Source organism: Equus caballus, chromosome 7, assembly GCF_041296265.1.
Source record: "Equus caballus isolate H_3958 breed thoroughbred chromosome 7, TB-T2T, whole genome shotgun sequence".
Taxonomy (NCBI): Eukaryota; Metazoa; Chordata; class Mammalia; order Perissodactyla; family Equidae; genus Equus; species Equus caballus.
In genome coordinates this window covers 50,227,076-50,348,682 of record NC_091690.1, presented here as the reverse complement: position 1 = coordinate 50,348,682, position 121,607 = coordinate 50,227,076, and the positions used below count along the sequence as shown (strand labels likewise).

Genomic DNA, 121,607 nt, shown 5'->3' with positions numbered 1-121,607 from the left:
TAATATTTTATCTTTAGTTAAAAAACTAAATAATGTTTTAATTGTTCTGTGTTAGGGGGCTATTGAAAAGTGGCGGTTTGTATTTGTCGTGATTTTCTTACTGGCCTTGTATTACAGTTCCTGCACGTGCCTCATCCATTGTACATATTGTACATGTTTCAGAGAAAGCTCCTTTTTGGGGGTGGTGGGTGGAGGAGCCTGTTTTTATGTTCTGCACTATTAAACAGTTGGAAAAGAATTTATGTGTGGCAAGTTTATCCAAGAGTGTACTTCCTGTGAATTCTTGTTTTCCTATTTGGGCCTTTGCAGTTTCTCCTTCCTTCTGACTGGTATTGGGTGAATAGACTTTGAATTAAGTAGAGGCCTGTGGCAGGGCAACAAAATCTAGAGCTGGACACATCACCCCTGTACTGCATCATGTTAGTGAGGGTAATCTGAAGAGCTAGATCGTTAACAATCCGTCCCATTGCTGGCTCCTTGTTGGAATTCCCCAATGGCCTCACTTGCATGAGATCTGGAAGGCAGAAGCACACAAGGCCTTAGGCAGATTTTCGAGCCATCACACAGGGAGGGAGACAGTTATGTAGGAGCTTCAAGGACACCACCTTCCATCCCTTTTTCTGGATTCTTTGCCCTTCTTGTCAAGAGTATCTTGAAAACCAGCAATAACTAGTTGATTTCCATTTTGGTAGAGATGCATTTTCCACCAGTTTCACATCAAAGATCCATTGGAGTTAGGGTCTTTCTGTAAGGCCTCTTGTGTCCACCAGGAAGCCAATTCAGACCTTTGTGGTGGGAGTGTTGTCTGATTCCCCTTTTCTGTAGGTGATAATTGAATACGGTCTGATGTGTATAGGAAACAGCTTTGCTGTTGATAGTGCTAGTGAGCACATTTTCCTGCTTGACCGTGGCATCTCCAATGCGATGTGAAAAGAAGCACCTGCGAGTTTGTTTCTTTGCTTCTGGTGCAGCGGCTGCCTTCCCCCAGTTCTTCCGTGTGAGAACACTCACCTTTCTCACATTGGGAAGACTGTGTATTTCCTGTTACTTGTAGTTTGAATGCATTTCGTCGATATGTTCTCAGTAACCCTTGAGTGTACATCAATAAGACTATGTCCATCTGTTTGGGAAATGAGCACTTCTGTAGTTGTTTCATTGATGTATTTTATGAACTGTTCCAGTCCATCCGATGTTAATAAATATTAGTGTGGATTTCATTGTTACAGACTATTAATATCCATTTTTGATCATGGATCTTCAGATATACTTTACAGTGTTCTTCATTTAATCATTGTATGGTTTAAGTCAATTTTATCATGTGCAGACCAATTCAGGGATTTCTTCCCCAGGCAAACTATTTCTTATTCTTTGACAGTCACAGTTATCGTCATGAAAATAATTCCTCATTCATTTTTAAGCCAAAAGTTAACCATCAGGGCTTTTTTCAGTGCCCTCTTCCGCTGACCTGCAGGATTGCGCCTGCAGTCAGAGAGGGGTGTCAGGAATTCTAGTAAGAATGACCACAGACCTAAAGGACCTTGAGGTGTAGCGGTAACAGTGCTCAAAGGACTTCTTACAAGATTCTGGCCTGTGTTTGTGGGTTGGACTGCTATTCAAGGAGGCACGTTATTTTCTGTCTTCAGTGATGTGAGGAGGTAAACTTAATTCTATCTTTTGTAAACTTTTTGCTTTGTGAACCGAATCATTGTTTTCTCGAAGGCAAAAACAATAGAGTGAAGGAAAGTTAAATTTTAAGAAGTTGCAGTCAGTCATTTTAGTAAGAACAAGGAAAAGAGTCGTTTTTAGGATTTGGGCTTTTATCCTTTATCATTTTTACCTCTGTGGTCACAAAATACTGTTAGTTTCATCTTGGAAACTGTACTTTTAATGAACAAGCTGTCGGACACTTTTCTCTTCAGCAGGGTAAGACTTGGCCTTGCAGTGGATGCAGCCCGCTCCTGGTCCTCTGGAACAGCTTTGCCTTTCCTACTTACAGTCAAAACACCGATGTATTTCCTATGGTGTATTGGACACTGTTTACTATGAAGTACCTCATTTAAATAGATAAATTCTCTTCTTGGTATCCTACATAGCATTTTCAATATGTCCTTTAGACTCAGCTGAGGCCTTTGAGTTTAGGGATATTGTGAGACAATGCAAACCCAGCCGGGGAAATAGGTCCACTGTGCCACTCTGAAGCCTTTCCTTCTCCGAGACTGTGCTCTTGCTGGTACCGTTTCAGCGTCCCTCACAAGCCATGCAGTGTGGAGTCCAGGTAGCTGATCACAGGTTTCCTTTCCATATGCTTAGATGTGCAGCACATGATGTGGAAACTTGGGGAGAAGCAGTAACAGCTTCAAGGTTTAAAACAGCAAGGGGAATGGAATGTTTTCCCTTTTTTTAGTGTAAACTTATGAATTGGAGGGGTTTCATTCCAATGGACACCACGGGATTGTTCTTTTGAGGTGATGGGTTGTTTTTCATCTTTTGGTGGCAGTATTCCCATACATTTGTGAAAACTCATGAGACCACCTGAAGTATTTTATGTATCTTTACATATGTATTATGTATAGTTACTAGAAAATGAATAGTATAATTGCTTTCACATGATAGAAGAATGTCAAGGTCTCCTGAATCTGCATTTTAATGTGCTCAGATCTTTCCACCACTGTGGGGTCCTTCTTAGGAAGGTTGCAGGACTGACAACAAGGACTCAGTCCTCAACAGGCCTGTTTTGCAACCCTCTCTTCATTGAGAAAACATGCCCTAGGGTTGCCCCTGCCCTCAGCTCATACTCCTAACAGGAGTGACGCGAAAGGCCTCCCAGACTCTGTCTTTGAGTGTAAATCAGGTTCATTGACAGGTCTTTGGAAATACCACGGTCTAAAACATGAAAGTGCATCCCAAGCAGAGGCTGCCTGGGACATCCTTATTCACGTGCAGCATCATCAGATCTCACTGCCATCCATAGACCATTTCCAGCTCTTCATTTCCCCACTCAAGCCTACTCTGTGCCTACTCACTTGGAAAAATCTTTAGAAATCCACACATGTCGCACTCTGTACATTTTCTCTGAGGCAACAGGAGGGGCCTGTGAGCTGAGAGGGTGGCAGAAGCAGTGGTAGAAACCATGCCATGAGCACATTCTGTCAGCCACAGTGACACAGCCTTCTCAAATTTGTCAGATCTGCTTGCTTGCTTATTCACACGACACTTAGAAATTGACTCACGTTGAATTGGGAAACAAAAGGCTCTGGACTGTTTGAAATAACATTCCATTAGTGTCCCCCTCCCCACAGTCCTTCTCAAAGATGCCTTAGCCACCTCTCATTGAGCTTCCAAGAGTCTCTAAACCCTCATGGTGGACATAAATTACCCAAGGCATTCTTGTACCAGAACTATTCTCTTCACAAGGTGTTGCACACAATTAGAGAAGCCACTGCTGGCAACTGACAGAGTCTTTATGTAAATGGAGTCCCTTCCAGGGACTCAGTGGATGATGCTCCAAGCCAGCTTCCCATTTTGCCTTGGGTCCTGAATGCAGGACCCCCCAGGCTTTCTAGTGAAAAGCCACCTTATTGAAGAGATGGGTATTTACAGCATGAAGCCAAACATTGCTCCTCTGGAATATCCCATGAGCAGTCAGGAGTGTTCCGTTCTCTGATGGAATCAATTCTGAGGAGATCATTTCCATTTTAGACACACTGGCCACTTGGACAGTCACTTAGGAGCACATGGGTGACCAGGGTGTTCATAAACTTTATGGACAGTGTGCACCACCCCACCCGACAGAGTCCACTGCAGAGATGCTGCCTTCTGTCGCTACATCAGACAGGGCATCCTTGATCAGAGAATGGACTGAAGCCTCAGAGTGAGCAAACAGTAGTCATGTTAGCAGTACAGACTTTCTTTGCCCAGAAACCAACCTGTCTGTACATTTTTACAGATCCTGGGCCATTACCCATGATCTAGCTGTTGGTCCCACCAATAGCACCAACTCCTTATCCAAGGTTGCCCTCTATGTCTTATGGAATTCTGGGAATATCTTGCCTCACAGATATCCAACTGCAAATCTGGCCACTCCTTACTCTGCCCATATGAAACCTCAGCCTGCAGAGGCTGATTTTTATTGCTCAGGGTGATAAATTGACTTAAATTTCTGAGACAAATATCAGCGCCTCAGACCAGATGGCATTAACCTTGACTTTATGCTCCCACATAATGTGAAACCACTTACAGACCTCTAACTTAAGAATCTAGGGCAAATTCAAGTGATTTCCCTCCTCTGCCATGGTTAACCCAGTGATGGACCAGTGAACCTGATGTGAAAAAGCAAGTCACTGGTGATATCATCAATGGACATACCTTCCAGGATGAGGAAGGGGTCCGTACAGCTGATGGCAAGTAGACTTGGTAGGCCTGTGCCCCCGTCCCCTGGGCTCCTTGCTGTGCTCAGACCGTGGTAGAACTTGATATGGACAAATTACTCATGCCATTGTACGTTAGCCTGCTGAAGCCAAAATGCAAGCACTGGCCAAGATGCTCTAAATTTATTGATATTATCAGCTCAATTCTGCAAAGAGGAAATACTGGGCTCTCAAGTTGTTCAGGGGACATTTTCCCTCTTCTCCCACCGCAGGCTACCCACCTCCTAGGATGGTCTCATGGCCGCCTCAGGCCAATTTGCTTTCTTCTCAGTGGGCCTTCCTGCTGTTGGAGGCAGTGATTAGACTCAATCCCAGTCTTCGGGGCTCATTGCTTTGTTGTTATCGTCAGGCTCACTGGCACCTGATAGATAGAGGCCTTTCCCTGCTGGACATTCCTGCCAGAATGGTCACTCCTACAGGTCTCTGATTTATTGTAACAGTGCTCCCTGGCCACCACTGTCATATCCCACTGCCAAGACTTCCCCTCACATCGCCTGTGGTCTGTGTGCCCTGCGTGTCGATACTTCATTTGGGGTACCTCCTTCAAAAACCCCTGTGGCTCATCACATACAGATGTGCTGTTTTCCTACTATTTGCACTCACGTGTTCATTGTCATGGGAGTCACTGGTAGTGACCCGGTAGCACATGAAGTCATTCATCAAACATCCTGCCAATCAAGAAATGTCCGAAACACTCAAAATTTGTGTAGGAGACAGCTCGTGTTTGAGATGTTTTCCCTGAAGGAAAACCCCCTGGCAGCCGTGGTAGCTGCTGACTAGTTGGCTTTGAAGTATTTATTACCCATCCAGGGAGAGCTCGCTTCCTCTAAGAGGGCTGCCTGTAGTATGGGGGTAGGAGGGTGTCACCAATAACACAACAAATGAGACAAGACGTTAAAATAATAATATCACTTAAATGTTTGAACAGGAACCCTACTTACATGTTTCTGGATCCCTCCACACATTTGGATGACTCGATTCAAATGGTTTTTCGAGGCTTTGTTGTCTCAAACATAGTATTTTGCACTTTTCACATAACTTTTTAATTAATATTCAGATCAAATTTATTTGAACAGTGGCATCACTCAGTCAACCAACCTCAGGGGTAAACACTAATAAAGACACTGACCTCATTTTCAACATTTGACTCTCAGTTAGCTGTAGACACCTGCTCACCCTGTAGGATCACAATGGTGAACAAGTTATGAAGGTTGACACGTGCCCCTTGGCTTTTTGTGTCTGCAGATGGGAGGCTGAGACCTGTAAATCCTGATGCCTCTAAACCTACACATGTTAAATGGCCAGCCTGTGGTCCTTTGCACAAGCCACATGAACAAGCTTCCCCTCGCCCTACTCTCTGTACAAAGTATTTTGGAGTAATAAACTTTTGTATTAACTTAATGCATGTGGCAACATACTCCTGACTTCTGGTCTGAAGGTAGAGTATTAATTCTGCCCCCAAAATGGCAGTGATGAAACAGAAGGCAACTCATGGAAAATGTCTTTCTCATAATGCACAGGAGGTCAGTGTAGGCAATTCTTACAAGAGGAGAATAAGAAATCCAAATGCAGAGATCCCTATATGATAATGTTTTTAGATGCACTGGTGAGAAAAGAAAAACTTTGAAACCACCCACATGGCTTTAGCAATAGAATCAGTAAGTGAAAATGGTGTAGTGTCCCAAGGGAAAATACAGAGCAACAGAAGTGAATGGATGATTTGTTTTCTGATATGAAGAGTCAGAGTGATCATTCTCCTCTTCACAAGAAAAAACTGACGAACCTGAAAAGCAGCACCTCTTCCTATATCCATCAGTGACTTGAGATGACATGGCAACCAATGCTTCCAAAATGAGAGACAGGTGAATATAGAGAATTACAACTTGCTGGGAGGAGAAGTGACTGGAGCCAGCCACCTCTAGGAACACAGAAACTTTTAGGGATGAATTTGCCAATGTGTGGACTAGTCTGAGATTCAAAAACATTCGTGCCTCTAGTCTTAGGAAACTCCCCCAAATTCATGTTTTTTTCCTGTGCTATAGGGCCCCTTTTGGAAAACAAAGACACTCCTCTAAATACCTGTCTGTTGAAATGTTAGAATCAAGGTAAACAAAGCTGTCCCTCAATAAGAAAGCTGTTCACTTCAAAAGTGCTGGCAGAGGAACAACTCATAAAGAATCATGACAAATCATAACATGGTGTCACGAAAAGAAAATGACAATTCTCCAGACACTAAAGAAATTCCCAGAAGGTTGTGATCTATCTGATAGAGAATTCACAATAGCTGTCATGAGGAAACTCAGTGAGCTACAAGAAAACTCAGAGAGACAGTTCAATGAGCTGAGGAATATAATTAATGACGAGGAGTACTTTACCAAAGAGATTGAAACTCTAAAGAAAGAATGACAGCTGGCCCAGTGGCGCAGTGGTTGAGTTCGCACGTTCCGCTTCTCTGCAGCCTGGGGTTCGCCAGTTTGGATCCTGGGTGCAGATATGGCAGTACTTGGCAAGCCATGTTGTGGTAGGCGTCCCACATATAAAATAGAAGAAGATGGGCATGGATATTAACTCAGGGCCAGTCTTTCTCAGCAAAAAGTGGAGGATTGGTGCCAGATGTTAGCTCTGGGCTAATCTTCCTTAAAAAAAAAAAATCAAAGGTAGAAATCTAGAAATGATTCATGTGAGACAGGAGAGAGAACTAAGATTTTTTCAAAATGAAGAAACTCTATGATAACTGACTCCATTAGAAAAGGCAACATAAGGGTAGTGGGAATTCCAGAAGGAGAAGAGGGGGAGAATGGAGCAGAGGGCTTATTTAAGAAATGAATAGCCGAGAACTTCCCAAATCTGTGGAATGAAGAAGACATACAAGTCCACAAGGCTGAGACTCCCTAATTATCTCAATGCAAAAAGACCTTCTCCAAGATACATTCTATTAAAACTGTCAAAAGTCAGTGATATAGAATTTAAAAGCCAGCCAGGGAAAAAAGCCAGTAACCTACAAAGGTATCCCAATTAGACCATCAGAAGATTTCTCAGCAGAAACTGCAGGCCAGGAGAGAGTGCAATGACATATTCAAAATATTGAAAGATAAAAACTTCCAGCCAAGAATACTCTGTCCAGCCAAGTTATCCTTCAGTTATGAGGGAGAAAGAAAGACTTTCCCAGACAGACAAAACCTACGGGAGTCCACCACCTCTAGACCTGCCTTACAAGAAATGTTGAAGGGCGCTCTTCCACCTGAAGTGAAAAAGCAAAATCACTCAAAACTTTGAGTAAGTTGGTAAATAGACAGACAAACCAGAAAATTGCACAGGTATTTCAGAATAGGATGTTAAACACTTAATTATGGCAAAAAGGTTAAAATTTTAAAAATAAGTAAAAATGTCTATAGCTACTTCAATTTTGTAATGAACTCACAACACAAATTGGGATAATTTGTGACAAGAAAACATAAAAGGGAAGCAGGAAAAGCATGGAAACAGTATAGGCAAATGAAGGTAAACTATCAGCAGAAAAAGGGCTATTTTGTCTATGACATGTTTTATACAAATCTCATGGTAACTAGAAAACAAAAATTTAGAGCAGAGGAACAAAGCATTAAAAAAGAGGAAACTGAGAAAAACATCATTGGAAACCACAAAGTAAAATGGCGGACAGAAACACAAGGGAAAAGAAAAAATGGAGATATAAACCAATTAGAAAACAAAAGGCAGCATGACACCGGTAAGTCCTCCTAGATCAATAATCAGCCTAAATGTAAATGGATTGAAATCACCAGTCAAAAGGCCCAGAGTGGCCACGTGGAGTAAAAGACATGACCCAACTCTCCGCTGCCTCCAGGACACTCAGCTCAGCTCTAAAGACAAACGGGCTCAAAGTGAAGGGGCAGAAGCGGAGCCTCCAGGCAAATGGCACCCGAAAGAAAGGGGGTGTGGCCATACTGACATCAGACAAATAGACTCCAACCCAAAACAGTAACAACAGAGATGGACATTAGATACTGGTAAAGGGGCTAACCCATCAGGAAGACATAACAGTTAATAATCTATGTGCACCCACACGGTAACACTCAAATATATACAGCACCCATTAGCAGACCTCAAGGGAGAGATTGACAACAACACGATAATAGTAGGGGATTTTAATGCCCCACTTACATAAAAGATCTCATTTTATGGCCCATGTAACCCAACACTGGGCTCTCCAACAGGGCATCCACTGGAACTTTCATCTCCCATGCCAGCCACAGGCCTCTGGCATTACTGAACACCACCGAGGTCTTGGAAAATCCTGGCTCCTTAAGTTTCCAGGAGGTAAACGGAATCCTAAATGGGCTTCCGTGCTGCCAGGGGCACTCACCACTTTAAACTCTAGGCCATATGGACATCGTTCTCCTCACACCAGCTGGGCTCCCCCAGCCTGCTGCATTGGATTATCATGGGGGAATCTGATGCCTTCATCTTATGGGACAATATTATGTCCAAACAATTTTGAGTCCCCTTACACATTGAAAATGTCAAGCATCTTTTTTTTGATTTTTGGTCAGGAAGATGGCCCTCAGCTAACATCTGTGCCCATCTTCCTCTATTTTATGTGGGATGCCACCACAGTACGGCTTCATGAGCAGTGTGTAGGTTCATGCCCAGGATCTGAAACAGAGAACCTCAGGCCATTGAAGCGGAGCATGCACACTTAACCACCCTGCCACTGGGCTGGCCCAAAAATGTCAGTCATCTTGCCTTCCAATATTCATTGGCAACTCAATCAGGGACAGGTGGTTAGCTATGGCCCTCTGGTCACATAGAGTCCTGGCCCATAGAAGAACACAGAACCACTATGCTGCTGCTGAGCCACACTTGCCCACTTGGTCTGCAAATACCAGCTGAAAGTCCAGTGTTTAGTGGCTTTAGTGGAGGCTCATTTCTCCTAACCATCCCTCCCCACAGGAAGTGGCAATAATTGTATCCAGACCCACTGAATCAACCATGTGGGTCTCTGAAAGGGAGAAGAGACACTCAGGTTGGTTAACAGCAGCAACACTAGGAGATGACAGCATGGCAATATGGTCACAACATGTGGCCCTACCCGACTTTGGAGGAGGCCACACATGAGCTCATGACTCGCAGCAGCCCCATAATCTTCACACAGGGCAGCCGTGGGCAGAGACTAAAGTATAAAATGTGGCTGCTCACTGCTGGCCTTCCTCTGTGCCTTTGTGCCATCTGGGCCATGGGCTTCTCCTCCACCCCAGAGAGGCAACCCTGGAAAGCTGTTGGAACCACACAGCCCTCACCCATGACTGCAACCCTGGATGGGGGCACGGTGCAGCCCTAGAGGGAAGTCAACCCTAGAGGGGCTGCACCCCAAATGCCACCAGGTGTGCTACTAGCCAGGTGACTCAAGCACTCTACCTTGAATGGGACTAATGGCACCAGTGCCTAAATGTCACCAACCCTCCTCTATTTATGTACCCCACTCAATGGAAGCCGTTTGTAACTCATGATACTCAGTGCCTCTCTGCCAGCAGACTAACCCCCTATGAGCTATTTCTTCTATCTTCACCAAATGTCACTCTTACTAACTGCCATTCCCTCAGTCCTGCCACTTTCCTCCCTTTGCCTTTTGATGAAACATCTCATGAGTTTCTGACTTTGACAAACCAATTATTGTTCCCCAGGCTGGATTTATAAGAACGCTCACTTGAAAATGCTGATGTAGTTTGCTTTCCTGATGAGTCTTCTCTAAAAGGTGAAAATATCAAATATAAGTTAGGATATGCAACTGTGTCTTCAATAGAACAGTAGAAGCTGGTCCTTCACCAACAGCTTCCTCTGCACAACAGGCTGAACTTATGGCCCTAGCCCGAGCCTGTTATCCAGCCAAAGGGAAAACTGCCAGTATCTATGCGGAAAGCAGATGTGCCTTTGGAGCAGCTCATGATTTCATCATACTTTGGAAAAAAAGAGGATTCCTAACGTCTACAGGTCAATAGATAAAAAATAGCTCCTTTGTGTTCAATCTTGTGGATGCCATTTGGAGAAAAAGGTCTTCAGGAGTAACAAAGCTTCCTGGGCATTCTAAGGCAAACGTGGAGGAAAGTAAAGGTAATCATTTTGCTGATTCAGCTGCAAAAAAGTGTGGCTCTTCAAGATTACAAACTTCTCTTTGGATTTGCCCTAAAACCAAAATTATCATTCATTTTGTCAGATATTTAAAAGATGAATCCATGGAAGCCCTCATTTGGCTACTAGACAAGAAAAGAGGAAATGGACAGAAGGAGGTTGCATGTTTCTAGGGAAGAAAAATATGGTCTGGTCCTAGTGGCCGTCCTGTCCTTTCTGATCACCTCCAGGAATCTATTCTAAGCTTTGTTCATGATTTAATCCCTTGGGATACTGATAAGATGGTGCTTTGGGGAAAACAATATTAGGGAACCAATACACAAATTGGCTTCAAGGGTTTATCAAAGATACACGTATGTCCCAAACAGAACCCTGGAGAGCCCATCCACAGTGCCATGGGCCATTTCCTTGACCTTCTGGGCCCTTCAAACATGGCAGTTGGACTTCATCCGACCATCAGCATCTCCAGGGTGTGAATATGCTTTAGGAATGGTCTGCGTGTTTTCCACTGGACTGAAGCGTTCCCATGCTGCAGGGCACCAGGTCACACTGTGGGTAAAATTCTCCTAGAAAATATTGTACCTACCTGCGGTGTCCCCTCAGAGCCTCACAGCAATCAATGACCTCATTTTACAGGTCAAACCCTGCAACCCATACGTAAAATCTGACCCGTTCTACAACATTTTCATTGTGCCTATCGTCTTCAATCCTCTGGTCTCAGTGAAAGAACTAATGGGATCCTAAAAACTGAATGGGCCAAACTCCTAGAATCTTTTCATCTCCCGTGGCTGAAAGCCTTGCCCTTGGTATTACGGAACCTTAGATCTACAGCTTTTGGAAGCATAAGCTTTCCCCATTTGAAATCACTACAGGATGACCTATGAGATTAGATCAAGGGCTGTACGAGTTTGTCCACCTTACAGGAACCATTCTGACCTACTGCAAGGAGCTCAGAATGCTCTTAAGGATAGTATTGCACTAGGAGAGCAATCCTTTCACAGGGCGCTCCTGGGAGACAAAGATGGACGTCACCACAGGCTTCCGCCAGGAGACTGTTTCCTGTAAGACAACTTCACAAGAATGTCCTACAAGCATGATGCAAAGGGCCATACCAGGTACTGTCGACTACTCCTTGTGCAGGAAACTACAGGGTATTGACTCCTGGATTCATGTTTCTCATAAAGGCACCTTCACCTGACTGCACGTCTCCCCGCACTGGAAATCTTAAATTAAAAATGTCTCCTGGGGGCTGGCCCCGAGGCTGGGTGGCTAAGTTCGTGTGCTCTGCGCCAGCAGCCCAGGGTTTCACCGGTTTGGAGCTTGGGTGTGGACAACCCAGCCTTCTACTTTCACCTACACAGTACAACTTTTTTCCTTAAGCCGGAAAATTGTCCCTGCTTTTCTCTAACTCTTTCAAGGAATGCTCAAATGCCTCTAAAAATGCTCCACCCACACCCATCCACGAAGTCCCACATACGTACACGTGGCTCTACCACAAATGTCGTCAGAGAGGCCATAGTTACTCCTGATTAATCAATGATGATGGGCAACTCCTCTCTGCAGGGCCTTCTTCCAGAGGACTGATGATGTTGTAGACAGTTTAGAGAATGATTCTATTCCCATAGGCACAAACAAGACAGATCGTTAGCTCACACTGGTGCCACCTTCTTTGCCTGCAGATGAATCCTTGAATATTTGTCCCTTGCCTGGTGTTCTTTGCCCCTTCAGGATGTATTTTGATATGTGGATATGATAGGAAACCATAGGCATATGCCTGGCTACAGAGCTGGCAAATGGGTGGTACCTGTCTCCTAGGCCGATTAACCACTGCTTTGACTAGACTTAAAGTGATGTCTCGACAAACTGATTCCACCCAGAAAACCCAAAAGCAAAGGGCCCTCTCCATCACAGAGGACCATCCTGATGACGGTCCCTCTGAATCCAAGGATAATACTTGTGGTCTCAGTCAAGGCTGTGACCTTCCTGCTGCTTATTCAGGACATATTGGACGTTATTTCCTTAGGGGACTCTTTTCTTGGTTGGGAGTTGGCATATTCCATTCCAACTGGACCTGATGATGAGGAATCTTACCAGAACTGTCAGTGCAGCTGCTCCCTCTACGGCAAATCAACAAGAGCAGCACAGAGCCCTCAGGTGCTCTAGCTTGAGCGGTCCTGGACAGGAGGACAGCCCTGGACTCTCTCCTTGCTGCCCAAGGAGGAGTCTGTGCTCCTGCCGACACCTGCCATTGCACCTGCATGAATAATTCTCAACCCATTGAATTAGAGACACTGAAGCTTGTCCAACTCGCTAAATCTCTGATGGGCCACTCTGATTTTACTCCAAGCTGGTTGATTTCCACTTTCCTGACATTCTTAGGCGGCTTCCTTCTGGGCTGGGGGCTATCCTTGGGTCTAGGCTACAAATTCTTTTATTATAATCCTAATTTGTTCTCTTTTTGTGGTTTTTTTTTCTTCTTTATCTCCCAAATGCCCCCGTACATAGTTGTATATCTTAGTTGTGGGTCCTTCTAGTTGTAGCATGTGGGACACCGCCACAATGTGACCTGACTAGCAGTGCCATTTCCGCACCCAGGATCCGAACCCTGGGCCAACACAGCAGAGCGCGCGAGCTTAACCAATGGCCACCGGGTTGGCCTGTCTTTCTGTCATTTTTAAACTGTTCATGGTGATTACTTCTCACTGTTGCATGGCTTCCCAAAACATCAAAGTCATGGTTGCTCAGAGACTTGAGACTATTCAAAAGACCTATCCAGTGAGGAACATTGAGAACAAGACCATTATCGACATCTGCAGACTAGAGCATGATGCCTAAACCTCATTACCTGGCCGCCTACTTCTTGCTCTAATGTGGTCTAGACCTTTGATTAAGTTACTCCCATGAGAGACCTCACTTTCCCCCTACATGAGACCTGATTTCCCAAGAATGAGCCTTCCGGGCAAAGAGGGAGACTCCTAAACATACGACAACAAAGAGGAGAGGCACGATGCTTTCTGCCAAAATATGTCACTCAAAAGGGGAAAACATAGATGAGGATACCTAAATGGAGTGAGATAAGTCAAGACTTCAAAAATGGAGCTGGGAGGCCGTTAAGCGAGGCTTATGCAGGTGCACAGGCAGGTGGGGACCGAACCTTTGAACTTCACCTGACCACACAAGCCATATCCTGGAACAATTTCTCTTCCAGAAATGAACACGCTGCTTAGGAACAACTTAAGGATCATTCACCTACTGGCGTGTCCACTCGCTCCCTGCCAGCACTGGTCATTAATTGTTCCAGACGCCTGATGGAAGCTTGTGGGTTTGCCTTTATAACCCACTGCTGCCTCCTTTGTCCGCTTCAGTTTCTACTCAAATTTGAGCTTCGACTCAAATCTGTGCTTCTAACATGGCAATTCCCAGGGCTCCAAATAAACCTGTTGCTTCTCCTGCAGTTCATGCCTTTTATTAATTGACGTCACCAATGTCCTGGGAGCATAACTTGCTTGACTAATTCATCCTGCAAAATTTTCTCCTTTGTAGAAATAATTTGTGATGCTGCTCTTTCATATTTGTCCTGAGTTTTGGAAGCCTCTTCTCAGCCGGCTGAGTCCCTGGTTCTTTCCAGAAGACATACTCAGTGTGCAGTGTAGGGTGTATGTTTCCTAAATACACAAATCTACTCCTATTTGCCTTTCATCTCATGCTCCACTTTGTCAAGTGTCCTCTGATTTGATCTTATCACAATGTGCCAACCAAGATAGTTATTTGGAAAGTAAGTAAGAGGTTTGTTTTGATGGCTCACTGGGCCTCATATACAGGTGATATCGCTGTGCTAGGACCCTCCAGGTGTTCGGGGACATTAGGAAGCCTCTCTGAGTGACAGTCTCATTTTAGGAGCTGAGGGCGCAGTGTAGTGGACAGGCAGCAGCCAGAGGTCCTCCTGATTGTCTCCTGGCACCTCAGGAACTTCTTATATTACAGCCGCCTCATGCGCTGGAACATGGGCAGTTGGCAGCCAAGTCTTGTCAGCTCACCACTCATAAGGTCTCGCCTCAGTTCCATGTGCAGGGACTGAGACAATAGCGTCCCAATGTTTCCAACAGACCCACCCAGCGCTTGTTACCCCTCAGCAGCAGGTACTGGGGGTGGGGTCCCCAGTGTTGCATCCTGTTCTTCCTGGGCAGCCCTGTCAGTGGAGCTGAGCGACAAGGTGCCAGGTGTTCTCGGGGCGGTGGTCTGGGGGGAGTCTCCCCCAACATGATCTGGGGGAGCTGAGGGTGGATTGTTCTTGGTTCAAGTGCCAGACTCTCATGTTTCTTACAAAACTCCATAGATTTTCTTGAGTAAATGTTCTTCATTTGGAGTTTGCCTTTGGGACCATTTCCAGTGGCTTGAAATGCTTGTTATTAAGTAATTTTCACCAGTTTTATTGAGGAGTAGGACAGCAAAGCTTCTGTCACGGTCACGCCACCCTAATGCACTGAGGATGAAGCCCATTCCAGGAAATACTCACCAGTTTACAGTAGGAAGGAAGCAGAAGCTCTAACATCACTTGTGAACAAAATTGAGAGAGAAATTTGTATGCTTAGCAAAAAGGCATCGAACACTTCATAAAAATTACTGTTTGGAGGATTATACAACAAGAAATGGCTTCCCACCTAAGATGAATCACTCCTTTGGCATATGTTTATGAAAAATAAAGTCCTGTGTTAGGGTTTCTCAGGGAAACAACCAATGTGATCGGTGATGTGCATGTGAGCTTCTGCATATATGTCTGTTTTCTTTTTATTTAAGAAAGTGACTCGGGGCAGCCCCAGGGCTGAGCAGTTAAGCTCTCACGCTCCGCTTCGCCAGCCCAGGTTTTCACTGCTTCAGATCCTGGACGTGTGCATGGCGCCACTCATCATACCGTGCTGAGGTGGCATCCCACATGCCACAACTGGGAGAACCCACAACTAAAATATACAAGTATGTACAGGGTGCTTTGGGGAGAAAAAGGAAAAATTAAATCTTTTTTTTTTAAAGATTTTCTTTTTTTCCTTTTTCTCCCCAAAGCCTCCCAGTACATAGTTGCATACTTTTCGTTGTGGGTCCTTCTAGTTGTGGCATGTGGGATGCCGCCTCAGCACGGTTCAACGAGCAGTGCCATGCCCGTGCCCAGGATTCGAACCAATGAAACACTGGGCCGCCTGCAGTGGAGCGCGCGAACCCAACCACTCGGCCACCGGGCCAGCCCGAGGAAAAATAAAATCTTAAAAAAAAAAGAAAGTGACGCATGTGGTTATGGAGACAGGGTCAAGTTAAAAATCTGCAGTCTGGCTGAGCCAGCTGGAAACCCAGGGGAAGAACTGTAGTTCAAGTCCCAGGCCATCGAGTGGCAGAGTTTCTACTTGTTCAGGGCAAGTCTGTCTTTTCTTTTAGTTATGCTTTTTGGTGAGGAAGATGGGCCCTGAGCTAACATCTCTTGCCAATCTTCCTGTTTTTTTTTTCCTCCCCAAAGTCTCAGTACATAGTTGCATATCTAGTTGTAAGTCATTCTATTTCTTCTGTGTGGCATGCTGCCACAGCACGGCCTGATGAGTGGTGTGTAGGTCCGTGCCCAGAATCCAAACCGATGAACCCTGGACTGCCAAAGCACAATGTGCGACCTTAACCTCTCAGCCATGGGGCCACCGATAAAGTATGTCTCTGTTCTATAAAGAACTGCAATAGAGGGCCTGGCCCGGGGTCACAGCAGTTAAGTTCGCACGTTTGCTTCTTGGCGGCCCGGGGTTCGCAGGTTCGGATCCCGGGTGGGGACATGGCACCTCTTGGCACGCCATGCTGTGGTGGGCGTCCCGCATATAAAGTAGAGGAAGATGGGCACAGATGTGAGCTCAGAGCCCGGCTTCCTCAGCAAAAAGAGGATTGGCAGCAGATGTTAGCTCAGGGTCAATCTTCCTCACAAAAACAAAGCAAAACAGGGAATTAGTTGGCTGGCAGGAGGCTTGCAGGGCTCAGAAGAAATATCACCCCATGACTTTAGAAAATAGTTCTGGGGCTGGCCCCGTGGCCGAGTGGTTAAGTTCCTGCACTTTGCTTTGGCGGCCCAGGGTTTCACCACTTCGGATCCTGGGCAGGGACATGGCACCGCTCATCAGGCCACATTGAGGCGGCGTCCCACATGCCACAACTAGAAGGACCCACAACTAAAATATACAACTGTGTACTTGGGGGATTTGGGGAGAAAAAGCAGAAAAACAAATAAAAAAGAAGATTGGCAACAGTTGTGAGCTCAGGTGACAATCTTTAGAAACAAAAAGAAGAAAATATTTCTGTAAAGGAGCCAGACTTTTATTGAATTGATTCTTAGAGCAATTTAAGTGCCTCAGGACATTGGTGAAAACAATAGAGAAATCAGCCCACAGTTAATGGAGTTTACCTACTGGCTGTGGTTCCTGAAGGAGAAAGAGGGCCCTCCCAATATCGCTGGCCCAGGAGGGCAGGCTTTCCCCAAGCCATATACCCTTCTAGGAGCTGTGTCAGAGGTTCCCCTCTGTTGGGGACATAGACTGAAATCCAGCCAGTCACTGAACAAATAAATAAGCCAATTCCAGTAAAACCCCCCAGAAGGAAGGGGACCAGTTTCTGGAGTTACTACAGTACATTACCTAAAATGTCTGATTTGCAACAAAATTACAAGACATGCAAACATACTGGGCAGAAAAACGGTAGTTGACAAAATCACGGATCTGTTACAAGGAAACTGCAGTCAAATTAACTGCTGACATCTAAGCAGAAAACAAGGAGGTCAGAAGGCAGAGGAATAACGTATTCAAAGTGCACAGGGGAAAAAACCTCTCAGCCAGCAGTCCCGTATTTATCAGAACTACCTTGTAAAAAGGAAGGTAAAATAAGGAAAATCCCAGATCAAAAAAACTGAGAGGTTATATTGAGAGCCAACTTGCATGCAAGAATTACTGGAGGAGCTCTTCAGGCTGAAAGCAAGTGACCCCAGGAGGTAATTCAAATCATTATAAAAAACTAAAACACCAGTATAAGTGATTATGTAAGTATGAAAGACAGAATCAGTACCTATTTCCTCCTCTCGTCACTCAACTGATAACAAAGGACTTGTATAAAATGCTATGTATGTAAAGTGCTGTTGGGACTGTACTACGTAGAAAGGTTCTCTATGTGTAATATGTTTGCCATTAAATGCAGAAATGACACGATGGGAGCAGAGCTGTATTGAGCTAAGAAAATGACTACAGAGGGTGAAGAAATGTGTGACAATGTATTATTGAGATATATCATTAATGGATATAATCTGCATAAAAATACCACAAAAATGGCAAAAGAGGATAGAGCAATGTCTGAGTAATGTTTCCATGTATCACTGGAATCAAGGGAGCATAAAGCTGAAGCTCATTCTTATAAATTAAGAAGTATATGTTATGGGCCTGCCTGGTGGTGCAGCGGTTAAGTTCGCACATTCCACTTTGGTGGCCCGGGGTCGCCGGTTTGGATCCGGGATGTAGGCATGGCACTGCTTGGCAAGCCATGCTGTGGCAGGCGTCCCACATATAAAGGAGAGGCAGATGGGCACGGATGTTAGCTCAGAGCCAGTCTTCCACAGCAAAAAAAAAATTGAAAACACTCTTTGGAACCCTTGTGTGCTGTTGCTGGGAAGATAAAATCATATTCAGGTTCTGAAAAACAACATGGCATTTCCTCAAAAAAGTACAAATTGAGTTACCATCTGATCAACCAGTTCTATTTCTGGGTAAGTACCCAAAAGACTTGAAATTACAGACTCAAACACATATATGTCCACTATGTCCCCTCATGTTCACATTAGCATTATCTACAATAGCCAAAAAGTAAAAGTGACCCAAATGTCCTTCAACAGTTGAATGGATCAAAATTCTGCCAGTGGCTTTTAATAGCTCCACTGTCCAGATAGTGCCCATGATTTTCCCTAAAAACTAATGCCTAGGCATCATGAGGTCAACTTTGAAAATAAAAACAACTATTGTGAATTACTATCTGGGAATTTCAGAGTCTGACAGCCGTGCTCACAACCAGAATCTGGACGTTGAGTATGTAATGGCCAGTGCCCAAAGGTCAAGATATTGGTGACCATTTGGACAGGGGTGGTGACTTGTAAGCATTTATGCTGTTGATCCCACTTTAGAGGGTTTGAATTCCCCAGCCAGTATCCATACCTTGTGACATTTACATACTTGTATTAAAAATATATAAGCATCTGTTATAACCTAATAATAAAAAGTCAAATAACTCAATTTAAAAATGACAAAGTTGTGCATACATATTTTTCCAAGAGAGAGAGACAAATGGCCAAGAGCATATGAAAAACTACTGGACATTATTAGTCATCAAGGAAATGCAAATCAAGACCTCAGTGAGATACCGCTTCACAATCACTAGGATGGCTAGAATCAAAAAATCAGACAATATCAGATCTCGTCAATATGCACAGTGAAATTTCAACCCTCATACATGGGTGGTTCAAATATGAAATGGTGCGGCCATTCTGGAAAACAGCCTGAGAGTTCCTTAAAAAATTAAACCTTAGAATCACCATACGATGCATCAATTCCTTTCCTAAGTAGGTGCCCAAGGAAAATGAAAACACATGTTGGAACAAAACTTGTACATGAGTTTTATTCTAATGTTATTTCTAGTAGCCAAAAGATGGAAACAGTCCAAATATCCAGGAATGGATCCGTGGATAAACAAGTTTTATCCATCCCCTGGAATATTATTTGGCCATGATAATGAATGACGTATTTATACAGGGTCCAACACGGATGTACCTTGAAAACCTTATGCTAAGTTACTGAAGCCAGTGCCAAAGTCACTGTCAGCACACACATTGAATTATTCCATTTATAGGAAATAGGGAGATCTATAGAGACAGAACGTAGACGAACGGTTGTCTAGGGCTGGGAATTGCGGAAGGAAGAGGAGAAGATTGGGAATGACTGCTAAAGGGCAGAAGAGTTTCTTTCTGAGGTGAGAAAAATGTCAAAAATTGACTGTGGTGGGCCAGCCCTCATGGCCTAGTGCTTAAAGTTTGGCACAGTCTGTTTTGGCGACCTGAGTTCGGTTCCTGGGTGTGGAAGCGCACCCCTCGTCTGTCAGTAGTCGAGCTGTGGAGGATCATAAGAATCATATGGTGGGTCTATTTCAGTTTTTTGAGGAACCTCCATCCTGTTTTCCATAGTGGCTGCACCACTTTACATTCCCCCACCAACAGTACACAGGTTTCCCTTCACATCCTCACCACCGTTTGTTATTTCACACTTGTAGAGCTTTATTATTTTCTACTGATGTTTTGCAGTTTTCAGAGAATTTGTTTACTACTTAATTTCTTAAACTTATTCCTATATTATTCTTCTTGATGCTACTATACGTAGATTTCTTCTGTTAATTTCATTGTCAGATTGTTCATTGCAATGTATAAAATACAATTTATTTTTATGTACTGACCTTGTATCATACAAATTTGCTGTACTACATTATCGGTTCTAATAGATTTTTTAGTGGGTTCCTTAGAGTTTTCTATTTACAAGATAAGACATGTGCAAGTGAAGATAGTTTTACATCTTCCTACTGAGGCTGGATGGTTTTTATTTCCGTTTCTTGCAACACTGTTGTGGCTAAATTGCCAGTACATTGTCAACTAGAAGTGGAAGGGCAGACATTCTTGTTTTGTTCCCCATTTTTTGGTGAAAATAATCAGCCTTTGCCCTTTAAATATAACATTAGCTGTGGGTGTCCCATACTTGCTCATCATCAGGCTCAGGAAATTTCCTTCAAATTCTGGTTTCCTGAGTGTTGCTCTTGTGAAACGATGTTTAATATTGTCAAGTATTTCCTGTGAGTGTATTGAGCTGATCAGGCCATTTCTGCTTTTCTATTAATGTGACGTGTTACGTTAATGGATTTTGAGCGGTTAACCCGACCCTGCATCCCCAGAATGAATTCCACTTGTTCATGGTGTATAAACCTTTTAAGTTGTTGCTGGATTAGGTACTAGGATTAGTTGAGGTTTTTCTGGATCCATATTCACAAAGGAAATAGGTCTGTAGTTTTTTGGGATACTTTTGTCTGATTTTGTTATCACGGTAACACTGGCCCGAAAGTGAGTTGGAAGTGTTGTGTTGATTCTGTTTTGGGGGAGACTTTGTGAAGAGTCCCTGTTAAGCCTTGATTGGATGTTTTGGAGGATTCTGCTGTGACACCCTCTGGGCCTGGGCTTTTCTTTATGGGTAGTTTTTTGCTTACTAATTCAACCACTTGTTGTAATTCTACTCAGATTTCCATTTTGAGTCACTTTTGGTAGCTTGTGTTTTTCTAGGAATTTGTGCATTTCATCTAAGTAATCTAATTTGCATGCAATTATTAATTCCTTTCTAAGGCTTTTGATTTCTGTAATCTCAGTAGTGATATCCCCTCCTTCATTCTGCTTCTGGGGATCTGAGTCTGCTCTCCTTTTCCCTAGGTCAGTCCAGCTATCGTCTGCTAGTTTTCTATTATTAATTCTGCTGGTCTTGTCATAAAACCCACATTGGGTTTCATTGATTTTCTTTATGGGTATTCTATTCTCTGTTTGCTTAATTTCTTTTTTTTTTTTAAAGATTTTATTTTTTTTCCTTTTTCTCCCAAAAGCCCCCCAGTACATAGTTGTATATTCTTCATTGTGGGTCCTCCTAGTTGTGGCATGTGGGACGCCGCCTCAGCGTGGTTTGATGAGCAGTGCCATGTCCCCGCCCAGGATTCGAACCAACAAAAGACTGGGCCCCCTGCAGTGGAGCGCGTGTATTTAACCTCTCAGCCACAGGGCCAGCGCATTAATTTCTGTTCTATGTTTTATTTCCTTTTCTCAATACATTTGGTTTGGTTTCTCATCCTTTTGGATTTGAATTAGGTGAAAGGTTTGGTCATTGATTTGGGATGTTTCTTCTTTGTTAGTTTAGGCATTTGTGGGTATAATTTTTATCCAAGTAGTGTTTTCAACATAGCCCATAAAAATTTGTTATATTGTCTCCTTTTTTTCATTCATTAAAAATGCTTTCTAATTCCCTTCTTGACTTCTTTGACCCATTGGTTATTTAGGAGTGCCGTGTTTAATTGGCTCAAATTTGTTTTTTTCCGTAAATTTTCCCAAGATATTGATTTCTATTTTCATTCCATTGTTGTCCGACATCTTAGTTTGCATTTTAAAATTTAAATTTCCTAGCATTTAAAATTTATGAAGTTTTTTAATGGCTGGTACAATTACCAGCCCAAGCTCTTTAAATTCATGACAGTCTAAACTCACTCTCCATAGTTTTGTAACAGCAAACATGCAAATTAAAGAAGAAGGGGGTAAAAAATGCCCCCATGTATCTCAGGTTTTTGAGGATAGACCTTATCTCTTACATTCATCCACAGATAAGGTGCTACTTCCGGGCTACTGTCTTTGTTGGGGAACAGACCAAGAAGCAGGCAGTTGGCCTTTCTCATCAGAACATGCCTCACTAAAAGGGTTAGGAAATCCACATATGTATTTTGCACATAAATAAGTACAACTATTTTCATTTTATATCTTGGGCCTAATGAGCTAATCTATAACTTTATTAAGCATTTAATAATTTATAATTTTATAAGGTTTATGACTGGTCTTTGAACATCTTTATTGGAATATTTATATTTTGTTTTTGATTATTAAGACCTATTTCAACTGCTAATAATATGATCTTTCTCTCTATATTATTATTGAAAACATTTTCCCAGCTGGTGTTTCTACATATATATTTTTTAAAAATCTTTTTTTTAACAAGTATTTCTTTAAAAGATCTCATTTTTCCTTTTTCTCCCCAAAGCACCCACTACTTAGTTGTGTATCTTTTAGTTGTGGGTCCTTCTAGTTGTGGCATGTGGGATGCCGCCTCAGCATAGCTTGATGAGAGGTGCCATGACTGAGCCCAGGATTCGAACTGGGGAAACCCTGGGCTGCCAAAGCAGAGGGCGCGAACTCGACCACTCGGCCACGGGGCCGGCCCCCCTCTATTGTCTTTTATTACTAGCAATGATATGTTTACAATTTTTAGTTTTTCAAATCTATTGAAATTTCATCTGCATTTTTCTTGGAATATCATGACTTCCACTGCTTAAGTATACAGAAATACTTTCTCATGTTTACTTTCAGTGTTTTCATTTTATATTTTTACTGTTTTACTCTTTACCCCATATAGAATTGTTCTGCGTGAAGGAGACAGGAGAGTTCTAGACTGCCGGGATTCACCGTCTCTTTTGTTCCATCCTTGTGTCTGTTGGTAGAGCATCAGGGGCTCATCTGCCCAGTCCACAGTTTCTCAATGTTGACACTACTTCGATGTTGACAAGAGAGTACTCTGTCGAGGGGACTGTTCTGTGAATCGCAGGGCCCCTAGATGTCTGTGGCAGTGCTCCCCACCTGCCACAGTCATGACAGCCCGAAATGCCTCCAGATGCAGCCAAATGTTCCCTGAGAGGCAAAATCACCCTTCTGACAACCAACTGGTCAGTTCTTATGGTGGCAACAGAACATTAAATTATGACAACTCATTAATTTGTGGAATTAGTGCATCTGGTGAAACTTGTTCTTCATCCTTCATTATTCACAGTAGATTCCTGGATACCCTTAGGACTTATTTTCAGAGATATACTTTAGGATTATTGTATTTTGAGACAGAAAAACAGATCCTAATGCAAATTTGAATGGAACTGTCTTTTAAAATATTGGTGGGGGTGTAGAGGGAGCTGTATCTAGGACTTGAGGAGACCTCCATGCACCACAGTTGATTATGTTTCCATGGAGGGGATGCGTCTGTCACCTCACCAGGACATAGGCTTGTGTGCACATAGCTCTCACACATGGCATTGGCCCTAAACCTCCACATTTCATATATATGATGCAGGACATGTGATTTTTATTAAATCCTCTGTGTTGTTATATATTATGTGTGTATTTACACAATGTTCAGCAAATTGATTCCATCATCAGTTGTAGTAATTTTATCTTGTCAAATAAACAGTGCTCTCATCTCCAATAACAGTATTTGCTTCTTCCATCTTATTCATCAGATGGATCACTGTGTTTTCTGATGTGAAGTTACAGAGGAAAGCGATCATAAGCACTAGGAGTGGGAAGAAACGTGTTTGGTTCTTGTTTGGATTGGCTCCTCCTTTCGATGGGCTGCCTCTCACACAGCGGTTCCTCTCCATGCTCTGCTCCCAAACATCTTCTATGAGTCCTAGGCTGGCCTGGTTCTCATTGTGCCTGGGGGGTGACCACAGGATTGTAGCACGAAAAGGTCACTAGAAATACTGTGGCACCCTCTTCAGATTTCAACCAGGGGCAAGGACAATCGGTTCCATAGTGGGGATTTGAATAAGGCCTGCGGGGAAGAACAGAGTTATTTGTGACTCACACAGAGGAATGAGTCCTAGTCAAGGAACCGCTTGTCCTAATTTCATAATAAGAGGTGAAGTGTGCTTGGTGGCAAAGCTTGGTCTGAGTCAGGCAGCCTGGTGATGAATCGAGCCCCGTCCTGACTGCCTGTGTAAAGTCACAGCCGTCACTCAGCTCCCCTAAGTCTCGGTTTCCTCTCTTATCAAATAGGATGATGCTGGTGCTTCCCTGTTAGAAGTCTGTGCAGATGAAAAGCAATGAGCCAGTCCCCCTAAGGTGCTGAGTGCCGTGCCTCACACTCAGTAAGCCTCCCCAACATGCCTTATTATTAGTGTCAGCACTCCTGTTATTATTCTCACTGTCATTGTCATCACCATCTTGATAACAACTTATAAAGCAGAACTTCTCTCCATGGAATTAACATTTTACACTGCAGATGACCCACTGGTTCCTTGACATGTGAGGTTGCAACTGGCCTGTGAGACTATGGAGAACTGATGCATTCAGCAGAGTCCTGTGATGACTATTCTGATTTCCTCTATGGATAGTTACTATCCCATATTTTGAAATCTTCACTATATAAATGCAGTGACAATTAGTTTTTGGTAATTCATGCCTTCCTCACCACATAGAACAATTTGGTTACTCCTTCTTCCCACTGCTACCTCCAACACCATGCCAATATTTCAGCCAGACCATGAAGAAAAAGCAGTTTTAAAAGTGGAAACATCTGTCTTGAGGTCGGTCCGTTTAAAAGTACTTCATCATTCCAAGCACAAAGAGAATCAGTTGTGCTCTCATTGTCATTCAGAGCTAAGATGTTGTTGGATGGTGTCGGTTTCGCAATCCAATGTACACATCAGGATAGATGCGGAGAGGGCTGATGGCCACTCTGAGTTTATTATAACCAGCGTTTCAATATATACATAGCTTACAGCTGTTAAACATACACAGGTGTTCTGGATGAAGTAATTAGCGAATGCCAAGAATTCTTAGTGATATCTCAAGGAGCCCTCCCTTGGCCTCTGTCTTGATATTATCATGTTGTTGCTGTGCTCCTATATTTTTATCTCAGAGCAGGCAAGGTCTCTTAGGCAACAGTCCCTCTTGCTCCCGACATCGATATCGTTTCTCCATCTGTGCCCCCGGGCAGTCGCCGCCTGGCTTAGGTTGCCCCCCCAGGGGGTCTTACCCGTCATTGGCTAACCGGCCTTCTCACCTTCGGGTCACAGTTTCTTGGCAAGCTTTTTCCAGTGATTATTAACCCTTCCTATGTCAGGGGCGGCTACATTTCCCCGCCTTTTGTTTTTTAAAGCAAGGAAGGCATCATGTTGTGCTGAGGCCAGAAGGCCCATCATAACCAATGCTTGCTCTGTTGACTTTGTTTTTTCAGGGAGCACAGCAGACGTAAAACATAAACTATTAACATGGATAATATCAAAATCACACCAGCATTAACAAATATGCGTAAATTGAGGCCCGAGAACCAATTGGAGGGCTCTAGCCAGTGTAACCCATTTTCAATGTCTTGAAATATTTTTTGAGAGAACACCTTATGTACTTCTTGTAACTGCCTCTCTAACCGAGCTTGTAGCCCAGTGATGTCATTGGCCAGGGAGGTATTAAATGCCCCCTGTAAATTTTTTTTATTTCTTGCCAAGATGTCAGCGAGCTATTATACAGTAGGGGGGTAACGCATTTCATGGTAAATTGCCAGTCACATTTTAGTTTCATACGCATATATAATGCATTTTGCTGCTCTCCCAGCCACTCTACTGCTGCCTCTAATGCCCACAATCCTGACATTAGCCCTTAATCAATATCCACCTGTGTCTGTAATTCTTGAGTGATATTTACCAAGACGGACTCCACCTTATGGGCTGTTTGAACACTGTTAACCAAGGCAGTAGTAGCTGTAGCAGCTGATGCAATGATAATCACTGTGGACACAATGAACGCGATTAGCGTAGCCAAAAACCGCTTAGGGCATAATTTTCTCATGGACTCAAGGAGGATATGTAGAGCATGCTCTTTGGACCATGTCCGATTTAGACCAACAGGTAACCAAATATGTGCTCTTCTTTTTAACACCATTACATAGGTCACATTCAATGAGGTTACATTATAATGTGTTAAACAATCAGAATACCAATATGGGGGAGAAATATTAACCACATACATACCAGAAGATTCTTGGATAGCAGGGACACTGTTTCCCCATAATAACACATAAGGATGGGTGGTACAAATCATAAGGGTATGAGAAACATTTTTGACCAATGTTAGTAAATAATTGCCAGTTTCATTCCCATACTTGCCATGGGACAATTGTCGTGATATAAAAGGCAACCCGATCTCTATATTCCTTTGTGAAGGGGGCTGCACACTGTCTCATTGTGAGATAGTTGTAAAAGGGGTCCAGATAGGCTGTGTTTGCTCCATGTTATAGGTTTCTGACTTGATCTGTTGAAGGCCCAAGTATGATCGTCACTCAAAAGATGTCCATGAGGTCCCTAATTCAGTACGTTGGCCCCAAAGAGGTTGCCCCGCCTTGGATATGCTGTACGGCAAGGGGACCACTGTACTGAGTAATGTTTGTAACACCAATCAGTTTTTGGATGGCAAATTGGGATGGAAGGAACTTGTATGACATTACTTTAGTCTTTGTAAGATGTTGATATAGCAGTAATGTATGTCATATTGGCTGCCTGTTGTCCTTTCTTAGGTTGGTAATAAAATACATTTGTTCCTGAAAGGCGACACATGTTGTGCTTTTGTTTTAATAAACCATACAAAAAGGTGAATTGTTAGCATACATCACCAGAGGTTCTTCTTCCTTTTGGTGCAGGCCTGTATGTTGTTGTCGGGGTACCCCGGTTCCTCCTGTCCAATCAGAATCATTAGAGGACAAAGGGGGATTGGCAAGCTACCAAGTAACCAGAGTAGAGAGAGGAGGATTAGGAATAAAGGCCCAATATGTGAGATTCTCATGCTCTGAAATCACCTCAACATGCATTAGAGAAGAAAAGAGGAAAAAGAAAAAAACTGATTTACTTATCCGTTTGTCCATTTTTCGGTTATTCCAGAACAGGCCGTGTGCGTTTTGATGGAATGCACTCAATACCTTTATCTGTCAAAACACAAAAAGCTCCTCTCTTCCCACATTTAACCATAAAAGGGCCCTCCCAGATATCCGTATAAGGACGTTTTAATCCACACTTTGCCAAGATATTGTGTCAAAACAGATGTGTGTCATGTGGCCTTTGTTGGGCCATATGGTTCTGAGTTTGACCCATATATCTTTCTGCAGCTGATGTGTCATCCTCTGCTAGATTCAGAAAATTTAAAGTAAATAAGGCGAGATTGAGAATACCTTGCAGATCATTCTTATAATACTCATTTCCCCCTTTAATTTTTTGTAAAGCAGCCTTCAGCGTTCCATGACATCACTCAATAATAGTTTGTCCTGTAGAATTATAGGGGATGCCAGTTTTATGGATAATATTCCAATTTGCACAAAATTGGTGGAAAATTTGCTCTGAGAACTTGGGACCTTTATCAGTTTTAATGCATGTAGGAGACCCCACAAAAGCAAATATAGCAAGCCAATGACGAATGACTTGTTTAGCTCTATTTTTTGTATGTGCCGATGCAAAAAGAAATTGAGAGAGTGCCAACAGAAGCGATAACAGAAGGAAATGTGCACAGCTGCCAATTCTGCAATTTGAGTAGTCGAATGTCCATGAGAGACTTTGGTCTGCCAGTCACTATTAGCAAACCAAGCTATACTGGCTTTTCTGGTTTTTCCGGAGCCGTCAGTGAACACAGTTAAGGCATCAGGAATAGGTTGGGAAGAGATAACTGAGGAGATGATCAAACTGAGAAGATGTGCAAGGTAAAAAAAAATGGTCTGAGGGTCAGCGCCTCACAATTGTAAACACCGCAAACATCCCCTTTGAATAACCTCTGCTATTCCATCAAAATATGTATAGAGTACCTTAGCTGGTGTGTGGGGCAAGTATATCCACCCCAAGCATTTTATAACCTTGCCCGCTTTTTGAAAGATGATAACAGCAGGACTTTTAGGTGTGTTTATCACATAAAGGCATAAAGGAATTTCTGGATCAAAGCGATTTAAAAATTGGAAGGTCAGAGCCTTGTTTACTAGGCTTAGTTCTGGCTTTGTCTCAGGGATAAGAGTGCACGTAGAAGAGGGGGAAGAGTCACCATGTAGCAAGGAAAACAAGTGACTCAGAGAATGTGTCGGGATGCCAAGAAAAGGACGTATCCAATTGATATTTCCTAAAAGTTGTTGCAATGTAACTAATGTTAAAGTATTGGGTATGGAAATAGAGGGAATGCATGGCTTTACCAGGTATCTATCAATCATTAATCCTAGAAATTTCCAGGGGGAGGTAAACTGTACCTTATCTTGAGCCATAAGCAGGCCTTTGCCTTTTAGCAATTCAATTAATTATTGGTATGCTGTTAATGAAAAATTTTTAGTTGGCACTGCTAATAAAATATCATCCATATAATGGTAAAGTTGTATAGTAGGGTATTTTCTTTGAAAAGTTAATAACACATCTCCTACTAATTGTTGGCATATGGTAGGACTGTTTTTCATGCCCTGAGGCAAGACCTTCCACTGATATCTCTGGGGGACCTCTTGATTGTTATAAACTGGGACAGTGAATGCGAGCTTTTCCCTATCAGCAGCGCACAAAGGTAGAGAAAAGAAACAGTCTCTAATGTCAATAACAACAATTTGCCAATTCTCAGGTATTAAAGAAGGGTTTGGCAATCCCTTCTGTGAAGCCCCCATAGGTTGCATGACAGCATTAATTGCCTTTAAGTCCTGGAGTAATCTCCACTTTCCAGATTTCTTTTTTATTGCAAATACTGGGGTATTCCAGGGACTAATTGAGGGTTCAATATGGCCCAATTTTAGTTGCTCCTGTATTAGCATCTTTAAAGCCTGTAATTTTTCTTTTGGAAGGGGTCACTGATCTATCCATATAGGTGTGGTAGTTTTCCCTTGAATAGGTATGGGAGGAATGTTAATAACATCAGCGGCCCCTAGGAAAAAGGCTTAATGTTTAGAGATATTTTCCATTGAGAAAGCAAATCTCATCCCTGTAGAGGAAAATAATCCATAACCAATCTACAAATGAAAATTTGGGTGAGTTTATTCTGAGCTTAAATCTGAGGATTATAACCCAGGAGAATCTTTCCACAAAGGAACAGAGCACTCCAAAGAAGTGGCGGTACACAGGGTGGTTATTATATACCCTCAAAGAGTATGTTTCACATATGATTGAAATGTCCCTTTTACAATAGTCAGGAGGCTGCTCTGTCGGCACAGCCATTGATGGAAATGGCAGATAGGTCTGCTGTCTCAGTGAACCCCGCAGGCTGGCAGGTCTGCTGTCTCAGTGAACCCCGCAGGCTGGCAGGTCTGTTGCCTTGAGCTGGGCAGTCACAGGTGAGCGCTGCAATCAGTTCCCAGGCTAAAGAAAGATGCTTAATCTTTAAGGAGACGCCAACCTTGGGAGGGGGAGGGAAGTTGCACCTTTATCTCAAAATGTCTAAGCAGATATACAATGCATGCTCAATGGCCACAGTCAGGCCCTTTTGGAAAAACAAGGTCAGGCCAAATTAGGTTTATATCCAATGGCTTCCTCATATACTCCAATATATCCTATTGCTTGCCATTTTTATTTGTCACCCCCATAGGGAGTATGGAGTTGGAAGAACGTAGGGTGTAATTAAGGCAATTCTGTTTTCAGGTCCTCTGACTTTGAGTACGTGATCACTTCCCTCAGGTGTCATAAGCCCCCCTACACCTTGTACAGATGCAGAGGTTTGCTTTTTAGGCCAATGGGGAGGTCAAGTGGGCAAGGCTATCCGGAGCCACTGGACCCCCTCTTGGCAGCAGAGCTCCCCAAACTTCGTTTTTCGGGGCACTGGGGAGTGTGCCCCGTTTCGAGTTTCCTGACGCCAAGTCATGGTTGATTAGATTACCATCTACATTAATTTTATAGCAACATTGATTCGCCCAATGGAATCCCCTTCAGCACTGAGGACATGGTTTAGAAGGTGGCTTTTTAATATCAGCTGGCCCTCCTTTACCAGGGATATCTTTTGGACTGGACTTGCATTGTTTTGCACGGTGTCCAGGTCTTCCACACTTAAAACAGGCATTATCAAAAAGCACCTTTGGGCAGCTGTGAAAACGCTGCTGCCATTACTTTGGCCACATGGCTATGAATTCCTACTTCCTGACACGCTGGCAGCATATCCCCTAAGGTGTGAGTTCGCCCTTTAAGGTGAGACATAGCAGACTGGCAATCAGCATTAGCATTTTCAAAAGCTATTTTCAACACGATAATTTGAGCTGCTTCAGGATGAGCTATTTGTCTCTCAATTGCCTGCTGGAGATGGTCAATAAATTCTATGTATGGCTGCTTTGGCCCTTGTCAAACATTCACAAAGGAATCGGTGGCTTTGTCTGCCCCTGAAGGAGGAGTTGCCTTCCAGGCTGCTAATGCCACCTCTGAACATTGTCTATGCAACATTCCATTTGCCTCAGCCTGTGCTTGAGGCGTCGCATATTGGCCGACCCCCTGTAACATGTCGGCACTGATTGGGAGAGGGGGGTTTAAAGATAGATTATCCATAGATCGGGATACAGATATCTCGTTATACTCAGACCTGAAAAGAGTATATTCAGCATGCGACAAAAGAGTCTTTGCGAGCAAAAGCCAATCACAGGGTAGCATACGATAACTGGCTCCTAGTGCCTCTATCATCCCAACAGTGAAAGGTGACTGCACTCCATTCTCTCTAATGCTGTTTTTCAGCTCCTTAAACACCCCAAAAAGAAGGGATTCATGTTTTCTTCGCCCATGATTGACCATCATGGGGAAGGCACAGGAAAAAACATCAGGATCTCCGCGATTTAATCCTTCCCGAAGACAATTATGAACCACACTATACTGCCTGGAATCAACATAGGGGGCGGGTGGAGCACAAGGAGGAGCAGTAGGCAAGACAGGAGGGTTCTTGAAGGCGAAATGCCTCTCTAAAAGAGGGGGGAATGGTAAATCATCATCGTCTGAGGACGTTTGTTCAAAATTTGTCTGAGACTTACTAACAGCCTTTTTAAAAGAGTCTCTTGGCGGCGAGCAAGGCGGAGGAGGCAGTGGCGGCGCCTCCTCAGCTTTGCCTGAAGGGCGCTCGGGTGAAGAGGCCGAGTTTTCCTCATCCGATAGATCCCACAAAAGGAACAGTGCAATATGTACTGTTCCCCAAGTCGTTAAGATATGTACATCCTTTAAAAGGCCATGCTCAAAGCGAGACTTTAGTGCCTTGCCAGCCCTTTCCCACAACTCAATGTCCAAGGTGCCATTCTCAGGGAACCAGGGGCAATGTGTAGATATTGCAATATCCTCTGTAACTCAGTGGGAGAAACCGAAACTGAAATCGAGGCATGAGCAGGGGACAAGTAAGGTATTAATATCAACTGAGCTATCCTCGTAAAAGCTTCTATCACATAATAACTAGATAAACGGAGCATGATTTTTATTTCACCTTGATAGTCAGCATCAATTACCCCGGGAATGATGTTTAAGCCCTTCAAAGCTGAGCTAGGGCATCCCATTAATAGCCCAAAATATCCTGATTGTAAAGGTCCCCATACATTGGTAGGAACAAGAAAAGTTTCGTCAACACAGTCTATGACGACTGTCTCTGAAGCCGTGAGATCCACTCAGGCACTTCCTGACGAGGCCGCCACTAAATCATTCACATAGAGTTGGCCTACTGATTGAGAGCTCCCTAAATTTGGTTTTTTGGGGCACTGGAGAGTGTGCCCCATTTCGAGTTTCCCGACGCCGGGTCACGGTTGCTTAGAGATATTGCCAGCAATATCCTCTGTGACTCGGCGGGAGAAACCGAAACTGAAATCGCCTTCAGCAGCCGCTGAAGTGTCTTAAAGTATAATTTCTGCTGAATCGCCAATTGTTGGCCCATCATTCTCACCGCGGACCTCCGAAAGGCGGTTGAAATTCCCCCATATCGTTACTCACCAATAATGCCGCCGATCTTGGATCACGTCGGGGTCACCATATGTCGGTGTCGCAATCCAATGTACACATCAGGATAGATGCGGAGAGGGCTGATGGCCACTCTGAGTTTATTATAACCAGCGTTTCAATATATACATAGCTTACAGCTGTTAAACATACACAGGTGTTCTGGATGAAGTAATTAGCGAATGCCAAGAATTCTTAGTGATTTCTCAAGGAGCCCTCCCTTGGCCTCTGTCTTGATATTATCATGTTGTTGCTGTGCTCCTATATTTTTATCTCAGAGCAGGCAAGGTCTCTTAGGCAACAGTCCCTCTTGCTCCCGACATCGATATCGTTTCTCCATCTGTGCCCCCGGGCAGTCGCCGCCTGGCTTAGGTTGCCCCCCCAGGGGGTCTTACCCGTCATTGGCTAACCGGCCTTCTCACCTTCGGGTCACAGTTTCTTGGCAAGCTTTTTCCAGTGATTATTAACCCTTCCTATGTCAGGGGCGGCTACAGATGGCCACCTCGGGAGTTCTCCAGGTGACATCTGAAACTGGCTCCCATGCATGGGGGGCAAAGAGAGACCAAAGAGAGAAGCAGCTCACTCCAGATTGGCAGATGGCCGTTTGAATAAACAAGGGAACATATATATGAGCTTGCGTTAGGCGAGGCAAAATGAGTAGATGTCTGCACCTGCCCACCAGAATCTTAAAAGTTTCTATAGAGGTTTTGACGGGGCTCAGTAATATCTACCGTCCAGATGATCTCAACAGCACATTCTTCTCTTCAGGCTGCGTCATTGAAATGTCTCAGGAACATTGGGAGGAGTGTAGATTCCAAGGACAGGGGAGTAAGAAGCCTCTGACTTACCGAGTCCATCTGGAGTGTCAACCAGTGGTCACATCCTCTCAGTGACCTCCTCCAACAGAGCAGCTTCTGGAATCTTGGGCAGTTCATTCCACTGGGGCCATTTTTCAAGGCTGTGGGAAAAACATTTCTCCATACCTACAAAGAACTCCCTGTGCTGCTTCAGTGGAGCTCTTTGTTTGCTGAGAAGACCACCTTGTGGTCATGGGCTTTCCCTCAGTGCAGCTGGATGCACCAGCGCTCTAAGTACATTTTGCCCTCATGTTTGCCACGATGGAGACTAACAGGAAGAATGTGCAATTACCAAACACAGCCTTTAGATATCACATCTCTCGTGCTGAGCACAATGAGTAAAGGACCTTTGAGAGCACCTTGAGGTGACCTCAAGACACAGCCAGGCTGTCCTTAGTGTTACCTGTGAGAAGCAGAACAGTTTATGGGTTCATGAGTGCGGGAAGCACATCCTAAGTTTCTGTGCAGATGGGGCCACTACTGGAGCTGTGCAATTCCCACACTGCGATGAAAGTATGGTGGGGAGGGCAGTGATGAAATGTAGTTTCCTCGGCACCATGTTTCTGACAGTCTGAGAGCGGAGCCAGACTCATGCATCTTCCCAGGTGAATGCCCATTCTTAGGATGGTGTGTCCTTTGTTTGAGGTAGAGATGAGGAGTTGGGAGTTAAAACAAACAACAGAGGCATTCCTGAGTTAAGAAATCAGAGTGGTTTCCTGGAAACTTCCTTCTAGACTATCATTTTCCAGATAGTTCATAAAGGGAAGATGAGTAACATAAGATGATGGAAATATCTTCTGCATCTCTCAGTGCTTGATGCTGAATATCCACAGAAGTTCTCTTCCTACATTGGATGGTGACTGATCGATGATGCTACTGCCCAGATATGCTCCCCTTTGTATGGTAAACACTGGAGGCAAACTGGGCCCTGCTTTTCTCTCTTCATTGAGATCACTGTGGTTCTCAGGCCCGGCCCCTCAGCATTCTTCCAGGAATGCTTCTCTGTCCCTGAGTGTGGTGGAGTTATGGTTACACTTTGGGTGGACTTGAGAGGGCTGTTTGTCTCAGATGACATCAAAGGTGAGCACTTCCTCAGGGAATTGGGAGAGGAAATGAGCAGAGATGGTATCTGTGCAGACTAAATGGAAAGTATGCCTGTCCACGTGTCCCCAAAACTGCGGGAATGGACGGCACTGTGTAGTATCATAATGGAATGATCATTTTGATGAAACCCAGTTTTCCGATGTCTCATTATATTTGGAGTAAATGGTGCAACCACAAGGAACAAGTGGGTCATGGCCACAGAGAGTGATTTAACCATTGGTAAGAAAGAGTCTCTGCTTACATTTTTCATAAGATACAAATATTTTAATGTTAGAAACATTTTCTAAGTGTAACTATTCTGAACACCCAGAAGTGAGTTTTCTTCTAAAATGATGTTTTTTTCTCCCACTGCGCTTATTCTGAATCTCACTGAAGCAATGGAAGGATGCCCACCTACTGCATCCTTGGTACTGTAACTGAACTCAATGGGTTCACCTCTTAGTCAGAGCAGAGCTGAAAACACAAGCAAAGCAGCAGTAAGTGAAGAAAGTTTTATTTCTTGCAGAAGCAATGGGGCACACCAGGGCTCTCTGCCAAAGCAGAGTCTCCCCAAACAAGGATTTGAGGGGTCCTTTTATTGTGAGATCATAGTACAGTTCATGGAAGAGGCAGGACATCAGGGTTTATTGCCTACTGTCACGTTCCTTTAAGTCTCATTGGTAGAAGGGACACATGTTACTACATACATAGTATGATCCAGAAATGGCTCCCTGGTCCCTCCAAGAGGAGGAGAATTGAAAACATTAATGAGTTAATAATGGGGAAAGTTCACTTCAGAGCAGATCGAGGCAGATAGAAGTGGCTTCGGCCAGCTTGCTTGTGGGAACCCTCTGTGTTCAGGCTCTTCCTGTAACTTTCCATCTGCAGACACTCAACAGACAAAGTTAGTTTTTAACACATCCTCTGTACCCCTTTCTTGCCCTAGTTCTCTGCTGATCCCATCTGTCTGTTTACCTATTTGGCAAAACTATGTCAGACTCCAGTTGGCAACAAACAACAAAATGGAGAGAGACTAATCATTGCATATAGTGAGGGGACCTCCAGTTGTGCGTGTTTGTAAAGAAGGATCACAGTCCCACGAGTCCCCTCCCCGCACTACCTTTCAATGCAAATGTCCCTGCAGAGGACGAATTCTGTCTGGCATTCTGCTCAGACACCTCAACTCAAGGGCTGTCACTCGGACTCAAGAGGGCGAGTCTTTTGTACTGTCCAATCAGAGGCGGCGCCAGGACTGGTGGGTGGGGCAAGGCTCCCCGTCCGCCCGGAAGTTCCTGCTCCGGCCGCGCTGGGGACCCCGTCTCCCTCGGTTAAGGGCTCCTCGTGGCTCAGCCCCCTGTTGTATCGAGTTGCGACCTGTAGCGACCGCAGTGTCCTAGGAAGGACTCGGGGGACCCGGGAGCCTTAGAAATGGTGAGAGTTCAGCCCCGGAGGTAGGACGCGGGAGGAGGGGCTGGTGGGAAGCCGCGGGGCGGGCCCGGCCTCCCGCGGTCCCCTCCAGGGTCTGCGGCCCCGAGTCCGCGGTGGCGCCGCTCGGCCCTCAGGCCCCTCCCGCCCCAGCGTGGGGGCCGGGCCGGCAGCCGGTCCCCGGGCGTCCTGTGGTCCCTGCGCCCGGCGACTGGGGCCGGAGCGTCTGTGAGCCGCTGTGCGGCCGCAGCCCCGCGTGTCCCAGACGGTGCGGGGCCCGCAGGACGGTCAGGCCTCGGTCTCCGGGCTCCGTGCTCGTAGGGGCTGCGGTGTCTGGGGTCCCCGGGCCTCCTTTCTCCCCAGAGGGTACTCGTTTTCTTCTCAATTTTCCGTACATTTGAGGAGCAGAGTCTCAAATCCCTGACCCTGTCCCGCGCGTCCAGTTCTTCGCAGGGCTGGGAACAAATGCCTGAATTTCCAGGGTCTGGCCGAATTCCCAAATGCCAACTTCCTGCCTTGGATTCACAGCATTATCATCAAGTATTTGTCCTTGTTCGAATTGAAACAGATTGAACATTTTAATTGCTTATCATTTTCTCACAGTCAGTGGATTCCTGTTTCAAAAAGATTTGTGTGTGTGTGGATATTTTCCGTGAGTGAAAAGCGGCCTCTCACCGCCTGGAACTACGTTGCATGAAATCCTCGTGCGTCTCCCCACAATCTTCCTGGGCGCCGACATCCTGTGGGAAGTCCTCTGGGGGCCGGTTCCTCTTCAGAAAATACCCGGGATGATCTGTCCTGTCAGCACTGTCCCCACCTGCATTCGTCACCTTTTGAAAGGTTTATTCACTTTTTTAGTCTCGGTTTTTCAATGAACAAAAGTTTATTTAATCAACACGATGTACACGATGTACAGGATTTCCAAAGAGGCACGAAACAGGTGAATTTCAGAAAAACTAAAGTATTCCAGTTTTACATGGCCTGCACTCAATTCTTGTTTCCCTTTTTTCCTCCCATCGTGGGTCGTAATATTCTGAGGTCTGTTCTCTTATTTTGGGTGAGAGAAAATGTATTTCCACAGCTTAGACTTGCTGACCTGAAGTGTTCAGGTAGGATTCATAGTTTATAAATGTTTCCTGTCTGGGAAATAATATGATAATATCATTGTTTTTCCAGAATGCATTACTTTCTTGAGGGGCTTCTTGTTGATTTAGCAAATTGCTATACCATTTTCTTCCCTCGTTTCCACATAAAGACTAGCTTGAGTGTGTTCGCTGGATGGTTCAAACACTGGGTTTGTATCATTTAAAATATCAGTGGTGGTCCAAAAAAACTCCAGTGGGGACAGAGGCCTGAGGGCAGTGAGTCTAAGCTGAGGCCCCCTTGAGCCTGCAGAGGGAAGGCCTTGAAGGCCCAGTTGTCCTTCCTGGGGAGCCTCCCCTGCAGGTGTCCTACTGCTCACACCCCCATGGAAGGAGCCTTTCTCCTGAGAGGAGCTGCAGAGCCCTGGAAAGCTGGGGGTGCACGTGCTCATGGGGTGGGGAGTGACGCCCTGTCTGAGGTTGTGGTTGTGGCTCCCTTGGGCTTGTTTCTAGACATAATTGGAGTTTTGCATGCACAGTGTAGGTGCACTCAGAGTAATTTGTTTACACTGAGAAAGTCTGTGAGAGTCAGGAGCTCTGTGTCCCGGATTAGGGCCCATTAATCTGTGGGTCCATTTGAGTCTGAACCTTAAACTGGATCCAGCTGAGTTTCCTCACTGTGAGAATGGAGCCTGAGAGAGGGAGCGTGTGCACTGTTCCCTGGGGAGAGGAGGGTGTGTGGGGCTCCCAGAGCTCCTTCTTGTGGCTGCTCAGGTGCCCTCCCCTCCTTCTCCAGGGAGTGACCCCCTCCAGGGCTCTGTCTCCACCAGGAGAGTCAGGAACTAGAAACCTTCTGACCTTGGCTTTCCTTCTGTCCTGTGGGAAGCAGGCTGCTCATGTGAGCTGGTTCCAGTGTTTATGTTTCTTCCCTTTGGATTCCTTTATCGGTGGACTAGTGCAGCCCTCTGGCTCTCGTTTCCCTTGGCAGTTTCGGCCCTGAGACTGTAAGTTGATTGAGGAATTTGATGTGAGGAAAGCAAGAAAATTTTTTCATTTTCAGGTCAATTTTTTCTATGTGGGTGTCTCTAGAGAACACAGGAATTTAAAAGGCTAAAGCAATTGAAATTGTGTTATAATCGATGTGAGGAAAACTTCTGAAAGCTTATGTAAATCTTTGAAAATCTAGTACAGTTAAGGCTTTAAACTCAAACCCTGATTGCCTTATAATAGGCCATTATTCTTGAAAGTAGCCGAGTGTGAGCTATAGAGGATGGATAAACTAGGATGCCACAGGTCCTTTTAGTTAGAGATTTCAAAATTTAGTTTTGTATGATTTACGCTTTTCTAAAAGTTAGTCTTTAAAGGAATTGAATCTTAGAATGGTGTCCTATGTACAAGAGTTAAAATTAAAGAATATAAATTTCTTTATTTGAAATAAATCTGTAAGATAGCAAAGATACAACCTATCCTGGTCCCCTCCCTCCATGTTACTCTGGTCACCCCAAATACACAGTTTTGATCATTTCTGAGCCCTTGTTAGTGTTTCTTTGTATAAATCCATCGAGAATGCAGATTTTTCTTACCCACATTTGTCCTTGTAGTGAGCAGTCAGACTCCACATTTTTGGTGACTGCTCACAGCTTAAGCCCCACCCACCCTCTTCCCCTTGTGCCCCCACCTGGACAAGCTGAGGAGAAGCCTGGGTGTTCTCTCCTCTAGAGCAGGCAGGAGATTCCCACCACACCAGCCCCTGCCTGCGTGCAGAGCTCTTGCCCCGGCCCCACCCCCAGGCCCAGTGAACCCTCAGGCCAGGCTCCATTCCTTGCTTTCTGAGCCCTGTGAGAGCAGCTTCAGAGGCCGGCCCTGCCCTCCCCTCAGACCTCTATGATGTGAGGCCTAAGGCTTGTCCTACCTTCTGTGTGTGTGCCACCCTGGCCTGAGTCTCAACAAGGGAACCACCCTTCTGCAGTGACCATAATAGTTGGTGCCCTGAGCCGCGTGTCCAGACATAACCCCACACGTGGGTCTGTCTTCTCTTGCTCTGACTTTGCTCCCCTTCTATGCTGCCTGGTGGCAACATGCGCTGTGGGCTCCTGCTTGCTGGGGACCGTCTTGTGACACAGGCACAGCTTTATTTCCTACTTCCTAATGTTTGTCCCTTTTATTTCCTTTTTGTGTCTAATTGCCTTAACTCAGAATTCCAGTACAGCTTGACACGCAGTTTTGGGAGGGGACATCCTTGTCTTCTTAATGTTACCAGACAGCATCTAGTTCTTTGAGTGTGGTGCACCATGATTAAACGAGAGTCCAGTAGATGTGGAGGTTGGTGTGGGCAGAGGGGAAGCATTCCTAGTGGGATTTTTGCTCTCATTCTTTAGTGAGCCTGTGTCCCTGGGCTTGACCTTCTGTGGTATTGTAAGGGAGATATTTGGTGTTTGTCCTCAGTTCCTAGTAAAAACCTCTTGATGCCCTTGGATTTCTTGAGTGAGAAGGGTGATGGAGTGTCTTTTGTTTTAATGAGACAACTCTTGGCCAGCTCCTAGGTGGCTTCAGATTGGGGGTTGGACACCAGAAACACCAAGCCTTGATTAGATCCTTGGAAATTGTAGCCCCAGCTCCCAGCATCTGTGGAGAGGAGAGGGGCTGGAGACTGAGTCAATACCAACGGGCAATGATTGAATAAATTGTGCCCGTGTAATGAAACCTGCATCGGAACCCTTACAGACAGAATTCAGAGAGTTTCTGTGCTGGTGAACACATCAGGTGCTGGGAGGGTGGAGTGTCAGAGAGGATGTGGAATATCTGCCGCCCCCTCCGCCTCCACTCCTCTCAGCCATGTTCACATTTCCAGGAGATGTTATGGACGCTGGGGTAAAATGTGGCAGCTTTTGTTCCATCAAACAACAATGGAAATGCAAGCTTGTCCCCTTTTGTTTGTGCTAATTTGTGTTTTCTTAACAGTGTAGAGATTATGTGATTTGATAATTATTGGTATCTGATTTGATTCCCTGCCCCCATTCTTCCCCTCATCATGCAAATGAAAGAAGTTAGGCCGGTGGTCTCACTCAAATTCACATACCACATAACAGTGGAATCTCTTTGTTTGAAGGCATAATGTGTGTCCTTCTCCGGGGCAATGTCAAAAATTTCAAACTCACAGAACACCGCCAATTTTGTATAATTAATGCACGTTTACAAATATGGCATCAGTTTCCAAACAGGACTCAGAAGGCAAAATGGTATCCACTTGTGTGACATTCTGGACAAGGGATATGCATAGGAACCTGAAACAGATCAAGTTTTAAGAATGAGAGGATTCAGTACAATGGGCAGCATGAGCGTGTTCCTCTGGGATAAGGAGTGTTCTCCATCCTGATGGTGGTGTAAGTGTACATTCAGGAAAACTCACAACCGCTCTTTGTATGTGAATATCCTGAAAACAATTGATAGAAAACAACAGAGATGTTCACATGCTAGGAGAACGTGAAACTCTCCTGAACTTTGCTACGTGTGCAACACTTCCTTCCACCACCTTGGATTCCTTCTTAAGAAGAAAGGGAAGGACTGGGAAGAAGGGAATAGGCCACTATGGACTGTTGCTGGTACCCAGTCTGCATTAGAAAACTCCCTCTAGGGCTACACCTGCCTTCATGTCATTCACATAGCTGGTGAGAAAGTGACAGGGCTCCCGGCCTCTATTTTTGAGTTGACACCAGTTTCCCTGGGTCATACCCTGGGAATGCAGTGATGTGAAACGTAAAGCTGTGCCTGACACATCTCCACATGGATCTGCCTGGGCGCATCGTCGTCTAACCGCTAGGTATCGACATCATGTCTTCCCAGAGCAGGTCTTGAGGGCATTTCCAGCTCTTAAGTTTCCCATTTGAAGCCAAATTGGTGCCTCCTTGCTGGGAAATGTGTTTAAATGCAACACGTGTCCCACTCTGGAAATTTTCTGTTGTGTTGGCCTTAAAATTGAAAAAGTCAGTTGTTTTACCAGGGAAATGTGTTTATTTGGTACTAGCAGAGGAAATAGAATTCAGGACCTGCAAATTATGGTGAGCCATAGGCGGGAGGGACAAGAGAATAAAGGAGCTTGGTTTCATAGAGGACAGGAGGGAGCTGGGAGGGGCTGTTCCCAACAGAAGTCCCTTGAAGGAGGAGGAGAGATCAGGGTACTGACAGTGGCTGAATGTGGTGGCTTCTCATTGGCTGGGCTGTTGCTGGGCAAGGAGAAATTCTTCCTCCTCCTTGCTGAGGTCTGTAAAGTAAGGGGTTTCCTGTTGGGGAATGGGAGGGACGCTTCCTTGGGGTCTGCAATGTATGGCGAGTACCAATGTGTGGGTGTTAACCCTTCAGGTCTCCTGACTCCATTTTTTTATTTATTTTTTTTCTGAGGAAAATTAGCCCTCACCTGACGTCCACTCCAGTGTTCCTCTTTTTGCTAAGGAAGGCTGGCCCTGAGCTAACATCCATGCGCATCTTCCTCTACTTTATATGTGGGATGCCTGGCACAGCATGGCTTGCCAAGCGGTGCATAGGTCTGCAGCCAGGATCTGAACTGGTGAACCCCAGGCCTCCAAAGTGGACTGTGTGAACTTAACCGATACTCCCCCACACTGGCCCCTTCCTGACTCCGTTGTAAATGAGATTTCCCATATTTATTTTCACATTTGTAATTCTACATAGACTATGAGGTAAGGCAATGGCAGAACCCAGAGCCCATGTCATGAAGCACAACCCCCTGGAACACAGTACTCCCCACTTTCACATACACATCACCTCTGCGCCAACAAGCACAGTTCCACAATAGTCTTGATAACAGCAATATTGTCAAAGATTTGTCTTGCCTTGTCCTAGCTCTGGGAGTACCCCAGGTGCCTGGCTGTACCTAAATCACTTTCCTGAGATCTCTGGCAGAGCCCACCCTGTGCTTTCAATGGCTCATGTGCTGACCCCTCTGGCTCACCTCAGAACCTGCCTCTAGAGTGAGTTTGGAGACCACCCATCAAGGCCAGTGCTTACTTTTTCTGGATCAAGACTCACCGTGCAGAGTTGGAGGCCTGAGGCCTGTGGGAAATGGTGATCTCAGCCAGACCCTCCACAGTCACGGGGTCCCCTCTCTTGATGTGGGTCCCAGAATGCAACTGCCAACATGCCAACGGAAGAGGTGGGAAATTGTGGGGATTTCTGCTTTCCCCTCATTTGTCAGAGGCCGCACCCACAGTTTCTTGAAGGGAAGAGGCAGAAATGAGACAAGCCACATACCCGCATGCTCTTGTAAGAACTTGCAGTACTTTTCTGGGTCCCTAAGCTGATGTCTCTGTGGCTGGGTGACATGGGCTCTGAGGTTCACAGGTGTCCACCTCTCCATCATGGAATGTTCCAGGGTGGGGCAGTCATAAAGGCCTTGGTGAGGATGGCTCATGGGATTGACCCACAGGAGGTCTGCACACAGCTGAGACTTCAGGCACTGATGGACTCGAGGTCACAGAGACTGAAGTGAAGGGCATGGCAGCTGGGCGATGATGGTCGGACCTTTGTTGTCTACAGTGTGCTCCACTGGGAAAGCAAAGTGAGGAATGGACACGTCGTGAGGCGTGTGTTTCTGGAAGTGATCATAGCAGCGTGAGGGGCTGGAACACAGTGATCACTGCAGCCATCGTGGGCCCTGACTCTCCCTCTTCAGGGCCTGAGCTGTGGGTCTCTGGGCCATCATCTCTGAGGGTTGGTGACTTTGTGTGTCTTGTGTGGGTTGTGCATGTGTGTGTCCAGTGAGGAAGCCTTTGTTGACATTGTCTGTCTGCAGGTGTATGTCTTTGAAATGTGTAGCACCTTTCTCACCATGGTGGGTAGAGCTGGTGAGAGCAGACATCTCTGTCTTCTCTCTGATCTGAGAGAGAAAGCCTGCAGCCTGTTGCCATCAAGAATGATGTCAGCTGTGGGTTCTTCATTGATGTTGTATTTCAGGTTGAGGGAGTTTACTGAGGGAGGTTCTCATAGTTTCTTTTTTTCTTTTTTCTTTTTTTTCGGAGGAAGTTAGCCCTGAGCTAACTACTGCCGGTCCTCGTCTCTTTTGCTGAGGAAGCCTGGCCCTGAGCTCACATCCGTCCCCATCTTCCTCTACTTTATATGCGGGACCACCACCACAGTATGGCGTGCCAAGTTGTGCCACGTACACACCGGGATCCGAACCGGCGAACCCCGGGCTGCTGAGAAGCGGAACGTGCCAACTTAACTGCTGGGTGGGCCCCATATTTTTAATAATCTTGAATAACAGAAATTGACAGTAAATTTTAAAGGTCTCATTGGCTTTATTGAGCATTACGTGAGGTGAGCAGCATCCCATCCAGCAAGAGAGAGGAGCTCGAAATGGTAGAGAAAAGGGAAACCTTGTAAAGGCAGGAAAACGAAGTCGTAAACATCAAATAGGAATATTTTAGGCCAGGTTTCCTTCTTTTGGGGATAGAAGGGTCTTATTAGATTGCTGGGAAAGGCTGAAGCTTCGCTTAGGTGAGGGATTTGGCCCTGGTTGGGTGATGTGGGAGTAGCAAGATGACTCCCTCGTGGGCTCGTGGTTTTCCTTTTTACAATTTCCCCTCGTTGATTAGACTCGCAGCTTAACAGAGATGTGATCAAATATAAGGCACTCATGTCCCTCTCAGCTACTGCTGTGACATTCTCTCAGGTTTTGCTCTTCCCTTGGGTCATAGCCAGAGGTCATGGTGTTTTTGCTTAACCCCTGTGACCCGCAGGTTTACAGCCTTTACCCTCTGAAAGGCTGCAGGTTCACAACCTGTAGGGTGGTCATCTCTGTTCTTTTCTGAGGTTCCAGTGCAGGGAGAGCACTGTTCGGTGGTTAGCAGCTGCAAACACGCACTTGACACGTTTGAGAGAACACAGTGCACTGGGGAGTTTATGCTGATTCCAGTAGGCAGGGGAGCTCTGAACTTCTGGGGTGCACTTTGGAGCCATGGTCCCCAAGACCAAACCAATCACAATCAGCAACTCAAAGAAAGACCCCATGGAAGGAGTCACCTTTTAATGAAGCTATTTGCTTGCTTAGTGATCCTGTGTCATTGAGTTTCACCTTCCCCAGAAGTGTTCATTCAGGAGCAGCAGGTGGTGGTGGCCACAGCACAGACGCCTCCCTGGTCAGCTAAGAGAGAATCAAGGGCTGTCCTGGTGCCAAGGCCAACTGTGGCCAGAGACTCTAAGGATCTTTGTTGGGCAGCTCTTGTCTTAGCAATGGGTTTGCAATGTCTTCAAGAGCTGAGGAGAGGTTTTCTGATCATATTCTCATTTACCTTTCCTCCTAACCAGGGAGGCATGGCCCCGTGAAAGGAAGCGACTCGGATGTCCTGAGTGCCTCCTGATAGGTCCTTGCTGACTCAGTGATGTAAATTCAGGGGCGTAACCAGTGAGACGTCTTCCTTGTGAAAGTTAGGGGCGCAGTTACATAATGTAAGAGGCATTACCCGGTTATGCACTGCCATCCAGCAGATTCTGACATGTGCTACAACTGATCTGTACACTTCCAAAATGGTGGAAATGTGCATTTCATGGTATCTGTGTATTACCAGAATTTAAAGTAAAAGTTTTAAGGCAACAGAGTGAAAACAAAACCCACAGAATGGAAGAAAATGTTGGAAACCATGTATCTCATAAGGAACTGGTACAGAAAACATCTTAATACCTCCTCAAACTTAGTTTTAAAAAGTCAAATAACTCTATTTAAATGTGTCAAAGGATCTCAGTATGTATGTTCTTTTCCAAAGGAGATAGACACGTGGTCAAGAGCATATGAAAATATGCTGGACATTGTTAGTCATCAAGGAAATGCAAATGAGAACCCCAGTTAGATGAGGCTTCACAACCACTAGGATAGCCAGAATCAAGAAGGAAGATAAGTTTTTTTTGGATATACTAAGAAACTTGAACTCTTATACGTGGGTGGTGAGAATACAAAATGGTGTAGTTAATGTGACAAGAGGTCTGGGATTCCTGAAATATACAACCTAAAATTACCATATGATCCATCACTGCCAACTCTAGGTACCTGTGTGTGTGTGTGTGTGTGTGTGTGTGTGTGTGTGTTTGTGTTTGTGTGGTGAGAACACTTAAGTCACTGACTTAGCAAATTTCAGGTCTACAAATTCTATGTGTATATCAAATCATCGTGGTTTTATCTTTAAATATAGAGAATTTTATTAGTCAATTATATCTCAGTAAAGCTGGGGGCAGTGGAAGAGTTTCTAGAGGCATCCCACATTTGAGCATTTATTGTTTTCCTTATGACAGTGAAAATAGGAATCAATCCCCTAGGCACAGTTAACCACTGCGAGGTCTCTAGGGACTTGGGTTAAAACTGATCTAAAATAAATTTAATCCTAGTGTAAAATGTACAGCCAAGACTTTAAAGACCACATGTTACACCCTGTGGTTAGACTGTTACCAGACAAAGATGTGGTTCTCCCAACCGATGCACATAAAAAGCTAATTTCTATAAACAGGTTATGTTTTATAAACAGGTTATGGCTCAGTCAATCTGTGAGGAGACAGGAGGCACATGCTGCAGGATCTGTCTTCCCGATTCAGGATTTGGGGAAAGTTTCAGAGCTTGGGGGAACAGGCTGGCCTGTGGAAATGCTGCCGGGGCAGGTGTGCATTGGAGGCATTTAGCATTTATGATAGGTTTGAAACATATGAGGAGGTCTTAAGCAGTTAGGGCAAGGTGTGGATGGGTTTCAACAGCAGGTCTTCCTGCACGATGGACCCCTCACCTCTGATGAGAATGTGACTTTCACGTCCTGGTCGTGTCCCCCTCCTTTAGTTCCGTGGGGAGGACAGTGGTGGGTTCTGGTGTCATTTCAGGTCAGGATTTCTTTTGCACGTGCTCTGGCATCATGCTTTGTAGTTTTCTGAAAACCAGCTCTTGATCACTGTGTTGATAAGAGATGGGTCATTTCACACTGCTCCTGGTGGCCCAGGGTTACAAGACTGAACAGCCCCTGTTCCCAGGGTAGGGCTGTGGGATTCCAACTTCACACCAGAGCCAAGCGCTCTGGGATTCTTTATTTATTTATTTATTTTTAAGATTTTATTTTTTTCCTTTTTCTCCCCAAACCCCCAGTACATAGATGTATATTCTTCGTCGTGGGTTCCTCCAGTTGTGGCATGTGTGACACTGCCCCAGCATGGTTTGATGAGCAGTGCCATGTCCACACCCAGGATTCGAAGCAACGAAACACTGGGCTGCCTGCAGGGGAGCGCGCCAACTTAACCACTGGGCCACAGGGCCAGCCCTAATTATTCACTTACTTAAGTGTCCGTTTTGCAAGAAGGGTAAATATATCTAGTCAGTAGAGCTTGAAAGACACTATAAAATAGTTCCAGACAAGCAACAAAGAGCTGAATTTGAGAAAAAATGTACTATTCCTTTGTTACATTCCATTTGTTAAGAATTCTTGTTTCACTCTCTCTTCCCTTGAGTGTCTGTCGTTAGTTTCTGAGGTGTGTTCCTTACTTTTGCATGCTTCCAAAGGACATTCCAGGGCTGAGACATGCAAACTACAAGTGTTCAAGTGTGATTTCTTGTCATGGAAATAATGTCACCACAGGCCCAGGAACAGACTTGTCATCCCAAATGATGCATCTTTGGCATAAGGGCTATTTTGAGCTGATGATTATTATGAAACAACAGCCACAGGCAAAGCTCTGAAAACCTAGTAGAAGTTACCCTTTTGTAAGGGAAATTTACATTCTAAGAGAAACGTCCCTTTGTAAGGGTGCCTCCCTCTGTGTGCCAGGAAGGGCAGGATGACTCTAGATCTCTAGAAACTCTTTGTCATTGGGATTAAATCTGCATGACAACTTGACCCTTGTTCACTGTGCTTTTCGTGGTAACCTCCCATCACTAACCCCATCTTAACAACTTAACATCTTTGTGACAGGAGGTGGCCAGCCAGGAGCCTGTGCAGAATAGAAAGTTTTGATCTGCCAGTCAGACCTCACCCTGCCAGGTCTTTGCATCCCAGCCGGCCCTCCCTGCTCCCTTAAGCCTCAGCCCATGCTCTGGATGAGGCAGACGGAGTTGAGAGCCTGTCCTCCTGTCTCCGTGCCAATCGATGGCACAGTCAACTGTTCCTTCTTTCAAAGCCTGGTGTGCCATGGTCTCAGCTTCTGTGTGCATCAGGTGGCGACCCCTTGCTCAGTAACAGTAGCAACTCACATTTTTTCTTAAAGGAATAGACATTTGTGCTTTTCTAGTTGAAGTGGTAGAAATACCGTATAATATTTTCCCTTATTTTCTGTGGTAGGAGTGTGTTTAAGTGATATTGCTGGATTATTCTAACACTGGGTTTGTGTGATTTAAAATAACAGTGATGTTCCAGAGCATCTCCAGTGGGGAGCAGAGGCCCCCAGTCCAAGGCCGAAGCTAAGGCCCCCTTGAGCCTGCAGAGGGAAGGCCTTGCGGGCCCAGTTGTCCTTCCTGGGGCACCTTCTGCACAGGTGTCCTACTGCTCACACCCCCATGGAAGGAGCCTTTATCCTGAGAGGAGCTGCAGAGCCCTGGAAAGGTGGGGGTGCGCATGCCCATGGGGTTGGGAGTGACACCCTTTCTGAGGTTGTGGTTGTGTCTGGACATTTTAGACATCGTTTGAGTTTTGCATTGACACTTAGGTGCACTGAGAGTGTAATCTGTGCACAGTGAGGAAGTCTGTGAAGATCAGGTGTTCCATCCTGTGGACAAAGGGATCATGAATTTGGAGTTCATATGGGTCAGAAGCTTAAACTGAATCCAGCTGAGGTTTCCTCACTTGTGAGAATGGGAGCCTGGGTGAGGCAGTGCCTCCATGCTCACAGGAGAGGGAGCGTGTGTGGGGCACCCAGAGTCCATTCCTGTGGCTGCTCAAGTGTCCCCACCCTCCTTCACCAGGGACTGACCCTCTCCAGGTGATCTGTCTCCACTGGGAGAGTCTACACCTCAAGTGTGGGAATATGGTCCCTCTCTGAGTGTGGTGTGGGTTCCTTGTGAACTGCAGGCCAGCAGGCTGCTTCTATGAGCTGAGTGGAATATTCCTGTTTCTGTCCTCGGATTCCTTTATCAGTTGAAGATTGCAATCCTCTGATTCTAGTTTCCATTTCCACTTGGGGTTTGAAAATGTAATTTCAGAGGTATGCTGTGACTAAGGCAAAAATTTGTGGAAACAAATTTTTTCCATTTAGACAAGAGAAACTGAAGATGTGAGACGGGTGTATTTCAGTTCTCAGGTGCATTTTCCATGTTTAGGTCAGTCTTATTCCTGGGTAAATCTAGTGGAGGCACAAAGCAAAATGCCCCTTGTCTTTTTTGTTAGAAAGAGATTGGTAAATTTTTTATGTTTTACAGTTTTATGTCCATTAGTGTTTAAAGGATTAAATCTTGGAATGGTTTCCTGTGTAGAAATGTTAAAATTAAAGTTATTTAAAAATAGTGATCAAACATAGGAAAACATGGCGTATATAAATCTCTCCTTATTTTATTTTATGTTTTTGAGGAAGGTGTGCCCCGAGATGAGATCCATGCTTGTCTTCCTCTGTTTTATATGTGGGACGCCTGCCTCAGCCTGGCTTTGTAAGAGGTGCGTAGGTCCTTGACCAGGATCCAAACTGGTGAAGCCCAGGCCTCTGAAGCAGAGCACGTGCCCTTAACCACTGTACCACTGGGCCAGCCCGTGTCTCCCCTTATTTTAAATAGTGCGTGGGAAGGTTTAAAAAATTCCTGAGAGGAAACTGACTGAAGGAGACTCCCTGCCTGCGGTCCTGCCCCACTCCTCTGCTCTGACTCCAGCCTCCCTAAATGACCAGTTTTGCTCACTGCTTCACCATCCTGCTAGTGCTTCTTTATATAAAAACAAGCCAGTGCGAATGCCAATTTTTTCCCCCAAGTTTGTTCTTGTAATGAATGGGAGGGTTTGGTACTCATGATGTTTGACGACTGAACACTTAAGCCTCACCCTCCCTTTTCCCCTGGGCCTTCTTACCTGGACAGGCTGATGAGAAAGCCTGGAGGCTCCTGCACTGTGGGCTGCTTGCTGGGCAGCTCCTCCTGGGTGCTGTGCTGCCCTGTGTTGCACTGTTGACCCCACCAAACCTGGGTTGTAACTGTGGAGGACTCTGAGTTGTCAGTTTTGGGAATTCCTGTCCTCTGTGGGCAGGAGTCTGGGAATCAGGCCCTCCTTAATGTGATCTTCTGTCAGTGTCTTGGGTGGCACATGTGTGTGTGTTGAGAGTGAAGGGGAGACTGAGGCTGGAGTCGCCTTGACATTAGGGGGAGTGTGCGGTTATGAGGATGATTGTACCCTGTCACTGAGCTGAGCCCATCCGATGGTCAGTCCTTGAAGAGCAATTATTTCAGAGAGAAAGAAGGGCCAGGAAATTGCAGCCAGTAGGAAGCAAGATTCCAGAGGGCTCCCCAGGGCCCCTAAGTCACTCTTCCTCTGCAACAGAGGGTCTATTGCAACAAAGACCCTGACCCTCTGGGTTATAGTGACAACACCCCAGTCTGAGTTTGTCAGAGCAAAGGGATTGGTTCAAACCAACTTAAGCCCAGGCACTTGAACTCTATAAAGCAACCAGTTGTCTTGCCCCTTTGTGGGACAAGAACTCTGGAAATCTCTTGACTCAGAGATCCCCAAAATAGAAGTCAGAGTCACACTTGTATGTACACTAATAGGTCTACAACACCAGGACACTCGTCATCCACCTTGGGGTTCTGCCACTCCTGATAGTGACCATGGCACTTCTCAGAGGATCCAGTGCTGTGCTCCCCAACAAGGCATTCGATGGAAGTTTCCCCTCCCCTGTGGGTCTCAGGCTCCTAGAGCACAGCCTGGCTTCCTGAGATCCGTTGAAGTCATGGCACAACTAGAAGGACCTACGACTAGAATATACAACCATGTATTGGGGGCTTTTGGGAGAAGAAGAAGAAAAGATGGGCACCAGATGTTAGCTCAGGGCCCATCTTGAAAAAAGAATAACTTCAAGTCAGTTGAATGAGAGATGTCCTGTTTCAGTAAAAAAGGGCTGAATTGTCATGAGTCTGTCTTCATCATTTTTTCAAAAGACAACGGGTTTAAGTTTACAGAAAAATCAATTAGAATTTTTGGTTCCCCCATAACCCTTCTCTCTGCATCCACACAGTTGGCACTCTTTCACATTTGGTGTCACTGTGGCACACTTCTTACAATTTCCAAGCCGATATGGATGCATTACAGTGCACGGTGCACATTAGCACTGACTCTGTATGTTACACACTGTGTGGGTTTTGGCAGATGTGTACTGACGTGGACCCATCATTTCTGTATCATAGAGTGTAGTTTCGCTTCCCTGAAGCTCCCCTGTGCTCCACCTGTTGACTTATCCCTCCCTGCAACCTCCAAACCCTTCACAAGTAAAGATGTTTCTAGTGTCTCGTACATTTCTTGTTTCCAGAATGTCATGTGCTAGGAATCATACACTGCAAACCCTTTGTCACATTGGCTTCTTCACTTAGGAATAAGTTTTAAGGTTTCTCCATGTGTTTTCGTGGTTTGATACCTCACTTCTTTTTAATCATTGAACAGGGTTTCATTGTTTAGATGCACCATTGATTGACTCTTTGATACTTGAAGGACATCTTGTTCAAAATATTAACTCTTGCCTATTATGAATAAAGTCCTTGTAAACATCTTATGGGCTGGCCCAGTGGCACAGTGATTCAGTGTGTATGTTCTGCTTCTCAGCAGGCCGGGGTTTGCCGGTTCAGATCCCAGGTGTCGACATGGCACTGCTTGACAAGCCATGCTGTGGCAGGCGTCCCATATATAAAGTAGAGGAAGATGGGCACGGATGTTAGCTCAGAGCCAGTCGTCCTGAACAAAAAGAGGAGGATTGGCAGTAGTTAGCTCAGGGCTAATCTTCCTCAAAAAAACCAAGCAAACAAAAGAAACACATTCTTATTTAGGTTTTGTGCGAACATAAGGTTTCAGCTCCTATGGGAAAATACTGTGGAGCGTGATTGCTGGCTCTTACTCTATGTAGTGACAGTGTATTTTATTCTGAAAGGAGGTTCCTGTCTTCCAGTGTGGGTGTTCCCAATCCCGTTTCCACCCGCGATGAACTAGGATTCCCTGTGGTTTTCCATCTTCACCGATATTTGCTGTTCTGAATATTTTGACTTTTACCCATTTAATAAGTGTTTAGTGATCCCCATTGTTGTTTTCTTTGCAATTTCCTAATGACATTTGATGTGGAGCATGTTTCATTTTGCTTATTTCCCATCTAGATCTCTTCTTCAGTGAGCTGTCTGCAGATCTTTTGCCCATTTTTAATTGCATTTTTTTGCTCTATCAAAATTTAAGAATTCTTTGCATATTTCACATAACAGTCATTTATCCAACGGTGTTTTACAGACATTTTCTCTGACTCTGAATTATGTTGATCTTCCCTTTACCCCATCTTTCTCAGAGGAGGAGTCTTTCCTTTTAATTAAGTAAAATTTCTGGTGTTGTCTTTTGTGGACCTTGCCTTTGGTTTTCAGTGTGAAAATTCATCAATGAAAACAAGGTCATCCAGATTTTCTTCTACGTTCTCTTGTAGGAGTTTATTCCTTTGGCATTTTACATTCAGACTTGTGATGTATTTTGACTTAATTTTCCTGAAAAGCGTCAGCCCTATGATTATATTTGTTTTGTGTGTGTGTATTTGCACGTGGGTATCCATTATTTGTACCACTGTTTTTTTTTAAAGATTTTATTTTTTCCTTTTTCACCCCAAAGCCCCCCAGTACATAGTTGTATATTCTTCGTTGTGGGTCCTTCCAGTTGTGGCATGTGGGATGCTGCCTCTGCGTGGTTTGATGAGCAGTGCCATGTCTGCGCCCAGGACTCGAACCAATGAAACACTGGGCCACCTGCAGCGGAGCACGCAAACTTAACCACTCTGCCACGGGGCCAGCCCCTGTACCACTGTTTTTTAAAATACCTTCTTTTTCATTTGAATGTCCTTTCCTTCTTTGTCAAACATCAGTTGACTCTATTCGTGTGGGTCTAGAAGGAAAGCAGTCAACTCACATATCCTGCAAACTTGCTGTACTCTCATTAATCCCAGGAGTCGTTTCTGTCATTGTGAGTTCTTCCAGTTGTGTAGAGACGGTCATATCATATGGAACAAGCACCATGAATTCAGCTACAGGATTTGTGAAGATGTTCTTTCTCAAGAAGTGGAAGTTCCCCTCTATTACTAGTTTATCATAAATGGATGTTGCATTTTCTCAATTCTTAGTTTATGTTCCTTTCTGACAAGCAGCTTTTTTCTTTTCATTTTGTCCATTGATTTCCCACAATGACATTCATTTCCTTTCTGACTTATTATTTTTGCTTTGGGTTTAACTTGCTCTTTTTATTGTTTGCTAAGGTGCATGCTTGTGTTGGTGATTAGAGATCCTTGAATTTTCCAGTGTATTTGTTTCACGGCACGAATTTCCCCCTATATACTCCTTTCGCTACATCCAAGAACCTTTGCTATCTTGTGTTTTCATTCTTTTAGTTCAAAATAAATTTTCATTTTTCTTGAGACTTCTAGTTTGATATTCTGCATTATTTGAAGTGTATTGTTGAATCACCACATATGAGGGGGTTTTCCGACTATTGCTGGTATCGCCTCCTAGAGGAATGCCTATGTGGTATGGGAGCCTATTTTGTATGATTTCTGTTCTTTCAAATTTGTTAAGGTGTGCTTTATGTCCCAGAATGTGGTTTGTTTTGGTGAATGTTCCATATGAACCTGAGAAGAATGTATATTCTGCTGTTCTGTGAAGCATTCCGCAGATTACAAGGAAACCCAGCAGTTTCGCAGTGCTGTTCATTGCACGTCTGTCCTTCCTCACTTCCTGCCTACTGAAATGTCTAATTCCTGATGAGGGGGTGTTGAGTTCTACAGCTGTGGTACTGGATCTGTCTGTCTCTCCTGCATTTGATCAGTTCCTCCCTGAGGTGTGTTGCCCCTCTGTTGTTAGGCAGTACACATGCAGCGTTGCTGTGCCTTCTCAGAGAATAGGCCCCTTTATCCGTACCTACTGCCCTGCTATCTCTGCATCTTCCTCAGTTTGAAATCCGCATTGTCTGTGATGTCTGTTCCTCTGGCAGCTTCCTTTGGATTCGTGTTGGCATGTCTGTTTTTCTCCGTCCCTTTACCCTGCATCTGTCTGTGACTTTATACTTAAGAGTGGGTTTATTGTAGACAACGTATAATGGTCTGGTTTTTTTGTTAAAGATTGGCGTCTGAGGTAACATCTGTTGCCAATCGTTCTTTTTTTTCCTGTCTAGATTGGCACGTGAGCTAACAACTCTTGCCAGTCTCTTTTTTTTCTTTTTCTCCCCAAATCCCCACAGTATATAGTTATATCTTTTAGTTGTGGCATGTGAGATGCTGCCTCAACATGGCCTGATGAGTGGTGCCATGTCCGTGCCCAGGATCCGAGCCCTGGACCACCAAAGCAGAGCACACGAACTTAACCACTTAGCCTCAAGGCTGCCCCTATGATGGTATTTTTTAAAATCTATTACTGTGTCTTTCAGGTGTAATGAGACCATTGATGATTAAAGTGTTTATTGTTTCAGTTAGATTAATATTTTCTCAAATTTTTACTTTCCCCATTTTTACTTTTGTTTGTTCTTGTCTTTTTGCTACCTCCTCTGGCTAAAATTGAGCATTTACTGTAATTCTTTTTTTCCCCGTTAGCATATCTGTTACACACTTTTTAAAAAACACATTCTAGTGGTTCCCCTTAAAGTTTCAGCATACATTTACAACTAAGCCACCCCTCTGCCAAGTGACACTGTGCCACTTCACTGTGTGCAAGTACCTCTTAACACACTGTCCCCAATTTTCCTTTCCTTGTGTCTTCTCACATTGCTGTCATTTATTTCTCTTGTCCAGAAGCTTCTCATTACCAAATACATTCTTCCTGACATTAGTTTAAACAAAGTGTCATCTGTTGTGTTAATTATAAGAAACATGAAAGATACTTCCCATCATTTTTTCTTCTTCTAATCCCCTACCTTTATCATTTACATTCTTTCTTGTAAACTTTTGAACGGTTTCCTTCAAAGTATGTGTACTCGGGATGAATTTCATCAAATTTTGTCTCAGAAAGTCCGTATTTCTTCCTTGTACTGAAGGGTAATTTTCCTTGACCGAATTCTAGGAAAGTGGGTTTTATTTTCAACACTTTAAATCTTTCAGTCTCCTCTGTTGTTGTTGCATGGTTTTTGAGAAGAAGTCTGATTTAACTCAAATCTTTGTTACTTTCTGTCGAAGTTGTGTTTCTTCTCTGGGATTTTTCAGTACATTCTCTGTCTGTGATGTGTCTGTAGTTTCAGTGTGATACCCTTGGGTGTGCACTTTGTACTTTATTGTAGTGTTCCGTGAGCTTTCTGGATAGACAGTGTTCTGGCTGTCATTAATTTTACCATATTTTGGTCATTACTATTTCATGTTTTCTTCTGTCTCGCTCTGCCTCTCTTTTCCTTCAGGTTTTCCCATTATGTGGATTTTAAACCTTCTCTTATAGAGGCTGTCCTAGGCTTCATGGAAATTGGGTTCTGTGTTTCCTGTGATTTTTGCCCTTGCATTAGACTCTGGGGAAATAGATTTCTTTTCTTTAGTATAGGCCTTATGAAGAACAGAACATGTGGGGCATATTGCAAAATGCCATCTTTTTTTTTCTCTTTACCACGTTTGGACACTCTCGTTTGTCCTGTCACCTCAAGGCTCTCCTGGATCTAAGAAGGGTTGTTCATCTCAGGTTTGTTCATTTTCTTCTTGTGAGATCAAGAATGACAGCTTCTAAGCTCCTTAGGCGCAGCATCAGAAGTTGGCAGGGCATCATCCAGAGTGAGTGTTTGGGAAACAGTTCCTCTTGATGTTGGAGAAAGGAAATTTTATGTTCTTTTGGAGGAAACCACTGTCAAATTTATAATCATGGGCAAATTTAGCATCAAACCATTGTGGACTTCAAGGAGCTCCTGTGCAATCTGCAGCTGTCTACTTTTTCTGTTCTTTAGAGATGGGCACCTGAGCTAACAACTATTGCCGATCTTCTTCTTTTTCTTTTTTTCCCCCTGCTTTTTTACCCCAACCCCCAGTACATAGTTGTATATTGTAGTTGTGAGTGCCTCTGGTTGTGCTACGTGGGATGCTGCCTCAGCATTGCCTAATGAGCGGTGCCATGTCCAAAGTGGAGTGTGGGAACTGAACGCCTTGGCCACAGAGCCAGCCCCAATCTGCAGCTCTTAACCTACCCCTCAAGGGGAGCAAAGCTCAGGGTACTCCGTTGACATTTGACTACAAAGAGCTCTTATGGCACATTATTATCTCAGAGTGTGTTCTAAAAATGGTGACAAGTAGCTTTGAGGCCAATGAGTGTAGAGATCTTGTGGTCTAAATTTTCATGGCTTATTCCTTGTGGCTGAACTCTGAGTTCATAATAATTTCAGCCCCATCAAATCATACAGAGTGAGAAAGGTAGAACTGAGTCTATGATACTACACAAGTTAAAAGTGTTTCACCACAAGAGGATTTCCATTCAGCCAGCTGCATCTAATTATCTGTAATGGCCTGGGGTAGGTTAGGACAGTGTGGGTAGCTGGGCTTCCTCAAAGTGTAATTTCAAAGGCCTCCGGGACTCTCAGTTTGCTGAGGGGACCAGACCAAAAAGCTTCCAGTTGTTCACTATGTTTCTATTCACTGACATCCCATAGATATCACCCTCTGCTTCATGGAGTGCTGTAACCGGTGGGTAATATGGAAGAAGATGAAAGAACTTTTCTTACAAACAATCATTGGTCCACAAATGATATTTGCTTCATTTGTGTAGCATTTCTGTCATTTCCCAACCTGTTCTGGAACTTGTTATTAGAGAGAAATCAGATGTAATGTCATCACAGTAAAACTGTGTAAATATTTCCATGTGTTCACAATATTGTTAAATTGATGAGATTGTGTACAGAAGAAAGCTATTTTGTGATGATCACAACATAGAATAAATGTTTGGAGATAATAGAATCCCATGTGACCTTCCTAGAATTGGCATATAGATCCCCGATCCCCAGTGCTGTCAGGCTCATGTATCCTACTTGACACACATTTGTGGTGTTTCAGGACTCAGTGACCACTGAGGACGTGGCTGTGAACTTCACCCCAGAGGAGTGGGCTTTACTGGATCCTTCATAGAAGAGACTCTACAGAGATGTGATGTGGGAAACCTTCAGGCACCTGGCCTCAGTAGGTAAGAACAAGGAAATTCCTTCACTGCATCAATGAGAGACCAAGTGTTGCTTGACCATCAAGAGAGTTCTAAGGGACTGGCCTGGTGGCATTGCAGTCACATTCACACATTCCTCTCTGGTGGCCCAGGGTTCACTGGTTCAGATCCTGGGCGCTGACATGGCACCGCTTGTCAAGCCCTGCAGTGGCAGGTGTCCCACATATAAAGTAGAGGAAGATGGGCACAGATGTTAGCTCAGGGCCAGTCTTCCTCAGCAAAAAGAGGAGGATTGGCAGCATAAGTTAGCTCAGGGCTAATCTTCCTTGAAAAGAAAAGGAACAACAGGGTTCAAAGGTGTAGAATGTGGAAAGGTGAAGTTTTTAGTAAAGTAGAAGTGGTCATCGATTATCACATACTTTGAATCTAAATATTTTTCTATAGTTTCTAATATTTGGAATAAATGTTCTTTGTCTGCATTTCAGGAATAACATGGGAAGGTCATGATATTGAAGATCAGTACAAAGACCTGGGGAGAAAACTCCGGTGAGTGACACAGTAGAAAGCTCTGTCTCATGTGAGAATCCTTGTATGTCAAGACAGTCTTTTTAAAAAGAGCAAACAAAAGAAACAGCCCTTGCTTTACATTTAGGTATTCTTCAAAGATTTTCGTCAAGTACACTTTCTGAAATGTGATGTAGTGGTTCACTTTTTGCAATACATTTCACTTATTAATAGTAATAATGAATTGTATCTATGAATATTGCTGTTTGGATAATGGCAGAAAATTCAGTATATTTATTTCAGAGCATTCACAGAAGGAAGAAAACAAACATTTCCTATAAATCATAATAAACATAAGAAATATAAAATCATTGATAGAGAAATCACTAACAATGTGCTTCTCATTCGTACAGAAAGCATGTGGTAGGGAGACTCTGTGAAAGTGAAGAGGGTAGTCAATGTGGAGAAAACATCAGCCTTCTTGCAAATCTCAGTCTGAACAAGAAAACTACAGGAGCTAAACCATGGGGATGCAGTGCATGTGGAAGAGTCTTCACGCATCATTCATTGCTGAAAATGCACATTAGCTGTCACGCTGAACATAAAACATATGACTGTCAAAAATATGAAGAGAAGCCATATAAATGTATTGAATGTGGGAAAGCCTTCACTTATCTCACTTTACTTTAACCACATGAAAGAACTCATACTGGAGAGAAACCCTATGAATGTAAAAAATGCAGTAAAGCATTCACTTCTTCCCGTTCTCTTCAAAGACATCAAGGAATTCATGCTGGAGAGAAACCCTATGAATGTAAACAATGCAGTAAAGCATTCACTTATTCCAGTTATCTTCAAATACATGAAAGAATGCATACTGGAGAGAAACCCTATGAATGTAAGAAATGCAGTAAAGCATTCACTTGTTCCAGTTATCTTCAAATACATAGACGAATTCATACTGGAGAGAAACCCTATGAATGTAAGAAATGCAGTAAAGCATTCGCTTGTTCCAATTATCTTCAAAGACATGAAAGAATCCATACTGGTGAAAAACCCTATGAATGTAATCAATGCAGTAAAGCATTCTCTTCTTCCGGTTCTCTTCAAAGACATGAAAGAACTCACACTGGAGGGAAACCCTACAAATGTGAAAAATGCAGTAAAGCATTCACTTTGTCCCGTTATCTTCAAAGACATGGAAGAATTCATACTGGAGAGAAACCCTATGAATGTAAAAAATGCAGTAAAGCATTCACTTCTTCCAGGTCTCTTCAAATACATGAGAGAACTCACACTGCAGAGAAACCCTTTAAATGTAACATATGAGGTAAAGCCTTCATTTCTACCAGTTGTCTCTCAGTACATGCAAGAAGTCATACTGGATAGAAGCCCTACGAATGTGAAAAATGTAGTAAAGCATTTGCTTCCTCCAGTTACCTTCAAGTACATGGAAGAATTCATACTGGAGAGAAACCCTATGAATGTAAGAAATGCAGTAAAGCATTCACTACCTCCAGTTATCTTCAAATACATGCAAGAATTCATACTAGAGAGAAACCCTATGAATGTAAAAAATGTGGTAAAATGGGACATACGATATTTCTATTTTTAATTTTTTGAGAAATCTCCATACTGTTTTCCATAGTGGCTGCACCAGTTTGCATTCTCACCAGCAGTGTATGAGGGTTCCTTTTTCTCTACAGCCTCTCCAACATTTGTCACTTTTTGTTTATTTTTGCCATTGTAACAGGTGTAAGGTGATATCTTGGTGTAGTTTTGATTTGCATTTCCCTCATGATAGTGATGATGAGCATCTTTTCATGTGTCTATTGGCCATCCGTATTTGGAGAAATGTCTGTTCATGTCTCCAGCCCATTTTTTGATCAGGTTGTTTGATGTTTTCTTGTTGAGTTCTGTGAGTTCTTTATAGATTAGGGATATTAAGCCTTTGTCGTATGTATGACTTGCAAATACTTCTTCCCAGTTAGTGGGTTGTTTTTTTGTTTCAATCCTGTTTCCCTTTGCCTTGAAGAAGCTCTTTAGTCTGATGAAGTCCCATTTGTTCATTCTTTCTGTTGTTTCCCTTCTCTGAGAAGACATGGTGTCTGAAAAGATCCTTTTAATACTGATGTCAAAGAGTGTACTGCCTACATTTTCTTCCAGAAGCCTTATGGTTTGAGGTCTCAGGTTTAGGTCTTTGATCCATTTTTATTTTATTTTTGTGAATGGTGGAAATGAATCATCAATTTTCATTCTTTTATATGTGGCTGTCCAGTTTTCCCAGCACCATTTGTTGAAGAGACTTTCTATTCTCCATTGTAGGCCCTCAGCTCCTTTCTCAAAGATTAGCTGTCCAGAGATGGGTGGTTTTTTTCTGGGCTTTCAATTCTCTTCAATTGATCTGTGCAAACTACAGAGTGACAAATGTGTGTGAATGGTTTCTGTTCTGATATGTAAAGATATCTGAGTGATCGCTCTCATCTTCAGAAGAAAAATACTAAGCACTCTTAAAGGGAACACCTCTTCTTAGATCCATGAGAGATTTGAGTTTACATGGCAACAGTGCCCCCTACATGAGAGAAGGTGAATATAGATAATGCCCATGTACCAGGAGGCGGAGTGACTGGAGCAAGCAGCTTTCTAGGAACACATCAACATAACAAGAGATGAATTGCTAGACACACAGTATGGATTATCTTGAGAGTTAAAAACTCTAGGGAGGGGCCAGTCTTAGGGGTCCCCCCACATTCATGAATGCTTCCTTCAGCAGCCCAACGTGGTCTTCATACTGAAGATCAGAAAAAATTGCCTCCTGCTTCATCCAGCAAATGAGGAAAAACCTTTTGATATACATGAAAAGCATATTGCTGTCTGTGAAGTAGACCATCCGTCAGATAAAACTAATGTACCCACGTCTTAACTCAGTGTGTAAAGTTCAAATAGACACCTGCAGTCACCTCAGCTCCTCTCTGTCAAAAGCAGAGGAAATATAAGTGCTCAGATCCTGTTGTAAAGTTCACGGTCCAGGGATTCTTTACCACCAAACACTGCAGGTTTCATCATCACATGAGAGGACAATTTGCCTTTGAAATCCCTGACACCATATCAGCAGGGCCACAGGATACAAACACTGGATGAAAACAGAGCTGCAAGACACAGATTCTACTTAAGAATGAGTTTCTAGGGAAATCCAACAGACCAGGGAGATAAGTGCAAGGACACTGCAGACCATGAAGCCCCTGACCCCTCCAGCTGCAGCAAACACGAAACATAGTCTGACCCCTATTCAAGAAATCATAACACTCACACTAAAGGCCTGTTTATCTCAAATTATTGTGAAAATTCAAAAACGTGGAAATTAAGTAACATTCTTGGACAAACCATTGAGTCAAAGACAAGATCAAAGGGGAATTTAATATAAGTGTTGCTGAAGCAAGATAAATGAAATTTTCAAAATATCTTGAGACAAACAAATGAGAAAAGACAATTTAAAAAAACTTGTAGGATGCAGCATAACGAGGAGTAAAGGAAAGTTAGTTGTGAAAAACACCTGTATTAAGAAAAAAGATAGTGGTAGGCAGAGCAAAATGGTGGGGTGAACTGACCCAGTACACTCCCCCTCGAAACTACAACAAAGGACTGGAGAAAAGAGAACTGAATTTCAGCAAATAAACCTAATGCCAAGACATCAGAGACCTACAGTATCAAAAATACAGATGATGGAGACCCTGCTGCCGGACTCGGAGGAGCTGGAACAGCATATAGTAGTACAAATGGCAAAACTGAAAGACAAAGAATACTCAGGGCAGCAAGACAGAAGAAAATAACCTACAAAGGAACTCCTATCAGGCTGGGCTGAACAGACGTGTCAACAGAGAAGTGAAGCCACGGAGTGGGTGAGATGACCAGGAAGAAAGGGCAGAGGAAGGGAAGCGGCCAAAGGCAGGGCACTGAGCAGCACCTGCCCTTAGCTTTCTATCAGCACTGCCTCTCAGCCAAGGGAAAGACTGAGAGCCTGGAGCCTAAAGCAGGATGCTGAGGAAAAGCAGTCTGTGTGAAGATGATGTGGCCCATGTTTGTCACGGGTCCGCAAGGAAGAACTTCACTCCTGAAGATGCAAATGGTCCCCTGTCCTCAAAGCGTTGCTCTGACTCAACTGACTCCTGCAGGCAAGTCACCCAGGACCACCACATGCATTTAAAACTCACAAGTACCTGCTCCCACCTTTTGCACAAGATAGGAAGGTGGGGTGGGGGGATATTTTTCTTACTTTTCAGTAGTTCAAGAATTTTTATTTTATTTATTTATTTATTTGGTGAGGAAGATTGGCCCTAAGCTAGCATCTGTTGCCAATCTTCCTCTTTTTGCTTGAGGAAGACTCACTGAGTTAACACCTCTGCCAGTCTTCCTCTATTTTGTATGTGGGATGCCGCCACAGCATGGCTTGATGAGTGGTGTGTAGGTCTACACCTGGGATCCAAACCTGCAAACTCCACGCTGCCGAATCACAGCATGTGAACTTAAGCACTACACCACTGGGCCGGCCCCAAGCACTTTTTAAAATGAATTTAAAGACACTTCTGTTTCTATTTTGAGAAAAAGCGATATCAAAGTAAGATGAGTCAGGTTTAGAAAAAGAATCATTCTCTTCTAATAATGGAAACAACAATCAAGGCATTTCTACATTTTCTATCATTTTTTGATATTAGGAAAAAAATTTATACAGCTTGGCTCAGGGATGAGTAACGAACCAAAGGGCTAACAGGGTAAATTTGAAAGTTTAAACAAAGTTCCTACCTTTACCAAACTGCAAAAGAACTACAAGAAAATAAACTTGAATATCAAAGCTTTGAAGGGAGTAGGACTTTTTAAGCTCAGAAATGATAGAGTAGATCATGAAAGAAGAGATTTGACTGCATATAAATTTTAAAAATTAAAAAGGCAAACAATAGAAAAACTGTTGCCACAAATGTGACAAAGGATTAACATCACTATTATATTGCCGGAGTCCTGCCCCGGCTGAGTCCAGGTTCCTGAGGGATGGACGGCATTGGCGCAGTGAGGGAAAATGAAGAAGACATGAGACTTGGGTTGGTGTTAGCAAGTCCGACTTTACTGTGCACAAGTGTCGTTTATATATTTTTCAGGATTAGTACAGAAATAGCTCTAACCAATATGTTCAGATAGATAAGTAGAAAACGAGCACAAGAATATTTTTTAGCATGCTATTCTATAGAGCATAAGGTTAATGATCATCTTCTCCGCAATTAACTAGTGTTTGTTGTCTCTAAGCTAAAAGAGATAGGTACCTAGACATCTGTTGTAATTCATGGTAAAGTTAAATCAAAGAGAGAAGGTCCAGGCATCCAGACAGGACAGCAGTCCGTCTGGTTACATCCTGGGGGAGCCACCCCTGCCTCCCTCAATCATTTACACCGTTAGTGTAGATGGTTAATGGGAACAAAAGGCGACTCCCAGGTATCTTATCCCCAGGGCTATCTGCATTCTCAGCGGGCAGTTAAATATCTTTACATTCCCGCACCCTTTAGGGGGTGAAAGCATTCCTTTGTCTTTTAGATTGTAGAGCTAACAGTCCCTTAAGCACACTGCTGGAGAAAATATCATTTTGTTAGTAAAGTAAAGCATTGAAAAGCTAAGGTAAACTATATATCTTCAAGAATAAAAAACAGAAATAAATATAGACATAACCTTGATAGAGAGCATGCATATAATTCAGAAAATATCAGGGGTGTCAGCCGGCCTTTCTTCACCAAGGGGCATCCCTGCACCCCTCAGCCCTTCTACTCATCAATTATTTATTTATTGCTTTTAGGAGAAAACCTCTATAACATTTTAACAGAAAGCAGAAGGTCAAGAATAATATATAGATACTTCTTGATCATCCAATTAACCAGCAAACTTAGAAGGACGATGCATATATATGTTGCTGATGAAATGAATACACAAACACCGGTTGCTGTGCAGTCGTCTTCTCTCGAGTTCCTCGAGCTCTTTATTATTATAGCCTCTAAACAAAGCCAGCCTTTTGCCAAAGCAGTGAGTCAGCGACCTAAACCTGCGCAAGCATCCCACAATAATGACCTTTCCCCTACACATCTGTTCATAACAGGTTCCTTCATAATGTTTCAAACTCCCAAGGTCCCAGGCTTGCTCCTTTTGAGGAGCTGGTAAAACATTCTTGTTTGCAAGCAATGTTTTCCCTGGGGCCTTGTGAGTTCACCAGGCAGAACATTCTGTTTGCAGAAAAGTCCAGCCAGTCTTGTGGATGCCTCGCGTGCAAGAACAACCACATTTCATGCCAGGTCTCCTTCATCTCCCCCTCTTTTGTTAGCATTTTGACAGACAGCATGCGCAACGGTCTTAACGATACTTTTTAGTTGTTGTCGCTTTCTCCAGCACCAGAAGACTACATAGAGAAGCAAGCATAAAATCAATATTAGCACCAGATTTCCCAAAGAAGTAGACAGTAGCGTATTTACATGCCCCAAGGGATTCAAACTGTTTAACCCCTCCTGCAGTCCCTTTAACAGGTCATCCCCCGTCAATTTAAGCAATTCTTTACTGAAAGTGTCTGCAATAGATTGTTCAAGTTGCATTATCTCTGCAGTTAAATTCTGATGACCCCGTAAAGAGTGCTTAATCTTTTCCCATCCTTCTGACATGTTAAAATGCAGTGGGGTGACACACATTTGTGTAGAATTTTAATCACATTTCAATATACTGTGGGTAGCAAGAACTGTCAATTGATCTCCTAACCAAGATACAGTGTGTTGCAAGTTAATTACATCGGTAGCTAGTTGAGCATCTAAGTCCTTTTGCTGTTGCCATAAGGCATGAGAGTCTTTATGCCATTCCCTGATAAATTCCGCAGTTTGTATCTCTTGCTGCAGTGCCAGGCTGGCCACAGCAGCCGTCGCAGTAACAGATGCAACCGCAAGGATAGTTGTGACGATCAATCCCACTAGTTGACGGGAGTGATGTAGAACAACTTGAAGGGCATCATACAGATGTGAAACAGCAATAGAGTCAGACCAAGGACATGTCAGGTTAACAGGCATCCAAATCTTGGAATGAGCTTTTACAATTATTACAGATTTGTTGGTATCTTCGATTGTCTCCCACCAAGTTTTGTTTACACGTTGAGTAAAGACACAATCAGCAGTACAATTTACATATCCCTCTGTAACATTTAACATAATTTTCCCTGATAGTAAGGAATAGGGAAATTTGACACAAGCAGTTGCAGTGTAGGTGTTATTCTTATGCAGATGAACCTGAAAAAGATCTAGAACTTTGAGACACATTTAAAGTAAAATTATTAGTCCATACAGTCAAATGTCCAGACACTGCCCACAATTGAAACAAGTGCCCTGCCGCTGAGGTTTCAAGGCAGTAGCCATTTTGGAAATTAATTTATCTTCTTCTTCCTCCTCATCACTATCCTCCTCAGAGTCTGAGCTAGATTTAAAAATCCCATCAGGAGGCTCCAGCGGAGGGGGAGGGCAAGACCCCTCCTTTTCATCTCCTTCCACCGGAATGTCCTCATAATGAGCCTCACTACGACGGGAGTTAACCTCACTATCTGTTTCAAAAATTTCAAGCGCCTGAGTAACGGCGCTACAGAGAATCCAAAGTTTAAGAGACATAACATTTCCCCGCTGGTGTTGCTTCTGCAACTCCTTTTGAACTTGCTTCTGCTCCCCCAAACTTAACTGAGCCTTTGATGACGAAACCAATAAGAATGGCATTCAGTATGCTGAAATAATTCATTCAAGCGCCAAGAGGACGCTTTTATCCCGATGGACTTAAGGAGTCCCTTTATGAGGTCTAAATACTGTGACCTTAGGGAATTAGAATTCCCCATGATTTATTTATTCCCGAAAGTCCCCCTTTCACTTTTCTGGGGTGCTTACCCTTTCGGTCTCGTCCTGCCCCATGCTGGGCGCCAGATGTTGCTGACGAAATGAATACACGAACACCGGTTGCTGTGCAGTAGTCTTCTCTCGAGTTCCTCGAGCTCTTTATTATTATAGCCTCTAAACAAAGCTGGCCTTTTGCCAAAGCAGTGAGTCAGCGACCTAAACCTGCGCAGGCATCCCACAATAATGACCTTTCCCCTACACATCTGTTCATAACAGGTTCCTTCATAATGTTTCAAACTCTCAAGGGCCCAGGCTTGCTCCTTTTGAGGAGCTGATAAAACATTCTTGTTTGCAAGCAATATTTTCCCTGGGGCCTTGTGAGTTCACCAGGCAGAACATTCTGTTTGCAGAAAAGTCCAGCCAGTCTTGTGGATGCCTCGCATGCAAGAACAACCACATTTCATGCCAGGTCTCCTTCATATATATATTTAGACACAGAACTGGAGGGAGAAGGAAACATTAACCAGATAGAGGCCATAAACCTAATTCAACATCTTATCTGGGCAGGATTCCTTTCTGCTTGTCTCAAGAGGGACTGTGTGCTCCTCCATTAATTAACTGAAAAATATCTTGAAAGTTACCTGCAGGTGGTCACATTCTCTTACTATATCTAATTTTCCCAGGAGGTAGTGCCTCCCAAGCAGCCACCCAAAGGAGTGAAAACTGGAGGTTAAGAAAGGAAAAGGAATGAAGGGCAATTAGAAGCAGCACAGGTTTCAAAACTATGTGAGGGGCCAGCTGGTTATTCTTCACCAGGGGGTGACCCTGCACCCCTTGGCATTAATTGGTTGGACCCTGTCAAACAGCTGATCAAATGATGTAGCCACGGCTCCCAGCATTATATAAAAAGTTTACAGAGTGGCATGAACTCACCAGAACCCAGATCAGCAAAGGACAAGAACTAAGATGGTGGAGACACAATCGATTGGCAAACATGGGGAGAACGTTCAACCCACGTGGTAAACAAACTGGATTACGTGTCCAAGAAGCAGGGAATGGTTAAGCAAAGTGCAGTAATATATTCTATCTCTTGAATATTATCATTAAAATATATTTGTATAAAGACTGAAACATAACATGGGAAAACACCTATAATGTCATACTAAGTGAACAGAATATGCATGTCATATACATGTATATGGATATCATATGTATATCTAGTTTGATAACCATGTAAAAGTAAAACTCACCCATGGAGAAATGGCTGGGAAGATATCCACTAAAATATTAGCTCTGGTTATCTTTTTCTTTTTTTTGCTAATGATTGGCACCTGAGCTAACAAGTGTTGCCAATCTTTTTTTCCTTCTCCCCAAAATGCCCTCAGTACATAGTTGTATATTCTATTTGTGAGTCCCTCTGGCTGTGCTATGTAGGATGCCACCCCATCATGGCCTGAGTAGCAGCACCATGTCCACGCCCAGGATCTTAACTGGCTAAACCCTGGGCTGCAGAAGCGGAGGGCGTGAACTTAACCACTGAGCCATGGGGCTGGCCCTGACACTGGTTATCTTTGAGGCAGTGAAACTGGATAGTAGTAGGTCTTCTTATTTTACTGCATTTTCAAGTTTATCTTTACTGCTTATATTTATTACTTTTATAACATAAAATCTAGTTTACACTTTTCAAGCTAATGCTATATATGATATTGTTTATATTGATTATTTCATAATCTAGCATTACTTAATGCTCAATGAATAATTTAAAAAAACACTTGTGAGATATTTATCCCACACGTCTTTTTCCTTACTATCAAAGCAGTAATAGAAGCCTAAAAAAGAAATCAACATCCAAACAGCAAAACTAAGAAACTGAAACATGAGACATATAATGGGATATTCTAAATTTAGCAAATATGTCTTCAAAAATGAAAGTAGTTTAAAGAGCCCTTGGACAAATTGATTTTTTTGGAACTCTTGAAATGTTAAATAATTGGCAAAATCGAAATAAAAAAACAGACAAAATGAAAAATAAATCTCAAAAAGGATGGGGAAGCCATGGAATATCAGAAATTGGATACACACTTTAGGCAAATACGTCGCTAAGCAAAAAGTTTACGAGGAAAATTAGCTTTGTGTCAACAGACATGTTCCACGGCTGCTGAGTCCACAGCTTCATAAAAATGTAAGTGACAGACGACACTCCTTAGACAAGACTGACTGGTTCTTACCTACATGTGAAATTGCCATCGTCTTTTTCCAAAAACATTAATATTCTGACCTCATCAATATGTGAAAGTTTTGGGAAACGTGCCACTGTAAACTGTGGCTCAATTAATCAGGCCCTCCACAGCCTAGACAGGCCTCTTCCCGGGCTCAGGGATGCCCGTCATCAGACCCACTCACGCCAACCAGTGAGGCCACCACGCCCTCCCCTTCCTTTGCCCCAGGTCCCTTTGCACACAACCAGCTGACTTGGTTGGGAGAGAACCCATGTGACTCGTAAACAGTCAAGCAGGAGCTACTGGAAAGTTCTCTTTCTCATACAGCTAAACAATAGCATAATTAAGTCACAAGTGACATAAATCAGATCCACTAAATGCAAAAGGCCCAGTAGAGGGGCTGTAAAACTTCCTAAAAAGTCTTCCTAAAAATCCCAGCTCACAACCCAACCAACTAGGAACACTCAGCAGTTTTCACCGCACTTGCGCCTGTCCATTCCTACACAGGGTCATTCATTTTTAGGACCCCAGCCTCCCTTTCCTGTACCCCCCCTTGGCTGGGGTCTCCCTGATTAAGTCCTGTGGTTCTAGCTGAGCTATCTGTGTCCTATGGATTTAAACCGTGGCTGAAGATGGTTTAACACTATGCCACTGACCTTCTCTGGACACTGGATATTGAGAGATGGAAGGACTTGGTTCCTGCCCCTCACGGAGCTTCCAGCACATTGAGAAGAAAGACAGATATGTAAACCAATTGTTAAAATGCATGAAGTCACGGTTGTAATAACCACACACACCAGGGAGAGCACACCCAGAGTCAGGGAACATCCCAGGGGAGGCAGCACAAGAGCTGAGAGGAGGTGGTGAGGAGTTCATTCCTGACAGAGGGAGAAGCATGCACACTGGCATGACAATGTCGTGGGGACTTTATTTTGGGGACTTACAGATGATTGCAGTACTGTTGGAACACTGCTGTGCTGTCTAATCCGGCAGCCACATGTGGCTATTGCACACTCGAAATGGGGCTACTCTAAATTAGATGTGCTATAAATGTAAAACATACACGGGATTTCAAAGGTTTAGTATGAAAAGAGTGTAAAGTGTGTCAATTCTCAATAGTGATTACATGTTGGTACTATTTTGGATAGTATTGGGTAAATAAAATATTAAAATTAACTTCTATTTCTTTTTACCTTTTTATGTGACTACTGGAAAATTTTAAATTACATATGTGGCCCATATTAAATTTCTATTGGATAGCTCTGTTTACAAAATTCTAGGTTGAGAGTGTCAAAAAATTAAATAAAAAGAAAAATAAAATAAAGATGCTAGACATACAGCAGGAGGCAGATTGCTCAGGTCTTGACATCACACAGGGACAGTTGCTGGGACTCTGAGAAGGGAAGGGAGGCAGATCACCCTGGAGTCGGGGGAAGACAGACCAGGGCAGGGAGAAAAAGTAGAGGCAGGAAAACTCACAGAGGCAAAAATGAAACACTCAATGAGAGATCAACTTGCCTTCCAACCTCTAGCATCTGCTCTCAGGGTTCCTAGCCTTCTCTGTGCCACGGAGCCGGTGGCAGTCAGGGAAAGCCTGTGGACTCTCAGATAAACGTTTTCAAACAGGGAAAATAAAACACCCAGGATTACAAAGGAAAACAATGACTGGAACACAGGCATCATTTAAAAAGTTATACGATATGGCAATAGGTGCGCTTCTTATTGACATTTTAAATAAGAAGTGGCAGTGGGCCTAACAATTACTGTAATTTTGAAGGATTTATGAATACGAACGATATTTCCAGCGACAGCTGTCATGGCACCTGTGCTTCCACGAGTGGTGAGGCCATGGGTTTGCTAATCCTGCTGTGGTTTGTTGCCTACATTTACACTCATAGGGAATGCTAAATTTTAGTGAATGGTTAGTGAAATAAACGTAATTTTTCTGCACCCAAGTCACGAACCACCTTGAATTGTTAGGCTAAGAAGCCCTGGTAAGACGTTCCTGGGCATTCCTCACAGGTAAGTTGGGGGCCCTCTAAATGGGAACATGCAGAGAGTAACAGTCAGACGCTGTTTTACTTCTAGGACTTGTCTGTCCCCATCACCACGTCTACGACAGCACTTTAAGGCAGCAGACACAATGGCCCAGAAGATGTTTTAATGGAATATTGGGTTTCTTTGGGTTATGAGTAGAACCTAGGACCACAGAAACAGGCCCAGGAGACCCAGAGGGAAAACTGTCAGTTAGGGTTTTTCCTTAGTTCTCAGCTGAGTTCATTCCTGCATGGAGGAAAGTCTCTCACACGAAGCAATTTAGTTGAAAAACAAACAGCAAAAAGACAAATACTGTATGATTCCACCGACATGCGCTATCTACAGCAGTCAAATTCATAGAGACAAAGTAGAATGGTGGTTACTAGGGGCTGGGGGCGAGGGAAACGGAAGTTATTTAATGGCTATACAGTTTCAGATCTGCAAGCTGAAAAAGTTTTGTAGATCTGTTTCGCAACAACGTGAATATACTTACTACTGAAGTGTATGCTTAAAAATGGTTAAGATGGTACATTTTACATTACATGGGGTTTTTAAAATCACAATAAAAAAATGGTTGCAATTGCAAAACAAGCAAACCAAACGAGACACTGAGATCCTAATTCTGGTTCAACTTCTAATTGTCCCTGAGCAGGACAGCCTCAAAGGCAGACCTGCTGCACCCAGTACAGAGTTTCTTCAACCATGAAACACATATAAAGGGGCTGGCCCCAGCTGGAGGGGCAGAGCAAAATGGCAGGGTGAGCTGACCCGGGACTCTCTCCCCTCCAAAATACAACAAAGGAGTGGAAAAACTGACTTTGAGATAATAAATCTAATGCCAACACATTAGAGACCTACAATACCAAGAAGGCAGAGGACAGAAAACTTGCTGCTGGCCTCGGAGGAGTTGGAATGGGTAGGAGAGAACGTCGCTCCCTCCCCTAGAGTCTGCGATTGCTGCTGTGTGGGTCCGGGAAGGAGCAGGGGAGGGGCCGTGCGACCGGGGGATCATCCAGGACTCCTGCCACTGGTTTAGTAGAAACCGCTGACACGGGAAAGCTTCCATGCATGGGGACCCCATCAACCGAGGGCCTCGGGAGACCAGAGAACAGAACTGATCTGAATCCAGATCAGCACACGAGAAAAGTAGCCCCTCCCTCCCGGCAAAGCACACTGGGCACCGCCATGTTGTCTGAAGGCGGAGAGCTCAGAACATGTGGCTCTCTATCCCCATCTAGGGGCGACAGGCTGTAACTGCCACTGAATTCTACCACCATGTGAAAAAAACGCTAATCTACCATCCATCAATTTATAAAAGCCCCAGACCAGAAGGAAAACAATAAAAACATAGAATTAAGTCCTGAGGACTTGGAATTAGGTAAACTAAGTGAAAATGAGTTCAGAGTAGATATAATCAAAAAACTCAATGAGTTAGAAAGATAGAGGAACAAGCCAATAAGTTCAGGTGTTACTTCACAAAAGAGATTGAAATTATAAAGAAGAATCAGAATTCTAGAGATGAAAAACACAATGGAACAGATAAAACGGAATGTGGATTCCCTGAAGGCCCATGTAGACACCATAGAAGAGCATATTAACATAATTGAAGATAGACAGGCTGAATGGCTCCAGACAGAGGAAGAAAGAGAACTAAGAATTTAAAAAATTGAGGAAAATCTCCAAGAGATAGTGGATTCAATGAGGAGAAAAAATTTAAGGATCATTGGAGTTCCCGAGAACGTGGAAAAGGGAAATGGAGCAGAAAGTGTGCTTAATGAAATTATAGACGAGAACTTCCCAAATCTAGGGATTGACGGAGAAATGTGTGTAGAGGAGGCTTTCAGATCTCCTACATCTATCAATGTAAAAAGACCTACTGCAAGGCACATAGTAGTACAAATAGCAAAAATGAAAGACAAAGAATACTCAGGGAAGTAAGACGAAGAGAATAACCTACAAAGGAGCTCCTATCAGATTTTCAGTGGATTTCTCTACAGAAACCCTACAAGCTAGGAGAGAATGGAGTGACATATTCAAAGCTTTAAAAGATAAAAATCTTTAGCCAAGAATACTCTATCCAGCATGAATTTCCTTCAGATATAAGGGAGAAATTAAATGTTTTCCAGACAAACAAAAGTTAAGGGAATTTGTAACCAAAAGTCCTCCACTACAAGAAATCCTGAAGAAGCCTCTCATACCTGAAAAAAGAAAAAAGGGAGAAAGGGGTCACAAACCACAGAGTAGGGAGACAGATAAATAGAACCAGAACAAGATAGCAAATATTGAACTATAGCATTAGGAGAAAGGTAAGGAAACTACCAAAGCAAAGACGATCTTATCACTCTAACTACAAACTCATAACACGAGTTGGAATAAGAAATGAAAATAATAATTTATGAGGGGAAGAGCAAAGGGACTAAATCAGTCTAAGCCAAGTAAGTAAGAGACCACCAGAGAATAGACTATATTATGCACAAGATTCTAAATACAAACTTCGGGGTAGCCACTAAACTAAAAAACAGAACAGAGCCACAAAACATTAAGGAAAAATCTAAGAAACCCCACATAAGAAATTGCAGTAGTCAATGGGTAGGCTAAAGAACACAGGAAAAGAAACACAGGAAAACAAGATAATGAGTGACAGATTGACAGCATTAAGTCCACATGCATCAATAATCACTCTCAATGTAAATGGATTGAACTCTCCAATAAAAAGAGTGGCAAAACGGATTAAAGAACAAGATCCAACAATTTATTGCCTCCAGGAAACACACCTCAGCCCCAAGGACAAACACAGGCTCAGAGTGAAGGGGTGGAGGACAATACTTCAAGCTGCTAGCAAGCAAAAAAAGAAGCAAGTGTTGTGATTCTTATTTCAGACAAAGCAGATTTCAAAATAAGACAGGTAAAAACAGACACAGAGGGACAATATATAGTGATCAAAGGGACACTTCATCAAGAAGACATAACGCTTATAAATATGTATACACTCAACACAGGAGCACCAAATTTCATAAAGCAACTGTTAACAAACCTAAAAGAAGATATCAAAAATAACACAATAATAGTAGGGGACCTCAACACCCCGTTCATATGAATGGACAGATCATCCAGACAGAAAATCAACAAAGAAACAGTGGAGCTAAATGAAAAGCTAAAACAGTTGGACTTAATAGACATATATAGAACACTCCATCCAAAAACAGCAGAATACACATCTTCTCAAGTGCGCATGGAACATTCTCAAGGATAGACCATATGTTGGGAAACAAGGCAAGCCTCTACAAATTTAAAAAACTTGAAATAATAACAAGCATCTTCTCAGATCATAGTGCTATAAAGCTAGAAATTAATTACAAGAAAAAAGCTGAGAAAGGCACAAGGATATGGAGACTAAACAATATGCTATCAAACAAGCAATGGATCCTTGAAGAAATTAAATAAGAAATCAAAAAATACCTGGAGACAAATGAAAATGATAACATGCCATACCATCTCATATGGGATACAGCAAAAACTGTATTAAGAGGAAAATTCATTGCAATTCAGGCACATCTTAACAAACAAGAAAAATCCCAAATCAGCAATATTAAACTACAACTAAATGAATTAGAGAAAGAAGAACAAACAAAGCCCAAAGTCAGCAGGAGAGAAATAGTAAAAATCAGAGCAGAAATAAATGCTATTGAAACAAAAAAGGCAGTAGAAAGTATCAATGAAACAAAGAGCTGGTTCTTTGAGAAGATAAATAAAATTGCCAAACCCCTAGCCAGACTTACAAAGAAAAAAACAGAGAAAGCACAAATAAACAAAATCAGAAATGGAACAGGAGTAATAACAACGGACTCTGCAGAAATACAATGGCATATAAGAGAATACTATGAAAAACTATATGCCAGCAAACTGGATAACCTAGAGGAAATGGATAAATTCTTGGACTCCTACAATCACCCAAAGCTCACTCAAGAAGAAGCAGACAATTTGAACAGACCAATCACAATTAAACAGATTCAAACAGCCATCAAAAGCCTCCCAAAGAACAAAACCCCAGGACCAGACAGCTTCCCTGGGGAATTCTACCAAACTTTCAGACAGGAGTTAATACCTATCCTTTTGAAGGTATTCCAAAAATCTGGGGACGCTGGAACACTTCCTAACACACTCTACCAGGCCAACATCACGCTGATACCAAAGCCTGACAAGGACAGCACGAAAAAGCAGAACTACAGGCCAATATCGCTGATGAACATAGATGCAAAAATTCTATACTATTCATTGTCTAATAATTATATATAACACATAGATAAAATACTTTAAGTGCTCTCATGAGTTTTCACAAATTTTAGGAATACTGCCATCAAAAGATGAAAAACATCCATCACCTCAAAGGAACAATCCTCTGATGTCCATTTGAATGAAACCCCTCCAATTCCTAAGTTCATGCTTAAAAAGAAAAGGAAAACATCCCGTTCCCTTTGTTGTTTACACCTTGGAGCTGTTATTGCTCTTCCCCAATTTTCCACACCACATCTAAGCATATGGAAATGAAACCTGTGATCAGCTACCTGGGCTCCAGGGCTTCCTGGATCATTGAAAGTGAAGACTTCCAGCCACTCCTGTGATGAAAAGATGGTGAAAATTTCCCATTTCTCCTCTGATACTGAATTATGATATTACTAAAAATTACACTCTCTCTCTCCAGCTCACCTCAATTATTCCTTGGATGGTTGTCTCTAACCACCCAGAGATCTTTGTGCTGTTTCCATGGGGAGATCACAGTGGACTCACAGAGATGTGACTCTACTCATAGAACTCACTCAGGATGAGCTAGAACAGGGCAGGTGAAGGCAACTGTCTCTCTAAGTGGGAGGAACTCCATGGTTTACTGGGGTGTATGTTGCACACTCCAGTCTGTAGAGCAGCAAAACGAAAATGCCAAAAACGATAACATTTTAAATATTTGATGGTAATATAAAAATCCTCTCAAATGACATTAAAAACAAAAGACAATACAAACATCTGTGGCTTAGATCAATAGGAAGTCTCAAGTCCCAGATAATAATAATAATGACATCCTCGCTCACTCCTACACTCATGGAAAAGATATAAACACACCTCAGCCTATTAGCTCAATGCTATTTTGTACTTTTCTTCAAAGGCCTTCCTTCTATTCTATAAAACAAAGCTTCACTGCGTCCATCACTTCTGCTTTTCCACAAACATGGGGGCACAAGCACTGCCAGGAGTTGTCTGTCTCATGCTCTGTATCCAGATCCCACTGTCTCAGCTCTGCTACAGTGTGTACACTGACTCCACACTGCATGGCTTGTGAGGGACGCTGATGGTACCAGCAAGAGCACAGTCTCAGAGAAGGAAAGGCTTCAGAGTGGCACAGTGGTCCTATTTCCCTGGCTGGGTTTGCACTGTCTCACAATTTACCTAAACTCAAAGCCCTCAGCTGAGTCTAAAGAAGATATTGAAAGTATTATGTAGGATACCAAGAAGAGAATTTATGTACTTAAATGATGTACTTCACAGTAAAGTGTCTAATTCACCATAGGAAACACATTGGTGTTTTGACTGTAAGTAGGAAAGGCAAAGCTGTTCCACAGGACCAGGAGCTGGCTGCATCCACTGCAAGGCCAAGCCTTACCCTGCTGAAGAGAAAAGGGTCTGACAGCTTGTTTATTAAAAGTACACAGTTTCCAACACAGAACTAAAAGTATTTTGTGACCATAGAGGTAAAAATGGTAAAGGATAAAAGTCCAAAACATAAATGACTCTTTTCCTTCTTCTTACTAAAATGACTCACTGCAACTTCTTAAACAGTAACCTACCTTCACTACATTGTTTTTGCCTTCGAGAAAACAATGATTTGGTTCACAAAACAAAAGTTTACAAGAGACAGAACTAAGTTTATCTTCTGAAGTCATTCAATACAGAAAGTAACCTGCCTCCTTGAATTGCAGTCAAATCCACAAACACAGGTGAAAATCTTGTAAGAAGTCCTTTGAGCACTGTTACCACTACACGTCAAGGTCCTTTAGGTCTGTGGTCATTCTTACTAGACTTCCTGACACCCCTCTCTGACTGCAGGTGCAATCCTGCAGGTCACTGGAAGAGGGCACCGAAAAAAAAACATGATTGTTAGTTTTTGGGTTAAAAATGAATGAGAAATTATTTTCATGACAAAAATTGTAACTGTAAAAGAATAACAAATACAGTTTGCCTGATGAAGAAATCCCTGAATTGGTCCCACAGGATAAAACTGACTCAAAATGTATAATGATTAAATGAAGAACATTGCAAAGTATATCTGAAAATCCATAATCAAAAATGGATATTTATATAGTCTGTAAAAATGAAATCCACAATAATATTTATTAACATGGGATGGACTGGAACAGTTGATAAAATACATCAATGAAACAACTACAGAAGTGCTCATTTCTGAAACAGACGGACATAGTCTTATTGACGTACACTCAAACGTTACTGAGAACATATCGACGGAATGCATTCAAGCTACAAGTAACAGGAAACACACACAGTCTTCCCAGAACACGCAAGGTGATTGTTCTCACATGGAACTGGGTCAAGGCAGCCACTGCACAATGCAGCAGGGAAACAAACTCGCAGGTTCTTCTTTTGATGCCCCACTGGAGATGCCACGGTGAAACAGGAAAATGTGCTCACTAGCACTATTAACAGCAAAGGTGTTTCCTATACACATCAGACCTTATTCAGATATCATCTAGGGAAAAGGGCAATCAGAGAACACTCCCACCGCAAAGGTCTGAACTAGCTTTGTGGTGGACACAAGAGGCCTTACAGAAAGACCCTAAGTCGAATGGATCTTTGATGTGAAACTGGTAGAAAATGCATCTCTACCAAAATGGAAATCAACTAGTTATTGCTGGTTTTCAAGATACTGTTGACAAGAAGAGCAAAGAATCCAGAAAAAGGGATGGGAGGTGGTGTCCTTAAAGCTCCTACATAACTGTCTCCCTCCCTGTGTGGTGGTTCGAAAATCGGCCTAAGGCCCTGTGTGCTTCTGCCTTCCAGATCTCATGCAAGTGAGGCCATTGGGGAATTCCAACACAGAACATAAAGGGGATGGATTCTTAAAGATCTAGCTCTTCAGATTACCCTCACTGACATGATGCAGTACAGGGGTGATGTGTCCAGCTCTAGATTTTGTTGCCCTGCCACAGGCCTCTACTTAATTCAAAGTCCATTCACCAAATACCATTCAGAAGGAAGGACAAACTGCAAAGGCCCAAATAGGAAAATAAGAATTCACAGGAAGTACATTCTTGGATGAACTCGCCAAACATAAATTTTTTTCCACCTGTTTAATAGTACAGAAAATAAAAACAGGCTCCTCTACCCACCACCCCCAAAAGGAGGTGTCTGTAAAAAATGTACAATATGTACAATGAATTAGGCACATGCAGGAACTGTAAATACAAGGCAAGTGACAAAATCATGACACATACAAACTGTCATTTTTCAATGGCTCCCTAACAGAACAATTAAAACATTATGAAAAAACTAAAGATAAAATATAATTAACTGATTCAAGAGAAAAGCACTACCTATGAATGTTATGTACTATTTATGAAAGATGACCAGCAGAATCATCTCAACTCAATATTCATTTCTGAAGTAATTAATAGAAATCCACAGTCCAATGTTGCACTTTAAGATAGAGGCTTGATCAATACAACATATTTATTACGTTTATAACAACACTGTCATGCTGACAGTTTTTAGAAGCTCATATACAAATTTCCATGAAGCTTCCTCACATGACTTACATTTACATTTCTTTTTGGTGGGAGTTTGACATAGAAGGATGTAGACCAACTGATGTCTTTCTCATGCTATTTACATTCAACATGTTTTTGTCAAATGAGTCCTCTCATGCCTTTAAGAAGAACTGGGATGACAAAAGTCTTTCCCAAATTGTTTATATCTATCTGTTTTTTCCTCTCGTGTGCATTTCTACATATCCTCAAAAGGTTGTATGAGCAATAAAGCCTGTCTCACTTTCCACACATTCATGAGTCTTTCTCCCCACTGTGACTTCTTTCATGGACTCGAAGAGAACGGGAAGCATTAAAGAATTTATTGCATATTTTTACATTCATACATTTTCTCTCCAGTGTGCGTTCTTATATGTTTTGAAAGATAACTGGAAGACGTGAATGCTTTACCACATTTTTCACATTCGTAGGGTTTCCCTCCAGTGTGAGTTCTTTCATGTGTTGAGAGATGATTGGTAGAAATGAAGGCTTTACCACATATTTTACATTTAAAGGGCTTCTGTCCAGTGTGGGTTCTTTCATGTATTTGAAGATAACTGGAAGAAGTGAATGCTTTACCGCATTTTTTACATTCATAGGGTTTCACTCCTGTGTGACTTCTTTCATGTTTTGAAAGAGAAGCGGAATAACTGAAGGTTTTACCACATATTTTACATGCAAAGGGTTTCTCTCCAGTGTGAGTTCTTTCATGAACTCGAAGATAAGTGGAAGAAATGAATGCTTTGCTGCATTTCTTACATTCATATGGTTTCTCTCCGGTGTGAACTCTTCCATGTATTTGAAAAGAACTGGAAGAACTGAAAGCTTTACCACATTTTTTACATTCATAGGGTTTCCTTTCAGTATGAGTTCTTTTATGTGTTGAAAGATGACTGCTACAACTGAACGCCTTACTACATATTTTACATTCAAACGGTTTCTCTCCAGTGTGAGTTCTTTCATGGACTCGTAGCGAACTGGAAGAAATGAATGCTTTACTGCACTTCTTGCATTCATATGGTTTCTCTCCAGTATGAATTCTTTCATGTATTTGAAGATAACTGGAAGAAGTGAAGGCTTTACCACATTGTTTACATTCGTAGGGGTTCCCTCCAGTGTGAGTTCTTTCATGGACTCGAAGATAACTGGAAGAAGTGAATGCTTTACTGCATTGTTTACATTCATAGGGTTTCTCTCCCGTATGAATTCTTTGATGTCTTTGAAGAGAATTGGAATAAGTGAATGCTTTACTGCATTGTTTACATTCATAGTGCTTCTCCCCAGTATGAGTTCTTTCACGTGGTTGAAGTAAAGTGAGATAAGTGAAGGCTTTCCCACATTCCTTACATTTATATGGCTTCTCTCCATATTTTTGACAGTCATATGTTTTATGTTCAGTGTGACATCTAATGTGCATTTTAAGGGATGAATGATGCGTGAAGACTCTTCCACATGCACTGCATCCCCATGGTTTAGCTCCTGTAGTTTTCTTGTTCAGACTGAGATTTGCAAGAAGGCTGACGTTTTCTCCACATTGACTACCCTCTTCACTTTCACAGAGTCTCCCTACCATATGCTTTCTGTACAAATGAGAAGCACATTGTTAGTGATTTCTTTATGAATGATTTCATATTTCTTATGTTTATTATGATTTATAGGAAACGTTTATGTTTTCTTCCCTGTGAATTCTCTGCAATTAAATATACTGAGTTTTTCGCAAGAAGACTTCCCCCTTGTTATTATCCAAACAGTGATATTCATAGACAGGGTTCACTAATACTATTTCTGAGTGAAATATTCTGCAAAAAGTGAACCTCTACATCACATTTCAGAAAGTATACTTGGTGAAAATTTTGTAAGAATGCCTAAATTTGAAGCAAGTGTTATTTGTTTGCTTTTTTTTAAAGAAATTTCTTAACATACAAGGATTCTCACATAAGATAGAGATTTCTATTGCACCACTCACCGTAGTTTTCTCCCCTGGTCTTTGCACTGATCTTTAACATCATGATCTTCCCACGTTATTCCTAAAATACAGACAAAGAAAGTTTATTCCAAATATTAGAAATTAAAGAAAAGTTTGTGCATTCTAAGTATTTGATAATCTATGGCCATTTCTACTTTATTTACTAACAACCTCCCCTTTCCACCTTCTACATCTTACAACACTCTTTTTTTTTTTTTTTGAGGAAGATTAGCTCTGGGCTAACATCTGCCACCAATACTTCTCTTTTTGCTGAGGAAGACTGCCCCTGAGCTAAAATCCGTACCAATCTCCCTCTACTTTGTTAGTGGGATGCCTGCCACAGCATGGCTTGCCAAGTGGTGCCAGGTCTGCATGTGAGATCTGAATCCTGGGCAATGAAAGCACAATGTGTGAACTTAACTGCCATGTCACCAGGCCAGTCTCTTAGAACACTCTTGATGGGCAAGCAGCACTTCTTCTCTCATTGATGCAGTGAAGGAATTTCCTCGCTCTTACCTACTGAGGCCAGGATCCTGAAGGTTTCCCACATCACATCTCTGTAGAGTCTCCTCTGTGAAGGATCCAGTAAAGCCCACTCCTCTGGGGTGAAGTTCACAGCCACATCCTCAATGGCCACTGAGTCCTGAAACACCACAAATGTGTGTAGAGTAGGATACATGAGCCTGACAGCACTGGGGATCTATACGCCAATTCTAGGAAGGTCACATGGGATTCTGTTATCTCCAAACATTCATTCTATGTTGTGATTATCACAAACTTGCTTTTTACTGTACACACTTGCCCATCAATATAACAATATTATGAACTCATGGAAATATTTACACAGTTTTACTGTGATGACATTACATCCTATATCTCTCTAATGACAAGTTCCAGAACAGGCTGGGAAATGACAGAAATGGTATAAAATGAAACAACTATTATTGTTGTGGACCAATTATTCCTCATAAGAAAAGTTCTTTCATCTTCTTCCATATTACCCACCGGTTATGGCACTCCATGAGGCAGAAGGTGAAATCTATGGAATGTTTCAGTGAATAGAAACATAGTGAACAACTGGTAGCTTTTTGGTCTGGTCCCATCACCAAACTGAGAGTCCAGGAGGCCTGTGAAAATCACATTTTGACCAAGCCAAGCTGCCCACACTGTCCTAAACTACTCCAGGCCATTACAGGTAACCAGATCTAGCTGGCTGAATGGAAATCCTCTTGTGCTGAAACACTGCTTTTAACTTGTGATATATTGATCATGGACTCAGTTCTACCTTTCTCATGCTGTATGATTGGATGGGGCTGGAATTATTATGAACTGAGAACTCAGGCACAAAGAAGCAGCCATGAAAATTTAGACCAGAATATCCCTATACTCATGGGCCTCAAAGCTACTTGTCACCATTTTTAGAACACACTCTGAGAAAATAACGTGCCATAAGAGCTCTTTCTGGTCCAATGCTAACAGTGTACCCTGAGCTTCACTCCCCTTGAGGGGTAGGTTACAAGCTGCAGATTTGGGCTGGCCCTGTGGTCTAGTGGTTAAGTTTGCACACTCCACTTTAGACATGGCACTGCTTGTTAGGCAATGCTGAGGCAGCGGCCCACATAGCAAAACCAGAGGTACTCAAAACTACAATATACAACTATGTACTGGGGGGATTGGGGGAGAAAAAGCAGGGAGAAAAAAAAAGATCGGCAACAGTTGTTAGCTCAGGTGTCAATCTTAAAAAAGTAAAAAAAGAGAGCTGCAGATTGCAAGGGAGTTCCTTGAAGTCCACAATGGTTTGATGTTAAATTTGCCCATGATCATAAAATACATGAAGGATTTAACAGTGGTTTCCTCCAAAACAACATAAAATTTCCTTTGTCCAACTTCAAGAGGAAGCGTTTCCTGACCAGCCACTGTGGATGATGCCCTGCTGACTTCTGATCCTGTGCCTAAGGAGCTTAGAAGCTGTCGTTGTTGATCTCACAAGAAGAAAATGAACAAACTTGAAATGAACAACCCTTCTTAGATCCAGGAGAGACTTGAGGTCACAGGACAACCCAGAGTATCCAAACTGGGAAAGACGAAAAAAGAGATGGCATTTTGAAATATGCCCCACATGTTCTGTTCTTAATAAGGCCTATACTAAAAAAAAAAAAAAAATCTCTTTCACCATAGTCTAATGCAAGAGCAAAAACAACAAAAAAGACAGAACACAATTTCCATGAAGCCTAGGACAGCCTCTTTAAGGGAAGGTTTAAAACCCACATAATGGGAAAACCTGAAGGAAAAGAGAGGCAGAGAGAGACAGAGGAAGACGTGAAGTAGTAATGACCAAAATACTGTAAAATTAATGACAGACAGCACACTGTAGGGGAGGAAGACATTTCCTCTTCCCAAATGTGGGTTCGTCTGGCCAGAGAACGAATTAAATTCGCATGAGACAGAATAGCAAGTGAAAATTAAACAAAGCTTTATTAGGAACCATGGCCCGGGGCCTTTCTTCCCAAAGGAAGAAAGGGCACCAAAGAAGTGGGGTGCACAGAGTGGTTATATACCCCCCAAATGGGGTGTTTCACATGTGATTGAAATGTCCCTCCCACAAGAGTCACAAGATTGCCCTGTCAGCACAGCCCTTGATGGACACAGCAGGTAGTGGTCTGCTGTCTTGGTGGGCGTAGCAGGAGGCAAGGTGATTGTCTGGAGCTGGGTGGTCACAGGTGAGTGCAGCAATCAGTTCCCAGCCTAAGGAAAGATGCTTAATCCTTAAGAAATGCCACCATTGGGAGGGGGAGGGAAGTTAGTTACAGGAGGTTCCAGACAAGCACAATAAAATGCAGATTTAAGTCCTTGCCTTTGGTATTGATTAAGAGTTTCTAGAGAGAAGGTCATCTCCTTTCTTCTTCCTGGTACAGAGAGGGAGGCACCTTTACAGATAGAGATTTACCTTACAAATGTAAATGTGTCCTAAGGAAGGGCAAGTTCCATTCCTCCTTCCCTGTCCCACTTTATCAAAAGCAATCAGCCTCAAATAATCCTGATGCCAAAGAGACATATCTTGGGGTGGCCATTTCCAGGTCCCCACAACACTGTTCATCCAGGAAGCTCACAGAACACCAAACACGATAAGTACAAAAGTGCACATCCAAGGGTATCACACTGAAACTAGAGAAAAATCACAGACAGAGAATGTGCTGAATAGTGCCAGAGAAGAAACACACCTTCGACAGAAAGAAACAAAGATTTGAATTAAACCGGACCACTTCTCAAAAACCATGCAGCAAGAGCAGAGGAGACTGAAAGACTTAAAGTGTTGAAAATAAAAGCCACTTTCCTAGAATTCAGTCAAGCAAAATTATCCTTCAGTACAAAGAAGAAATAAGGACTTTCTGAGACAAAATGAGGAAATTTGTCCCGAGTACACATACGTTGAATGAAGTTGTTCAAATGTTTATCAGAAAGAATGTAAATGATAAAGGTAGGGGATTAGAAGAAGAAAAAAGGAGGGGAAGTATCTTTTGTTTCTTATAATTAATACCACAGATGATACTTTGTTTAAACTAATGTCAGCAACAATGTAGTTGGTGATGAGAAGCTTACGGAGAAGTGAAATAAATGACAGCAATGTGACAAGACACAGGGAAAGGAAAATTGGGGACAGTGTGTTAAGAGGTACTTGCACATGGTGAAGTGGCACAGTGTTACTTGGCGGGGGGGGTTAGTTGTAAATGTATGATGAAAATTCAAGGGCAACCACTAAAATGTTTCTTTTTAAAAATGCGTAACAGATATGATAGAGGATAAAAAAAAGAATTACAGTAAATGCTCAATTTTAGCCAGAGAAGGTGGCAAAAAGACAAAAACAAACAAGCGTAAAAATGGAGAAAGTAAAAATTTTCATAAATATTAATACAAGTGAATCAATAACCACTTTAATCATCAATGGTGTCATTGTAACTGAAAGTCACAGTTATAGATTTGGGAAAATACCATTATGGGGGACTGCCCCGTGGCCAAGTGGTTAAGTTCACGCACTCTGTTTCAGCAGCCCAGGGCTCGGTTCCTGGGCGCGGACATGGCACCGCTCATCAGGCCATGTTGAAGCGGCATCTCACGTACCACAACTAGAAGCACCCACAACTAAAAGATACAACTATATACTGGGGGCATTTGGGGAGAAAAAGCAGAAAAACAAACAAAAAAAGACTGGCAACAGTTGTTAGCTCAGGTGGCAATCTAGAAAGGAAAAAAAAAAAAAACGATTGACAACAGATGTTACCTCCGGCACCAATCTTTAAAAAGAACAACCAAAAATAGACCATTATATATTGTCTGCAAGAAACCCACTCTAAGTATAAAGTCACAGACAAATGAAGGGTAAAGGGATGGAGAAAAACAGACCATGCCAAGACACTCCAAAGGAAGCTGCCAGAGGAACAGACATCATAGACAATGCAGATTTCAAACTGAGGAAGATGCAGAGATAGAGGGGCAGTAGGTACTGATAAAGGGGCCTATTCTCTGAGAAAGCACAGCAACGCTGCATGTGTACCTGCCTAACAACAGAGAGGCAACACACCTTCAGGGAGGAACTGACCGAATTCAGGAGAAAGAGACAAATCCAGTACCAAAGCTGTAGAAGTCAACACCCCCTCATCGGGAATTAGACATTTCAGTAGGCAGTGGGCTGGCCCCGTGGCTGAGAGGTTAAGTTCACGCGCTCCACTGCAGGCGGCCCAGTGTTTCGTTGGTTCGAATCCAGGGCACGGACATGGCACTGCTCATCAAACCACACTGAGGCAGTGTCCCACATGCCACAACTAGAAGGACCCACAACTAAGAATATACAACTATGTACCGGGGGCTTTGGGGAGAAAAAAGAAAAAAATAAAATCTTTAGAGAAATTTCAGTAGGCAGGAAGTGAGGAAGGACAGAGGTGCAATGAACAGCACTGCAAAACAGCTGGGTTTCGCTGTAATCTGCAGAATACTTCACAGAACAGCAGAATATACATTCTTCTCAGGTTCACATGGAACATTCACCAAAACAAACCACAACCTGGGACATAAAGCACACCTTAACAAACTCGAAAGAACAGAAATCATACAAAATAGTCTCTCACAGCACACAGGCATTCTTCTAGAAGTCAATTTACCAGCAATAGTTGGAAAACCCTCTCATGTGTGGTGACCCACAAATACACTTCTAAACTACAGAGTATCAAACTAGAAGTCTCAAGAAAAATGAAAACTTATTTTGAGTTAAAAAGCTGAAAACACAACACAGCAAAGGTTCTTGGATGTAGCGAAAGCAGTATCCAGGGGAAAGTTTATGCCATCAAACAAATACACTGGAAAAATCAACGATCGCTAATCACTAATGCAAGCATGTACCTTAGCAAAGCATAAAAAGAAGAGCAAGTTAAACCCACAGCAAGCACAGTAAAAGAAATAATAAAATAAGAAATGAAATGAACGTCATTGTGGGAAATCAATGGAGAAAATAAGAAGAAAAAAGCTGCTTGTTTCTCAAGACCAAAAAAATGGTAAATATCTAGTCAAGATAACAAAGAGAAGGGGGAAGACAGAAATAACTTATACCAAAAAGGAAAGGAGGGGGAAGGAATATAAACTAAGAATTGAGAAAATGCAACATCCATTTATGATAAACTAGTAATAGAGGGGAACCTCCACTTCTTGAGAAAGAACACCTTCACAAATCCTGTAGCTGAATTCATGGTGCTTGTTCCATATGATATGACCGTCTCTATGCAACAACTGGAAGAACTCACAATGACAGAAACGACTCCTGGGATTAATGAGAGCACAGCAAGTTTGCAGGATGTGTGAGTCGACTGCTTTCCTTCTAGACCGACACGAATAGAGTCAACTGAGCTTTCACAAAGAAGGGAAGGAGATTCAAATGAAAAAGAAGGTATTTTAAAAAACAGTGGTTGAAATAATGGATACCCACGTGCAAATACACACGCACAAAACAAACACAGACATAGGCCTTACACTTTTCATGAAAATTAAGTCAAAACACGTCACACATCTGAATGTAAAATGCCAAAGGAATAAACTCCTACAAGAGAACACAGAAGAAAATCTGGATGACCTTGTGTCTATTGATGAATTTTCACATAGAAAACCAAAAGGCAAGGTTCAGAAAATGAGAAATATTACATAATTAAAACGAAAAATTCCTCCTCTGAGAAAGATGGTGTAAAGAGAAGAGCAACACAATTCAGAGTAAGAGAAAACCTCTGTAAAATACTGTTGGATAAATGACGGCTATCTGAAATATGCAAAGAATTCTTAAACCTTAATAGAGGAAAAACAAGCAATTAAACAATGGGCCAAAGATCTGCAGACAGCTCACCGAAGAAGAGATCTAGACGGGAAATAAGCAAAATGAAACATGCTCCACATCAAATGTCATTAGGAAATTGCAAAGAAAACAACAATGGGGATCACTAAACACTTACTAAATGGGTTAAAAGTCAACATATTAAAAACAGCAAATATTGGTGAAGATGGAAAGCCACAGAGAATCCTAGTTCATCACGGGTGGAAACGGGATTGGGAACACCCACACTGGAAGACAGGAACCTCCTTTCAGAATAAAATACACCGTCACTACATAGAGTAAGAGCCAGCAATCACGATCCGTGTAATTTTCCCAAATGAGCTGAAACCTTATGTTCGCACAAAACCTACATAAGAATGTGCTTCTTTTGTTTGTTTTTTTGAGGAAGATTAGCCCTGAGCTCCTCCTCTTTTTGCTGAGGACGACTGGCCCTGAGCTAACATCCATGCCCATCTTCTTCTACTTTATACGTGGGACGCCTGCCACAGCATGACTTGCCAAGTGGTGCCATGTCCGCACCCAGAATCTGAACCAGCAAACCCTGGGCCGCCAAGAGGCACAACATAAACACTTAACCGCTGTACCACCGAGCCAGCCCATAAGAATGTTTATAAGCACTTTATTCATAAATGGCAATAGTTAGAATTTTCAACAAGATGTCCTTTAAGTATCAAACAGTCAATCAGTGGTGCATCCAAACAATGAAACACCTTCCAATGATAAAAAGAAGTGAGGTATCAAGCCATGAAAACACATCGAGGCACCTTAGAAGTCTATTACTAAGTAAAGAAGCCAATGTGACAAGGCTATGTAGTGTATGATTCCAAGTACGTGACATTCTGGAAAAGACAAAAGTATGAGCCAGTAGAAAGATCTTTACTTGTCAAGGATTTGGAGGTTGAAGGGAGGGATGAATCAACAGGTGGAGCACAGAGGAGTTTCAGGGAAGCGAAACTACACTCCATGATACAGAAATGATGGGGACACGTCAGTACACATTTGCCAAACCCCACACAGTGTGTAACATACAGAGTCAATGCTAATGTGCACCGTGCACTGTAATGCATCCATATGGGCTTGGAAATTCTAAGAAGTGTGCCACAGTGATAGCAAATGTGAAAGAGTGCAAACTGTGTGGATGCAGAGAGAAGGGTTATGCAGAAATTCTAAATTCTAATCGATTTTTCTGTAAACTTAAAACCGCTGTCTTTTTTACAAAATCATGAAGACAGACTCGCTACAATTCAGCCCTTTTTTACTGAAACAAGACAGTTCTCATTCAACTGACTTCAAGTTTTTTTTTTTTCAAGATTGGTCCTGAGCCAATATCTGTTGCCAATCTTTTCTTCTTCTTCTCCCAAAAGCCCCCAATACATGGTTGTATATTCTAGTCGTAGGTCCTTCTAGTTGTGCCATGACTTCAACTGATCTCAGGAAGCCAGGCTGTGCTCTAGGAGCCTGAGACCCACAGGGGAGGGGAAACTTCCATCAAATGCCTTGCTGGGGAGCACAGCACTGGATCCTCTGAGAAGTGCCATGGTCACTATCAGGAGTAGCAGAACCCCAAGGTGGATGACGAGTGTCCTGGTGTTGTAGACCTATTAGTGTACATACAAGTGTGACTCTGACTTCTATTTTGGGGATCTCTGAGTCAAGAGGTTTCCAGAGTTCTTTTCCCACAAAGGTGCAAGACAACTGGTTGCTTTATAGAGTTCAAGTGCCTGGGCTTAAGTTGGTTGGAACCAATCCCTTTGCTCTGACAAAGTCAGACTGGGGTGTTGTCACTATAACCCAGAAGGTCAGGGTCTTTGTCGCAATAGACTCTCTGTTGCAGTAGCAGAGTGACTTAGGGGCCCTGGGGAGCCCTCTGGAATCTTGCTTCCTACTGGCTGAACTTTCCTGTCCCTTCTTTCTCTCTGAAATAATTGCTCTTGAAGGAGTGACCATCGGATGGGCTCAGCTCAGTGACAGGGTATAATCATCCTCATAACCGCAGACTCCCCCTAATGTCAAGGTGACTCCAGCCTCAGTCTCACCTTCAACACACACACAGATGCCACCCAAGACACTGACAGAAGATCACATTAAGGAGGGCCTGATTCCCAGACTCCTGCTCTCAGAGGACAGGAATTCCCAAAACTGACAACCTGGAGTCCTCTGCAGTTACAACCAGGCTTGATGGGGTCAACAGTGCAACACAGGGCAGCACAGTGCCCAGGAGGAGCTGCCCAGCAAGCAGCAGCCCACAGTGCAAGAGCCTCCAGGCTTTCTCATCAGCCTGTCCAGGTAAGAAGGCCCAGGGAAAAAGGGAGGGCAAGGCTTAAGTGTTCAGTCATCAAACATCATCAGTATCAAACCCTGGCCACTCGTTACAAGAACAAACACGGGTGAGAAAAATAGGCAGTCACACTGGCTTCTTTTTCTATAAAGAAACACTAACAGCATGGTGAAGCAGTGATCAAAACTGGTCATGTAGGGAGGCTGGAGTCAGAGCAGAGGAGTGGGGCAGGACGTGCAGGCAGGGAGTCGCCTTAAGTCACTTTGCTCTCAGGAATTCTTTTTTTCCTGAGGAAGAGTGTCCCTGAGCTAACATCTGTGCCCATCTTTCTTGTATTTTGTATGTGGGATGCTGCCACAGCATGGCTTGATGAGTGCTGTGGACGTCAACACCCGGGATCTTCAACCTGTGAACCCAGGGCTGCTGAAGCAGAGTCTGTGCACCCAACCACCACACTACCAGGCCAGCCCCAGTCTTAGGAAAGTTTTAACCTTCTCATTCATTATTTATTGAAAATAAGGAGAAAAATGTTTATACTCCTTATTTTCCTATTGATCATTATTTTTAATTAACTTTTGATATTTAAAATTAATTTAATTTTAACTTGTCTACAGAGAAACCACTCCCAGGTTTAATCCTTTAAACACTAATAACCCTCGTACACTGCTGGTGGGGGTGCAGGCTGTGCAGCCACTGTGGAAAGCAGTATGGATTTCCTGTATGGATGTACCAGGTGAGCCAGCTGGTCCACTGCTGGGTGTTTATCCCGGGAACTTGAAAAGACAAATGCATCAAGATACCTGCACCCCTGTGTTCACTGCTGCGTTATTCATGGTGGCCGGGACTTGGAGGTGACCTAGATGCCCTTCGAGGGACAAAAGGATAAGGAAGATGTGGTGTGTGTACTCAGTGGAGTGCTGCTCTGCCATGAGAAATGAAGGGACAACAGGGATGGACCTTCAGGGTGGCAGTCAGAGGGGCAGGGTCAAGTGCCATATGATCTCACTCATAAGGAGAAGACGAAAACAACACACACCCGGCAACAGAGATTGGATTGGTGGTTGTGGGGTAGGGGGTGAGGGGAGTGACTGGGCACACGTGTGGTGATGGATTATAATTAGTCTTTGGGGGGTGAACATGATATAATCTACACAGAATGCAAAATATATTATGATGTACACAGAAAAAAATAAACATATATATGGAAAAATAAATTTTTAAAAATTTAAAAAACACTAAACCATAAACATTAAAAAAAATTACAAACCTTTTTTTAAAGATTGCCACCTGAGCTAACAACTATTGGCAATCTTCTCTTTTTTCTGCTTTTTCTCCCCAAGTTCCCCCAGTACATAGTTGTATATTTTAGTTGTGGGTCCTTCTAGTTGTGGCGTGTGGGACATCGCCTCAGTGTGGCCTGAGGAGCAGTGCCATGTCCTCACCCAGGATCCCAACCAGCAAAACCCTGGGCTGCCAAAGCGGAGCGTATTAACTGAACCACTCAGCCACGGGGCCAGCCCAACAAAACCCTTTCTAAGTAAAAGGACAAGGGCATTATCGTTTGTCCCTCCACTATATGTCACACTGGGGATATTTTCAGGAACGAGTAGCATATTATAACACATTGGGGTGTACAATTAAGCCCTGTGATGAACTAGGAATTCCAAACATTTACATAAGCTTTGACCTGTTTCCTCTTATCAATGGAAACAGAAATTCAAGGGCTTTTCCTTCACCTCCATTAAAGTAGGAATTCATCTGCCAGGGTTTACAGAGTTCACGGACCTCCCCGCCTTCCAAGGACACTGGGCCTGGGCCCTACATGAAGGAATGTGTCTGGGCTCGGGGCCAAAGGTGGCCACTTCGGCCCTGACTCTAAGGCACAAGTTACAAAGAATATGTCCTGCGCCATGTTCCTTGTCTGGGCTGCCCACCCCGACAGGCACCTGATGGGACTTTAGAAACATCTCATCCATGGGAACAAAAAAGAGAGAAGCACCCCATCCATGGAAACAAGAAGAAATGACTCAAAGTATCCGAATGTCTGAAACCCGAGTTGGAACCCAGAGAAACCCTAGGATAAAGGGAGTCCCAGGCACAGAACGACTGGGAGTGTCACTGAGGAAACGACACTTTGCCTCAGACGCGGACAATCGGCATCCCACCCGCCGTGCAAACTGTTTGGACTTCCCAGCTGACTGTGGTGTGGATGGTGTGAGTACCGGTTTGTTGTTTCCCTGTATCCCTGCTCCCTCGTCCTGTTTCCCTTTATCAATAAACTTTGATTGCTTAAACAACCAAGTAGCCTGGGCGGTACCTGTCGTTACTTGCCCTTTGGGGCTGCAGGCAACAATTTTGGCGCTGTGAGCAGGATCCACATTTACGGCCTTCTTGTTTAAGAAATCAAAGACCACCGAAGCTCCTATTGAGGTCCCGGGATGGGAGCACCCTCAGTTTTCTGCATTAGCCCAGGAATGGAGTAGTAGATCAGGACTGTGTGAGGCATGGAATAATAAGCTCCCTATGTGGGAGACTATTCACATAATGAATGCAGTGCAGACCATAAAAGGAAAAGCTGATGTTGGTTTCTTGGCTAGAAGAGGATGGTGTTTCTCGGCTGGCTACGGTGCAGTGCCAGAATCAAGTGTTGGGAGATCAGGCTAGGAGCTACCAGCACGTTGCTGAAAAGGCAGCTGTGCATGTGGCAAGATATAAATACTGCCACCACTGGGGGCAGGTGAATGTAAAAAAGGTTCATATGGCAACTGCATCAGCACGCCCTGATTGGGACCCTAATACCCTGGTGTTTGGTATGCTGTGATTGATTTGGCAAATGCTTTCTTTTCTATACCCATTCTTAACACAGTTCAGTCCTAATTTGCTTTTACTGGCTGGGACAGCAATATACGTTCACCAGATTGCCTCAAAGATAGATACACAGTCCCACTATCTGTCATAGGAAGGGGGAGGAAACACTGTCCCACATGTCAATAGATTTAACTACACAGCTAATCCATTATATTGATGACATCTTAATTCAGGGATTAAATCAGGAACGGGTAAATCGTGCTTTACAAACAGTTTTGGAAATCTTACAGGAGGAAGGATGTAAAACAAATCCCACCAAAATCCAAGAGCCAGCACAAATTCTCACATTCTTAGGCATAATTTGGAATAAACGACAACGAGAAATCTTGCCAAAAGCAAAACACAAGATTTTGAGTTTTGCCCCTCCTTGAAATAAAAAGGAAGCACAAAAATTTATTGGCTTGGTTGGATTCTGGCAGCAAAACATTCCACATTTAAGTCAAATCCTGGCCACCTCATAGAGAGCCACTCGGAAAAAGTATCAGTTTCAGTGGGGGTGAACCAGAGAAAAAACGCTTTTGAAAATGCTAAACAGGCTATACAAACAGCCCTGGACCTGTGGCCCTTAAGGGATGGGCCAATTGAGTTGCAGGTTCAGGTAGCAAATGGATATGCAAATTGGAGCCCTTGCCAAAAACAGGATGGGAAGAAGGTGCCTGTGGGGTTTGGGACTTGAAACCTCCCAGAGGCTGCCGGTAACTACATTTCCTTTGAACAACAGTTATTATCATGTTATTGGGCTCTTTTAGACAGCAAGGCTTTAAGTGTGGGGCATGAGGTTATACTACGTCCCCAAATACCTATTTTAACCTGGGTACGGGGGCCACCTGTGTCTCACCAAATTGGACATGCTCAAGAAGCCAGGATAATTAAATGGAAATGGTATAGTCAGGACAGAATGAAGCCAGGGCCCAAGGGGCAAGCATTACTGCATGAACAAGCATTTGGTCCCACACTTCCAGGTTCTTTAGAAAGTAATAAGCAAACCCCAGGAGCAAGAACCCCCCGTACGGTGGGGACTGCCTTTTCAGCAACTAATGGTGGAACAGCAACAGCATGCTTGGTTCACAGATGGCTCAGCCCGGGTGAGAACCAGAGACCCTTGCTGGAAGGTGACCAATCTCTAACCATCTATCTCAGAAAACCTTGGAGACCCAGGTAAAAGGAATGAGTAAACAGTTTGCAGAACTGTATGTGGTTCACCAGGCCATCAAGCAAGAGTTAGGAGGACAGTGTTATTTATACACTGACTCATGGTCAGTAGCTAATGGGTTAGCAGTCTGGATGCCAAGATGGGCTAAACATGGATGGATACTTGGTAACCGAGAAATTTGGGAAAGCCATTATGGCAAGACATCTGGCTGTGAAGCTCCTCAGTGATTAGTACTGTATTCCATGTTGATGCTCATGTCCTGCCTACCTCTACCAAACACCTATATAATATAATCAGCACGCGGATCATCCGGCTAAGACCGCATCAGTGGTTACAAGAGCTGCTTCTTCAGAACCAGCCCAATGGGTCCACCAAAACAGCGGTCACTTGGGAGCCGAAACTGCTTCCAGGTGGGCACAGCAGCGTGGGTGACCTGTAACGCGTGATCAGCTCCAGAGTGCCTCAAATCAATGCCCTACTTGCCAAATTCTGAATAAGCGAGCAATTCACCATCCGACAATGGGGTAAATCAAGCATGGGCTTTATCCTGCACAAATATGGCAAATAGAGTATACTGGACCTTTGCCTTCACATTAGGGAAAGATTTATGTTTCTACTGTAGTAGATACATCTTCTGGGTTTTTGGTGGCTACCCAACAGACAACTATTAAAACTTTGGGAACTATACAACTCTATTTTTGCCCTCCTCAGCAGATCCAAAGTGATAATGGTACCCACTTTACAGGTAAGTCACTTCAGTGTTTTGCTAAAACACCTCATAATGAGTGGATATATCATATACCTTATTATCCACAAGCTGCTGGTCTTACTGAAAGAATGAATGGTCTGTTAAAAACCCAATTAAAACGCCTAGGGCCCCTAACTAAATGGATGGATAATTTGGAGGAGGCCACCAAAGTTCTTAACAACCATCCCTGAGGAAACACCACCCCCCAACAAAGAATGTTGGGGATTACAGACTCCATAGCAAAGGAGAGAAAGAAAAAGAGTCTTTCAGATACCCCTCCAGAGTACTGGGAAATACCTCCCTCAGCATCTGTCCCTTATCGAGCTACTGAGGCAGCTGCAGGTGCAGATTTAACCAGTACTGTTGAATGTATAATTTCCCAGGGAAAACAACATATAATCCCTACAAGAAGTGGTTTAATATTTTCCCCCAATACTTTCGGTTTATTAGTTGCACGCTCTGGATGGGCCTTGAAAGGAATACAGGTACTGGGGGGAATAACTGACCCCAATTACCAGGGGGAAATCAAATTTATATTATATAATCCTGGTTTAGAACCTTTCAAGGTAACTAACTATGACTGTATTGGTCAAGTGTTGCCCTTACCATTACCGCACCACCCAAGTGTTGAAAGTACAGGACCAACGATGCTCACGGCAAGGGGAGTGCAAGGCTTTGGCTCCACGAATTCCACATGGAAACCAGGAATAAAAGTATGGGTTCGCAAGCCAACCCAGCCAGAGCCAAAAGCTGTGGAGGTAGCAGCACAGGGCACCTCCGCCACAGTGGCCCTAATGTAGCCACCATATATTATGTTCTCACAACTTTTCTTTCTCTTCGTACATAGAAACGGCTGTTCATTTGGTGGAAGATCTGGACTATAACAACTGCTAAAGATTGCTCCATGATGGTGGAAGCCCCACCAAATGTAACAGTGGGGCAGCAGCTGACATGGGCATTGTTGGACCACCTGCGCGCATCCCGTCGGACCTGTGTCTGGACTCCAAAGGGACATTTAAGTTTTCATCAAAAACATATTGGACAAACCTGTTAGAAAAATTTAACTGATCAAACTATGCAAAATAATTATAATTTTAGTATACAATTATTGTCAGCCACCCCCCAGAGCGGAGGTAGATATACTTCTGCAAAATATCAAAAAGGTACCCCTGATAAAGTTTACTTAAAGGTCAGCGTATTTGTTAGTGTGATTCCTAATCCTACCAGTGCCTTAGGGACTGAAAATTTATGGTTACATTTAACCAACAAAGTATTGAATAGGACTGCTTTCTGGGTTTTTTTTTTAAGATTTTATTTTTTTCCTTTTTCTCCCCAAAGCCCCCCGGAACATAGTTGTATATTCTTCATTGTGAGTCCTTCTAGTTGTGGCATCTGGGACGCTGCCTCAGTGTGGTTTGATGAGCAGTGCCATGTCTGCACCCAGGATTCGAACCAACGAAACACTGGGCCGCCTGCAGTGGAGTGCATGAACTTAACCACTCGGCCACGGGGCCAGCCCCTGCTTTCTGTTTAAGAGAGAGTGATACCCCCAATAGACTTCTACAGGCAAATTGGTTCGGTTTGGAGGAACTTACACTGATTTTAAGAATATAACTGGAACTACTCACCTTACCTGGCAACCAATTAAAGATACAAAGGCTTTAGAACACTTACATATACCACTAACAACTACCCTTGCTGTGGATTGCCTATGTTCTAATTGCTCCTACATACCTACCTAGTGTAATTATTCACAAAGAAAAGAAAACTTGACCTTACCCCTCGCCTCACCGCTTGGCTGATACTGGTCATGCGGGGATACCGCTAGTTCCTACACTCCATTCCCGGCCCCTAAGGCTTGCAGTGTAGGACAAATTGCACCTCAAACTGCGGAACACCCAACTGTACAACCATGTCCCACTTGTGATTTAAATGCCAATTGTGATTCTAACGTAAATCTGTTACCTATAACCACAGTAGCTGCCTTAGCTGCTTTGCTATTACCCGTACCCGGTTGAGCTGTTGAATTACACAGAACTGTAGAACATTTAGCACGTGGCCTGACCTCAGTAATCAATGACACCACCCATGCCCTGTCAGCCATTTCTTTGGAATTGCAGGAGTTACGAAAAAATGCTTTGATTCACCAACTGCTTTAGATTACTTATTTTTGCCGCATAAGTTACCTTGTACCAAAATTTCTGGCATGTGTAGTTTTCACGTTACCGATCGTACTTCATATTTGGATGATATTATTAAGGATTTACAAGATCAAATGCATAATGTCAATTATTCCCCTGGTCCATCCTCATGGCTCCCTACAGGGTGGAACAATTATTTTAGGGATGCCCTTTTACGCATTATAATGGTTTGTCTTCTGTTCCTTGGATGTTGGTTGTGTATATGTTTAAAACAGGGGCTTTCAGTTCGCCTAGTGTCATATGGATAGCTGGAAATGTCAGGGCCCATAATATACAGAGTTCATTGACCTCCCTGCCTTCCAAGGACACTGGGCCTGGACCCTACATGAAGGAATGTGTCTGGGCTCGGGGCCAAAGGTGGCCACTTCGGCCCTAACTCTAAGGCACAAGCTACAAAGTATATGTCCTGCACCATGTTCCTTGTCTGGGCTGCCCACCCCGACAGGCACCTGATGGGACTTTAGAAACATCTCATCCATGGGAACAAAAAAGAGAGAAGCACCCCATCCGTGGAAACAAGAAGAAATGACTCAAAGTATCCGAATGTCTGAAACCCGAGTTGGAACCCAGAGAAACCCTAGGATAAAGGGAGTCCCAGGCACAGAACGACTGGGAGTGTCACTGAGGAAACGACACTTTGCCTCAGACGCGGACAATCGGCATCCCACCCGCCGTGCAAACTGTTTGGACTTCCCAGCTGACTGTGGTGTGGATGGTGTGAGTACCGGTTTGTTGTTTCCCTGTATCCCTGCTCCCTCGTCCTGTTTCCCTTTATCAATAAACTTTGATTGCTTAAACAACCAAGTAGCCTGGGCGGTACCTGTCGTTACTTGCCCTTTGGGGCTGCAGGCAACAATTTTGGCGCTGTGAGCAGGATCCACATTTACGGCCTTCTTGTTTAAGAAATCAAAGACCACCGAAGCTCCTATTGAGGTCCCGGGATGGGAGCACCCTCAGTTTTCTGCATTAGCCCAGGAATGGAGTAGTAGATCAGGACTGTGTGAGGCATGGAATAATAAGCTCCCTATGTGGGAGACTATTCACATAATGAATGCAGTGCAGACCATAAAAGGAAAAGCTGATGTTGGTTTCTTGGCTAGAAGAGGATGGTGTTTCTCGGCTGGCTACGGTGCAGTGCCAGAATCAAGTGTTGGGAGATCAGGCTAGGAGCTACCAGCACGTTGCTGAAAAGGCAGCTGTGCATGTGGCAAGATATAAATACTGCCACCACTGGGGGCAGGTGAATGTAAAAAAGGTTCATATGGCAACTGCATCAGCACGCCCTGATTGGGACCCTAATACCCTGGTGTTTGGTATGCTGTGATTGATTTGGCAAATGCTTTCTTTTCTATACCCATTCTTAACACAGTTCAGTCCTAATTTGCTTTTACTGGCTGGGACAGCAATATACGTTCACCAGATTGCCTCAAAGATAGATACACAGTCCCACTATCTGTCATAGGAAGGGGGAGGAAACACTGTCCCACATGTCAATAGATTTAACTACACAGCTAATCCATTATATTGATGACATCTTAATTCAGGGATTAAATCAGGAACGGGTAAATCGTGCTTTACAAACAGTTTTGGAAATCTTACAGGAGGAAGGATGTAAAACAAATCCCACCAAAATCCAAGAGCCAGCACAAATTCTCACATTCTTAGGCATAATTTGGAATAAACGACAACGAGAAATCTTGCCAAAAGCAAAACACAAGATTTTGAGTTTTGCCCCTCCTTGAAATAAAAAGGAAGCACAAAAATTTATTGGCTTGGTTGGATTCTGGCAGCAAAACATTCCACATTTAAGTCAAATCCTGGCCACCTCATAGAGAGCCACTCGGAAAAAGTATCAGTTTCAGTGGGGGTGAACCAGAGAAAAAACGCTTTTGAAAATGCTAAACAGGCTATACAAACAGCCCTGGACCTGTGGCCCTTAAGGGATGGGCCAATTGAGTTGCAGGTTCAGGTAGCAAATGGATATGCAAATTGGAGCCCTTGCCAAAAACAGGATGGGAAGAAGGTGCCTGTGGGGTTTGGGACTTGAAACCTCCCAGAGGCTGCCGGTAACTACATTTCCTTTGAACAACAGTTATTATCATGTTATTGGGCTCTTTTAGACAGCAAGGCTTTAAGTGTGGGGCATGAGGTTATACTACGTCCCCAAATACCTATTTTAACCTGGGTACGGGGGCCACCTGTGTCTCACCAAATTGGACATGCTCAAGAAGCCAGGATAATTAAATGGAAATGGTATAGTCAGGACAGAATGAAGCCAGGGCCCAAGGGGCAAGCATTACTGCATGAACAAGCATTTGGTCCCACACTTCCAGGTTCTTTAGAAAGTAATAAGCAAACCCCAGGAGCAAGAACCCCCCGTACGGTGGGGACTGCCTTTTCAGCAACTAATGGTGGAACAGCAACAGCATGCTTGGTTCACAGATGGCTCAGCCCGGGTGAGAACCAGAGACCCTTGCTGGAAGGTGACCAATCTCTAACCATCTATCTCAGAAAACCTTGGAGACCCAGGTAAAAGGAATGAGTAAACAGTTTGCAGAACTGTATGTGGTTCACCAGGCCATCAAGCAAGAGTTAGGAGGACAGTGTTATTTATACACTGACTCATGGTCAGTAGCTAATGGGTTAGCAGTCTGGATGCCAAGATGGGCTAAACATGGATGGATACTTGGTAACCGAGAAATTTGGGAAAGCCATTATGGCAAGACATCTGGCTGTGAAGCTCCTCAGTGATTAGTACTGTATTCCATGTTGATGCTCATGTCCTGCCTACCTCTACCAAACACCTATATAATATAATCAGCACGCGGATCATCCGGCTAAGACCGCATCAGTGGTTACAAGAGCTGCTTCTTCAGAACCAGCCCAATGGGTCCACCAAAACAGCGGTCACTTGGGAGCCGAAACTGCTTCCAGGTGGGCACAGCAGCGTGGGTGACCTGTAACGCGTGATCAGCTCCAGAGTGCCTCAAATCAATGCCCTACTTGCCAAATTCTGAATAAGCGAGCAATTCACCATCCGACAATGGGGTAAATCAAGCATGGGCTTTATCCTGCACAAATATGGCAAATAGAGTATACTGGACCTTTGCCTTCACATTAGGGAAAGATTTATGTTTCTACTGTAGTAGATACATCTTCTGGGTTTTTGGTGGCTACCCAACAGACAACTATTAAAACTTTGGGAACTATACAACTCTATTTTTGCCCTCCTCAGCAGATCCAAAGTGATAATGGTACCCACTTTACAGGTAAGTCACTTCAGTGTTTTGCTAAAACACCTCATAATGAGTGGATATATCATATACCTTATTATCCACAAGCTGCTGGTCTTACTGAAAGAATGAATGGTCTGTTAAAAACCCAATTAAAACGCCTAGGGCCCCTAACTAAATGGATGGATAATTTGGAGGAGGCCACCAAAGTTCTTAACAACCATCCCTGAGGAAACACCACCCCCCAACAAAGAATGTTGGGGATTACAGACTCCATAGCAAAGGAGAGAAAGAAAAAGAGTCTTTCAGATACCCCTCCAGAGTACTGGGAAATACCTCCCTCAGCATCTGTCCCTTATCGAGCTACTGAGGCAGCTGCAGGTGCAGATTTAACCAGTACTGTTGAATGTATAATTTCCCAGGGAAAACAACATATAATCCCTACAAGAAGTGGTTTAATATTTTCCCCCAATACTTTCGGTTTATTAGTTGCACGCTCTGGATGGGCCTTGAAAGGAATACAGGTACTGGGGGGAATAACTGACCCCAATTACCAGGGGGAAATCAAATTTATATTATATAATCCTGGTTTAGAACCTTTCAAGGTAACTAACTATGACTGTATTGGTCAAGTGTTGCCCTTACCATTACCGCACCACCCAAGTGTTGAAAGTACAGGACCAACGATGCTCACGGCAAGGGGAGTGCAAGGCTTTGGCTCCACGAATTCCACATGGAAACCAGGAATAAAAGTATGGGTTCGCAAGCCAACCCAGCCAGAGCCAAAAGCTGTGGAGGTAGCAGCACAGGGCACCTCCGCCACAGTGGCCCTAATGTAGCCACCATATATTATGTTCTCACAACTTTTCTTTCTCTTCGTACATAGAAACGGCTGTTCATTTGGTGGAAGATCTGGACTATAACAACTGCTAAAGATTGCTCCATGATGGTGGAAGCCCCACCAAATGTAACAGTGGGGCAGCAGCTGACATGGGCATTGTTGGACCACCTGCGCGCATCCCGTCGGACCTGTGTCTGGACTCCAAAGGGACATTTAAGTTTTCATCAAAAACATATTGGACAAACCTGTTAGAAAAATTTAACTGATCAAACTATGCAAAATAATTATAATTTTAGTATACAATTATTGTCAGCCACCCCCCAGAGCGGAGGTAGATATACTTCTGCAAAATATCAAAAAGGTACCCCTGATAAAGTTTACTTAAAGGTCAGCGTATTTGTTAGTGTGATTCCTAATCCTACCAGTGCCTTAGGGACTGAAAATTTATGGTTACATTTAACCAACAAAGTATTGAATAGGACTGCTTTCTGGGTTTTTTTTTTAAGATTTTATTTTTTTCCTTTTTCTCCCCAAAGCCCCCCGGAACATAGTTGTATATTCTTCATTGTGAGTCCTTCTAGTTGTGGCATCTGGGACGCTGCCTCAGTGTGGTTTGATGAGCAGTGCCATGTCTGCACCCAGGATTCGAACCAACGAAACACTGGGCCGCCTGCAGTGGAGTGCATGAACTTAACCACTCGGCCACGGGGCCAGCCCCTGCTTTCTGTTTAAGAGAGAGTGATACCCCCAATAGACTTCTACAGGCAAATTGGTTCGGTTTGGAGGAACTTACACTGATTTTAAGAATATAACTGGAACTACTCACCTTACCTGGCAACCAATTAAAGATACAAAGGCTTTAGAACACTTACATATACCACTAACAACTACCCTTGCTGTGGATTGCCTATGTTCTAATTGCTCCTACATACCTACCTAGTGTAATTATTCACAAAGAAAAGAAAACTTGACCTTACCCCTCGCCTCACCGCTTGGCTGATACTGGTCATGCGGGGATACCGCTAGTTCCTACACTCCATTCCCGGCCCCTAAGGCTTGCAGTGTAGGACAAATTGCACCTCAAACTGCGGAACACCCAACTGTACAACCATGTCCCACTTGTGATTTAAATGCCAATTGTGATTCTAACGTAAATCTGTTACCTATAACCACAGTAGCTGCCTTAGCTGCTTTGCTATTACCCGTACCCGGTTGAGCTGTTGAATTACACAGAACTGTAGAACATTTAGCACGTGGCCTGACCTCAGTAATCAATGACACCACCCATGCCCTGTCAGCCATTTCTTTGGAATTGCAGGAGTTACGAAAAAATGCTTTGATTCACCAACTGCTTTAGATTACTTATTTTTGCCGCATAAGTTACCTTGTACCAAAATTTCTGGCATGTGTAGTTTTCACGTTACCGATCGTACTTCATATTTGGATGATATTATTAAGGATTTACAAGATCAAATGCATAATGTCAATTATTCCCCTGGTCCATCCTCATGGCTCCCTACAGGGTGGAACAATTATTTTAGGGATGCCCTTTTACGCATTATAATGGTTTGTCTTCTGTTCCTTGGATGTTGGTTGTGTATATGTTTAAAACAGGGGCTTTCAGTTCGCCTAGTGTCATATGGATAGCTGGAAATGTCAGGGCCCATAATATACAGAGTTCATTGACCTCCCTGCCTTCCAAGGACACTGGGCCTGGACCCTACATGAAGGAATGTGTCTGGGCTCGGGGCCAAAGGTGGCCACTTCGGCCCTAACTCTAAGGCACAAGCTACAAAGTATATGTCCTGCACCATGTTCCTTGTCTGGGCTGCCCACCCCGACAGGCACCTGATGGGACTTTAGAAACATCTCATCCATGGGAACAAAAAAGAGAGAAGCACCCCATCCGTGGAAACAAGAAGAAATGACTCAAAGTATCCGAATGTCTGAAACCCGAGTTGGAACCCAGAGAAACCCTAGGATAAAGGGAGTCCCAGGCACAGAACGACTGGGAGTGTCACTGAGGAAACGACACTTTGCCTCAGACGCGGACAATCGGCATCCCACCCGCCGTGCAAACTGTTTGGACTTCCCAGCTGACTGTGGTGTGGATGGTGTGAGTACCGGTTTGTTGTTTCCCTGTATCCCTGCTCCCTCGTCCTGTTTCCCTTTATCAATAAACTTTGATTGCTTAAACAACCAAGTAGCCTGGGCGGTACCTGTCGTTACTTGCCCTTTGGGGCTGCAGGCAACAATTTTGGCGCTGTGAGCAGGATCCACATTTACGGCCTTCTTGTTTAAGAAATCAAAGACCACCGAAGCTCCTATTGAGGTCCCGGGATGGGAGCACCCTCAGTTTTCTGCATTAGCCCAGGAATGGAGTAGTAGATCAGGACTGTGTGAGGCATGGAATAATAAGCTCCCTATGTGGGAGACTATTCACATAATGAATGCAGTGCAGACCATAAAAGGAAAAGCTGATGTTGGTTTCTTGGCTAGAAGAGGATGGTGTTTCTCGGCTGGCTACGGTGCAGTGCCAGAATCAAGTGTTGGGAGATCAGGCTAGGAGCTACCAGCACGTTGCTGAAAAGGCAGCTGTGCATGTGGCAAGATATAAATACTGCCACCACTGGGGGCAGGTGAATGTAAAAAAGGTTCATATGGCAACTGCATCAGCACGCCCTGATTGGGACCCTAATACCCTGGTGTTTGGTATGCTGTGATTGATTTGGCAAATGCTTTCTTTTCTATACCCATTCTTAACACAGTTCAGTCCTAATTTGCTTTTACTGGCTGGGACAGCAATATACGTTCACCAGATTGCCTCAAAGATAGATACACAGTCCCACTATCTGTCATAGGAAGGGGGAGGAAACACTGTCCCACATGTCAATAGATTTAACTACACAGCTAATCCATTATATTGATGACATCTTAATTCAGGGATTAAATCAGGAACGGGTAAATCGTGCTTTACAAACAGTTTTGGAAATCTTACAGGAGGAAGGATGTAAAACAAATCCCACCAAAATCCAAGAGCCAGCACAAATTCTCACATTCTTAGGCATAATTTGGAATAAACGACAACGAGAAATCTTGCCAAAAGCAAAACACAAGATTTTGAGTTTTGCCCCTCCTTGAAATAAAAAGGAAGCACAAAAATTTATTGGCTTGGTTGGATTCTGGCAGCAAAACATTCCACATTTAAGTCAAATCCTGGCCACCTCATAGAGAGCCACTCGGAAAAAGTATCAGTTTCAGTGGGGGTGAACCAGAGAAAAAACGCTTTTGAAAATGCTAAACAGGCTATACAAACAGCCCTGGACCTGTGGCCCTTAAGGGATGGGCCAATTGAGTTGCAGGTTCAGGTAGCAAATGGATATGCAAATTGGAGCCCTTGCCAAAAACAGGATGGGAAGAAGGTGCCTGTGGGGTTTGGGACTTGAAACCTCCCAGAGGCTGCCGGTAACTACATTTCCTTTGAACAACAGTTATTATCATGTTATTGGGCTCTTTTAGACAGCAAGGCTTTAAGTGTGGGGCATGAGGTTATACTACGTCCCCAAATACCTATTTTAACCTGGGTACGGGGGCCACCTGTGTCTCACCAAATTGGACATGCTCAAGAAGCCAGGATAATTAAATGGAAATGGTATAGTCAGGACAGAATGAAGCCAGGGCCCAAGGGGCAAGCATTACTGCATGAACAAGCATTTGGTCCCACACTTCCAGGTTCTTTAGAAAGTAATAAGCAAACCCCAGGAGCAAGAACCCCCCGTACGGTGGGGACTGCCTTTTCAGCAACTAATGGTGGAACAGCAACAGCATGCTTGGTTCACAGATGGCTCAGCCCGGGTGAGAACCAGAGACCCTTGCTGGAAGGTGACCAATCTCTAACCATCTATCTCAGAAAACCTTGGAGACCCAGGTAAAAGGAATGAGTAAACAGTTTGCAGAACTGTATGTGGTTCACCAGGCCATCAAGCAAGAGTTAGGAGGACAGTGTTATTTATACACTGACTCATGGTCAGTAGCTAATGGGTTAGCAGTCTGGATGCCAAGATGGGCTAAACATGGATGGATACTTGGTAACCGAGAAATTTGGGAAAGCCATTATGGCAAGACATCTGGCTGTGAAGCTCCTCAGTGATTAGTACTGTATTCCATGTTGATGCTCATGTCCTGCCTACCTCTACCAAACACCTATATAATATAATCAGCACGCGGATCATCCGGCTAAGACCGCATCAGTGGTTACAAGAGCTGCTTCTTCAGAACCAGCCCAATGGGTCCACCAAAACAGCGGTCACTTGGGAGCCGAAACTGCTTCCAGGTGGGCACAGCAGCGTGGGTGACCTGTAACGCGTGATCAGCTCCAGAGTGCCTCAAATCAATGCCCTACTTGCCAAATTCTGAATAAGCGAGCAATTCACCATCCGACAATGGGGTAAATCAAGCATGGGCTTTATCCTGCACAAATATGGCAAATAGAGTATACTGGACCTTTGCCTTCACATTAGGGAAAGATTTATGTTTCTACTGTAGTAGATACATCTTCTGGGTTTTTGGTGGCTACCCAACAGACAACTATTAAAACTTTGGGAACTATACAACTCTATTTTTGCCCTCCTCAGCAGATCCAAAGTGATAATGGTACCCACTTTACAGGTAAGTCACTTCAGTGTTTTGCTAAAACACCTCATAATGAGTGGATATATCATATACCTTATTATCCACAAGCTGCTGGTCTTACTGAAAGAATGAATGGTCTGTTAAAAACCCAATTAAAACGCCTAGGGCCCCTAACTAAATGGATGGATAATTTGGAGGAGGCCACCAAAGTTCTTAACAACCATCCCTGAGGAAACACCACCCCCCAACAAAGAATGTTGGGGATTACAGACTCCATAGCAAAGGAGAGAAAGAAAAAGAGTCTTTCAGATACCCCTCCAGAGTACTGGGAAATACCTCCCTCAGCATCTGTCCCTTATCGAGCTACTGAGGCAGCTGCAGGTGCAGATTTAACCAGTACTGTTGAATGTATAATTTCCCAGGGAAAACAACATATAATCCCTACAAGAAGTGGTTTAATATTTTCCCCCAATACTTTCGGTTTATTAGTTGCACGCTCTGGATGGGCCTTGAAAGGAATACAGGTACTGGGGGGAATAACTGACCCCAATTACCAGGGGGAAATCAAATTTATATTATATAATCCTGGTTTAGAACCTTTCAAGGTAACTAACTATGACTGTATTGGTCAAGTGTTGCCCTTACCATTACCGCACCACCCAAGTGTTGAAAGTACAGGACCAACGATGCTCACGGCAAGGGGAGTGCAAGGCTTTGGCTCCACGAATTCCACATGGAAACCAGGAATAAAAGTATGGGTTCGCAAGCCAACCCAGCCAGAGCCAAAAGCTGTGGAGGTAGCAGCACAGGGCACCTCCGCCACAGTGGCCCTAATGTAGCCACCATATATTATGTTCTCACAACTTTTCTTTCTCTTCGTACATAGAAACGGCTGTTCATTTGGTGGAAGATCTGGACTATAACAACTGCTAAAGATTGCTCCATGATGGTGGAAGCCCCACCAAATGTAACAGTGGGGCAGCAGCTGACATGGGCATTGTTGGACCACCTGCGCGCATCCCGTCGGACCTGTGTCTGGACTCCAAAGGGACATTTAAGTTTTCATCAAAAACATATTGGACAAACCTGTTAGAAAAATTTAACTGATCAAACTATGCAAAATAATTATAATTTTAGTATACAATTATTGTCAGCCACCCCCCAGAGCGGAGGTAGATATACTTCTGCAAAATATCAAAAAGGTACCCCTGATAAAGTTTACTTAAAGGTCAGCGTATTTGTTAGTGTGATTCCTAATCCTACCAGTGCCTTAGGGACTGAAAATTTATGGTTACATTTAACCAACAAAGTATTGAATAGGACTGCTTTCTGGGTTTTTTTTTTAAGATTTTATTTTTTTCCTTTTTCTCCCCAAAGCCCCCCGGAACATAGTTGTATATTCTTCATTGTGAGTCCTTCTAGTTGTGGCATCTGGGACGCTGCCTCAGTGTGGTTTGATGAGCAGTGCCATGTCTGCACCCAGGATTCGAACCAACGAAACACTGGGCCGCCTGCAGTGGAGTGCATGAACTTAACCACTCGGCCACGGGGCCAGCCCCTGCTTTCTGTTTAAGAGAGAGTGATACCCCCAATAGACTTCTACAGGCAAATTGGTTCGGTTTGGAGGAACTTACACTGATTTTAAGAATATAACTGGAACTACTCACCTTACCTGGCAACCAATTAAAGATACAAAGGCTTTAGAACACTTACATATACCACTAACAACTACCCTTGCTGTGGATTGCCTATGTTCTAATTGCTCCTACATACCTACCTAGTGTAATTATTCACAAAGAAAAGAAAACTTGACCTTACCCCTCGCCTCACCGCTTGGCTGATACTGGTCATGCGGGGATACCGCTAGTTCCTACACTCCATTCCCGGCCCCTAAGGCTTGCAGTGTAGGACAAATTGCACCTCAAACTGCGGAACACCCAACTGTACAACCATGTCCCACTTGTGATTTAAATGCCAATTGTGATTCTAACGTAAATCTGTTACCTATAACCACAGTAGCTGCCTTAGCTGCTTTGCTATTACCCGTACCCGGTTGAGCTGTTGAATTACACAGAACTGTAGAACATTTAGCACGTGGCCTGACCTCAGTAATCAATGACACCACCCATGCCCTGTCAGCCATTTCTTTGGAATTGCAGGAGTTACGAAAAAATGCTTTGATTCACCAACTGCTTTAGATTACTTATTTTTGCCGCATAAGTTACCTTGTACCAAAATTTCTGGCATGTGTAGTTTTCACGTTACCGATCGTACTTCATATTTGGATGATATTATTAAGGATTTACAAGATCAAATGCATAATGTCAATTATTCCCCTGGTCCATCCTCATGGCTCCCTACAGGGTGGAACAATTATTTTAGGGATGCCCTTTTACGCATTATAATGGTTTGTCTTCTGTTCCTTGGATGTTGGTTGTGTATATGTTTAAAACAGGGGCTTTCAGTTCGCCTAGTGTCATATGGATAGCTGGAAATGTCAGGGCCCATAATATACAGAGTTCATTGACCTCCCTGCCTTCCAAGGACACTGGGCCTGGACCCTACATGAAGGAATGTGTCTGGGCTCGGGGCCAAAGGTGGCCACTTCGGCCCTAACTCTAAGGCACAAGCTACAAAGTATATGTCCTGCACCATGTTCCTTGTCTGGGCTGCCCACCCCGACAGGCACCTGATGGGACTTTAGAAACATCTCATCCATGGGAACAAAAAAGAGAGAAGCACCCCATCCGTGGAAACAAGAAGAAATGACTCAAAGTATCCGAATGTCTGAAACCCGAGTTGGAACCCAGAGAAACCCTAGGATAAAGGGAGTCCCAGGCACAGAACGACTGGGAGTGTCACTGAGGAAACGACACTTTGCCTCAGACCCGGACAATCGGCATCCCGCCCACTGTGCAAACTGTCAGGACTTCCCGGCTGACTGTGGTGTGGATGGTGTGAGTACCGCTTTGTTGTTTCCCTGTATCCCCGCTCCTCGTCCTGTTTCCCTTTATCAATAACCTCTGATTACTTAAACAACCAAATACCCTGGGTGGTACCTGTCATTCCTTGCCCTTTGAGGCTGCCGGCAACATTGAGGAATAGTATAGACTTTTTTTTTTTTGAAGGAAGATTAGCCCTGAGCTAACATGTGAGCCAATCCTCCTCATTTTTGCTGAGGAAGACTGGCCCTGAGCTAACATCCATGCCCATCTTCCTCTACTTAATATGTAGGATGCCTGCCACAGCATGGCTACAGAAGTGGTGCCATGTCTGCACTGGGGATCCGAACTGGCGAACCCGGGCCGCCGAGAAACAGAACGAGTGAACCGCTGCGCCACTGGGCCAGACCTGGAAAGTATACACTTTTTTTTTTTTGAGTTCATAACAGTTTACATTAATGTGAGATTTCAGTTGTACATCATTTCTTGAGTGTCACCACATAAGTGCTCCCTTTCACCCCCAGTGCCTCCCCACCCCCCATTCCCCTGGTAACCACTGAACTGTTTTCTTTGTCCCAGTACTTGTTTATATTCCTCATGTGAGTGAAATCATCTGGTGTTTGTCTTTCTCAGACTGGCTTATTTTGCTTAGCATGACTCCCTCTATGTCCTTCCATGTTCCTGCTGCATACACGTCTTTTTTTTTTAGATTGGCACCTGAGCTGACAACTGTTGCCAATAATTTTCTTTTCCGCTTTTTTTCTCCCCAAATCCCCCAAGTACGTAGTTGTATATTCTAGTTGTGGGTCCCTCTAGTTGCGGTTGTATAAACTTTTACATGTCTTCGAGGGACACAGACACACAAAAACTGACCTAAAATTGGAACAAGCACCTGAGAACTTAAGTAAACCCATCTCACATCTGGAGGTTCTCGAACCTCAAGGGAACAAAAATTCTATTTGCTTCTACAATTTTCTCACCTGACTCACATCATCTCTGTCAACTGACATTTTAAAACCCAGGTGTGAACGAAACTCGAATCAAAGGGCTGCAATCTTCAAGTTATACAGGAATCCAAGGACAGGAACAAGGATAAATGAATCAGCTCACAGGAACTGCCTGTTTGCCTACAGTTCAGAAGGAAAACACACTCAGAAAGTGACTACATCCAAATTGAGGGTCGAAACACTCCCAGTTGAGATGTAAGCCCTGTCACCTGCAGACTCGGGGCCCCAGACTCCAGAAGTGTCCACAGGGAGGCTGGGTCCTGCTGTGGCGGGTGCCAACCAGTCCCTCCTCCCCGTCTCCTCACCCCAGGGCAGCACACTCATCATTTCTGGGTCTCCTCGGTCTCCCTGAGTCCTTCTCGTGGCTCCTATGGCCAGTGCAGCTCACAGGAGGACAGACAGGGTGGCAGAGCCACCAGCGACCATTCAGGCACATGACAATCTACCCCAAGCACGACAGGAACAAGAAAGGAGCTCCAAGTGGATAGATACACTGCATCACCACACCCACCTGCCCCAAGGGCTCCCCTGATTGGACAGTCAGGAAGGCTCCACCCTCTCATGGATGAGTGACAGTGTGGGGGAGGCTGCATGGCTCCAAGGAACCCGCCTAGGCTGCTGGCTGGAACCTGGCTCACTGGCACATTTGCATTTACACACAACTTTTTCCTGCCCTGGGGCTGCCTCTACTCTCTTCACCCAGCTCTTTATGAACACAGGGGCACAGGTGCGCGCAGAGAATTCCTGACTGAGTTTCCAAAGGGAGCAATAAGTCTACACCACAGGGTGGCCCCGGCCAGGCCACACTGAAACAAGAGGGTCTTATGGGCTTTAGGGTCAAGGGCTTGGGGTAAGGCTTCAAGGCCAATCATGGAATTATGCCCCTTGTATAGAATTGGAGACATTTAAATAGGGCCTCACCATTTGTCACAAAGAGCCAGGCTCCAGTTTAATCTTTGAATCTTGCTGGTGGAGCCCTCCACCCACGCCTTCCCCATCCCCACTCATTTGGTGCTTAAGATCAAGAATCCCAGAGCGCTTGGCTCTGGTGCGAAGTTGGAATCCCACAGCCCTACCCTGGGTACAGGGACTCTTCAGTCTTGTAACTATGGGCCACCAGGACCAGCGTGAAACAACCCATCTCTTATCAACGCAGTGATCAAGAGCTGGTTTTCAGAAAACGACAAAGCATGACGCCAGAGCACATGCAGAAGATATCTTGACCTGAAATGACACCAGAACCCACCACTGTCCTCCCCATGGAACTAAAGGAGGGAGACACGACCAGGACTGGAAAGTCACACCCTCATCAGAGGTGAGGGGTCCATCGTGCAGGAAGACCTGCTGTTGAAACCCATCCACACCTTGCCCTAACTGCTTAGAACCTCGTCATGTTTCAAACCCACCATAAACGCTAAATGCCTCCAATGCACACCTGCCCCGGCAGCATTTCCACAGGCCAGCTTGTTCCCTCACCCTCTGAAATTTTCCCCAAATCCTGAATCGGCAATGCAGATCTGACAGCATGTGCCTCCTGTCTCCTCACAGACTGACAGAGGATAACCTGTTTTCTTTCCCCAAAGGCTGATGTGGGAATAATTGGCTTTTTATGTGCATCGGTTGGGAGAACCGCATCTTTCTCTGGTAACAGTCTAACCACAGGGTGTGACATGTGGTCTTTAAAGTCTCAGCTGTACATTTTACACTAGGAGGAAATTTATTTTAGATCAGTTTTTACCCAAGTCCCTAGAGACCTCCCAAATGTTAACCACTATGCCTAAGGCAATTGATTCCTATTTTCAATGTCATAAGGAAAACAATAAATCCTCATGTAAATGTGGGATGCATCTAGAAACTCTTCCACTGCCCCCAGCTTTACTGAGATATAAGCGACGAATAAAATTGTCTATATTTAAAGATAAACCCATGATGATTTGATATGCACATACAATTTGTAGACCTGAAATTTGCTAAGTCAGTGGCTTAAGTGTTCTCACCAAACACACACACACACACACACACAGGTAGGTACCTAGAGTTGGCAATGATGGATCATATGGTAATTTTAGGTTGTATATTTGAGGAATCCCAGACCTTTTCCCACATTAACTACACCATGTTGTGTTCTTACCACCCATGTATGAGAGTTCAAATTTCTAAATATATCCCCAAGAAAACTTATCATCTTCCTTCTTGATTGTGGCTATCCTAGTGGTTGTGAAGCCTTATTGAACTGGGGTTCTCATTTGCATTTCCTTGGTGACTAACAATGTCCAGCATATTTTCATATGCTCTTGACCATGTGTCCATCTTCTTTAGAAAAGAACATACTCAGATCCTTTGACACATGTAAATAGAGTTATTTGACTTTTTAAAACTAAGTTTCAAGACGTATTTAGAAATTTTTCGTACCAGTTCCTTATGAGATACATGGTTTCCAACATTTTCTTCCATTCTGTGGGTTTTGTTTTCACGCTGTTGCCTTAAAAATTTTACTTTAAATTGTGGTAATATACAGATATCATGAAACGTACCTTTCCACCATTTTGGAAGTGTACAGATCAGTTGTAGCACATGTCAGAATCTGCTGGATGGCAGTGCATAACTGGGCAATGCCTCTTACATTACCTAACTGCGCCCCTAACTTTCACAAGGAAGAAGTCCCACTAGTTGACGCCCCTGAATTTACATCACTGAGTCAGCAAGGACCTACCAGGGGGCACTCAGGACTTCTGAGTTGCTTCCTTTCACAGGGCCATACCTCCCTGGTTAGGAGGAAAGGTAAATGAGAATATGATCAGAAAACCTCTCCTCAGCTCTTGAAGACATTGCAAACCCGTTGCTAAGACAAGAGCTGCCCAACAAAGATCCTTAGAGTCTCTGGCCACAGTTGGCCTTGGCACCAGGACAGCCCTTGATTCTCTCTTAGCTGAGCAGGGAGGCGTCTGTGCTGTGGCTGCCCCCACCTGCTGCTCCTGAATGAACACTTCTGGGGAAGGTGAAACTCAATGACACAGGATCACTGAGCAAGTAAACAGCTTTATTAGAAGGTGACTCCTTCCACGGGGTCTTTCTTTGATTTACTGATTGTGATTGGTTTGGTCTTGGGGACCATGGCCCCAAAGCTCACCGCCGATGTTCAGAGCTCCCCTGCCTACTGGAATCATCATTAACTCCCCGGTGCACTGTGTTCTCTCAGACGTGTCAAGTGCGTGTTTGCAGCTGCTAACCATCGAGCGGTGCTCTCCCTGCACTGGAACCTCAGAAAAGAACAGAGATGACCACCCTACAGATTGTGAACCTGCAGCCTTTCACAGGGTAAAGGCTGTAAACATGCCGGTCACAGGGGTTAAGCAAAAACACCATGACCTCTGGCTATGACCCAAGGGAAGAGAAAAACCTGGGAGAATGTCACAGCACTAGCTGAGAGGGACACAAATGCCTTAAATTTGATCACATCGCTCAGTTAAGCTGCGAGTCTGAGCAACGAAGGGAAATTGTAAAAAAGAAAACCACGAGCCCACGATGGAGTCATCTTGCTACTCCCACATCACCCAACCAGGGCCAAATCCCTCACCTAACTGAAGCTTCAGCCTTTCCCAGGAATATAGTAAGACCCTTCTATCCCCAAAAGCAGGTAACCTGGCCTAAAATATTCCTATTTGATGTTTACGACTTCGTTTTCCTGCCTTTACAAGGTTTCCCTTTTCTCTACCATTTCGAGCTCCTCTCTTGCTGGATGGGATGCTGCTCACCTCATGTAAGGCTCAATAAAGCCAATGAGACCTTTAAAATTTACTGTCAATTTCTGTTATTCAAGAGTATGAAAAATAAAATGGTTCATGCACTCTGTTTATCATGAATTGTTTCTTTTGAGTATCAAGTTTCAAAAATTCAGCCTGAGATCTCAAAGTGTGCCTGAAGGCTGACATCCAGCATGTCTTCTGGGACTGGCATCTCATTTCCCCATGCCATGTACACATAATGGAATTCATTTCTTCTAAGTCTTTTCAGTATTTATGCAAAAGAAGCAATTACAGTACCTATTTTCTCTCCCCTTTGATGTGCAAAAGTCAAGTGGCTTACATGGTGAGATGTGCTTTGCTTTCTTGTTCATGTCTAATACATCCCGCACCTAGATCATGTCAATGTGGTGTGCCACCAGCACACGTGATGGAGAACACTGCAGAGCTGCTGCTGCTGTCCCTAACCAGGCCGTCCCTGATCAAAGAGGGGACCCAGTGCTCAGCAGGCTCAGTCAAACTCCAGGCAATCAGGCTAGAAGATGCCAACAGTCTGCCTCATCTTCACAGTTTTACAGGCTTTTTGCTCAGTGCCAATGGTCGAGCTGCCTGGTCACAACCATATCAACTCGTTATTCGAGGCAACCCTTTGGAAGAAAGACTGTGTGATAATCTTTCCCATAGTTCCACAAATACAAAAGAAGGTCACACGGGTCTCTGCACAGACTGAACATCAAACCATGGAGCCTCACCTCAACCCTCCGGCTGAGAAATCAGTTGTTATTTCTGAGACACACACTCACACCTCACTTGAAATCAGAAGCAGAGAAAACAATCAGGGGTCGGGGGGGTGGCTTTGGAGCCTCAACACAATGAGGTGCCCCCATGCTCCCACGGGAGGATAAGGATGGCTTATTTGAATAATTCTCTGGACAGACATGGTATTGAGACCCACTATGCTACAGACTGATAAGACTGTAATAGTATTCTGAAAAATTATATTGCTATACTATACATGACAGAAATTACTATATATGTTACTTATATGGAATATATTCTACTTATATATAATACTGATTATGTATAACAATATACTATATGCCACCTATACTATATACAGATAATATACTGAAGATACCTTTTGTGGAAATACATACATACTGTATTCTACATTCTCCCTATATATACACATATACACACACAGATACAAACTATATGTAGCCTTAGAAAAGTTTATACGATACTACATTATACTACAGTATACAGATACTTCTTTTAATATAGATGAAAAAAGCCTACCAAAACACTAATACACTGATTCCAGCAATATTTCAAAGGACCTAAAACCATGACCATGTGGAATTTAACCCAGGAAAGAAATAGTTTTGCCTCTGAAGATGAATTAACATAAGAATCCATTAATAGGGGCTGACCCCACGGCCGAGTGGTTAAGTTCACCCGCTCCGCTGCAGGTGGCCCAGTGTTTCATTGGTTCAAATCCTGGGCGCCGACATGGCACTGTTCATCAAACCACGCTGAGGCAGCGTTCCACATGCCACAACTAGAAGGACCCACAACGAAGAATATACAACTATGTACTGGGGGGTTTTGGGGAAAAAAAGGAAAAAAATAAATAAATAAAAAGAAATCACGTACAACTGAAATCTCACCTTGCTGTAAACTGTTACGAACTCCCCAAAAAAAGAGTCTATACTATTCCAGGGCTGGCCTGGTGGTGCAGCAGTTAAGTGTGCACCTTGTGCTTCGTTGGCCCGGGTTTCACAAGTTTGGATCCCAGGTGCGGACATGTCACTGCTTGTCAAGCCATGCTGTGGTAGGTGTCCCACGTATAAAGTAGAGGAAGATGGGCACGGATGTTCGCTCAGGGCCAGCCTTCTTCAGCAAAAAGAGGAGGATTGGCAGCTGTTGGCTCAGGGCTAATCTTCCATGCTGAGGTGGCGTCCCACATGCCACAACTAGAAGGACCCACAATGAAGAATATACAACTATGTACTGGGGGGCTTTGGGGAGAACAAGGAAAAAAATAAAAATAAAAATAAATCGTTAAAAAAAAACCATTAATGGAAGCAACATCAAAAACTATAGGATCATCTCAACAGATACAAACAAGCATGAGACCAAGTTCAACAGCCCTTCAAGGAAAACACTCAGGAAACTAGGAGAACCTCCCTCAGTCAACTCCCTCACCCTGAAACGAAGCATCAGCCAAGAACCCACAGCTGACATCACTCTTGATGGTGAAGGACTGCGGGCTTGCTCTCTCAGATCAGAGAGAAGACAGAGATGTCTGCTCTCACCAGCTCCACCCACCGTGATGAGAAAGGCGCTACCAGAACAATTAGGCAAGGATATGACTAAAAGACCACAACATATTTCAAAGACATACGCCTGCAGACAGACAGGCAAAGTCAACAAAGGCTTCCTCACTGGACACACTTGTGCACACACCCACACGAGACACACAAAGTCACCAACCCTCAGAGATTATGGCCCACACACCCACAGCTCAGGCCCTGAAGAAGGAGAGTCAGGGCCCACGATGGCTTCAGTGATCACCGTGTCCCAGCCCCTCACGCTGCTGTGATCACTTCCAGAAACACGACCCTCACCATGTGTCCCTTCCTCACTTTGCTTTCCCAGTGGAAGCTCAGTGTGGACAACAAAGGTCCGTGCCCTCCACTTCAGTCTCTGTGATCTGGGATCTGTCAGTGCCTGAAGTCTCACATGTGTGCAGACCTCTTGTGGGTCAATCGCAGGAGCCATCCTCACCAAGGCCTTTATGACTGCCTCACCCTGGAACATTCCATGAGGGACAGGTGGATACCTCTGGACCTCAGAACCCAGGTCACCCAGCCACAGAGACATCACCTCAAGGACCCAGAAAAGTACTGCAAGTTGTTGCAAGAGCATGCGGGTATGTGGCTTGGCTCTTCTCTGCCTCTTCCCTTCAAGAAGCTGTGGGTGTGGCCTCTGACAAAGGGGGGATGTCCCCTGCACCTGTGCAATTCAGAAAAGCAGAAATCCCCACAATTTCCCACCTCTTTCGTTGGCATGGTGGCAGTTGCATTCTGGGACCAACATGAACAGAGGGGACCCACGACTGTGGAGGTCTGGCTGAGATCGCCATTTCCCACAGGCCTCAGGTCTCCAATTCTGCAGGGTGAGTCCTGATCCAGAAAAAGTAAGCACTGCCCTTGGTGGGTGGGCTCCAAACTCACTCTGGAGGCGGGTTCTGAGGTGAGCTGGTGGGCTCAGCACATGAGCCACTGAAACCACAGGGTGGAATGTGCCAGAGATCTCAGGAGAGTGCTTTAGGTACAGCCGGGCAACTGGGAAACTCCCAGAGCTAGGACAAGGAAAGACAAATCGTTAACAATATTGGTGTCAACAAGACTATTGTGAAACTGTGCTTGTTGGTGCAGAGGTGATGTGCATGTGACAGTGGGGAGTACTGTGTTCCAGGGGCCTGTGCCTCAGGACATGGGCTCTGGGTTCTGCCATTGCCTCACCTCACAGTCAACGTAGAATTACAAATGTGAAAATAAATATGGGAAATCCCACTTACAATGGAATCAGAAAGGAGCCAGCCTGGTGGTGTAGCGGTTAAGTTCACACACTCCACTTTGGAGGCCCGGGGTTCACTGGTTCAGATCCTTTCTGCAGACCTATGCACTGCTTGGCAAGCCATGCTGTGGCAGGCATCCCACATATAAACTAGAGGGAGATGGGTACGGATGTTAGCTCAGGGCCAGCCTTCCTTAGCAAAAATAGGAAGACTGCAGTGGATGTCAGCTCAGGGCTAATTTCCCTCAAAAAAAATAAATAAATAAAAAATGGAGTCAGGAGACCTGAAGGGTTAACACCCATTAATCCTCGCCATGCATTGCAGACCCCAAAGAAGTGTCCCCTCCATTCCCCAACAGGAAACCCCTTACTTTACAGACCTCAGCAAGAGGGAGGAAGAATTTCTCCTTGCCCAGCAACAGCCCAGCCAATGAGAAGCCACACACTCAGCCACTGTCAGTACCCTGATCTCTCCTCCTCCTTCAAGGGACTTCTGTTGGGAACAGCCCCTCCCAGCTCCCTCCTGTCCTCTGTGAAACCAAGCTCCTTTGTTCTCTTCTCCTTCCCGGCCTATGGCTTACCATAATTTGCAGGTCCGGAATTCTATTTCCTCTGCTAGTACCAAATAAACACATTTCCCTGGTAAAACCACTGACTTCTTCAACTTTAAGGTCAACACAACAGAAAACTTCCAGAGTGGGACACATGTTGCATTGAAACACGTTTCCCAGCAAGAAGGCACCAATTGGGCTTCAAATGGGAAACTTCAGAGGTGGAAAGGGCCTCAAGACCGGCTCTGGGAAGACATGTCGATGCCCAACCGTTGGACCGGGATGCGCCCAGGCAGATCCCACGTGGAGATTTGTCAGGCACAGCTTTACGTTTCACGCCACCGCATTGCCAGGCTATGACCCAGGAAACCTGGTGTCAACTGAAAGATGGAGGCCGGGAGCCCCATCACTTTCTCACCAGTTATGTGAATGACACAAGGGCAGGTGTAGCCCTAGAGGGAGTTTTCTAATTCAGACTGGGTACCAGGTACAGTCCATAGTGGCCTTATGTCCTTCTTTGCCAGTCCTTCCACTTCTTCCGAAGAAGGAACCCAAGGTGGTGGAAGGAAGTGTTGAACACACAGCAAAGTTCAGGACAGTTTCACGTTCTCCTAGCATGTGAACATCTCTGTTGTTTTCTATTAATTGTTTTCAGGATATTCACATACAAAGAGCAGTGGTGAGTTTTCCTGAATGTACAGTTACAACACCATCAGGATGGAGGACACTCCTTCACCCCAGAGGAACAGGCTCATGCTGCCCATTGTACTGAACCTGTCATCCTTAGAAATTTATCTGTATCAGGTTCCTATGCATTTCCCTCGTCCAGAATGTCACACAAGTGGATACCATTTTGCATTATGAGTCCTGTTTGGAAACTGATGCCATATTTGTAAAATTGCATTAACTATAGAAAATTTGTGGTATTCTGTGAGTTTGAAACTTTTGACATTGCCCAGGAGAAGGGCAACACTATGCCTTCAAATGAAGAGATTCCACTCTTGTGAGGTATCTGAATTTGAGTGAGACCACGGGCCTAACTTCCTTCATTTGCACCATGGGGGGAGGCTGCGGGCAGGGAATCAAATGAGATACTAATAATTATCAAATCACATAATCTCTACACTGCTAAGAAAACACAAATTACTAGAAACAACAGGGAACAAGCTTACATTTCCATTGTTGTTTGATGGACAAAAGCTGCCACATTTTACCCCGGAGTCCATAACATCTCCTGGAAATGTGAACATGGCTGAGAGGAGTGGAGGTGGAGGGGATGGCCAGGTTCCACATCCTCTCTGGACACTCCACCCTCCCAGCACCTGATGTGGTCACCAGCCAGAAACTCTCTGAATTCTGTCTGTAAGGTTTCCGATGGAGGTTTCATTACACGGGCACAATTTATTCAATCATTGCCCAGTGGTGATTAGCTCAGTCTCCAGCCCCTCTGCTCTCCACAGACGCTCGGAGCTGGGGCTGCAAGTTCCAAGAATCTAATCAAGGCTTGGTGTTTCTGGTGTCCAACCCCCAATCTGAAGCCACCAAGGAGCTGGCCAAGAGTTGTCTCATTAAAACAAAAGACACTCTATCACCTTCTCACTCAAGAAATCCAAGGGCATCAAGAGGTTTTTACTAGAAACTGAGGACAAACAACAAATATCGCCCTTAGAATACCACAGAAGGTCAAGCCCAGGGACACAGGCTCACTAGAGAATGAGAGCAAAACATCAGACTAGGAATGCTTCCCCTCTGCCCACACCGACCTCCACATCTACTGGACTCTCGTTTAATCATAGTGGACCACACTCAAAGAACTAGATGCTGTCTGGTAACATCAAGAAGACAAGGATGTCCCCTCCCAACACTCCAAGTCAAGCTGTACTGGAATTCTGAGTTAAGGCAATTAGACACAAAAAGGAAATAAAAGGGACAAACATTAGGAAGCAGGAAATAAAGCTGTTCTTGTGGCACAAGATTGTCCCCAGCAAGCAGGAGACAACAGCCCATGTTGCCACCAGGCAGCAGGGCAGCAAAGTCAGAGTAAGAGAAGACAAACCCACAGCTGGGGTCATGTCTGCACATGCGCCTCAGGGAGCCAACTATTATGGTCACCTGCAGAGGGCTGGTTCCCTTGGTGAGACTCAGGCCAGGGTGGCACACACACAGAGGGTAGGACAAGGCTTAGGACTCACATCACAGAGGTCTGAGGGGAGGGCAGGGCCAGCCTCTCCAGCAGCTCTCACAGGGCTCAGAAAGCAAGGAATGGAGCCTGGCCTGGGGGTTCACTGGCCCTGGGGGTGGGGCCGGGGCAAGAGCTCTGCACACAGGCAGGGGCTGGCTTGGTGGGAATCTTCTGACTGCTCCAGAGAAGACAACACCCAGGCTTCCTCCTCAGCTTGTCCAGGTGGGGGCATGAGCGGAGGAGGGTGGGTGGGGCTTAAGCTGTGAGCAGTCACCCAAAAATGTGGAGTCTGACTGCTCACTACAAGGACAAAGTGGGTAAGAAAAATATGCATTCTCGACTGTTTTATATAAACAAACACTAACAGGGGCTCAAAAATGATAAAAACTGTGTATCTGGGGTGACCAGAGTAACAGGGCTGGAGGGGACCAGGATAGGTTATATTTTTGCTCTCTTGCAGATATATTTTAAATAAACAAATTTATATCCTTTAATTTTAACTCTTGCACACAGTACGCTATTCTAAGATTTAATTCCTTTAAAGACTAACTTTGAGAAAGTGTAAACCATGCAATATTAAATTTTGAAATCTCTAAGTAAAAGGACCTGTGGCATCCCAGTTTGTCCTTCCTCTATAGCTCACACTGGGCTAATTTCAAGAATAATGGCCTATTATAAGGCAATCATGGTTTGAGTTTACACCCTTAACTGTTTTAGATTTTCAAAGATTTACATAACATTTCAGAAGTTTTCCTCACATGGAATAAAACAGAATTTCAATTGCTTTAGCCTTTTAAATTTAAATGTTCTCTAGAGACATGCACATAGAAAAGAACCAACCTAAAGATGAAAAAATTTTCTTGCTTTCCTCACATCAAATTCCTCAATCAACTTACAGTCTCAGGGCCCAAACTGCCAAGGGAAACGAGAGCCAGAGGGCTACACTAGTCCACCGATAAAGGAATCCAAAGGGAAGAAACACAAATGCTGGAACCAGCTCAGATGAGCAGCCTGCTTCCCACAGGACAGAAGGAAAGTCACAGTCAGAGGTCCCACGTTCCTGACTCTCCTGGTGGAGACAGAGCCCTGGAGGGGGTCACTCCCTGGAGAAGGAGGGGAGGGCACCTGAGCAGCCACAAGAAGGAGCTCTGGGAGCCCCACACACCCTCCTCTCCCCAGGGAACAGTGCACATGCTCCCTCTCTCAGGCTCCATTCTCAGTGAGGAAACTCAGCTGGATCCAGTTTAAGGTTCTGACCCAAATGGACCCCCAGATTAATGGGCCCTAATCCAGGACGCAGAACTCCTGACTCTCACAAACTTTCTCCATGTAAACAAATTACTCCCTGCCTGCACCCACACTGTGCATGCAAAACTCCAATTATGTATAGAAACAGGCCCAAGCGAAACACAGTTACAACCTCAGAAGGGCATCACTCCCCACCCCATGAGCACGTGCGCCCCCAGCTGTCCAGGGCTCTGCAGCTCCTCTCAGGATAAAGGCTCCTTCCATGGGGGTGTGAGCAGTAGGACACCTGCAGGGGGAGGCTCCCCAGGAAGAGCAACTGGGCCTTCAAGGCCTTCCCTCCGCAGGCCCAGGGGGGCCTTAGCTTAGACTCACTGCCCTCAGGCCTCTGCCCCCACTGGAGTTTTTTGGACCATCATTCATATTTTAAATACACAAACACAGTGTTTGAACCATCCAGCAAACACACTCAAACCAGTCTTTAGGTGGAAACGAGGGAAGAAAATAGTATAGCAATTTGCTAAATCAACAAGAAACCACACAAGAATATACTGCATTCTGAAAAAACAATGATAATATCAGATTATTTCCAAGACAGGAAATATTATAAACTACGAATCCTACCTGAACAATTCAGGTCTGCAAGTCTAAGCTGTGCAAATCCATTTGAACTCACCCAAAATAAAAGAACAGATCTCAGAAGATTACAACCCACGATGGGAGGAAAAAAGGGAAACAAGAATTGAGCGCAGGCCACATAAAACTGGAATGCTTTAGTTTTTCTGAAATTCACCACTTTTGTGCCTCTCTGGAAATCCTGTACATTGTGTTTCGTGTTGATTAAATAAATTTTTACTCATTGAAAAACTGAGACTAAAATAAAGTGAATAAACTTTTGCAAAGGTGACTAACGCAGGTGGGGACAGTGCTGACAGGACAGATCATCCCGGGTATTTTCTGAAGAGGAATGTGCCACCAGAGGACTTCACAAAGGATGTCTGCGCCCAGGAAGATCCTAGCGAGACGCACGAGGATTTCATGCAACGTAGTTCCAGGCGATGAGAGGCTGCTTTTCACTCACGGAAAATATCCACACACACAAATCTTTCTAAAACAGGAATCCACCAACTGTGAGAAAACGATAAGCAATTTAAACATTCAATCTGTTTCAATTCCAACAAGGACAAATACTTGATGATAATGCTGTGAATCGAAGGCAGGAAGTTGGCATTTGGGAATTCGGCCAGACCCTGGAAATTCAGGCATTTGTTCCCAGCCCTGGGAAGACCTGGACGCGCGGGACAGGGTCAGGGATTTGAGACTCTGCTCCTCAAACGTACGGAAAATTGAGAAGAAAACGGGTGACCCCTGGGCAGAAAACAGGCCCTCGGAACCCCACAGCCCCTCCGCGCACGGACCCCGGAGACCGAGGCCCGACTGTCCTGGGGACCCTCCCGCGGGCCCCGCACCGTCTGCGACAAGCGGGGCTGCGTGCGCACAGCGGCCCAGAGACGCTCCGGCCCCAGTCGCCGCGCGCAGGGACCACAGGACGCCCGGGGACCGGCTGCCGGCCCCGCCCCCACGCTGCGGCCGGAAGGGCCTGAGGGCCGAACGGTGCCACCGGGGACTCGGGGCCGCAGACCCCGGAGGGGACCGCGGGAGGCCGGGCACGCCCCGCCGCTTCCCACCAGCCCCTCCTCCCGCGTCCTACCTCCGGGACTGAACTCTCACCATTTCTAAGGCTCCCGGGTCCCCCGAGTCCTTCCTAGGACACTGCGGTCGCTACAGGTCACAACTCGACACAACAGGGGGCTGAGCCACGAGGAGCCCTTAACCGAGGGAGACGGGGTCCTCAACGCGGCCGGAGCAGGAACTTCCGGGCGGACGGGGAGCTTTGCCCCACCCACCAGCCCCGGTGCCGCCTCTGATTGGACAGTACAAAAGACTCGCCCTCTTGAGTCCGAGTGACAGCCCTTGAGTTGAGGTGTCTGAGCAGAATGCCAGACAGAATTCGTCCTCTGCAGGGACATTTGCATTGAAAGGTAGTGCGGGGAGGGGACTCGTGGGACTGTGATCCTTCTTTACAAACACACACAACTGGAGGTCCCCTCACTATATGCAATGATTAGTCTCTCTCCATTTTGATGTTTGTTGACAAATGGAGTCTGACATAGTTTTGCCAAATAGGTAAACAGACAGGTGGGATGAGCAGAGAACTAGGGCAAGAAAGGGGTACAGAGGATGTGTTAAAAACTAACTTTGTCTGTTGAGTGTCTGCAGATGGAAAGTTACAGGAAGAGCCTGAACACAGAGGGTTCCCACAAGCAAGCTGGCCGAAGCCACTGCTATCCGCCTCGATCTGCTCTGAAGTGAACTTTCCCCATTATTAACTCATTAATGTTTTCAATTCTCCTCCTCTGGGAGCGACCAGGGAGCCATTTCTGGATCATACTATGTATGTAGTAGCATGTGTCCCTTCTACCAATGAGACTTAAAGGAACGTGATGTCCTGCCTCTTCCATGAACTGTACTATGATCCCACAATAAAAGGACCCCTCAAATCCTTGTTGGGGGAGACTCTGCTTTGGCAGAGAGCCCTGGTGTGCCCCATTGCTTCTGCAAGAAATAAAACTTTCTTCACTTACTGCTGCTTTGCTTGTGTTTTCAGCTCTGCTCTGACTAAGAGGTGAACCCATTGAGTTCAGTTACAGTACCAAGGATGCAGTAGGTGGGCATCCTTCCAATGCTTCAGTGAGATTCAGAATAAGCGCAGTGGGAGAAAAAAACAACATCATTTTAGAAGAAAACTCACTTCTGGGTGTTCAGAATAGTTACACTTAGAAAATGTTTCTAACATTAAAATATTTGTATCTTATGAAAAATGTAAGCAGAGACTCTTTCTTACCAATGGTTAAATCACTCTCTGTGGCCATGACCCACCTGTTCCTTGTGGTTACACCATTTACTCCAAATATAATGAGACATCGGAAAACTGGGTTTCATCAAAATGATCATTCCATTATGATACTACACAGTGCCGTTCTTTCCAGCAGTGTTGGGGACACGTGGACAGGCATACTTTCCATTTAGTCTGAACAGATACCATCTCTGCTCATTTCCTCTCCCAATTCCCTGAGGAAGTGCTCACCTTTGATGTCATCTGAGACAAACAGCCCTCTCAAGTCCACCAAAAGTGTAACCATAACTCCACCACACTCAGAGACAGAGAAGCATTCCTGGAAGAATGCTGAGGGGCCGGGCCTGAGAACCACAGTGATCTCAATGAAGAGAGAAAAGCAGGCCCCAGTTTGCCTCCAGTGTTTACCATACAAAGGGGAGCATATCTGGGCAGTAGCATCATCGATCAGTCACCATCCAATGTAGGAAGAGAACTTCTGTGGATATTCAGCATCAAGCACTGAGAGATGCAGAAGATATTTCCATCATCTTATGTTACTCATCTTCCCTTTATGAACTATCTAGAAAATGATAATGTAGAAGGAAGTTTCCAGGAAACCACTCTGATTTCTTAATTCAGGAATGCCTCTGTTGTTTGTTTTAACTCCCAACTCCTCATCTCTACCTCAAACAAAGGACACACCATCCTAAGAATGGGCATTCACCTGGGAAGATGCATGAGTCTGGCTCCGCTCTCAGACTGTCAGAAACATGGTGCCGAGGAAACTACATTTCATCACTGCCCTCCCCACCATACTTTCATCGCAGTGTGGGAATTGCACAGCTCCAGTAGTGGCCCCATCTGCACAGAAACTTAGG

The 121,607-nt window shown here is 44.0% G+C and overlaps 2 protein-coding genes across 2 annotated transcripts; one reads left to right on the top strand and one right to left on the bottom strand.

Annotated features, from left to right (window-relative positions):
* The first annotated feature begins 42,664 nt into the window (after window positions 1-42,664).
* On the top strand, window positions 42,665-58,095 carry LOC100066230 (zinc finger protein 709). The gene is given in 4 exon segments (XM_070274070.1): window positions 42,665-42,788; window positions 55,729-55,855; window positions 56,317-56,377; window positions 56,749-58,095. Coding segments are annotated over 3 exon segments (1,305 nt in total). The 5' UTR covers window positions 42,665-42,788; window positions 55,729-55,821; the 3' UTR covers window positions 57,959-58,095.
* Window positions 58,096-76,193: 18,098 nt separating this feature from the next.
* On the bottom strand, window positions 76,194-119,698 carry LOC100066257 (zinc finger protein 791-like). Its single transcript, XM_070274067.1, is given in 5 exon segments — window positions 76,194-76,615; window positions 76,617-77,865; window positions 78,252-78,312; window positions 78,768-78,894; window positions 119,562-119,698. Coding segments are annotated over 5 exon segments (1,515 nt in total). The 5' UTR covers window positions 119,565-119,698; the 3' UTR covers window positions 76,194-76,540.
* Window positions 119,699-121,607: the final 1,909 nt, after the last annotated feature.